Source organism: Strongylocentrotus purpuratus, unplaced genomic scaffold (genome assembly GCF_000002235.5).
Source record: "Strongylocentrotus purpuratus isolate Spur 01 unplaced genomic scaffold, Spur_5.0 spur5_scaffold_15, whole genome shotgun sequence".
In the NCBI taxonomy this organism is placed as follows: domain Eukaryota; kingdom Metazoa; phylum Echinodermata; class Echinoidea; order Camarodonta; family Strongylocentrotidae; genus Strongylocentrotus; species Strongylocentrotus purpuratus.
The window spans coordinates 663,370-807,548 of record NW_022145600.1 but is presented as its reverse complement, the minus strand read 5'-3'; the positions used below and the strand labels follow the sequence as shown (position 1 = coordinate 807,548).

The window sequence follows — 144,179 nt, the reverse complement described above, 5'->3', positions numbered from 1 at the left end:
AGAGTGACGTACATAAAAAGAAAGAGAGACTGACAGACAGAGAGAAAAAGATAGAGAAATAGGATAGAGAAAGGGTGTGTGCGTATGTGTGTATGTGTGTGTGTGATAGGGAGAGAGAGAGAGAGAGAGAGAGAAAGTGAGAGAGAGTGAAGCAGTGGGAAGGAGGGAAGGTGACTGCTGTAAAATATTTACAATTACATGAAATAGGTGTCAGACAAATAATCATTCAGTAGTTTTCTACCTTTACAATATGACAAAATGACCAGGATAACGGAGATTCTTAAAATATATAGACATGGCATTTAAAGATATGTTTCACCCCACCAAACATTTGAGTCACAAAAGCACAGTTTACAAATATGAGTTCCTATAGCCCATCAGATGGAACAATGTTCATATCCCATGCATTAATGTATGAGACTGAAATGCGAATAGGTGCTCCTTGATATCTTATACTTTTATTCCATAACAGCATGATTCCGATTCAAGGACATTTGGAGTGATTTGAATGAATAACAATGCAGATGTGAAGTCATGCTTATTTTAAACGAGGAAAGTGCATTAAACCAGTTTTCAATCGTTCAAGTGCGTAGACAGGTATGACAGGATGGTAGATGTTGTTTACGGTCAGACAGTGTGGAGGCGACATTTTAATGAAGTATTAAACATGTTATAATAATGGTCACGTGTGTTCTTGTGCTGTTTATATCTTTATTGCTCTATAGGCATGAGTAATTGCCATGATTATTCAGGCATGATTCTGTGATAATCTTCATCAATGGTTTTGGAATATTTAAATAGTTTTATAATGTTGAAAATAAAATAGTTTCTCCGCGTTGGTGGTGGTGGGGTGTACGACGTTAATGAAGAAGAAAAAAAGATGGTGGAGTAAGATAGCGAGTATAGTGTACCAAAACATGTAAATATTTCGTTCTTTTGAAATATGTAAATTGTACATTGTACATTACATTGTAGAATGATGATATTAGTGTTATACGTTTAAATTTATTTACTCATTTATTTACATGTTTGTTTATAGATAAATCTATTTATTTCCTAATATTTTATTCATTTATTAGTTAGTTCACGTCGGTAACAAAGGGGATGGTTGTTTCTATAATTTCTATACATTATAAGGTGTTGGGGTACACCTACACAGTTAAAATTTTTGTGAACAAGTTGTTTAAAAGTTTAAACAACTCTTGATTAACGGGTGACCTGATCTGAGAGTTGTTTAAAATGTTAAGCATCTCGAGTTGTTTAAAGTTTAAACACTTAGTTGATCAACATTTTGAACAACTTGTTTAAAATCACAATTTAAACAACTGGTGTTGTTTAAAGACGGTTGTTTAAAAAGGAGCTGTTGTTCAGTGGGGGTTGTTTACACCAACTGGGTTGTTTAAAGAAAGTTGTTTAAAAAGGAGCTGTTGTTCAGTGGGGGTTGTTTACACCAACTGGGTTGTTTAAAGAAAGTTTTTTAAAAAGGAGCTGTTGTTCAGTGGGGGTTGTTTACAACAAAAGGGTTGTATAATGGGGTATATTTTGAGTTTGATACTCTGAATAAGTGCACCACTACTTCTGGGTCTCTATATAGGTATATGAAGACTAACAATATGGTAGGGTAATTCTGCAATTCATGAATTAGCGCCAAAACAGTGCCCATTTTGCATGAGCGCGCACGCACGCACGTATAAACTGCATATATAGGGATGCATGCAATCTCTATGGCAAGGAATTAAGCACACGTTATAACCGAGTGCGCGATCAGTGCCGCACTGCATGACGCGACGATTTTAAGTCTACCTATATTCTGACATTTGCGCACAGATACTGACAATTTTAACTGTGAACTTACGCTATAAGTTAAAAACTTCAAATTGGTTAATAGAAAAGTGATTTCAATTAAGCCATTGAATCCCCAGTCACTTAGAAGCGCGTCGGTAGCTTGGTCGGCCATGATGTGGGTTGTGTTGTGGGTTGGAAAGTAATAACTATTAAGCTAAATAAATGTAAGTATAGAGACAAACAAAATGGAGCCTGCAGAAACACGTTTGGTTGCTTTGGTAGTTTAATCAAGACTCAATTTCCATGTGCTTTTACATATGTATCAATCTGTAGTCAACAGAAGACCCTTGCATACACTTGCATTGTGTGTATGCATCTAATATGAATAACAATGAGCTGTGCCTGAACAGCTGCACTGCATTTCTAAGTGGCATGTTAATTTCAATTACATGTTAGTTTCAAGGAACCTGTTTCTAAACAAAACAATGTGAAATAAAGCTTTTAGCCAACGCGCACTTTACTGGCACGAGACACATGACGTCATATGTAAACAACACTGTCTAAAAGCTCTCGTATAGTAAATATAGCAGTCATTAAATTTTAAACAACGAATGTTTAACAAAATTACTTTCGTTTCGAGCAACATTGTTTACAATTTGTTCAACTGTTGTTTAAGATAGTGTACAACTGTAAGTGAACATCACTTTTTTAAGCAGCGTTTTTACTGTGTACAACAATCAATTTTATTGGGCATACAAATCCATGTTAGCTATATCTTTACAAAATAAAGGACGTTGATTTGAACTAGTAAACTCCTGAGTGAGCCCAACGAAAAGCAAATTGGTTAGTCGTATATGATATGAGAAGAAAAAATTAAATGAAAAGAAAGAGAAAGAAGAAGAAGATTAAACACAAAAGAACACGCACACCCACAAATTAGACATAAGTAAGTGTTATTAATATTTCGGCTCTTTTCTCAGATAAAACAACCAAGAAAAGTTGCGAAGAATTTCACGCGAATAACGAATCGCTGTCCTCAAAAATAAAAATAGAAAATCATACATAATCTTTAACGTCTCGTCGACCTTTTGAAATCGGCAGGTTGGTGTCTTAAGAAAATAACAGGCTTTTATAGTGAATCTAAAAAGGGATAAGAGAATTCATGAATTAGAGTCGATTTCTCTGAGCGAATCTCCCCGGGACAATTGATTTAATAAAAGGTGAGTCCGGGCACGAACCACGCTAGAGTTTATTAACAGCTCACATAGCGCAAAGTGCTCCTATCAGGTCGCCGTTATGATATCCTGAGCAGGCAATAAACAGACATTTTGTTAGAAAAAAAATATTTTAAAAAAATCACGCCACGTTTATCGGCTATTCATTAGGGCGTGAGGATATTTGTTGGAAGGGAAATGTAATTGCTTCATGATTTGCTTTATTGCGCCTCTTCCCACCTTCCCAACCATAATGAGATGAAACAAACTGAAATAAATTGGCGTATTATCATTGAACTCCAGTCTCTTTTTAACGGTGTACGGTGTATTCCTCAAAGCACTGGTCAATATTCGAATTGTTGTAATTGGTATGAAGATGATAAAATAAATAACGTATTCATTATTCCGAATGTTTGTATTTCTGAAAAGAGTAGGGTTTTTAACTTCGAATGTTCATTACTTTAAAAATGGAATAGAGCCCTTAAAATAATGTAAATAATGACAAAAAATTTCTAATATATATGCATTTGCAGAAAACATATACAAATGAAGGCTTATAAACAAAATAAAGTCTAAAATCCTCTTTTACCGAGATAAATAATGAAGGTTTTCTCTTAAATTACATGTATCTTAAAAATAAATAAATCTGAGGCAAAGTCCTACGTCTGTTAAATGACGGCTCGTGTGCAACGAGAATAAGAGACCAGGGGGTGTTTCACAAAGATCCTAAGTCGAACTTAACTCTAAGCTTGACTTACACATTATGGAGAGCCATTTGTAGCCCTTAACAAAAACATATTCAAAAGCAAAAAAAAATCAAGTATTTTAGACTTAATTACATTCCACATAAAGAACTTGAAATCTCCTTAATAACAGAAAATATAAATGATTTGAATCAACATTTTATGCCTTTCAAAATAACTTTTACAAAATGTTTTCAAAGATACTAACGGCTTTCCATAAATGTTAAGTCCAACTTAGAGATAAGTTCAACGTAGGATCTTTATGAAACACCCCTAGTTTAACCATTTACTACTAGTCCCATGTTACGCCAGTGAAGTTAAAAGAAAAGTCCAGTCTGTAATTAACTTGGTTTTTATAGAATCAGACAAATGAGAGAAACGGATAAGAGAAAGTTTGAGCAAAATTCGAAGAATTTTTTTAATTTTTTTTTTAAAAATGCGATCAACCAAAAACAAATTGGCATCTTTGAGTATCTTACGAGGTTTCCTCCTATTTGCTCTGTACTAAAATAAATTCAGAAATGTTTATGTTTCCTAATGAAAACATTCAATCATCCATGCACCCTAAATATAATTATTGAAAATATGAATCTCACCCCTGTATGGAGAAAAAAAAATCGTTTTGTAAGAACATGAAAGTATATATATTAAATTTCTGTACACAGCAAATTTGAGAGGACCTTGCAAATTTGAAGATACGTCATAGTGTTGGTAGTTCGTGTTTCACTGATGACATCTTTAACAGTTCATAACTTTCCCACTTTTAATCGAATAGTGCTCAAACTTTCACTTATTTTTTCTTTCGTTTTTTCTGCTTTGAGTAATACCGGCTAATTATTAGGGTATATTTCCTCTTTATAATTACGATGGGCATGACGGCTGTTTGGAAAACAACAACTTAATCAATTTCGCTAACCGACTTAAATGTTTACCCCCAAAATTCACCAAAGTCTCATATTGTCTCGATACATCTAACTACCTGGCAACATGCATCACTAATCAAACTTCAGGGCGTAAATTGTGGATATTCCCTGGTAATTGGCACCCACTCCCGAATTAATTATATTTATTTTCTTCAATGTAACCGCAAAGACCGTTGTTTGGTGTTGACAAGATTAAAGCTTTACAGGCGAGTCGGAATAGTCAATACTTCTTTTCCATTCCCGCCATTTCCAATCGCCTCTTATCTTAATTAAACTGCTTCTTACAAGAGGAACCTAATATCTCGTCATCGCTTCTTTCATTTCCATTCGCGCCTTGTGGGATGGAGATAAGATCAACAGGGTCGTGAGTCCCTGTCTTCTCGCTTTGATTTCTTCGTTTAACAAATGAATGGCTTGAAGCTGGAAAGTGGTCACGCATTTTACACTTTCATGACTTTCAGATGTCGGATAGCGAAAGAACAGCAACGACAAAAGTAATAAAGCACCCTAGGTGTTTAAATGCAACGAAAATAACTTTTCTAAAACCCCCTCCCCCACCCTCCGGAAACAACTCCATCGAAGGATGATTCTACGGTGCATGATCCGGCGGTCAATATCCCTCGCTGTACCGCATATCTAAGCCTAAGCCTAACCCATACCCTAAAACCCAATTGCAACCCTAACCAAAATGGAAAACTTAATTGAAATACTATCCTTAAACTTACATCTGTATGTTTGACGATAAGAATCTCGGACACCAGAAACATCTCAGAATATGTCTCGAATCTTATACCAAAAACTGAGCTACTTTGTTACAACCCTATTCCACCTCTCTGCTTACTGGTTTACCTAGGTTTTACCTGACTTATGTTTCAACAGTTTTTGTCTGATTATGTCGATTTTCTGATTATTTGTTATGGTAGTACTACCGCCATCGTGAAAAACAGAATGCATTCTGTTTATCAACAGGTGACTTTCTATAATAACGTTATTTGGGTTTTAAAGTATCTCCATTTTATTACTCGAATTCAGACGTCACTTTGGAAAAAACGATATGCTGACAATAACCTTAAACTGTTTATAAGATCGTTTACAAAACGATCATTGCCATGATTAATCTACATTTAGATTGATCTGGTAATAATGAAGACCAACTGGCCTGAGAAAAATCGGTTAACGAACTGGTAAATATCGGATGTTAAGTATGAGATAGAGCATTGAATGTGATTAAGATATCAATTGATATTTATGAGCAAGTGACTGGACGCCGAGGGGATGTAATTTAAAGAAGGATCCCAGTCCTTAATGGGATTAAAAGTATTTCTGGGGGGCACATAGTTAAGAGAAAAGAGAATAATGACTGACAGCTCACACATTACACCTGCTTCCCGTTCGTATTATTCACGTGGATATGTTTTCCGTCGTCAAGATGAAAAATAAGATGGCGCTAAAATTCTTCCGCGAGTCGTTTCTCGATACCGCGCCTTCTTCTTCCTCATTTTGCTATCGGTTGATTTTTTTTCTCCTTATCTCTCTTTCGCTTCAATTTGACTCGCCTAATACTCTCCTCACATCATTGCCAGTGCCCCATTACTATAACATTCATCTCTACCCCTCCCCCCCCCCATTCCCACTAAAAGTGAGTACTTCCATTTTCTTCCCCAACATTCTCTGTGATACCTCTTTCTCTGTTTCTGCCTCTCCCGTCATATCTAATTCATACATGTCACGCAAACTTAAGGCAGTTACTGTGATCAAGTTGTATTAGAAATAAACTGTCTTTCAGAAAAGAATGGCAGGCTCAGTAAAACGTGTTGAAAATAATGAACACGTACTTAAATATTTAAGTGTATTTCACCCATCATTTGCCTTACTACAAGTCAAGGGCATAACGTTAGATGAAGACAAAATATATAGACATTGCGTACTATTCTTTTACCATGCAAATGATGCAATATGAAATCCAGAAGCTGATAAGCGACTTCAACCGATCCCGAGAAGGGAAGGGAGGGATGCACCTGAGTTGCTTTACTCAATTAATTCGAAGAAGGTTGGCTCCGCCTGCTCTACCCAATGCTGAATACGCTACTGATGACAGCGGAAGAATTGTGTTGTCTGTAGGTGAAAATTGTGCAATAAGTGAGCAACGTGACTTATTGACTGTGAGCTCACAACAACCGACCAAGCGAAGCGAGAAGACAGCGGGAAGATGGCCGTGACCTAGCGCCGACTTCAGCGTCATTACCTAAGACAAAATTAATTAGAGCCATTCCGACAGCGATTCTAGAGCAATTCTGCTCGAATCTACTCGAGAATGGCAGGAGAGAAAATACTTAAGAGATATGATGTAGAAATATTCACTCAGACGACTGCTTCTTATTCATATTTTAAAACTGAAAATCATTAGATTTATTGTCACAAGTAAGTTTAATGAAGGTTGTTTCTACCCTAGCACAGACGGGATTGACATTGAAATAATGCATGCTTATGCACACAAAATTCAAATTCTGTACTTATTTAATTTTTATTTTGAAACATTTTGTTATTCGTTTTAAACGAGACCAAATTTCTTTGTGTTTTAAATTATACGGCTGCACCATATCGAAAGAATGAGTGGCGTGCTTTAAATAACCCCATCTTGGTAAAATAGGAAAGGCGAACGTGCATAGATTGAGAATGGAGATGAATTCTTGACTTTTATCTTGCTTTGTTTTATCTCTTGCCTTGACCTTCTTGGCAGAGATAATAGAAAACAAGAAATTCGTTTACCATTTTATTTCATCGCAGACGGATTGTCATATTACCTAGAACAGAGTTCAGAGGTGAACATATACTCTTAGAAAGGACCCCAAACTGGAGTCGGAGTATGAAAGACGACCCTTCGCTCGTTGATAGACCAATGATGAATGTGCCTCTAGGGGACTATTTGTACTATCCTTCGCACCATGGTTAGACCATGGACACTGTATAGCGTGGACTCATTCACTCATGGGACACTGGTCATCAAGGGGAGGGGGCGTACACGGGTTACACCAAGTGGATATCATGCAAGAGAGCAAAGCGACCGAGGCGGGGAGAGTCATAGGGAAGTGGGAGTATTATCACCCCCTCCCCTTTCTTTTTTCCAGTTCCTTTTCCTTCACCAGTCGATGGGGGCGGGACACATGACCCCCTAGGCTACGCCAATAGCTTTGGGTATTCGAGTGAAACTCATTAGAATAGTGACCCCGACACCATTGCAATGTTTGACTAACAATGTTTACATTCAACCATGTCACGACGTCTTCAACTTTAATGGTTTCAATATCAATGTCAAACAGACTTTACTATTATAATTACATTACAGCTTCGTCAACTTCTTTGACATTTCTTATTCATTTATTATTTCTTTGATTCGTGTCTGGTGATGATTACATAGCATTTAAATCTTCTTGTTTTTCTCTGCATGCCCTAATTCAATTAAAGAGAAGGTTGAGTTCTGGGGAGAAGTGAAAAATAATTTGTGAGCATTATCCTTGTTATTGTGCAAGTGTGGAAGAGTATCAGAGAGAAAATGTACAGCATATGGCTCTTCAAATGCCTTCATATTCTAAATGTGACAAGTATCAGCTTAAATATGAGGCCCACATTTTTGTTCCATATGTTTGCGTAGTCCTATATACATAGTTTTGTGTACAGTGCTTGTTACTTTACCAGGACTGGGCCAAAGTTATTATCATTTTGATGATTCCAGAACCTTGCAGTACACACCAATACTCGTATGCTACATGATCAACTTTTTCTGATCGATTCCTCATCGTTTCTTTCACAATGCAATAGCATGACCAGAACTTATCTTTATCTTTAAGGCTTGTAATAATTGCAGAGAAATGTTATATACATGATCTTTGTATTATTCTGTTTTAATGAAATGAAACCCATATTTGTATTGGTAGCTAAACTCATCATTCAAAACATTTTCTCTTAACAAACATACGTGTAATCGTTGCTATTTATCGTCCCAATCGTTACTTTATGGGACATCCCAACAAACGTGTATCAAAATGTATATACAAATAATGAGACTTTCTATGGAAAGGATAAATTAAAGGTACATTGCCATCTGAATGCTCTACATAAATTGTAGAGCCAGATCGGTTTGATCGAGGAGGAATAAAGAGATATGTCCTAATTCTGAATATAAATTGTAAGAGAGAATGACAAGTAGTTTATGGAGGTTAAACTATAAATTGAAACTAAAAGTGATAGTACCTTGATTAAACAATTAGAGATCACCAAAAGAATGGAAATATTGACGATAGTTGTAGAAAGAGTGCATCCTTAGATTCTGTCAAAATACTATTTAAATAAAATGGATGATTACTTTAAAAAAAATCACCTGAATCAAAACGTCAGAGTACGGTCTCAAAATAGATACAAGTCTATATTTCTTTGCTACTTCCATGCCCATCGAGTCAACATTATCCCTGATCTTCTTTGGCATTTCAAGAAAAAAGAAAGAGGAAAACACGTCTTCCCAAAAGAATCGAGCCAAAACGGAGTTTTCTCTTTCAACATGACTTCATGGTTGGCAATCTGAATTTTCATAGATTCTGATTGAATTGCGAATGACATTTTAAAAGGAGGCCGAAATGACTCTATATTCTGGAAAGTAAATAATTCCAACGCACTTGACCAGAACAGACAAAATAGTTTCCATTAAAAGTCCGAAAATGGGCTAAGGAGAAAATGGATTTTCTTCAAAGCGACTTGGGTATTGTATTTTTCTTGCTCATAAAGCAGGTTATACATGTATCTAGTTTAATGTATTCACGTTCTCTTGTATACTGCTTGTTACTTTTGTTATTCTATACGCATCCGTTATTCTTAAATGGATAGCATTCTGTCTACGTCCACGACCCCCTACAAGAGTACTACATGCGGATATTGAATATTAAATTGAATATGATACTGTGCAATATATATATCTGTGATTTCAAAAATGTTGTGCAGTTTTGCTTGCGTCCATTTGATTCCATTGTGATGCTTGTCTTGAAGAGCATTCCAAAATACAATCATACAAACTAGCAGTCGTTCTTACATTTCTTCTATAGATATCAAACGAAATGAAGAATGTCAAAATGTGTAGTATTTTGTAGCGTATTATATTACTACCGTACTTGGCAATGTTACTATTTAGCCGATCGCGGCTAGGTATCACGCCTTCACAAATGGGCACCATCATCATTCCTGGAAAGTATTTCCCCCACCATTTCGCACCATCCAAAAGTAACCATTGTAGAGGTGTTGTGGACGAGTGGATAAGTCGCCGGACTGTGGCTCACAAGGTACGTGGTTCAAGTCCCGCCTCAGCACTAATGTCCTTTGGCAAGACATTGATCTACATTTGCCACACTCCACCCAGGTGTTAAATGAGTACCCGGTAGGATAGGATGCGAAAGCTAATGTGGTTAGATTAGCAAGTGTGCGCATGTAAAAATGACGCCTGGCTGGAATGCTCCCCAGGGAGTGGAGAATGCGCATACATTGTGTGCGGGTAAGCCTGAATCCAATGACCGGGGTAATAATATACTTATCTGTAAAGCGCTTTGTGAGGGCCTCCGGTCCTGAAAAGCGCTATATAAGAACGAGCTATTATTAGTATTATTATTATCCACTTCCACGCACGTGGGGCAATGACAAAAGAAATCATTCGATTTTCTTTAAAATTACACTAAATCTCCATCTTCAACATGTTTAATGTCCGTTTGTCAACATGACTACAACTTGTTCATGTTTTGCTTAAAAGTACGCCTGGGAGTGTAGAAGGGGCGGGAGATTGGGTACAGTTATAGGACTTAATCACTCTGGAGTTACCCCCTCCCCCCGGACCACAACCTCATGGACAAGTACCCCCTCCCCCACCACAACCCCTCCGCTAGGATTTCGCCTATCGATCTTTTCATTGACATCTACGCGAACTTCTGCGCGCCCCTAATAAATTGGCTCTAGGTCACTTAGTCTTTAGACAACTGTCCGGTATAAGTAAGGAGTAATGTTCCACACTCTGTCGTTCCAAATCAATAAAACACCTCATTTATCATTCAAATCACAATTGATCTATGTTTACAATTTTTTCAAAAGATTCAAACAAATATCGAGCCTCATTTTGCATTTGGATAAAGTTGTCATGATTATTAACAAATTAAAACATGGAGGGCAGTCTGTAAATGAATCTTAATTTAAGAAATCTTTAAATCTGAATAAAAAATGGTATATCATATTATGTGCACACAAGATGCTTTGGGGTTTACATTTATATTTCATTTTGTTTTTAGTCGGTGTTACTGTTGAATTCTGATTGTGATATCTTATGCTTACATCATGTTCGGATTGCGCAGTACCTTAAAGGGATAGTTGAGTTCTGCTGCAGAGGGCGCTACACAATTTTTTTTTTTGTGGGATAATGAAAAACTGAGTGTCAAATTTGAAAGAACATACATTTTTAATAACAAAATCACCTTTGTTTAATCAAAATCGGTTCAGAGACGGCTGAAATATCCATAAATATAACGATTTCTAATGCTTGTGTACCACCACAAATATTAGATAATTTGATAAAGCCGTTGCAAAACGAAATAGCGCCTTTTACGTCGTATTTCAGCCAATGCCCATGTTGGCTTTTTTTGTTGGTTATATTACGCACAACCAGCCGGCCCATGTATTGTTATTTTTAATAAAATAATTAATTAACGGTCACCGTATTTTTTTGAAAGTGGAGCTGAATTGGTATGATCGTATTGGCTAAATTTCACACATTTTGGGGTCTAAAATCACCTTCATAGCAATTTTAGGTTCTAAAAGGGCACTAGAAATGTCATAGATACGAATAAGAGCAATAACCATGTACTTTGAAGGCATTTGCGGTCTGAAAACAGAACTCGACTATCCCTTTAATGACACATTTGGGAAGTTAAATAGATGACGCACAAGGCTATTCGGTTCTCGAAATTAGTTGCGATCGTGATCTCATTGAATGCAACACACAGAAACATCAATGAAATTAATAGATCTATTCATTATAACAATACTCGTTCAAGAAATACATTTTATCATCCTAAAGTTCTTACTTAGTCATTGCTTAATTCTGTTAGACACAATGGTCCACGATTGTTAAACAAGCTTTCATATGAAGTCTTGAGTTCTACGACTATCAATTCTTTTAAAGCAAAAATTTGAAGAAGAAAAAAATATATTGATGGATATACAAATTAAATCGTATTTTACTGATATACACTCACTATTACCAACCCTCATCTGTATATTTGCTGGTGTTTGCTGGCGTTTGTCTGCTTTTTCAGCATATGCCAATCTACTTTAATCACATCTAATTTTACACTGTATATATTATTGTCATTGTTTTTTCTTATGATTGAGAAAAATAATTAATTGAACCATTGAGCCACTGAACCATTGAAATAAAAGTAGACATTACGAAAAGAAGCTAACCTTCTTAATGACTCCCCTGACGATATAAAAAAAAAGAAATTAACTGTACTTCTTATGCATTCTAGAGTGTCGCGCGTTTACTAAAGCGTTTGGATTATGCACATATTTCTAATTGAAATTATATTTTGCTCGACACTTCCACTCTTTCCTCTTTGATACCATCACCACTTGGGTCATATTAAGGACGACTCTTTTCTTTCTAAACGTATTCATTTATCATCAAGCATATCGTGCTAAATCCCGCTTTATTCATTTATTCTTTCAATTTAAAATGCACCTTTCTTATTAATTCAATATTTTTCTTTCTTTGACCAATGCTTTGATCAAATACTCTTTCACCACTTCCCTTCACTGTAATCACGATTTCATCTTTCGGTAAAAAGGGTCATGGCATCTACAATGTGCTTGTCATGATTCCCGCTTTTTACATTGTTTGTATACGTGACTTGTGTTGCGATTTCCTCCACGTTACTCAACATGAAAAAGGGGAAAAAACGGTAGATAAATGATGAAAAGCGGTATTCGAAATAGGAGCCCCAACAAAAAAGTCTTACGAAAGAATTATTAATTTTGATAGGGTGTTACGAACCACAACGCATTTAAACTGAAACTGAATTGGATTTGATTTTCATATTTTGCCAAATAGATGTGAATTGAATTGAATTGAATTGAATACGACTTTCACGCACTTTTTAATATATTTTAACATGTAATGTCTTTGCATGCCCTTAATTAATCTTATGAATTTCAATTATTAGGAGTTTAAAATACACTATCTTTGCTAGACTCTTGGACAAAATGAATTTGTGAACTATGATTATTCATATTCGCCACGCTCTGAAATATATTCGTAGTTTGGGCATAGTTGCTAGCCTAATTTATTTGCCTCCGCTTGCAGATCGAAACGAATCGTTAAGAATGTGTGTCAAAGATATTGATCATTTCCTCACAGGCACGAATGATCTATAAGGAGACATTACAACACAATCACCTAATGCCGTGGATGCCAGAAAGGATATGCTGGCTTTTTATTCTATTCAATGTAAAACACAAATATATTTGTACATTTTATAGATATAGTTTATTTTAATGAAATTTTTGTTTATCATTAGCGTGATAAAAAAAGGAAAAACATTCGGATTGAATGTGTATGTTTAATGCTAGACACAGTCGGGATAGAGCCGCAATTGATCAGGTAAGTGTCATCCTCCTAAAACAAACGGGAGTGTTATCCCTCAGTCACATTTCCAAAGCCGACTCCACATCGAATCCAAATTGACTGATTCTTGGCCATTCGTGGGGGGGGGGGGGGTAATGTAATTTTCTTTCATTCTGCTGTCAGTATTGTGTTGGTCAACCTTGTGTGACTAGGATATCATGCATGAAGATCATGAATAGTTGTACAAAATAAATGCAATTAGTTAAAGACTGGTTTATTATGTACTCGGCTTAATTCATTCATAACCCTCATTCATCTACATCACGGTTAACTACACACAGAGAGGGCCAGAATGATGTCGGTGTTAACCAAACACCCGTCCCCTAACATGCCAACGTGTCTTTTATTATCGACATTCAACCGATAGAGAGACAGTCATGGGTAGGATCGTTATCATGATATCACCTGTTTAATTCACATGGAGCAACTCAAAACATATGTAGAGCGTACGAACAGAGTCGCCACGAACGTGATGATACTAATTCCATTCGTTTAACATCGACTCAACGCCCTCGCGCAAACTGTGCATGCCCGTTGGTTAAATATGATGCGTTATTTTGATTGCGTTACTGCCTGCGTTAATCACTCCTGTCAAAGACATTGGCGCACGCGTCAGTAGGCTACTTCAACACAATATTTGTGCTTTCTATTTCAAATCAAATCGTTGTTTAACTTGATCAGCCTCTCGCATGGCTTCTGAAGCCGACTGCTGTTTTGAGCATAGATCGCAATAATAAAAACAAAGAATGAGAAGGTGATAGAAGGAAGAAACAAGGAATAACATCAGGAAAGACAGAAAGAGAAAGTGATAGAATGATTAAAACAAAGAATAACAGAATGATTAAAACAAAGAATAACATAAGAGAAGTGATAGAATGATTTAAACCAAAAAAAACATAAGAGAAGGTGAATGAAGGAAGAAACAAAGAATAGCATAAGGAAAGACCGAAAGAGAAAGTGATAGAATGATTAAAACAAAAAATAACACAAGAGAAAGTGATAGAATGCTTAAAACAAAGAATTACATAAGAAAAGGTGATAGAAGGAAAAAACAAAGAATAACATAGGAATAGAAGGAAGAAACAAAGAATAACAAAAGAGAAAGTGATGGAATTATGAAAACAAAGAATAACATAAGAGAAGGTGTTAGAAGATAAAAAAAACAAAGAATAACATAAGAATAGAAGGAAAAAACAAAGAATAACATAAGGAAAGACAGAAAGAGAGAGTCGATAGAATGCTTAAAACAAAGAATTACATAAGAAAAGGTGATATAAGGAAAAAAACAAAGAATAACATAAGAATAGAAGGAAGAAACAAAGAATAACATAAGAGAAAGGGATAGAATGCTTAAAACAAAGAATTACATAAGAAAAGGTGATAAAAGTTTTAAAAAAACAAAGAAAAACAAAAGAATAGAAGGAAGAAACAAAGATTAACATAAGGAAAGACAGAAAGAGAAAATGATAGAAGGAAAACAAGGAATAACATAACGGAACAGGCCACATTAAAGACCTATAGGGGTGTTTCATAAAGCTGTTCGTAAAGTTACGCACGATTTTATGAACGACTTGTATATCAAAAGCCAAATGGGATGCTCGGTCATTATTAACTGCATCAACTAAAGTTGAACTGTGCAGATGTAGATTAACATTCTTATTATAACAAACACTTTTAATGCAAAGTTTATTTTTTGCCATAAGCCTAAACTAATTTAATTTATTGGAAATATTAGGAAAAACTTTGGGCATCCTATCTGGCACTTCATATACATGTCGTTCGTAAAGTCATGCATAACTTTACGAACAGCTTTATGAAGAAAAAACCCGATTGGTTTATGCCTGAAATGACCGATAACATATTCCAAAAATTGGAACATGAAATGGCCTTTCATAATAATCTTATACTGTGCAGTGATTATTATTTTAATCAAAGCAATTACTATTGAAAATGGTGAGGTTATGCCTACCTCAGGCATTATTCCCCATATCAATATCTTGAAAAAGTAGGCCTGTCAGATCGTATTTGAGTAATGTTGACTACGATGTTAGAAACAGCGTTTGTGTGACATTGAGATGTCGTAAATAGACATCAAGAAGACTTATCTCCTTGATCCGTCTAGGCATGATAAGATCTCAAATCTTATGGACAATGAAATATCATCCAGGGGCAATCTGATTTGAATATGAATAAAGCTCCGGTAAACAAATTATCAAGAGTCTCGCAATATGGCCGGAGGTACAAGGTAATTCTAAGTAATATCGTTTCGTTGAATGACAGATAATCCTTCTAATATATTCATGTTCTTTTTAACCTTATTAACCCTTTATGAGCCATTCAAACATCACCCCTTTGGCACCTCACCTGGGATATAACATTCCAGAAAAACATCTACATACAGATGAAGATGGTTATTGTGCACCCAGTAGGCACTGGGGGATTTATGAATTTCAATGATCGTATTGACGATATTGTTTTTTCTGTTATACACTAACTAAGAAATACTATTAATATGAGATACTACAGATAGTGAGAAAGAAAACTAAGCTGTAAGAATAAAGGGGACGAATAAGAAATTTATCATCATTAAAGGGATAGTTGAGTTCTGTTCCAGAGGGCGCTGCACAAAATAATTTTTTGTGAGATAAAGAAAAACCCGAGTGTCAAATTTAAAGGAACATACAATTAAATGACAAAATCATCTTTGTTTGATCAAAATCGGTTCAGAGACGGCTGAAGTATCCATAAATATAACGATTTCTAATACTTGTGTACCACCACAAATATTAGATAATTTGAAAAAGCCATTGAAAAAACGAAATAGCGTCTTTTACGTCGTATTTCAGCCAATGCCGATGTTGGCTTTTTTTGTTGGCATTTTCGTGTTGGTAATATTAAACACAACCAGCCGTTATTATTGTATTGTTATTTTAAATTTAAAAAATAATTACCGTCTCCGTATTTTTGGGAAAAATGAGCTGAATTAGTATGATCGTATTGGCTAAATTTTTACATATTTTGGGGTCTAAAATTACCTTTAGGTTCTAAAAGCGCACTAGAAATGTCATGGATAAGAATGAGAGCAATAACCAAGCACTTTGAAGGCATTTGCGGTCTGAAAACAGAACTCAAATATCCCTTTTATGTGATTCAATATGTATCATAAAGATGTGATAGTTTGTTAAATTAAGCTTTTCACTAGGAAATTCAATTGTTTAACATAATTATTATGATGGTTTAAACACGAAATATCGCATATTATGATTCACTTCAACGACATATGATAAAACACACATTTGACTCACCTGAAAATCGTCCAAATTTATGGATTCGAATCTTTGTGAGGCAGTATCTACCGCTGAGCCGTCTGTAATAGCCCTCTTTCCTGGAAAATATCTACTTCTGCCCTTAAATGAGAAGGTATTATGTGCATGACAAGAAACCACAGCCAGGAGAAGCACTGACAGAATTACTAAAGATCGTACTGTCATGTTGGAGTCCATGATGAAAGAAATGAAAAGCTGGCTTGGCCTCAAATTCGGCGATGGAGAAAAGAAAAAGCGAACGCAAAGCTCCTCACTGGTCCTCCTTCTACCAACTCGTTTCCGTGTTTGCTGGTTAGTTCTCGCCAAGGAAAGTTCTGATTCTATGTGGCATCGAGGTGTCGCGATCAGGAACGAACGAAAGATGGGTTGAAAGAAAGCTATCTGGTTTTGATTTCTTGGTCTTGCTTGGCTTGATTCAGTTCATCAACAAATTAAAAAGAAGAAAGTTATACTTGTGGACTTGGTTTGTCTCTATCGGCGTCTCAGGAATGACTGCGTCTTGGTCTGACTGAACTTTGAATTATGAACGAATGACGAGAGAAGGAGAGAAAGAGAGAAGGAGTGGTGTGGTATGGTATCGGTGGTTCGGTCGCCGCGCGTTCTGCGTAATGTACGTCAATCTGTACTTCACATTATTAAGTCGCACGCATTATCGTCGAATCGAGAACTCTTTTTGACATTCCAGCATATCCATTGAGTTAACGGGCGTAGATTTGCCAGAGTCTGGTGATTCTATCCGGCTTGTTAACTTCGTCAAGATAAAGACAAATGAATTTAATGTTAAATCATTAAAAAGCATACTTTTATATTTAAATTTATACAACACCATCATGATATACTGTATATATATATATATATATATATATATATTATACTAGGGAGAATTAAACTGAACATTTCCGTCATAGTAAATGTGAATTATCATCATTAATGTGGAAGGTGTGATCAACGTCGGAAGAAAAAAAAGGTTCAGTCTGAATATTGGGTGTTGGTTTTCTTTTAACCTTCGAATAGAATATGTCTTTAGTTTTCTACAATGTAACGAGATTAACGATAAATAAGCTTGACAGCTTTTACGACGCCATGCATCACATGACCCAGTTGAGCTGATGACGGCTGAGAGTTAATGAGGTGATCTAATATTGGGTCAGTGTAAATCAGTAAATGATAAATATATATATATATGATAGTTATGTCATGGACCTACTATTAGGTCCATGGTTATGTCATGGCGATGATACAATGTGGATTAGTAGGTCCATGGTTATATACAGATGACTCTTGCTACTGGAAACTTCAACAGGGGCGGTAACATAATTCATTAAGTTAAAAAGGTCATATTGTTGTTTAAAATAGAAAATCGGATAACCATTAGATAAGATGTGAGATTTACATGATATATCTACGTGATAACAACTCTACCGAGGAATGCTGCTAATGCAGCTGCTACTACAGTATTACCACTACAACACTACTAATAGAACTACTACCACCACCACTACTACTACTACTACTACTACTACTACTACTACCACTTCTATATACTACTACTACTACTACTGTTGTTGCTGTTGCTACTATTAAAATAATATACGAATTGAAAACTATAATGGTTTCCAAAAAATCACAATCTAATTTAATTGTTTCACACCACCGCTGTCTACTTTTGGTATTCATAATGCAACTGAAGAGCATCTCTCAACAAATTTCACAGAAAACCGGATGAACACCTCAATATTCGAGTTCAAGTTTCAAAATAAGTTGAACTTAAAGGAAATGGCAATAACTCCTTTTTCATGTGTTATGGATTTTCACCGAAGCTATCCTCATATTGAGTCATTATGTTGGAAATGATTATCGATGCCGAAGCAATTCATTTTTGGACAATATTCTCTGTAAGCGAAAGAATATTGATAAGGCGTGGCTAAGTTTTGAAGAGGCAAATTTACAGACGGAAAGGAAGAAATAGCTGACAAGTAAAGAAACAACGCGAGGAAATCTTCAGATTTACTTGTTTGACAACAAAATTAATGTAAGGCTTCAAGTTTAATGTACATATGGCAACAACAATTGCAAATTTGAATTTACGGAGAAAGATAAGAGGCTTGGTTATTGTTATTACTCCTCTTTATCAAGACTGGCATTACATTGCTCAAGCATTTCATGGAATTGATTTCTATTATGTACCCGTGTATCTCACCTGGGTGGAGCATTGCAAACATATTTCTACAATCCGCAATTGCATAATAGTGACGCGACAGGGATTCGAACCTCGTACCCATTTGTTCACAGTCCGGAGATTCATCCACTCGACCACGACACATGAGAGATGATTGGATAGGTAATGAATAGAATGATGACGAAATTAAGAGAGAAAGAAATCATCTTTCTTACAAGAAATAAAGTAAGATTGAAGAATGGCGACCTCTTTTGTGAGAGAGGAGCCTCGACTCTGTTTTTAATTGAGTAGGGAAAGAGTTCTATGAATTAGATAGCCATCTGCTCCGGTCAAGAACTATAGCAGATCAGGTAAGTTCATCAGGTGATCTTTGCACTTTGTTAAGTACAGGCTGCTGAATACGACAGAGAAATACAAGGAGTGAGGGAGACACAGATCGAGAGAAAGAGAGGAAGAGGGGAGAGAGGAGGGTAGAGATAAGATACGGTGAATCTTTTGGTTTTTTTGACAGCACCACTTAGAGAACGAACCACGTACCTTAAAATAAAATCAGTCCAGTACTGTTGCTAAGAAAACCAGGCAAGAAGGCCACTATCTAAATGCATACGGGAATTCACTTGTCATGTATCAAGGGAATATGGTGACTATTTTCTCCACAAACCTACGAGTTTTTAGCTTTTGAGATGTAGTACAAGAACAGATAAAAGAAGCTGATAATGGCTGGGTGGAGGGAGGGGGGAGGAGGGTAAAAATGCAGGGCACATACCAGATACTGTTTCTTCAAGTAAATAATCATGTGATATTTATTTTCGAGGACATGTCTTAGAGAAGATTTCGATATTATGATATGAACAAAAATTACGCAGAAATCAATAATATTTCAATTCTTAGAAGTAGCCAGGTGGCTTCTGGAGAACTAGGTTTCGTTAACAAATTCAGAATGCTCCTTATAATGCTCCATGTACAATGATGTAGGTTTTAGCACCGATTGAATATTCTAAACCTTCTCTCATTGTGAATGCAGGGGTCTTAAAGGGAGGCTTTACTACTTCAACCAGAAGGGATTAGACCACCCAGTGAGCCATCGAGGTCACTGTGACAGGTGGCGATCTCATTAACTCAGCTCTCATTTAACATAAGAAAAAGAGGATCATGGGGGACCAACAGGCTCCGATTTGGGGAGTTTTCTATATAGAGGGAGCAAGTAGCTACAAGTAGGACAGTGTGCCTTTAAGTAGACCTTGAGGTTTTACTCCAATGAAATTTACCATCCAATGTGGTATTACAGGGCATTCTTGATCGAAAACAAAATATAATTATAAAATAAAAATATAAAAAATGTTCAAGTGACCACTGTTTTTGAATCAGATTGCAAGAATCTACGTGGGTGAATGTCTGCCTATGCATGCATGTAATTTTCTAAACTATCGCAATGTTGCAGGATCTGGTTTCTTAGGGATTTCGGATGATTATAAATGAGAAGAAACTGCACATTTTAAACTTGGCTTGTTCGGTAATATTCTATGTAAATATGATGTTTTCAAATGTATCAACATTTCCCCTTATAACCTGCGGTTGGGAAAGGTACATGTAGGTATGACACCAATATTATCTCTTGGGATGGATCCATTTGGTATACATGTACATTAGTCGTGAGTAGATTAGGCAAGCCTCGACCAAGCTTAAAGATCATCAGGAGAAAAAAATCCGAAGTACGCATGAAGTTTGGACATATATTTTAGTCACATGGACCCCGTCTGATAAAGAGTAGATATTAATAGCAACTTATTTGCGATTTATATCGATCGCAACTATTTACATACGAGATTGTGGGCTGTAAATTTGCGATTGATTAGAGGACTTGCGATTGATTTGGATCAATCGTAACTCTTCATAAGGCGGGGCCCTGGTTGGTTTCCAGCTTCAATCGTGTGAACAAGGAAGCGTCCTCATTCATCAATACCAATTTCACTTTTTGAACAATAGAAAGGGTACATCGAGAGGCGTCAATATAGAATAGCATTAAAAGAAACCAACATCTTGGATTACAATATTGATGAGTGCATATGAAAACCTAGACAGAACATGAAGTATAGTCGAGACGGATTTTGTCATTGTTTCCTTCAAGGATGACCAAGAATCCCTGATCATGTTCCAATCGAATTATTTTTCGGCACAAATAAAAAAGCAGAGTGTAATTTTAATTTCAAGGATATCTATTTCATGTTGCTATATTGAAAAGTAATTTTAGTATTAAGCCTTCATGGTGCTACCATAAATACTCTAATGAAAATATTAAGAACATCGACAGCAGGTTGATGTTTAGAGATAGAGACCCCCCCCCCCCCCCCCCCCCAGTTGCGTTTTGAACACACCATGCCTCGCATTGAAACGTTGAGGGATCAATTCTTTGTACGTTATTCGCTGTTTTCCAAGTATTGCCTCTAACTCCGTTTTACGAAGTTCCGTCTGAGTCTGACGGTCCATCTTGTTCCGTCAAATAGGCCTAACTATATATTCATAATGATTTTTAAATTGTCCATCTATCGATCGACTGGTCTATTCATTTATTGATTATTTTTTAATTGTAGAGTCTTAATAAACAAATTTATACAAATTGCTCTACAAGTCTCGATATTAATCTATTGGTTTTTTCCATTCTTTTTTTTTTCTTTATTCAACATCGATATTTTTAATCAGAGAGGCCTATGTTAATCGTCACCCCTTTCAAAAGTTTCAACGATTCATAAATCGAAATGCTAGGCAAATCTCGAAAATAAAACGAATAAACTTGTTTTTCACTGAAGACCTTAGATTATTACAAAGTAAACCATGACAAAGACAACCCCATTCACGTTCCGATTCCATCAATTATGTAGGTGATTACATTATTACTTACAATCGTTACTATTTCCTCATTGTTTATGGTTTGGGCACAACGCTAGATGACCCTCAAAGCAATGTCCTCGAGAAGGCGCATAGAATGAATTACTTATTGATTAATGCGACTGGCAACATACATTTCCGCAGATTAAGTTCTATTACACTGCTCTGCCTCTAATGAAAATTAAGGTTCTGAAAGAGGCTTTCATTCTCTTGGTTGTCTTTGCAGTAGTTCTTTGTTAGTGGGTTATTAAAATCGGGAACTGCATTAGTCCTGCAGTCACAAATGACAGTGCTTTCGCTTGTTACTGAGTTTCTCTGTAATGTTGTGTCTTTGATCAACGTCATACCTTTCCTCTCTCCGATACTCACTGATATAAAGTCACTCTCAATCCGCCTTAATATATTGTACAAATTAATGCTCATCATCAACTGGAGAGATCGAGTCGTAATTTTCGATGCGCAAAGCATTTGTTTAACCTTGTCATGCCTTGAAATAACTTTAAGCGTTGGCGATATTAATATGATGATCCGCCTTTTGTGAACAAAAACTAAAAACTAATAGCTAGGTGTACTAGTTAAGGATAAACCTGTAAGAACAACAACATTTGAATAAACAATTTGCTTTAAGTGGGACGCCTGTGTTTACGAGAAATCTCTTGATTAGAATAGAGGTTTTTCTCATCTAGGGAAGGAATACCTTGTGGAAGGATTATCATTACTAGATCACAAACAATCAAACCTTACGTCATGTACCTTTAATCCCACTCCACCATTATTGTTCAAATTTGCGTCAATTTGCGTCAATTTGAGTCGATTTGGGATTTCTATACCGACGAACATAATATGCCACCTTGTTTGTGCAAGTTGATGTTTTGTGGGGCAAAGACAAACACCTGGGTGGAAATGGCAGTTGAAGATTGAGATCTCGACAAAGGACATTAGAACCTCGGATGGGACTCGAACCGTGAACCATGGATCTTTGGACCGGTGACGTATCCCTAAAATCATCAACATTTAATACATCAACAATTTTAGCTACAGAAAGTAAAGAACTAACACATTCAACACCGGCAATAATGAAAAGTGATTACATGATGTGAATCATAGGGTACATACAATTACAAATAAGCACAGAGTTACTGATTTAGAATAAGCAGAAAGGATGAGGGGGTGCTTCAATCTTCGGTTCGAAATTAAATTACGTGGAATATTTTGAGGCGAGTCGGAAATGAAATAAAGAGGACAGACGTGTGAGAAATACAGGGCAAGAAATCGATCTTAGTCTTACAATAGAAGACAAAAACATGTGATGGGATAAAACCCAATGACACGAAACAAAACACATTCATCTTTCCAACAGATGTAGAAAGGGCAAAGGATTGAGAAAGCTGACATGTCGGTGCAAAGGCTGGCAAAAAATGTTACATTTTTTTAGAGGAGAATGTACGGATTCTTCTATATCTGAAAAGGTATGAAATAGCTATATATATGAAATTTTTGTTTAAATCTGGCATCAAATATGGCACTCTTTATTAAGAAGAAATTCTACGGATTCGAAGTTGCGGGGGATGTGGAGTAGTCCGCATTTATGATAACATTAAATGAATAACAAAACAAAAAAACTTGTGCCAAGTACGATGTTTTTTTAGAAGAAATTATATGGATTCCTAGTAATGGAAAACATGCATTAGCTTGCACTTATGCTAGATTATAGTTTTGAGACTTATGTTGAAAGGCTTCTCCATTTCAATTGTGCGTGAATCTATTTTAAGTGATGAAACCATTTTCTTACTTAAAAGGTAACGTCATTTTGCCGAGGGACCTATTTTTACACTATGTATTAGCATTGTAAGGATGAACAAATTGCATGTATCATTGTGACTCTCTTCTACTTTCCTTTCCTTTTCTTTTCTCATTTCCCCTCCTCCGATACCCCTTAGCGAATCGCTCAACAATGTTTCCAGTTTTACAAATCTGAGATGCAGCGCCCTGGGTTCTTTCAGTGTTTGTGATATGGTGTTATTTTGAAGCCCTACACAAATTCCGCTTCAAAATAATCATAAAGTGCCTCAAAAAAGTAAAACATTTCGAGTGACCGGTTTTACCGCATTCATTTCCCCCAATATACTGTAATGTTATAAAAAAAAACCGTTGGGAAAACGAAATTAGAAATTTAGAATTTTGAAACTTAAATAATATACTGAGACAATGTCTTCTCATAAAATAATGAAGGGACACGATATCTAGATACGATACCTGGACAGGTCTTCTTAAAAAATGGCGTATCCAGGTTCGAGCCCTGAGGGAGGGGGGGGGGCGGGGGTGGTAGAAAGAGGGGATGCTACCGGTCTTATTATTAAAGTAGATGGAATTCGATGGATCAAAGCGACTGAGCAGGCGTTAAGATACTCTCATCGACTTATCCTTCATTTCTCTTTTCCCTCTCTGTTTTCTTTAATGTCCATTTGCTCCTTTTGTCTTCTTAATATTTTTCGATTGGGTGGGGAGGGGTGGAGATATAATACCTACGTGGCATAACATCAAAATCATCTGATAACACATTGAAAGCTTCAGGTGACAACCTATTTTCCAAGTTATTGCTTACCCTTCGGTGTAAGCTATAGCCCCCAAACCCCTTCACCCGTCTGATGTATCTGATGTATCGTTGATAATCACCATACTCCTATAGAATATCACATATCAATGAAAACTTACACGTTGTTATTGAAGACGCGCAAACAGATGCGCACAGCGTCTCTTCCCCGCGTCAAAACATGCTAAATTGGTAGCGGGCGATCGGATTCCAAGGTCGTAGTCAATTGAATGTTAAGTTGAATAAATGGGGACATCGATGCCTTATTTCCCCCAATAAACTGTTACAGGGAAAAGGGTAATCGAATCGCTTGGATGAAAACAACACCTGGCTGAGTAACAACGTACCCCTGAAGCTCTGTCGTGAGGTATACACAAAGATGGGAGGTGGGAATTAGTTAGAGATAATGGGAGGGGGAAAAGAGGGAGGGAGAGAGAGGGAGAGAAAGAGAGAGAGAGAGAGAGAGAGAGAGAGAAAGAATGAGAAAGAAAGAGAGGGACAGAAAGAAAGATAACGAGACAAGAGAGGGAGACTGGGACCCCATTAGATGGAAGGCATATCCGTACCCCGAAGTCCCATACGCCAGACTACCAAAGTAGGGTTAGTTCGGCTTCACGGTAGACTTCCAAAAACGCTTCCAAGTTTGATAAAGAATAAAACAAAAACAAAGAAAAGCACTTCTGGTGGTAACAAATAGTCGTAGAATGTGTGAGTGAGTTTGCGTGGTTGAATGCGAGAGAGTGAGATAGATAATGTGAGTAGAAAGATAGACAGATAAATAGATAGAGAAATTGTTATATCAATAGATAACACATGGATGAATAAATAGATATATAAATCACTATATATATTTATAAGTGGCAGACAGAGAGAGAGAGAAAAAAAGAGAGAGCGAAAGAGAGAAAAGAGAGGGAGAGAGAGAGAGAGAGTGTGTGCGAAAAAGGTTCATTCAATACAATATCAATACGTGAAGGCGAGGAGAGTAGAAAATATATTAATAAAGAGTTGATTATGTTTACGGTGATCGAAGTTATTACTATCCATTAAATTGTATCCATTCTGTCCTAACGAATATTTACTGTATCTTTTTAAAAATATTTTAAAATTCGATTCATTTTTGGTAAGCTTTGTCTCGCAGTACTGGACTGAGCAAAAATGCTTAGTATTACGCGATGATGTGGCGCAAATTGTTTATCAGGCGAATATCGAATAACTCTGCAGGTCAAAAAGTGTTTCCCGTCCGTGCACCATGACTGCAATGCGATCTGGTAGGGTTAGGGCGCCAATCTTACCAGTTGATGCATTCATCGGGATGCGATGCTCCTCAGAGATTGCATACATCGGGCGCCATGGAAGATGATGGTGATTCGATAAAAGTACCAATAGGTCTAACGAATGTAGGATTTTTCGTGTTTTGCCAGCAAAAGAATGGCCTTTGCGTCTTCTCTTTATTGTTACTATATTTTGCGTATATATTTTGGGGTAGGAGGAGAGGGTTAGAAATGGCAACCGAAGCATCTCTCTCTCTCTCTCTCTCTTTCTCTCTCTGTCTCTCTGTCTCTCTCTCTGTCTCTCTCTCTCTCTCTCTTTCTCTCTCTCTCTCTTTCTCTTTCTCTTTCTCTTTCTCTTTCTACTTTTCTCTTACTTTCTCTTTCTCTCTCTCTCTTCTCTTTCTCTCATTAATGATGAATACCGATTTGGTCTTCTTACCCAGGGTAGTGGCTGTCAATACTGTTTTCCTACCATAATGCTCTCCCCTCAATCATCAATTGCCACCCTTGCAAGTCGAGAGTAAAATAAAAGGAATTAGAAGAATGATACAAGGAAGAAGAATTTTAAAAAGGAGAAGAAAAAGAAGAAGGTAAATGAGAAAAAGTAGGGAAAGAAGGGGAAGAAGAAGAAGAAGAATGAAAAGTAGAAGAAAAAGAAGAAGAAGGAGAAGAAGAAGAGGAAGAAGAAATAGAAGAAGAAGAAAAAGAAGAAGAAGAAAAAGAAGAAGAAGAAGAAGAAGAAGAAGAAGAAGAAGAAGAAATAGAAGAAGAAGAAGAAGAAGAAATAGAAGAAGAAGAAGAAGAAGAAGAAGAAGAAGAAGAAGAAGAAGAGAAAATAGAAGAGGAAAAGAAGGAGATGATGAAGAAGAAAATACAAAGAAGAAGAATGAGATAAGCGATTCACATTCACATACGTACGATCAGAATTATGACAGAGAGGGCGCAATATATAAATCGTGTCTGACTTGATTGAGAGGCATTCTGCTTCGGTTTCAGTTTAATGTGTCCCATTTCAGAAGGTTAAACATAGACGTTTGTCAAAGGCCCTTAAATGGTATTTCTTAAAGTTCAATAGCGTTTACCACTTTCGTACAAGCAGGACAAAGTGACGTAACAAAACCAATTAAATTAGAGACCCAAAATATAACAAGAAAAGAAAAGATACTGTTTCATCAGTTGAGACTAAAACAAATGTAGATTGCGGAATTATTGCCTCTATGTAAAAAAACATGAAGATGAATTATGTGAAGCTGGTCAAACTTTAGAGACTTTAAAAAAAGGTATAAATGTTAAGTCAAAGAAAAAAGAGTAATATAAAGGTATTTCAATAATAAATCCTAAAAATATATGTACGCTTTTGAATATGACGAAATATAGTATTTGTATAGATTTGCATAAAGTAAAAGACATAAATTATATGAGTGATACAAAAAAGGGAAGAAAGAGAGTATACAATTTTAAAAAAGAAATGAAAAAATTGAAAAGAAATAGAAAGTGAAAAAGACAATAAAACACTACTAATGATGAATAAACTATTAACCTCGTTTGCATGTTGCATTACAAATGTTTATCCACGATTGGAAACGGATCTTAGATGCCAAAAGAAAACAACGAACTGAAACAGAAATCAAGATATTATAAGAAATCAGTGACATTGACTTGTAATTGAGATGGAAAGTATGTGGCGCAGATAATCATACGATTGAAGAGCGCCACCTAAATATCAACAACAACACTAACTACAACAGCATTACTCAATCACATTACTGATATTATAATCATAATTTATATCATAATGATAACAATATTATTATTATTATTATTATTATTTATGTAATTATATTATTCAATTCGATTCGTTTTATTCATTTTCCATTTTCGACAAATACAATACAAAGATAGTATACAATAATAAGCATTTGCAATATATAACAAAATGAAAATAGGGAACTTTAAAAAAAAGGCCAAATAGTCTTGTGGAGGCATAGTTCCCCGAACAGTAGTTAAGAGATTTACATATAAAAACAAAACTAAAAAGAAACATACATGACAAAACATGACAGGGACATCGTTCATGGCAGATAATACAAATGGAAATAATCATTAGAAACGTTGTATGATATTATGTACAAGGGTATGATGGTACAAAAACCATTGAAATTTGAAATTTAGAAATTTATTTGATTTCCAAGTACATGTATAAACAAAATAGAAATGACAACACAGAGCATATAACATTAAGAGTTACAAGACAGTGAAAAAGCCACCAGCGGACGCCTGAGGATTACCTAAAAGAATTTCCATTCTGTCATGAGGTTCTCCACATCCACTGGTGTTACATATAAATAGATTTAAGAAGTAACGGTAAAATAACATAACATAATTCAAGTTCATCCATCAAGCATAATAACTAATATAATGATTGCATGTATGTTGATATTTAGATATAAGATGCTGCTTCAAGTTTCTTTTAAATAATGTGAAAGACAAAAAGAAAAGTTAAGTTATTATGGTGCAAAACTATGGAATGAATTGCCGGTAGAAACTAAATATAAACCAACTTACTATGCTTTCAAAAGGAGCTTATAAATATTTGTAATACCATATTTGACTTTTAATAGCAAACAAAAACACTGATTTATTTTTCTTCTATTTCTTTATCTCTGTTCGTTTTCTTTTTCTAAATTAGGGCTTATTCCGATTCTCGCCTTCCAACATATTTGTATATATATATATGTTTTTGTTTGTATGGATAAAACCATGTTAATCTATAATGTATGTTTCTTTGTATTATTTGTGATTGCTTTTATATACACGGCCATGCTGAAGAACAGCCATTCGCTGAAGTATGCCACCGTGCTAAAATAAAATAAACAAACAAACAAACAAACAAACTTGCATGATGATATTCCAAGAGGAATAGAGTTCCAAATAACAATATTTTTTTTTTTTTTTTACAGATTTCAAATATACATTTGTCTTTACTGGCTAAAAATGGAAAGAGTCTCGCCCACAAGTATGTTTATTATTATTATTAAACAAAAACATGTACAAGCAGAGCTATGACAGAGAGGGCGCAATATATCATTTTCGACCGACTTGATTGAATGGCCTTTAGTATTAAAATCACAATGCTCTGGTTTCACTTATTGGTACTCTGTCACATTTGCAGGCCAAACAAAAATGAAAAGGTTAAATTCAAACGGCATTTGAAAGATAATACTAATGCAGAACTTCCCTCAAGTTATTCACTCAAAAGTGTCTGACAGTGAAGTCTAGAAAGTAAACGGGTTTCCTTGCATAATTTGAATACTATAGGACACTGCTAACATTTAACTAGACATACGTGACATATTAATACCTGCAAAAAGGGGACATAGTACCTTCAATATGTCTTATGTCAGCTATTCCCTCACTTTTCGTTTTACCACACCACCGTCACTGCCTCCCCTGAAGCCCCTCCGATTTATGTCAGCTACGACCCAGCTATAACCTTGACCCCTAGGACACAGTTCATTTTTTGTTCCCTCCTGATGTCAGCTATAAAAATACTATAATAATCATTATTATCGCCTAACATGTACAACAAGAGTAATGACAGAGAGGGCGCAGCATTTTTTTTCTTTTTATTTGAGGTGGCTCCTTCCCACAAACTCCCCGGTAGGTAGTAGTTATATAATGAAACGCACTTTTGTACATGTATTTCAAATCGTGCCCCCCCCCCCCCCCCCCACTCTCAGGCTTTTCCCATCCGTCTCAATTATTGTATGTCTCCCTCTTGATTCCCAGTTTATGAAAAATTATACCGGTCTCTTTTGAACAGGGCTTCAGGTCTCCCATGATGTTCATATATGTGCACACCCCCCCCCCCCCTCTCCTCCTCCTCTCCAAAGAATCAAGAAATTATAATACTGAGTTTAAAAATTATGAATGGTAATACAAAATACCACCATAAAGAATATTAATACAAATTTAAGTATATGAAAAATATAAAACTGAAAAAAAGATATCAATATATATATAATTTAATATCAAAAGAAGGATATGAGCATAAAGACATGAGACGAGGTTATACACTTAAAACAATAATCACTATAAAATCAGTTAAAAGACATAAACACATTCATGTATATAAATATAAAACAAAGAAATAACACATGCAGATACAAAGACAGGTGAAAATGTGTGATGAAAGTAGAACGAGATTAGGGGAGGGGCGGGAGAGGGGGAGGGGGGCATCAATCATATTCAGTTGGTCAGGATATACATGAATGACTAAAGCGTTGTATAACATTGCCGATAAGTTGGATCGGCATGGGCCTACGAAGACTTTGGACGAAAGGAGAACTTTCTATGAAATTATCTTTAAGAGATTTAGAGAGATGATGCAGCAGACAGCAGTAAATTTCATTTTGTTATGATGTTAACATTAAGTTGGGATATTTCGTTTCATCTGGGTATTGACAGCTTGTATAATTACATTAATTTACATATCACATGTATTCACATGAAGAATTTTACAACGGCAAGCATGTACCTTCAGAAATAATAAGATTTAATTATGTATCATTTAAAACCTTGAATCTTTAGTCCCTGAGTGACAGAGACAGCAATGATAAAGTTGCGGGTTAATATTTAACACATATCCGTTAGTCATAGTAGCCTATGCGTCACCATTTCTGCAGGAGTCGTTGATAAGCCTTTCATAAGTTTTAATCTGTTCTGAGTAACTTCAAATACAATCAAACTTCTTAAGGAGGAATTACAGATCAAAGTCCACGACCTCAGAGCACAGTCGTGTCTGAGCAGACGACATTGAGCATACAACCTTCGCGCGCGCGCGTTACGAAACGTAGAACTGACAATGCAATGCCAATGTGCCTGCATTATTTTATGCATTCAAAAGATTGGTCGGCTAGGAAACGGCGCCTAGTTCGTGAATAGCTTGCATACTAGACTATCAGGTCAGCTTCAGTGAACTTCGACACTTGCCGAGCACGGTCAACTTCGATGCAGTCGAGTATCTCTCACGCCTCCTCCTAGCCTCCGCAACGTCTTCATGCAGGCTGAGTTGTTTCTGCGTGCAGTGTATTCCCAAGGGGGTAGGAATATACACGCATATACAGCGATGCATAGGTAGCATCTGTGTGAGAACACATATTGAGGTGTTCGTGTTGTATCCTAGTACCCTACTGTATAATTACACGGAGCGTGAATCTTGGTTTATAGTGTCATTATTGTTCTTGTTACGTTCAAGAAAGATGCGATCCACTGTCTTGAATTAACCACACATGGCAGAGCTAAGCTTTACGGGGCCCCGCAAAAAATCTGGTAAGTACAAGAAAGCTTGTTGATCATCGTCGAACTATTTGTGTATTGATTTAAGCAAGCACACACAAACATAGAGTGGATGGATGCCGTTATGTTCATCATATCATGCAGATGTATGAGTGTGGTATAATATCGATTGCTTCCCTTTACGATTCAATCTGATTGAGCACGCGTACATGGTAATGACATGAAATCCTACTGTCTCTATCTCTCTCCCTCCCTCTCTCTGTCGATTAATTAACAACCCGAGCAATAAATCCAATACAAACCTTGGAAGCTAATTGTGAGTCTGGTGTGGTGCGTTGTGTGAATCTCGCTTTCCTATCCATCGCGCTTGTAGGCTTACCACTTTCGTGCATGGTGATAGTGTGTGGATTGAACTGAGTAAGGTGACGGGAGATATCATTTGATGATAGCCAGCACCTGTTATTAAATGGTAGGCCCGTTTGATGTGTTCGATATGCTGGTAGAAACCTATAATGATACAGACCAACTTGATTAACTTTACTGTGGACCTACTACGATTGATTTATTACAAATACAAAGGGAACAGGTGCAGTAAGTGATTAATTAATATGCCCATTCTATACTTTATTATTCCGTTTAATATTTCTGATTTATTCAAATATCATAACGCACCGCTTGGTTTTCAATATTTTCAATATTTGCTTCCTAATAAAATATCAGCCATGTTCTCAATTAATAACCAAATCCATGCCCATGAAACTAGGCCTCGTAATTTGTTTCATTTATGGGACGTAAAAACTTCATTCGAAAAGAAAATCACTATACCACAGGTCATACGTTTAAACAAGAATAGTTTACATAAAATCAATGCTTCCTGTGAGAAATTTCAGTTTTCAATTTACTGGGTGTAAGCCACAAATATGTTTAAACAAAGAATAGTTTAACATTAAAAAAAGACTTAAACAAAAAGAATTATCTTAAATACAATTGGAAAATCCTCCCAATCTTTATTTTCTGAATCCCTCTTTTCCAAAATAAGATATTTTTTTGTTTTAATTTTGTTAGTAACCTTGTTATGTTAATCTATGCTCCATAACAATTAATCGAATATATTACTAGCAACTTTATCTCCTTTTCACTTTTTATAAATTATAAAGTGAAACATTTTTTATAAATTGTAAAGTGAAACATTTGTTATACATTGCCGATGATATTGATTACTCTATACTTTCATTGCTTTGTTGTATTAATGTTTATTTGCTTTGACTGTACTTTTATGAAAATGAAATAAATAAACGATTGCTTGATAGTTAATGCATAGTTTATTAATAAAGCACGTTGCTATATGACTATTTAATTGAACTTCTCGGTCATTGCACGGCCCTGAACTTGAACGAGAAACTTGACGTATTTCATACACTTACCCGAAATAGAACAGGTAAACATGGGAAAACATAATCGTGAAGACTTTCGAGAAATCGACTAAAGTGCAATTTCATTAACCTAGTGTACATCCGATAGAATTCATCCTCGGAAAACGTATTTAATACATCATTGTAATGTTTGCAAATTTCTATAGGTGATGGACAAAATTAGTGTAATTTCGATTGGTTGATTTTGGGGAAGCATCGATTGTATTGGTGGGACGTTCAGCTACCATGGTTACGGGTCCATTATGTTCAGGGGGCTCTACCTAGCGAAACCACACTTGGCATACCCTCTCCCCCTCTTCCTCCCCTCCCCCTCCCCGCCCTCAACAAGAAAGAAAGAAAGAAAGAAAGAAGAAAACACGAAATCAAGGCCGTATGTCCCGGGCAAATATAGGACCAAAAGGAAATGTTACCGATTCTTTAGTAGGGAGGGGGCTCACTAAACATGTTAAGAGTTCAAACGGCGATGTAGTCTGTACTAGTTTGGCTAGGAGGGATTAGACCACCCAGAGTCTCATCGACTCAGCTCTCAATTAACATAATAAAAAGAGGATCATGGGGAACCAATGGTCACCGATTAGGCATTGTTTTCTATATAGAGGGAGCAAGTAGGGTCTACTGTCAAATTAACCAACAGGGCTTTATAGAATAGTAACCGCAGTGTCAGTCTTATCAAAGCATACAAGATCTTGATTTTCACTTAGTTGATACTGTTTGAGCATGTTGATAGTAGTATGATAACATTATCCTCTTACGTGATTGAATGCTCAATAGAAAGAAAAACAGTACTGCTTATAAGGGCTATTGTATACCACGAGTTTCCGGTGTTTTATTCCATTTGTAATTGGCCGTGCGCCCAAAAATGATTATCGACGTGTATTATGTATTTACATAATCATTATTTTTATCATTTTTTTTTATTTTTTTTTTTATTGTTGAATCTAAGTTGAGGGCTGCGGGCACGTCAAGCTACTCTGCTTATTTCTGTAGCCCTCATGCATCTAATGTATGTCAATTATGCATTCAATATATTTGTTTAATCTCGTTTATTATCTGTATAAAATTATATACACTTAAAATATTGTATCAAACCATATTATGTTCATGAAAATGTATGATGAAAAAAAAGAAAAAAAGATGCAGAAACCAATAAATCAAATCAAATCAAATCAAATTATGAATATGTTAACTACAGCACGATTCGTAACTGCAGCAGTACCACTACTTGAATGATAAATGGTTTAAGAAAATTATGTTTTTTTATTTTTATATTATATTTTTTTATATATAATCAACCATAACTTTATACATCATACAAAATAGTATAAAATTGCTTTAAGTACTAAAGTTTTATGACTTATTTTGTAATTTTATTCGTAATATGGTACTTTGAACTTTAAATCATTTTTTTAACAAACCGAGGCCATAAAGTATGCGTGAATCTTTGATAATTATTCCTGTCACTATAATTCCTCAACCACAGAATCTTTATTATTACCGACATCCTAGACATCAATTGTTGAATGACGGATGCAATGACAATGATATTACTGTGTTCTTTTCCCTGAATCAAAGAATGATACACGCATATGGCCTCTTGATTTTTCAAAAAGAAAAACATAATTATAAAGTCAAAGCTTTTAAGACAAGAAAAAACAACACCAGACGATATTGAGCAATCAGGATAAAGACACGAGGAATGGTTATTTTTAATAATTCAGTTCTCTGTTCACAGCGAATTAAAAAACGTTCGTGTTTGCATCAATGTCTAGACTCTACTGTAATAATATGTTAATGTGTATGCTAAATTGTGAATTATTGATGCAGGTATGTACATGTAAGAACGAATAGATTAACACGATTATCAGGCTCTGTGGTGAATGATGTGGTATTGATTTGATTCAGAACGGTATGCACTAAGTAAAATTACCTTTCGCTGGCATTTATATTGTACCCTTTAGCATGATGATTGGGCGATTAATCGAGAGTAATTATTTAGAAAGATGCAGGTATTAAGACATTAATAGTGAAATGTATTTGACTAAAATAAATATTGTACGGGGCGTGGAAAGAGGAGTGTGATCATCTTTTCACGCCCCTCTCCTCTCCTTGCCCCTCTCACCCTCCCCCTCTTCCTCTTCCTCTTTCTCTCTCTCTCTCTCTCTCTCCCTCCCTCTCTTCCTCCCTCCCTCTCTCTCTTCCTCCTACCTCTCACCCTCTCTCTCCCTCCCCTCCCTCTCTCCCCCTCCCTTTCTCCCCTGTCCCACCTCTGTCCATTTTCTCTATATATCTCCCTCCTCCTTTGTCAATTTTGTGGGAAGGGGGCACATGTCATTGTCTGTCATGTTTTAGAAGACCAACAAACAAGCAACGCCTCCAGAAAGATTTCCAACCATGTCGAGATGTAATTGGTATCCCCCTGGTTTTGCGCTGGGTTAGCTAACACGGCATTGGTGGTTATAATTACGCTTTTACTCAGTAATCGCTGCTAGCGGTATATTTAATTAAATATTGTGCCAAGGCCTATAAATTCTATTCCGATTAATTTCTTTGATTTGAGCAACACTATTTAGTGCTGAATTCAATTATCATAATAAATTTAATACAACATATGGCATTATTATACTTCTATGATGCCAATTTGTTTTGCATTTGTATAATTCGCACAGGGAAATTTTTATTTTAGGGGGAAGCTTAGAGGGAGGGGTGCTTAGAGGGAGGGGAAGCTTAGAGGGAGGATGGATGGTTAGAGGGAGGGGTGCTTAGAGGGAGGGTGGATGGTTAGAGGGAGGGGGAGCTAATGTAGGGAGGGGTGGTTGTGAGGATTTGACATTTCTAATGTCACGGTCTCTGCGTGCAATCTATCTTGACGCGTCTGTTGTACTTTCCTTATGAATGCATGAATGAATGTTAGCACGTACAAGGCCATTGCTATAGACAGTCATGCAAGGCATAACGATAAAAATCAGTCAATTCTATACTTGTCGTGACATTTGAACATTCAACGCTTAATCAAAAACCAAATTCATTTTATTTAGCCTACGTACGGTGGGGATGAAAAGGATGTAAGTAGAGATTTGTAATTTGTAATGAATTCGCTATACGGCTTTCCAGTCAAAAGCGATTGGATAATCAAATGATTATTGTAGTTCGAAAGTATTTATTTAGATTTTGAAGCCTTTATTCAGTTTTGGAAGCCAACATTTTTGCCTTGTAATAATGTTTAATGAATGGCAAACTGGTTTTTATAAGCCGTTGCAAGTTTGTTGCCCCCTCCCAACAAAAAAAATATTAAAAACCCTCTTTCTCTCTCTCTCTCTCTCTCTCTCTCTCTTTCTTTCTTTCTCTCTCTCTCTCTCTCTTTCTCTCTCTCTCTATCTCTCTCTCCCCCTCCCCCTCTCTCTCTCTCTCTCTCTCTCTCAGTATCAGTCTTTCACCTTCTTTCTAAAGCAGAGTAATGATAACCTTCAGATTCATTTTGTTACTTTTATTTTTATTCCTGTCAATATTGTAAATTAATGAAAGCCTTAAATATAAAGTTATTTTATTCCATAATTGAAAGAATTATTGTATAGCCATATGTATATGTATATACGTTAACATGATTAGGTTCAAACAGAACAGAAGGACAGTGTGGGAGGGGGTGAGGTCTCAAGTTGCCACCATCCCTTGCCAATGTCGCAAGTGACCTTTCACATCAAATTATGTCCTAAAAATATACGATAATTTTAATTTACTTCTGTTTATTTTTGCCTCAGACATGCTTAGACCACGTTTAGACAATACTGTAATTGCCACCGGCCACTCGTAATGAAGTTTTCTATTTTTAAAACAAAATTCTTTTTACTTATTGCCTACACGATAAATAGATTTAAGGAGACGGGAAAATTATAGATGGAGATCTGCAGATAATCAAAATGTAAATAAGCTGATACTAATAAATCAGGTACTTAAAATTCAACCCATCTATAACATGTAATCTATCTTTTACGATACTTCATAAAGATAAAAAAAGAATAGAATGTCGAAAAGGTTAGTAAGTAGCATGAATACAATTTAATGGTGATGATGGAAGAATATGAAGTTATGAACAGACTATAGTTCACATTGGTTGCTCAACGTTGAAGAAGTAAGCGCATTATCATTTATTGAAAATTCAAACCATCTTGATTTATTTGATAGAAAATAGATATTCCTCTTCAATTCGATACAGATTGTTTGCTGGTTTGTTTTACCCCACTGCTGAGAAAGCATGTGTATGCGTATAGGTATAAGCAACCAGATTACCGACTACTTTAAGTCCCCTTCGAGGGGATTATGATGAGGCATTATCGCATCGACTTTGTTTCGAACTGAGGACCTCCTGGTTACGAGAACACTGCTCTACCTACCACTGAGCCATCGCGCCTCTCATGATCTCGATTAAATTTCTAATTGTATCAGGTTTTTGCATTTTTCCAAAAAGATCTTTACAGGAAGTTGAGCCGATTGGAGGCGGGGGCAGAGACCCATGTTTAAGTATTTTGTTATTGATTAAGGCCAGAGCAAATATGTAACAAATTCCTTGAATTAGATTCGACATTGGAATAGACCTTATACCAAGATAAGTTCATGATTAAATTTAAAACAAAACAGAACTTTAGACTTCATATATACTTTATTTATCAGTCATCTTGACCACATGTATACGTCATTATAAGTTGAAGGTCATTCCTCTATTTGCTCGGATCATTCTACGGTAATTCCGTTTCCTTATGAAAAGGCATAACAGTGTTCATATGTTTTTGAATAATATCTCGTTTAAGTACTTGTCTCTTTCAACCTCCTTCTATTATTTCGTCATATTCATATAAACTCGAAAACATATAACTATATACATTTTTTTTAAACGCAAAATGCGTTGCGTAGCACTACCCAGGATGCAAGTTGAACCTGAGTGTTCGACTCTGAAGCCTTGTTCATATATGCCCCGGTAAACCGCGGGTTTTGGGCGGTTGACCTCGTATTATCTGAACAAGACTTTACTCTGCATCCATGGATGTGCACAAGATTTGCACCTCTTGAAGGTTGATGTCGCTAGCTTAGGATGCAAAGTTTTACTATTTGAGATGTTAAAATCTATCCCCTATTTTAGGTCGTCTACTATTGTACCGTTTTTGTGCCCCTTTTAAAAATGTCTTTCTTTTGTGGAATCCTATAGCCGAAACTCTACGGTAATTTTATGTAAGCAATTCCTTAACAGTGATTTGCAGACTGAAACAATCAACGCTAATAAGTCCAGACGTTTGTATGGATCTCCTCAATTCTGTTCTAATGTTCCCGCCTACCATGCCTACGATTTGTCATGTTTATACCGAATTTGCGATTGTTTATTAAGGAGGTGGTTGGAAAATGGAGCACGCGTCAGGTTTAGAGATGTCTTGTACATCACCCTAAACTATTAGATCCTGTTTTCAGTTTGGAATAATTTGTAAATGGCGGGTTTGAGGATGAGAGTGTTGCATTCAGATATGCCTCTTATTGTAGCGGACAGGGGCATAGTATGGTTAAAGAGATCGAGAGGGTATACTAGCAGCATAGGGAGGGGGGTGATAACGGTAACAAGTTGTAATAATGAAATGCGAATTAACAAGGCCGTCGACTTGATGAAGGGCTTGAAAGGGGGTCTTACCATCTTTTCACCCCCCCCCCTTTCTCTCTCTCTCTCTCTCTCTCTGTCTCTGTTTGGGGGACGTGCCCCTCGAGACCCTGTATATACGCTACTGGTGGTAGAAGGACATCAATAAGCATCTCGTTTTATTGTGTTCTCTATCACTATAAACAGTAGGTTTTAACATTTTAAAATGTTACTTGATGACGTAACTCGATCCACCACCCCTCGGCAGGAATTTAAAAATAATGATTATATAGAGCAAACTGAACATTTTATGACTTCACCTAATCAGTAGCATCTTTATGTTACCTGATAAACGTTGAGTTAATCAACAATTACATGTGTTTTATGTTCCTTTGTGTCAATTCGCTTCTTTCTTCGGACAAAGTAATCAATGCAAATATACACTGTACGATGGTAGCTGTTGCATAGCCCTATCTCAAACACGCCCTTATCCCATTTGGTTTGTACTCATGTTCAGGAGATGCATGTATTACATGTAATTTTCAAAGAGATTCTTCCAAAGCGTGAAAATGAATTGACAGAACATTTCGCTTTCCCTTCTGTTGTATCTTGTGTGATACTTCTTTTACACAGGGAATAGCATAAAAAACCATTACATGAAACTGCCCATACATTTCATTTTGTTCAGAAATAATTTAAGGTTTTGCTTTCGTGGTCTCCTTGCTGACCAGTCGAACATTGGGCTGACCGGCTTACTTACATAATCCAAATGTATGGATGTTTCTTTCATGGGGACCTAGCGACAAGGTATTTCATTAACCTATTATTAATTATGAACTACAATACTTGGAATCCAGGCTACATACATTATTTGTTGCTGTGTCTCGCAAAACTTTGACTAGCCTTCGGGTTGTCAAGAACAACCTTTGTTTCAAAAGTATGTATGCCACAATTCGAATAAGTTAGTAAACCGGTCTATTTTCGTTTGGTCATTTGGAATGCAAGATCTTAATATCATTTATCAATCCGTTTATGAATGATTCTATACCTATAATGCGCACTTTGATCGGGAAAATTCAGCATACATGTTTCCAATGCAAACTATAGCATTCCATCATATGAATGTTTACATAGCAAAACCATCTACATTATCCAGAGACCAATGTTCAATTATTAACCTTCTCATGTTGGTAGTTCATTGTCCGCAATTTGGCTGTTATAGTTCACAATCAGATCAAGGTTCTATTTCATTCGTTCACCATTGAAAATAGACCAGCTACTACGTTTGGAAATAGTTCATGGTAGTTATAACACGAACTTATTGCCTGTTGCACACAAGGCGTTATGACCTGACGCATGGCGGCATCAGCAACTGTTACGTTGTTTAATGCGCTGTGTGAGAGTGATACCATATACAAAGTGAATGCAAAATGAATCATTGCGTTGAGCATGAATTGCTTCCAAACGCAAAGGTTTCAATAGCGCAGTTAAGAACGCAATAAAACTGATGTATTGTATGTAATGGGTAAAATAATGTTTGCCCGAGGCGTGGCTGGAAAGATGTAGCACCAACCATCGCATGCATTTTGCAGTCTGACTTGACATTAATTATACGATCACACGTAGCAGGTGAAATACAATGGGAATTTATTCACGTCTAGGGCCCGAAGGTGTAAACGTCTAATTGTGCAAACATGAATTCTGTTAATGGCCCAATAAAATATTCGACTGTACCGCTTCCCCGGCTTGACTGCACAACAATTGAAACATCTTCATATTATACTGAGCTTATTTAATCAAAGAATTATGAATTTGTAGTACAGCAAGTTCCTGTTTTGTGTTTACATCTTGAATCAATTGAATCATTTTAATTTAATCAATGAACGTTCAATAAGTCCTGCATATAATGTATTTCATTGAACGGTTAAACCTGTATAGTAAAGGCCATCTACGGGAAACAACAAAAAAGTGGCCACTGTTGACAGGTGACCCTTTCAGGCAGGTCCTTCAACACTCATTGCCTTCCCCAAGGAGGCAGTATGAGTGACCGCTATAGACAGGTGGCCTTTACATAGAGGATGCCCTCTAAAAACGGGCTTGACTGTGATTAGAAGTAAAAGCTATAGTTGGAGACATACAACGAGTGATGACTGACCAAAGGTACTAATAAGATAAGATAATATGTATTCGTCTTTCTCTTAAATCTCACATACATGTAGAGCATAACATTAGATCATTACACATTTACAATGCAAACAAAATTATGGCAATGATAAAACCAAAGTGAACTAACAGAAAGACGAAAAGGCCCTGGTAAGAACAGAGCTCGTAAGTTTTAGGGTCCCCTCTGGACCAAATAATTGATTGGTACATAGATGAGCAACAAGGTAAACATGATGGGATTATATATTTGTGACTACCTAAGAATACATATAATGTTTCAGTCGTATTGATCTATGTCTCTAATCCTTATTCTTTTCAACAGATGATACCGCTCGTTTCAACATACCAACATACCTTGACGTCACAAGACATGCCCCCTGTCCCTCCTCAATGACGTCGCATTCAACCCAATTTGATTATAACCTCATGTAGCATTGATGGCTGCTATCCAAGGCCTACATCAGGAGTAGATTGGTGTTTCAAACGTTCCTTATCGATTTCAAGAAGTTTATCTCCTTTCAAAGAGAAGCATAACTCTCACATTCCTTATCTTGAGACGTCTCCCAATAAGAAGATTTCAAAAAGAAACTGACAATAAATAGTGAAACTTGCATGCACAAGACACATGAACACTATACTTACATGGACAAAAGGTGGGTGAATACATCAAACTGACTGAAGACTTCTCCTATTTCTCCTACTTCTCGTGTAATGTTTCGGTGATACCGAAGACAGTGAACTTATCAACCTTCACCACTCTGATCTCCAAGTCAGGCCGTGTTCAGTCCGCTAAGGTGTTAGAGGTATACTGCTTCAGGTGTTGGTGTCTTCAGATCAGCAATGTCGTGTAACCCTTCAAGCATGCGACTGAACTCTCTGGAGTCTATATGGTACTGCAACCTTGCCGTGGTGATCACCATGTTCCTGGTCTTCGATGGGAACCGTCGCTACCAACACTATGCTTCACTCACATGGCCGGAAGGAGAACGACCCACTCCAGAGCTGAGGTAACAGCCAACATTTGATATACAATGCTTAAAGTCCCACTGTACTACGTGTAGCTACTTGCTCCCTCTATATAGAAAACAATACCTAATCGGTGCCTGTTGGTCCCCCTTGATCCTCTTTTTCTTATGTTAATTGAGAGCTGAGTTGATGAGATAGCCACCTGTCAGTGACCTTGCATGGAGGTCTAATCCCCCTGGCCAAACTAGTGCAGAAGGGCTTTACATACAGAAAACGACAGTGGAATACATGTTGCAAGGATTGCCATTTTAACGATCCCTTCTCATTTCTTAATTACTCAAACCACCAACCTTGCCAGTATTCTGGGATTTTACTATTACTCTGGAACAATGATCCAGTGGTTTCCGGTACCATAGTCGTTTATTTTTAATCATGAGTACGCACTGTCGTCATAGGCTTCATTTACGAAGTTATACTGTTACAGTATAACTTCGTTAAACAATACAGTATTGTAAACCGTTTTCACGAACCGGCACAGCCCAACGCGCAACGAAATAAGTACATTCTGAGAAAAACGCGTTTTACGTTTAGCCCGTTTTGAATTCGCCAGAAACATGCCTTATGTCAAATTTTATATCACATTATACATATCAATGAAAGGAAAATATTCTGTATTTTCTATACATTCCATTTGTTAAGCATAATGACAATTACTATTAATATTACGAAGCTTTGGACTCTCGTGCCGGTTCGTGAAAATATTATTTTGCTGTTTACGTAGCAAAAATATTTTCACGAACCGGCACAAGCCACTGTGTCGTTTTTCCTATGTAACTTTACGCGCAAGACAAAAGCGCTCGCGCTGTCTTAGCGCGTATTTTATTTTCACGAACCGGCACAACCGCCTGTGTCGCGTCGTCTAGGTCTTGTAAGCGCAAAGATATTTTCACGAACCGGCACAGCCCATTGACTTATAACGGCGCGTGCCGGTTCGTGAAAATATGAATCGTGCTTTTTGGCTCGTGTGTCGTTTTTGTCATTTGTGTAACCATGGATATCTCAAAAACTAAAGCGTTTTGGATGCTGAAATTTGGTGAGATGAAAGATTGTTGATAACTTATGCTAAAAATGCAAAAAAAATAAAAACTACATTTTGAAGGGATTTCGGTGGCTTGTGCCGGTTCGTGAAAACGGCGACGTATGTGCAATGGCGAGTTATTTCATGCAAACATTTTACTTTTGCTAGGCTCGACAATACGAGTGTAATAGAAATTTACATTGATCTTGTTTCCCTCTTAAAATTTTTCCATCTGTGCAGGCTGTACCTGTGCCTGATCATCATGGCGGCTCTCCTCATCACAGCCTTCATACCTACCCAATACTTCAAGGTGGGAAACCATGCTAATGACCAGTCCAAACTCGGAGCTACCAAACGAAAGCGAAAGAAAAAGAAATCTGACGAGACTAAGACTCCAAAGGACGATCAACGAAACGATGGCGACAATGATGAGGAGACCATCGCTCACGTCATCCGCCTGGTGGTCCAGACCGTGAAGTCATGTAGGAAGCATCTTGGACCGATTGGAGCGACTATTCATATCACATCAGCGTTCTGTCTGCTTCTACCTGTCATCTTCCTCCAAGCTAGAGCCATTCAATCCGGCATTCTACCTCCAGGTTTGAGCCCTTACCATTTACACACATTTTAGTACCTCAGTAGGCCTACAGTGATGTGTATTGATATAAGAACAACATTTACTAAGATCAACATTACTAGTTACGAGATATCTGTGAAATATTGTTGTCGTTCTACCCCCACTCTCTGTCCCTGTCTTTGATCTCTCTTTCCCTCTCTGTCTATCTCTCTCTCTCTCTGCCAATATCTTTCTCTGATTTTTCACTCTCATTTCCTTCCATTTACTATAAAATAAGTATTATGACAGGTAATTAGATCTTGATATCCAATTGTAAACAAAACTTCACTTTCTCATGCATTGAAAGTTAACTTGTGAATTTCGAGGTTACGTTTTTCTGTAAATTTCTTGTTTTTTCAGAAATGATCTGGAAATCGGAAGTTGGGGAGATATTTCTCGTCGAGGATTCCATAAATATTACCCATCTCCGGATCCATGCATTCGTCGCTCCATCTATCGAGTATCAATCGATCTTACCCACCGAGACAACACCGTCAGCACAAAACCAGTCTAATCCTGTCTCATCCCTTGATGAATCCTTCAGCGCAGTTGTAGTCACTATTAACTACCTCAATTACGTGATACCACTCTTCATCTACGCCATCCGCTACGCAGACGTATTTTGGGCGTGTCACAAAGGTTTCGCGCTCTTAATTTCAATACAACTCATGATGAATGCAGTGCAATATGCATTAGGTTTCATTGGCATGTCATTGCTCTATAAACTACACTGGTTTGGCTGGGAAAAGTACAACATTGGCACGCAACCCGTCTTTTCATCCGGTCCATCTTTAATCCCGGCATATTTAATCAACAATATCGCCGTGTTCGTAGCAGCGGCCATTTTGTATTTGTACGGGTACGGTCGTTTGAAGCATGTTCAGATGAGGAGAACTAGATCTGATGACGATGTGCCGATTGAGACATTATTCGTTCTCAAGTATAATGGATTTTTGCCACAAATTGCAGCCATATGTGCTCTTGTCGTCTTCATCTCATGCAAGACCCCGTTCATACTTGAATACATGACCGTTTATCGATTCTCTGGTGATGAGAGGATGCTGGGTTGTGTTGTTTTTGATAGTTTATACATCGTCATGTGGTTCGTACTGTGGATATTCCTCACGGTCAAAAGGCATTGGGCTTTCAGCCACATTCACCAAACTGATGATTATGAACAGTACGACAGGGGAATACCACTGCGTTTGACAGAGGGATTTGAACCATCGTCTCGTAACGACAAAACCATGATGGAAACACAGCTCACAGGTGTTGCCAACCAGACTGATCCGGAACAATGTCAATGCAAAAAGAAAAAATCAACCTTTCCAAATGGATACCTGACAATGAAATACGCCCAAAATGGAGAAATGGTCGACAAGTATACTAAGGTCAATGACGTTCAAACACCAGACGACGAGCGCCCTCTACCGCTGGCTGATGTTCCAACAGTTGTCGATCCAAATGTACCCCCTGACACAGACGTTAATATATTTTCGAATCCGTTATCTACGGCATAACAAGCGCTACTTTGTGTATCCAGATAGTTACAAAATGGCATTTATTTATTTCATTGTGATGTTCATGTACAAACAACATCATACTCATAGGATAACTATCATTTACCAAGCATTCATTTTTGATATATCCTCTCAATTTTCTTTTACAAAATGAATGTGACACATTTAAAGAGAGTGTATCATGACGAGTTTCTTTCCCGTGGCCCTACTCGGGGTCAATCGGGTTAAACGACTACGCACGACGCGACCGCAGCATTCAACTGCGTGCAACATACGCGAAACCGAAGCGTAAGGAGAACTTCGGTCTGTTTCGCGAACGCTAGCGCGCGCTGACCCAGTTAATCAAGTCCATTCGTTTCCGTGCAGTTGTCCAAAAGAAGACGTAGATGGCCAGTATTTGCCATGATACACTCCCTTTCAGACAAGGTAATCATGGAAGATATTACAAGTCTGATATCATGAAAACTATTGTGTCCTCAACTTTGTTATCATAAAATATATATATTTTTTTAGTTAATTTCCGACTGGGTGATTGGGTTGTTGCTTCTCATTGAAATAGAAAAAACACCTCATCAAATCTAAATCACGTTTTACTTGATTTTCTTCCCAAGTTTGATTTCATTCGATGTAGCTGTAATTCATTCTAATGCACTTAATTATTCATATGAAACTGGCCACTTTAAACATTAGAGTTATTTATTTTATGAGTGGACATCTGAGGCACAATGTTAACTTTCAAGCTGTGACGCCTCAAGCTCAACAAAGCCAAATTATTTTCTATTATATTTGAAGAACGTCAGATGTTTTTGTTCTTGCATTTTATGGGCATATGTATGTAATGGCGTCCTCTGATGGTGCAACAAAACAGATTATCATTGTTTGATGTTTATATATATTTAGTGTAACATATATAAATATATATTTTGAGTGGTTATTTAGCAAAAGAGTTTGTATATTTGCCAATCTCATAGTATTTATCGCAATTAATTGTTTTGATTTACGAAGGATGAATGATGTTATGAAATACAGTTTAAGATTTCAAAAACTATAACAGATGAGATATTTACTTTGTGTGTCTATAGCAGTGAAATTGTCTGTAGTAAGCGATATGAGAAATAGTTTGGCAGAATTGGGGCACGGGGACACTTTCGTTCTCCACTCGAAAGGTAAAAAAAGAAAATTCGAGAAAATGAGAAGGAGAAGGATAGAGCGAGAGAGAGAGAGAGAGAGAGAGAGAAAGAGAGAGAGAGAGGGGGAGGGGAGAAAGAGGGAGGGGCCTATTCAGAAATGATGGTGCATTGATTCATCCTGATGTAACCAAAACAAAAAACAAGAACCAATGAAACAAAAATAGAAAACATTTTTTTTTTCATCAGACACAATTTTATTGGATCGCAAAGCGACAGAATATACACCGTATATAGGTACTCTTCTACATCGACTAGCGATAAGAACCACAATAGTACATACTATAATACATAATATGAAAAATTACTAATTCCAATCTAGCTCAGCTAGAGATTATAATGATATACAAATGTAGGCAAAGTATAACATTGGCAAAGGATATCAAAATATGTGGAACAACATTTTCTAATCATTCTCTACATACACTCGGATCTGGCAATCGAGGGGTATGAGCTCTTGGTACAGAGAAGAACAGGGTCAATAGACATAGAGATAATCATTTGTGGTTGTTATTAAAGACCGTCAATACTACTGGGCCAGAAGGGATTAGACCACACATCGAGGTCACTGACATGTGGCTCATTAACTCAGCTCTTAACTAACATAAGAACAAGATGATCATGGGGGACCAACAGGCACCGATTGGGAAGTTTTCTATATAAGTAGGACAGTGGGGCTTTAAGAGACATCACTTCTATGAAACCTTAACAACAATATTAAAAAGATAAACGAGGACAAACGATAAATATATAAGAGTACTAAGACAACTATATTATGGTAAGTGACTTGTATCACTAACGTATCTTACAAACTATTTGCATATCAAATTCAAATGGATAAACAAATATTATATCATACATAATTAGTAAAAGAATAAAGAAACACATTAACAAAAAATAGTAGCGAAGCACATGAAACAACTGGAAGGAAATATTCTCAAAATACCTGTAGTTACACAAACAATACTAACTTAAATAACATTCTTAACCTACCCTAGCACATGTAAACATTTATTAAGACAGAGAAAACGACCGGCGCCGAAATTTGTATTAAGTATGAGGCGATTTTATATTCATTTAAATTTAGGTCACGTTACTATTTACTTTTTTTTTACTATTATTTTATATTAAAAAATGAATGAACAAAATATCTATTTGTTAGCACATTTTTAAGTGCTAATGTTGTTAGGATTTCTTCTTTGTTCATTTCATGTTCTTGACATCAAAATTATTTTTATTTAAAAAAAAATATATATATAGTTACAGCTACATTTGATTTAGCAAACTCAGGGGGCATTGAGCATACCCCCTCCCCCACTCTGATGACCTCTGCAAAATCAAACATGTCATACATCAGGGGAAGAACTGCCCCCCTCCCCCCACCCCCTCAGAAAATCCTCTCCTGGATCCACTACTGAAATACGAGACACTCAAGATGTTGAAAAGCACTGAAGCACATTTGCAGGACTAGATGTAGAAAGAGCACAAATAAAGCATATAATTGCCTATAAATACATCAATTTACAATGATTAAATATAAAACCACATGAATAATAATGCCACCATGCCACTATAATGCCACAACCAGTTAGCATGTTTGTCGACCACGAATTATAATTTACATGTCATTTTTTATAGGACGGTATTTTTTCACACAATTGTATATAATGCCATTCTAAAAACTGTATAAAAAGGTAGAATCCGTGATTAAAGACACACGACGATTAAACAATAACTATGTAGAGATTTTCCACCAATCAAACACCAAATACCGCGGCCTATGGCTGTGGGTTATACAGACAAGCACCAAAATACCGTAGACAAAAAAAAAATAACTTCCAACAAGCCTTCTTTAAATCTTTTGTTTTCAAGAGTCAAACTAATAAACCGTACATTTGTCAGCATATTATAAGGTTTGCTCACTTTTTCCATTTATTTTGTCAGATGTTATATGTTTCACAGATCATATTATACGCAAACTACATGTAATAGATGAACACAGCATGCAGTTGTTGGATATATTCGATATACGCGATCCATCCATATAAACAAACTACATACTCAATGAGTAATGTAGTGATTCGTGCATGGATAACTGAAAGAAAACGTTTATTTCATTCCTTTTCGAAGAAATTTAATGAGAATGTCTGCCAACTTGGACCAAGATTTAACGACTTGCAAGTATGGAATGACGTTTGAATGGCAAACTCATTTTAGCGTCGATTGTAACATAGATGATCTCGACATCGCCTCATCAACATCAACATCGTCACTTGTCCATTGGACTCCGCCATGATCATGATCAGCACTATCATCATGTTCATCATCATATGCACCGTCATCAACATCGAAGTCGATGATTGTTATGTTGAGAATGTTCAGCCTACACGGTAAAATGAAGAGCGTTTGAGTTTGTTCAAAGCCTTGTTGAGATCGTGGATGAAGTCCTTTGGTTGAACTACGAGGGGGAGAGCGAGGTTCCTAGTCGCCAGATATTGCATCATCTGTAATCGGAGAAATAAATGAAAGGAGAAAAGGAATATGCTTATTAGATAACCGTAGACAATCATCGTGATACTACTGTGCCATTGCACAACGTAATGTCCGTTAAACACGAAGTGTCATATAATGACGAAGGATTACGTCACTATGCCAACTAGTCCGGCAGCCATCTCGATATACCTTGTTTTAGGGTCTATAGTTTTTTTTTCTTCGGATTATAGTTCCTTAGACCATCAATTTGAAGAATTCGATTGCTGACACTCTGTCAGCATTGAGCAATTTGAGATATGTGACGTCATACAAAATGGCCGCCAAAATCCCCTTTTTAACCAAAATTAATGATATAAAAAGTTTTAACAGCATTTTACTACATTAAATGGCAGTCAAATATCTTGATTTTTTTCTAGAATCATCACTAAATAAAAATTGCAATGCTGTATGATCACAAATGATAAGCAAATTTGCATAATTCGGAATGGCGCCCTCTATAGACACATTAACTTGCATAGGTCAAAATGATGGCCAAATACCAATTTCTAACATGAGATTATCATATGTCATGAGTCAGATGCACTGAATACAGTGAGTAAAGATTGTGCTGCACATTTATTTTTATTTTGTAATTTGATACTCGAACAAAACACGGTTGAATTTTATGCTCTCTGTCCCATAGATATGAGGTGGCATATGGTGATAAATGCCCTTTTTCAGTGACAGCGTTAAGAAACTAGATTTGTATTCTAAGGTACTAGATTCTTTTAAATTAACCTAAAAATTACGAACTACCACTACGATACAGGACTATATCCGTTTATAAGTTTGCTTCAAAATCTTGAAATTTGTTTAAAAGCTCTCTAAAGTGTTGGGAACCCTAAAATATTCCATGTGGAAGAGGGTGTCATTTAACACTTAATTCTGCAAAGTAAGGTCGTGACTGTAATGCGTGCTTCCACACGCATGTTTGCAAATGAGTTCTCTTAACATTTTCTACAAACGCTTCAGTAGTTTGAGGTAGTGAGGCAAGGTTTGGGGGTATTTGGAGCTCCTAGTCTTCGGACCCTTGATAGCAACACGTTGATACGAGCCTCTGACATTCAGTTGGTTGTTGACTGTCCATAACATGAAGCAAAGCATTGAGTAGGTTGACTGATGACATATGACCATGCTGCATCAACATTGCCAACCCAGTCCTAAGGGAGTCGAATCTTCTGCTTCATCACTTTCAGCATTGTACCCTATCCAATGCCAAAGTATGCCCCAAGAGTGTCGCATCCCGTCAACGCATGTCCTGCCAACATCGATGGAATGATATCTCCTAACTTGTCTACATTGGCAGGAACATCAATAACAGTTCGATTTGTGAAGGGGCGTCTCCATGGTAATTGGCGTTTTATAAGTCCGTCATGTAGATAATGATGCAAAAGTAGTACGTAGACGTCTGTGTCATCCACTAGGCCCTAACATACATCTTCTCATTAGCATCAATTCCAATCGCTTGCTGTTCTTTGATGTTGCCTGCTTCATTATAACTATGTTGTGGACAGACCTTTCCTTGGCATGACATCACTGCCTGGAATCACTTCAACAAGAATCTCATCTTGACGTTAAAGGCCTGCTTGTGCTTTTGCCTATTTCTGAGCACCCAATCATCCTGCAGACTCGCGCATATAATTATGATGTCGATCAACTGTAGTTTGTTGTCATGAAAAGATAGTGAAGTTAGCAACACTAGAGACACGTTTCAACAACTTCTCTCCCTAGCTTTATTGATCTTTCCAAAGCTTTTGACTGCGTACAACATAAACGCCTATGGAAGATTATGAGCTAGATGGGATTTCCAGCACATATAATTCAACTCATCCAGTCGCTCTACCAATACCAAGAAGCAACAGTAAGAGCAGAGAATGGCGACACCGAAAGGTTCACTATTGGTCAAGTTGTCCGTCAAGGCTGCAACCTATCACCATAAATTTTCAACATCTATGCTGAATTCATCATGAGAAAGGCATTTTATGGTCAAGTTTCTGTTGGTGGACGAACGATCACCAACCTAAGATACGCCGACAATACAACACTCTCTGGCGTATTAATGGGGAAGGGTATGGGGGGGGGGGGGGTTGGGGACAGTTGAACCCCCAAACAAAATTCAAACTGTTTTTTTTATATATTCGATACCAGTGATTTACAAATGTTGCTGAAATGACATGATTTTCCTGGATTTTTCTCACTTTTTAGTAAATCCACAGTCAAGCAAAAAATATGCTTATTTAAAAGCCTACATGTCAGGGTCCGCAGAACAGCGGGGCTCAGGGGACTCGAGCCCCCCTCACTTTTTGTATAAAGTATGTTAAAGAGAACTAGAAAGAAAGAAAGAAAGTGACCCGAGGTGAAATGAGGTATCAAAATATGTTCATCTTACAGTTAATAAATGCCTGAAACCCTTGAGCTTCCGGGGGCTGTGCCCCTTGAACACCACGCCAATTTGCGCTCCTCTCTTCCTGATCGTAAATACTTCAACCCCCCCCCCACCCCGCTTTAAAAAAAAAGTTCCGCGGGGCCTGCATGTAACATGTATGAGTGGTGGTGATGCAGATTGTTTTTCTGCCCCTCTAAGTGTTTTTGCTCAGTATGCCACTGACAACACTTATAACAAGAACATCAGAAGAACTACTAGAACTCCTTAAAAAAGAGTGAAGGATGCAAGTAAATAATTTGGACCCTACCTCAATGTGAAAAAGACCAAGATCATGATTGGTGGAAATTAACTACATGCAACAGAGCATGGTGGTTGATGGAGAAGAAGTTGATCAAGTGGACAAGTATATATAATGTTCTTGGGTCAATGATTGTCAAGGAGGGTGGAAGCTCGGCAATCTGCCTTTGAAATATGGTGTTGGAGGAAGCTACTTGGGATATCATGAAGAGATTACAACACCAATGTACACATTAATGTCCATCATCGGAGATCAACCGCCACTTGCTACCAGGATTGACAAGTACAAGCTACAATAGTTTGGTCACGTTAGCAGAAGATCAGGAGACAACCTTGACAAATTATCATTCAAGGTACCTTTGAAGGTACCAACGTAACAAAGGAAGACTCAAGCTCAGATGGACTGACGACCTTAGGGAAATCACTAGCCACCCTCTAAATACTAAAGACACTCTACCGGATTGCAGGAGACAGATGCCGATCAAAAGGTCTCATCAAACGGGTCACAAGGGTGAGCCATGATCTTTATGACAACGACGACGACGACGAACAGTAAGAGATAGTTTCTTGGAGGGCAGCAGTGACGCGGGACTCAGTTGGAAGACTCTCGACCCGTTATGACCTCTAAATACTCTCGGATCTGTCAAACACCAAGCAAACATCATCAGATTTTCATCCACAGCAGAGCACAACCATCAATGACTGTACAAGGTTGTTCCAGTGTCTCATGCCTGGCTGACATCTCAACTTTTGTCAAATTCTATAAGTCCGTCTTTGACATGGGAGTGCTCGTTTCCAGAATCATCAAAAAATGCTGTTGGGACTGGTGAAAGCTCTTATGACAAAATGTCCTTGACATTGCCCTATCTTGAACTTGTCTGCAGTCCTATTACTCTGGAGTAGATCAAATTTTCATAGACTTTCGTACCCCAACATTGACTTCTTCATGGCTGCCACGGTTTGAACATTCTTGAAAATTGTGACATAGAATCCACCAGGTAATTTCTTTTGAAAATCATGCATCTGTCTAGTATAGATGTCAACTGCTTTATCCACATTCACTGACGTTGGAGCAATGCTGGTCTAAATAAAGCCTATTAATTGAATAATAATGTGTGCCGTAAAACCACTTCTCACCGATTTGTTGAAAAATAAATTCTTTCATAGCCATTTTTTTCTTGACATATGTAGGGTAGGTGTAGGGAATTGGAGACCACCAAGCTTGAACCCATCACTGTCTGTCCGTGTTGGATCCAATATTGATATAGCGACATATGTGGCCTTCAACAACACTACTGCATATATCCAATTCATTTCGAAGACTACAGTGCGTTCTCTCTACGAGAAAATTGGCAAAATTGACCAAGATAAGCAATTTTGATCGTAAAATTTTGCTCTGATATAAAAACACAATTTTTACTGAATGTTGTGGTGTATGCAGATATTTAGGGGTGGCCCTTAAAAAAAATAGTTTTAAAAGGAAGTTTATGAAATGTGCCAACCATCACAGAAAGTTTATGGCCACTGTGTGTTGTGAATGGGTGTTGCAATTCACATTATAGGTGTCTGATCAGAAATGTGTGTAGGTAATGGGGGACACCAGGTCCAAGATGGGGGCCTACTTCTCCCCGGTTGTTCATTTCATGTTGAAAGGCACTATCATGAAACATATTTGGTTGTACGTGTCACCATTCTAATTTGAATGCATTTAATTTTAAGAAGTTGTTTCTATGCTGTGAGTTTGATAAATGTAAAAGTCATATTGCAAGAACATTATTCTGAAAGTATTTTAACATATTTGAGAGCACCTTTATTACGGTAAACAAAAAAACTACAGAAATATTTTGGACCCCATTGTTTTAAAATCGTTTCAAAATTACAGTAAGTTCATTGGCTGCATGTATATCATTCAAAAAGTGTTTGAACTAACTATAACAATCCCATTTTCATTCAAATTGTATTTAAAATGTCTTGATTTGTAACTGTCCCTTATTACCTACACATGTAGGTAATGAGAGACCTTTGGTGATGACGTCATTAATCATTGTTATCTTATTAATCAGTTACATCATCACCACAATTTCGTTACCAAATAAAGAGAAAAAATACTAAAGAGAATACAAAAATGTCTGTATGTGTAACATTGTTCATGTTTATGTAAATTATGCAAATGTGCTTAATAAGGGTCTTCCATTCCCCACACCTACCCTATCTAAATTTGTACCAAACACGATGAAAGATTAATGCAGCACAACTGCAATTGTTTCCCCCAAAAAGCATTTAATATGATTTCAACGTGACATAGATTTAAGAAATTGGCATTTGGCTGGCACACATATTTTATTCAAATTAATATGTTTATAGAGGGCGCTATTTCAAAATATGCAAATAAGCTGGTCATCTCTGGCCATGCAACACCACGAAACATATTTTAGTGATGGTCCTAGAGAGAAACAGACATCTGGCTGCCAAAAATTGAAGAAAAAATCGTTATTATATATTTATTATTCATTTTTAAAGGAAAATCATGTACTTTGGCGGCCATTTTGTATGACGTCATATATCTTAAATTGCTCAAGGCTGACAGAGTGTCAGCAATCGGATTCTTGAAATAGAAGGTCTAAGCAATCAAAATCCATTGAAAAAAAAACTATAGACCATAAAACAAGGTTAGGCCAATAATCTGGATTTGGCTGCCGGACTAAACAGAGAGTAATATCGTACGGACAAAATGAAAAATGAAAAAATACAAACATATTGCCCACAGTTACCAATGCATGCTTCGTGGTCAGCATGGGTTATTTATTTATTTATTTATTTATTTATTTATTTATTTATTTCTAATCTTTTGTCAGGGTAGCCCATTCACCAATAAGTAGTGGTCTTCCATGGGGCCCTGAATAAACATTAAACATGAACATATTTTGTTGTTGTTGGTTATAACGCAATCGGAATAACGCTTTATTTGCAATTGGCATGAAGTGCTAACCCACATTTTTTTTAACAGGGTCAAATATATATACGTAGAGCAATTGTAGGCTGCTGTATTTCGACCTTTTAATTGAAAAGATGTTGAAGGCATGATAAACGATTGCTTGCATTTGTTTCTTACTACCGCCATCTCGCGACGAAGTTATTCATTCCTAAACAACGATATATTATGTGTAATGGACCAGCGGACACGTACAGTTTAATCACCCAAAGCACCCATTATGTACCTCTTTGTGAGTCTAGATTTTGAGTTGACAATAGAAAAGGGGAAGTTGTGGACAGAAATTACGAAATCCCGCACCCCCGTACATGACACAATAACCTTGTTATTCAAACAACAAACATCAAGCGCGCATTGGAGGCAAACAAAGTTTTATTCAATTTTCCCTGATTTTCCCCTAGGTTGCATTGATAGCTCTATTATGACTGTTTCAACAATAGTCGGGGATCGGTATTTGACAATTACTGCCTTTCCAGTTCAGTACATTCACCCATTCGTCATTTATTTACGCGACTTCCCTTTTTGCACTCTCTCGAGGCAGGGATCTGGGGTTTTTTTTGTGGTCATAATACTACATTAAAGGGAAATCCAACCCTTGTTATAAGTTGGTTTGTATGAAAGCAGAAAAAAACAGAGACAGAATAGCAAAAGTTTGAAATGAATCGGACCACTGCATGATGAATGGTAATATAAATGGACCATATACACAAAATGATCAAATGCGAAAAAAAGGAAACTAACTAAAGAAAAATTACTCGGACGAAATAACAAAAAATATCACGGAAAAACAGGAATTATGACTAAAAGCCGTTGATAGAGTAAATTAGTAAAATATACTTAATATATTAATTCTGTGTTTATGTCAAGGGTAATACAAATGGCTTTGTAAATATTTTGTTATTTCCTTGTAAAACTGGTTATTTTTTTTTAGCCTGTTGTTGTTGTTGCTGTTGGTTTTTATGGCATTTTCCATCGTGTCGTTGGATGATTTTCGCCTGTGCTGCTGGTTAAGTTTGTTATATAGCAATAAATAAATGGATGAATAAAATAAAACGAGGAGACTGCGTAATGATTAATGGACAAACTATTTGAATGCTTTACAGAGTAGCATCACGGTCACACCGCCGCACCGTGACCAACACCAGACCCACAACATACCGAACATAAAATTATAATTCCCCCCCCCCCCCAATGAGCAGGAGTCGACTGGACAGTACGGATTCGGTATGGATTCGGTATGTATTCGGTATGGAGTCGGTATGGAGTCGGTTTAAAGACGGTCTTGTAAGTGAGAAGGTGTCAGAAAGCATGGTCACTCACCTCATCTTTGGGGCAGTTGAGTCTAATGGGTTTATTCGCAGCCTCTGTGATGATCCACTCACATGATTTCTTTGAGAAGGCACTGGACTCGGATTTCTCTGTAAGACCCGATTCCGTGGCTGGTCCTGACCGTACATGGGTGATCTAGTCAATAAAACAATAACAAAGAAATAAGAATGACATAGTTCGAATGTATAACAGTCATTTTTCATCTATCATTGCATTCTTAATATCGACATGGGTCGTTTTATATTTTATTAGCCGTCATTCCTCCCCTATCATGAATATTTATAGACGTTATCGACACCATAAACATTAGGTCTGCAAGATAGTAATCTCGTATTCCTGTTCTCTCATTACCAGCACATACAAACAGTAAGGTATGTGAGTTAAAGCCCCCGATATATGCATTATCATGATCTTGTCACATTTTTTGTTCCTTTCTGCTCTTTTCTACTTTTCAGTATTTTTTATTTCCTTTTCTCTCGCTATGTGCCTCCGTGCGTTATCTGGCTAAGCCACTAGGAGTCGTTCAGAGTATAAAATTGACGTGTCGATATTTTTGAAGATTCTCTTACCTCATTTGCTTTGCATTCAAAACCCCACAGAGTGTCTTCGTGTATTCTCGTACAGTTGATGATCTTGGCAAATGGAAGACGATTCACGTGTAAAACAATCTGTGGGACAAACAAAATAAAAAATAAAACAGAATAAGTAAAGAGTAAACTGTTTTACTAAGAAGGCTATGCCGATTATTCTAATTGGCTCTCCAGACAAAATGAAACACGTTTAGATTAAGCAAGTGACAAAATCTAATAATGGATTACATAAATATTCAAACACTTAAATAGTCACTTATTTGATTGACAAAACAATCAATCAATCATTTAATTGATTAACCAATCTATCGTTCAATGATCAATCAATCAATTACATCCACTCAGAAACATGATAATCAATCACGTGTTACTCATAGACCAATCAGTGACTTACCTGAGATCTAGATGATGTCTTGATGAATGTATTCGCCCATTCAGCTTGTGAGACGACTTGGTCATTGACTTGAACAAGATTATCACCAACATGCAGTTTACCAATCAGAGACCTCTTCCACCCTGCGATGCTGTAAGGAAATATTTGGATTGATAAAATAAACATTATAGCTTGACATTTATATTTGAACTGCATTTTAACCCATAGTAACGTAAAAGCAACAATACAGTAGGGGAGGCCAGAGTAGTGCACATACGAGGATCAGTGCTTGGGATGGTATATTTCTATCATAATGTTATGTAATAGTCGTATAGTAGCACAGTTGACAAGTGATATAGAATTACTTGTATATCAATATTGTAAAATAAAATAAATCAACACAAAGGCATGGTGACATAGTATAGTATATAGTATTATTAATGGTATAAGTAGAAGCAGTACTAGTAGTAGTACTACTACTACTACTAATACTTGTATTAGTAGCAGTACATGTATTATAAGTAGTAGTATTAGTAGGGGTAGTAGTAGTAGTAGTAGTAGTAGTAGTAGTAGTAGTACAAGTAAAAGTAGTAATAGTATTATTATTATTACTACTACTACTAGTAGTAGACGTAGTAGTAGTAGTAGTAGTAATAATAGTAGTAGTAGTACTAGTACTAGCAGTAGTATTAGTAGTAGGGGTAGTAGTAGTAGTAGTAGTAGTAGTAGTAGTAGTAGTAGTAGTAGTAGTAGTAGTAGTAGTAGTAGTAGTAGTAGCAGTGGTAGTAATAGTAGTAGTAATAGTAGTAGTAGTAGTAGTAGTAGTAGTAGTAGTAGTAGTAGTAGTAGTAGTAGTAGAAGTAGTAGTCGTAGTAGTAATTGATGTACTCACATGACTTTTCCTCGAATGTCAACCAGAGCAATTGAATTGACCAAATCTTCCTTATCGATATGAACTTCGATTGCATCTCCAGCCTGCTCAGCCATCAACGCTCTAAACAGAGAAATGGAGAGAGAGAGAGAGAGAGAGAGAGAGAGGGAGAGGGAGGGAGAGAGAGAGAGAGAGAGAGAGAGGGGAGAGAGAGAGAGAGAGATAGGGGAGAGAGAGAGGGGGAGGGAGGGGGAGAGAGAGGGGGGAGAGAGAGAGAGAGAGAGAGAAAGAAAGAGAGAGGGGGGGGGGGGGAGAGAAAGAAAAAAATGAGAAAGGGAGAGAGGGAAATGTTTATCAATTAAACGGAAATAAAACTGAAGTGAAAACTTTAATCTATCCTGACAAACTGTGATAAGTTTTTTAATTCATCTTAGATTTTGCTTTCTAGTTTTTTTATTTACCTTTTGTTTTCTTCCCTAATCTGCTTCTTTCCCTCTCTCATTTTCTTAATTAATATTTTTCTTTAACTTTAACTTCTTTTGATTCCTTAGCTTGTACTTTTTAAAATCCCTATTTCATTCAATTGAAAAAGAGTTTGACAATAAACTTAATTAACCATTTGACTTCATTAGCAAAATCACCGCCGTGCATTACTAACTTACTTGATATCTGAATATGGCTCTTTAACTTCAGGAACGGGTAGTTGACTGAAGCGTGGAGAGTACTTGAGACTATCTTCAAGGCTGATGGGCACGCTTTCCGCTCTCCTACGCCCCCCTGGAAGCACCGGTTGGTGGTAGTTCGTCTCGCTGGTGGGACCTGCTAGAGAGCTCTTCCTGCGTGGTTGGCTCCCTGGTCGAGCAGGAATGGGAGGACTCGCCCTGCTCACTAATGGGCTCGCGGGCTTGAACGGGAGCCTTTGATTCATGTATGCATGTGTACTACCATCGTCGTTTAAAATCCTTTGTAATTCAGCTGAGTTATCCACCCCCAGTCTCTTTGCAATCGTCTCAGTGACATCATGTACAAGATCCTTTTCATCCTCTTCTGGTATGGAACTGTCAGTGTTATCGAATGAGGATGAACTGTGCATTGTTTTCCTTAGATGTTTAGCTGGAATCACAAGGTGCTCGCTATTGACGGTGGTCGCACCGAACCGACGCGGTGGTGATGGTGACGATGAAGGAAGGGCATCGTACACGGAATTGGACCTGTCATCCTCGTTTCGATGTATTGCGGAATCGTAAAACCCACTCTCCGTTGACTCGCGTGAGGAGGGTGAAGTTCTCTCTTCATAAACACCTGCATCATCACAAAAAATAAAATAATCGAATTAATTGCCAACATTATTGTTATAACTATCACGATGACAGAAACAATATTTAACTGGCAACCACATTATGGTTAACCTTTATATTCTGTTTTCCATTTGTTTGCAAATCAACCTTTTCATTGTATCAGTTTATGAATACACTATTAACAAGCATTTTGAGACACAAAAATTCATAATTTTTGCAAAGGTACAGATGAATTTCAGATTCATGGCACATAATATAGAGACTGAATGACGATAGCTTTATTACAAACTTCATTTGTTTATCCAGCCAGAATAAAACAAGTTTAATTTGACTGAATAGCAATGGCTTATGAACGACAAAATGCTTCCAGTGAATGCATTACTGATCGAATAAATTCATGCAATCTTGTTTCATATTATTAATAGATATTTTGTGTATTACCTTCGCTATTTCTGTAGAAAGTCGATCTCCTCACAATGCTGTTCGTTTGTCTTCCTAATGGCTCACGTAACGTAGGCGATGGCACAGGCGATGTGTTATCATCCTCGAGATCAAAGGAGACAGTAGTCGGGAAGAAACGTTGAGGGGAGAGGTCGTTCAACTCCTCACTCGACATGCTTGATGATGACGAACGTTCCGATTCGCAGGTCGATCTGGTGAATGATGCCGAGATGCCGCTGTCTCGTTCCTGTTGAAACATAAAATCGTTTAAATAGGACAGATCGCAAACGGTACGGAAATGGCTCTTGAAAAAATAACGCTTTTGTTCCTGTTTCGACCCTACTGTGTCTATGTATGACTGCACTCCAGGATTTCCACCAATACAATATTACTTTGAATTACTGTGAAGTTTAATTTTGCACAGATAATGAAAACTGTCGAAATCTGTTTCATTTTACCTGCTAGAAATTTACAAAATATGAGCAAACATAAAAACTGCAGAGATGTTTGATTCCCGTTTGATTACATGTACGACATTGTGTTGCATTATACATTTCACCTTAGGACGTAATTCATTTCTATTGTGTGCGGCCAGATATCCGTTTTTAAAAGGAAGCTATGAGATGAAATATGTTTTAATAAAATGGCTCAAAAACCATGATAAATGACTGGAATTTTCCCTTTTAAGCTAATTAATATCTTTAAATTGAACTTGTTCCCTAAACATTCTTTGACGTTGGTGTCATTCTTGGGGGAGAGAAGCTATCCATTATGGGCTATGCACGATAACAGGAGATGTTTGACCATTTAGAAAGCAATAACATTAAATGGTAAATTCCTTGAAATTCACCTCGTAAAGACTTGACGAGGGAACAAACTTGAAAGGGAACACATAAGATATAAACAAAGGGGAAATAAATTTGTATCCGAGAACGAAATCTTTTTCAGTATTTAAGCAAAATTCCCATCCGTTTGAAGCTCCATTTTAGGGGCATAGCCTAAATAATGGAACTACGACTACTTTGCTGCTTATGCAAAATCGTAGCAATTTGAAAAAATAACAAATCTGTCTCTCTGTCTCTCTCTCTCTCTCTCTCTCTCTCTATCTTTTCTAGTCCATCATCCCCTCTTTACAACTTCAATTCACCCCTCTCTACATTTCTCCCGCCCACCAGTATAGTATAGTATTTTATTATTGATTTTGTTGAGCTTACTAGATTGTCCGATGAATCCTGTGCTTGATGTGTTGGAGAAAGGCGTGTCTTGTCAGGCCGGACTCGTCTCTTTATTAACCTGGTATCACTCGAGAACTTCATAAAGACACTGTGCCATGTATCCAGTTCAGCACTGACGAAACAAGAACACCAATATATAACATGAGAGCTTAAATATCACCACAACATGCTACATCCCTCTAAATACGCAAGCAAATAAATATTCTTTCATTAAGTATTTAATTAAAGTTTGGATTGTGGCCACGCAATGCTATATCAAACTTTAATTTCATCATCAGAAGGTTTTTTTTTTCTCATTTTAGTATTACCCCCCCCCCCCCCGGGTTCAAAATGATTCAAATTGTCCTTTTTCGTCCATGTATTTGTGTATCGATTATACCAGAATACTAGTTACGAATGAACGTTCCTCAAATGTTACACAATGCGTTCAGTTTGACCCTTTTCTGTGAATGGAACCCATTCATTTTAATTTATGGTCGAACGCACAGCTACGACAGGGTTTTGCCACTTTGTGTTAATCCGAATTAAGATCCCAGGGCACAAGAATTAGTCAACAAAACAGAGGACAACACGTTCATATTTCAGGGACCTCAAAATCACCCAACGACGATGGAAAAAGCCATAACAAATTATTGAATAAATTTACCTCTGAAGAGGTACATAAAGAAGAGATTGTGTCATATATATAAATTGAGGGAGAAGGAGGAAAGACAGATTGTAAGAGAGAGAGAAAGAGAGAAAGAGAGAGAGAGAAAGAGAGAGAGGGAGAGAGAGAAAGAGAGAGAGAGAGAGAGAGAGAGAGGGGGGCAGAGAGAGAGGGGCAGAGGGGCAGGGGGCAGGGGAGACATAGAAAATAGACACAGTAAATTTTGATTATCAACTCACTTGTTATCTGGACGGAAGAATTTAGGATGCGATCCATTGACGATGATGAGAGCATTTTCCACCTTCTTCTTAGTCTTCATCTCAAACTTGTGAACCTTGAGTGATGTCATCAAACGAATCGTCTCGACTGGTGCGCTCGAAGTTTTTCTTTGACGACCCAATGTCGAAGTCTTTGTCGTTGACGATGACGATCTCTTGAAGGATTTTTCATCTTTATAGCCACTGAGTGTGAGATTACCCTCTCCGAAATACTGGAGCGTCCAGTATCTACGATGCTTCTTCTGTATAAGGAAAAAGTAGAGTTAAACTATATAAAACCTAAATGTATGAACGTGCATAACGCGGCAATGTGCATACGAACATTATGTTAGTATGATAGGTTCCTGAAAGTATACCTCAAATATAGATGAATTCCATTTGTAACAATTAGCTCAAGAAAGAGAGTGGAAGAAAAAGTAAAATGTGGATAAGGCAAAGAGGGAGAAAAGGAAGAAGGAGAAGAAAAGAAGGATGAAGAAGAAGTAGTAGTCGTAAAAAAGAAGAAAAAAGGGTATAATAAGAAGCATTGGAGAAGGAGGAGAAAGAAAGAAGAGAAAGAAAAGAGAGAAAGAAAGATATGAGATGAGAAGAAGACAGAGAATTTAAAGAAAGAACAAGAAGCTTGATCGATAAGATAAAACACTTGCAGTGTGTTTGATATATTAAAACAGGTACCGGTAGGAAGTAATTAAGTTTTAAGTGTCAATATCATGAATGTCAAAAATGTCACATAAAAAAGGAATCTATCAATGACTTCCTGAAAAGAGGCAAACAAAACAACTTAAATCTTCTCCAATGTCAAATTTTATCCAATTTTTGTTTTATTATTTTGAAGAAGTTCCATGACGAAATAATACAGTTCGAGATAAGATAGGAAGTACGAGTGAAACAGAAAACGGGAAGTTGGTATTAGAAAGAAAATCTAAAATAATGCAAGATATGCTCCCTTTGTCACACTTCCTCTGTATTCCACAGAAGTTTGTGATTCCTTTTCAATCAAATAAGTGTTTGCATTCCCATTTTCGTTCGGGAAGTTTGCATTGTCTTTCCAAGCGATTTTGTTTTCAAATGCTTTATAAATACTTATCACAATCTCTAAATAAATATTATACTAAATAATAATAGTTATCTTTGTATTGTATACGATAAGATTATGTGGTTTGCTTTCAGTTTTCTGAAGGGTTTTCATACGTGATGTAAGGATTATTTTTGAACGATATGACTCTGCTGTTTATATTTGAGATTATCCACTCCGACCTACGTTTATCAATTATAAAAGTTTGAAAAATATGTCCTTTTCGTGAGAAAAGTACGCCTATCAATCGAGAAAGAAAACCGAGTGATATTTATCGCTGTCCAGCAGTTAGAATTAAGTTATCAAAGGGAAATTATTTTTAAATACCAGTCATAGTAATCAGTATGCAACTATGAAATAAGAATATCGAATGGAATCAGACACTTTTTAAATCTCGATAATGGCCCAGTTTGCATGTGTTCTATGAGACGAAATCATTAAATCAAAACCTCATATGTATTGCCTCGGAAACAGCCATCGTTCACAATTCGCGAAAATGTTAGTACAATATTTTATTTTTATGATCTAATAATCATCTTTTCTGAATCAGACTTTACATAATCTTGCAATCAGAGTGGCGCTTTTTTACAATTTGAATCATTATAAGATTGTCCCTTTGACATCTGGACTTGTATCCGGTCGGAAGTATCAAGCAAAAATAGATAACCGAAAGTTCTACTTAATGCGTTGAAACTGATAGGTAATTTACTCCTTATAATGAGGACATTAGAGAAGATAATTGAAAAGAAACACCTAATGTCAGTTTCTCTTCTCTTTCATTTAGACACATGTCTCTTGCTCATAAATCACATAATGACCTTCGTACTTTACATATAGTATTTCAAATGAGGTCGTTCATCATGAGTTCAATTCTGTTTAGTTAAGCTGAGGTTTTAATGATACCATTTCAAATTAACCGGTAATAAACTGCACACAAGTGCTAAATAATCGTGATTCTTAAAAAAAGCGTGTTAAAACTTGTTGGTTCGGCTGAGTACATAATAATACCATTCAAAAAGCTGCAAGTTTTATGATCATTATTCCTGTACTATCGATTTCTTGCTTAAAACTTAAATCTTCTTTGGTACATACAATTTATTATGATTAGAGAATATTTCACCAATATGACTTTAAGCACGTATAGTCCAAGTAACATGGACTTTCCCCCGTATGCGTCACAAACCTCATCTAACATTTGTAGTATATATTTGACCACAACAGATATGTGATGATTAGGGTAAGCATGACGTGTTTTTGAGTGGGGAACCTTCCGGTGCAAACACCCCCGCGCGCTCCCCCCGATGAGCTATCTCGTCTTCAGTGTTGTGAAACATAGTCTCGTATAATCTTACACGGTTTTCTTCCATTCATAACAGTTTAATTTATCTGTTTGCCACAGACAGAACAGAAATATAGACTTATCATCATCTTTCATAATATGCCCAGCTCTTAACCCGTTCACTACTGCATTTTCTCGATCTCATAGGTAATACAGGCGCCATCAGGTTCCAGAAGACGGGTTAAGTGGGGTGGTGTTGACAAGGTACAACCAACATGACCAAAGCTATGACAACTTCGATGCGAAGGTGCATAGCAGCTTCCCCGGATCAGATTTATATTTTACTTTAAAGAATTCATGTTTAAAATCGGCCCAAAGGAGTATCGGAAATGGTATTAGGTAACAATACTTTCGAATAAAAATTATGTCTGCAGTTATCTTTGCATTTTCAATTACAAGCAAACCCAAGTTACTTTACCGTACGTCACAAACCACATTTAACATTTTTAGAATAGATATCTGACCACACTTAAAATTTGAGTTGAGTATATATGTGATTGTATTAATGTAATAGCCATACTAGAGCACCATCCATGTATCCACATAGTGAGTTAATATCTATCACGGTCAAAGTTAATTGTATTGATATTGAGAATAACAGAATATCACAACTACACGTAGTTTTATCTTTTTTAATTACTTTAACATGAAGTTAAAAGCAATTAGAACATATATCATAAACGATGAAGGTGTAGACAGATACAACAGTATCTCTTATCAATTGATCTGAATAAAACATTCTATATGCTACACCTTGTACGAGATGGAATTTGAATGCCCAGCGCGTCTTCCAGTAATTCGCTTTTGTCCTGGGTTGGTATGTCTTCTTTGCTGTGCCAATGCGATCCATGAGTTACGTGTTTTTCAATTTTGCATCATATCAATAATGATCATAAGAAAATATATGTTTACCTGAAAATGAACTGTAAATCCTCCTTGTACATTGATTTCATCTCCTGGTGTGAGATAGCCGCTGTGTTGAATACTACCAGGCTCCATGGTTGTCTCTACTGGCATGGTCGCGCCAATCCGGGCTGATGTTCAGTCAAGGAATCGAAGTGCTTGGAGCTAGGCTGACCTGTGTGTGATAGAACAGAACGCTAGTGAGAATAATAACAATCACAAGGTTAGTCCCTATCAACTCCTTGGTCTGATCGCCTGAGTGCTGGCGGGCTGATGTTGAGTTAAGGTATATATCGGATGGTGTTCTAGAGCTGGTCTGATCTGCGTGTGATGAAACCGAACGCTAGTGAGCAGAATGACAATCACAGGGGGCAGGCAGGCAGCGCCGCCGAGTATGGTTGAAAGAGGAAGCTGAACCATGAAAAATAGTCAGATAGTCATATTGATGTGGTTTTATTGACCCGACCCCGAGGCTTAAGGTCCCTAAAACCTACGTTTACAATACAAATAGTATTTAAACTATAATGTAAACAGGCAACTATTGTTCCGCATTCTGATATCACTCATAATGATGCCAAGGTGGACCGATTAGACTGTTTGTTTTTATGTGAAATATTTTCACGTTTATCATACCATTACAGATAAGCAGAAACATGGTGGGGATAAATACATACGAGACGCCAATAAGATAACTAGTAACTGAGTAGGTGAATACTGCTTTTAAAATGGAGAATTGGGATCTTTAACAAAAAGGATATGTCGAGGATACAAAGATGCAGTAATAAATACGCTCGAATAGTTTTGAATGCAGACTGCCATAATTAGGACTATTTCACTCACTTAAATGGCAGTCAATTGAACAAAGAATAAACTTTCATTAGTTTGTTATGGTGCACAAGCTACATGTATACTGAACAACGTTGCCCCATAATACCTCTATAAACGTAATATTGCCTGTTATACTCGATATACCATTGCTTGCTAAGTATATACCTACCGAAACCAAGAACTGATTGTAAAAAATAATCCTTCTATACTGCAAGCAAACTTTTTAATTCACTTACATTGTATGTTTAAATATCACCCACATTACATATATTTAAAAACCGCCTAGACGGCAACACCAGTCTATAATGTGATATCGCAATAACTAAAGCCAACTGATTCTATTTGAAATTATATTACAAAGTTTTATCTAAATTTGTCATACCTCTGATGTACCTTTATGCTTTAATTGCCATGGATTTTTATGTATGTATCTATGTTTTTGTATGTCATGTTTAACTTTATACATTGTAATATCCACCTGAGGCTTCCCCCCCCCCCCCTCCCTGTAAAGCAGACCTTGTGGCACTGAAATAGGGCTACCCTGTGTTTTTTTAAGAAGACTGAATAAATTAGAAATAAATAAATAAACAAGTTCGTGAAATGTAATGGTTGTGGTTGTACTTGACATCAATTTAACTAAGGACTCTCTCTTACTCTCTGTTTCTATCTCACAAACTCATTTTCTCTCTCTCTCTCTCTCTCTCTCTCTCTATCCCTCTTTCTCTTACACACACACACACTCACACACTCTCTCTATATTATATACATTACTCTCACTCTCTCTCTCTCATTCCCATCTCTCTCTCTCTCTCTCTCTCATTCCCATCTCTCTCTCTCTCTCTCTCTCTCTCTCTCTCTTCCCCACTCCCTCTTTCATCCTCCTATTCGCCCATATACTTTATTCGCTGACACACTCTCTGTACGATGAATATACTCTACTACGATACGTATTAAGTTAGTACCCGGACTGTAGCCGAGTCGCCATGGTTAGGCGCGGAAGCATTCAAGGAATATGTTCCTACATGTCCTATCGGGTACCCATTTAACACCTGGGTGGAGAGTGGCAAATGTAGATTAATGTCTTGCCAATTGGACATTGGCTGCCATCATCCCTGTTTTTCTCTCATATTCCTGGTCCTTACCTCTCCTTCTTTTTCTCACCTTCTCTCGCCTCCTATCTCTGTTCCATTTTGGCATCAACGTTTTTTTCTTCTTGGTAAATGCATGTAAAAAGGAAGAGGTATTGGAGCTAAAGATAGAGGCGATAATTCTAAACAAATCTTTGATTTATATTAAAATCACAAAGTAACTATACGTCATTGAAACCAAAGCGATCAATCCTATTTGATAGCTTTATGATTATCTTAATTATTTTCACTATCGCATGGTTTGGATTTATTCATAGAAACAGACTCGACTTAATTATAACGTAAGTTTCGATCCCGGTCGATTCAGAAGCTGGTTGTTGTCACACAAATGCTATAACCTTACTTCCGGTTCATTACATGATTCTAATTAATATCACCATATCTTGTACTCTGGCAACCTTGAACAATTTCAATAAATTAATTGCTTTAAATGTTTCTATACATCAGAAGACACAACTAACTGTGCAGTGGCTTAGCTACGGGGGCGGCAAGGGGACACGTGTCCCCATCGAACGGCAAGAAAGGGGAGAGCGATCGGAGAGATGAATGCAAGGAGAAAACACCGTTAGATAATATAATGAGATATTATATTGTTCGTAAATCCTCTTCAAAGATTATACTATCATGTGAATATACCTCTTACAACAAATTCAAATCAAATGGCAAACACTAAATATCTAGCAGCGTATTACATATTTATTCTAGATCAGCATGTAAGAAATTGTGTCGAACTTTATACATGTTCAATGGCTTGAAGGGGTACAATTGAATTCATATTCGAACATTGCATATAAATTATATTTATATATGCTGCAAACTCCTGAATAAGTATTATTGTTATTAGTTATTAGTTTAAAAAAACATACTGGGTATATTTGTGGTCGACATAAAGTTTAAATTCAGTTTATTCAATTTGGACATGTTGTCATCGCTCTTTGTGCATAGCTTCTGCTGTACTTTGTAACAAATTACATTTAAATGTCAAGAATTGTCAAACTGTCAAGAAATACAAAACTTGTCTTAAAGGCCCACTGCACTACTTGTAGCTACTTGCGCCCTCTATATAACAAACAATGCCTAATCGGTGACCATTGGTCCCCCATAATCCTCTTTTTCTTATGTTAACTGAGAGCTGAGTTGATGAGATAACCACCTGTCCAGTGACCTTGCAGGGCTGTCTAATCCCTCCTGTAAACTACGTCAGATAAGCTTTAAGACACATTTATTAAAAATTGCTTTAAATGATTAACTTACTCTGTTCACATTGATGTAAAATTTCATATGCATTGCAATTTGTAGGTTTGTTTGTAATTTTTTGTTTTGTTCAATATGTAATTGTTTATCATTGTATTTTGATTGTTATAGCGCTTAGAGACTTCGGTGGAAATCGCTTTATAAGTACCGTTTTATTATTATTATTTTCACATTAGTTGGTGAAGTTTAATCAAGGCACTATAGGGTCTACCCAATCACTACTAACACAAATAGTGGACAAGGTATTCATCGGTACAGTAATAACAGGTAGATTTACATGTATGCGCGTACTTCGCTGCCAAAAACTCACGAATTCCGGTTTTTAAATGATTATGGTATTACCCCCTCCCCCATCTGAACATAAATCGTGTTTTGAAATATAACCTTAAATGACTTATTATTGATAGATAGATGCGCACGAGTGAATATGCATGTCGAAATCATAGTGGGGTGAAAACCCAATTTCCTGATATTAGTTGTGGCTACAGGTGATGTAATACCAAAGAAAGCAAACTTCAACCATGAAAAACTGGTTAAATGTCATGTGCGGCCATGCAAGTTATTTGTATTTGTCCATGTTCAATATTCCTAAATGCATGCTTCGGAAACCAATACAAGTCGAAACTATTCAAGGTCTTTTCAAGTGATGCGTATTGCAGTTTTCCATCTAGGACATGTATTTGATCGACTTCGTATTGATTTTCTAGCTTCATGATAACAAAGCTATTATCATACGAAAATGAAGAAAAAAATTGTGTATAGATAAAACAAAGGGTAGTAAACAAACAAAGAACTAAACGAATCATATATGACGAAACATACGAAAAACGAATTCAAAACAAGGAAAAGCAATCATAGAGAACGAAAATAACGACTTCGATAAAGCAAAAAGAAGTTTGAGAAGAATTGGCATAGAATGAATATGGAATGGACTTACTCGAGAAAACTTCGTACAAGTAATATATATTTAAAATAAAACCAGATAATCTATCTATATCAAATATATATCTTGTTCTTCTCGAAAGCGTCACCATCAGTGTATACTAATACAACAATATGAAAACAAATACTTTAAATTGTTTCAATGGATGGCAGGGTCTGTTTGGCCTTGTAGGAGCCTTGCTCTTATTGACTGACGTTAATCTCGACAATGGCACGGTCATTGAAAACTTTGTTATCAAAAACACTGACATTGACGTCGAGTGGACATGAACATGATGGCAGTGGCGGATCCAGGGGGGGAGGGGCCGGGGGCCCGGGCCCCCCCCCCCCCTTGAGAAAAAAATCATGTAAATTCACGTGATTTTTACCTTTTTAGGGGGTGCAAATTGAAAAATTTTCGAGGACCAAAAAAAAAAAGTTGGGCCCCCTCCCCTAAGAAATCCTGGATCCGCGCCTGCATGATGGTCACACGGACTGACCGAGTGTGGTCTTGACCTTACATGTGGTCCTCGAAGTAAGGAAACAAATGACTGATACGAATGTTTGTTCGTACACAAGACCTTAATCGGTCTTAAAATGTCATTAAATGACTGACTCGATGTAATGCTTATTATTGCAAAGGCAGACAAAGTAGCAAACATAAACGATTTTCTCTCTCTCTCTCTCTTTTCTTAATCTCGCATATTATCACTGTCTATATCAATTGATCATAAACCATTTTTGTAATGGAGAAAACAATAAATTAGGAAAATGATAAAACTTTAGCACAATTTAGACTTATTATTCAAGATGCCATTATTTACATCAGATTGGCATCATTTCAATGAATTAATCTTCTCTTAAAGTGTATTTAGCACTCTGCCTTTTCATCTGTCTATCATTATTGAACCAATAACTCTCAACGAAATCTCGATTAACCAGAAGCTTTAAAATCGAAACATTCTTTTACAAGGATGGAGGATGATAATGCAAGAATAACAATACTGAACTAAAGTGCAATGTCCATATCAATTTAGATGGCAAGAAACTAATGAAACTAAATTGTCTTAGTACATTGCACTGGTAAACGTAACAACAGACGTAAAAAACAACGACGTTTGTATGAGATCGACTTCCATTATATTTTAGAATGCATTACTAACACATAACATAGGATAAGCAAATGAGAAACATGGCAAGATGTCTATAATGTCTTACCTTTTTTTGGATGCTAGTGCGATAAACAGAAGGCTTGAGGACTTAGTTGAGGTAAATAGAAGAGATTTTAAATGCGTTTCAAACAGAGCTGCGTTACGAAAAATTAGATGTATGATGCTCGTTACAGTAATAGGCCTATGTAGTATTCAAACCAAACTCACAAGATAACAGCATGCAAAAATTACCAGAGCGAACCGACAACTGGAGCTTGGAACAGGTGATTGAGTATATTGTGAGACTGAGTATATTAGTTTGATTCATTCATTGTCGAAACCTATTCAGCTATACTTTATACAAACATCGCCAAGTCGCATTCAAATTACGTCAAGGGGGAGGAGCTTATTGATCGACCTCTGGCCCCCCACGGAGTAGTATTATATCAAGTCGTTTCAATGATTACTTCGGCTTCTAATGTTGTATGTCTTCTTCATAACTGATTCACCAAGTGCAGTGATATCAGAAAATCGATTGCTTTTCAATTTTGTCAACGCCTCCCCCTTACTGCATATTAAAATCTATATCTACGATTGAGATGAATGCGATGATAAAACACAATCAATGAGATGTATAGAATTACGTTTTGACCTATATCCGAAGCGACTTGAAGTAGTCTATGCGCACTTTACGCTGCTTAACGTGACGTAATGGGGAATTTCCCCCAAATACCCAAATATTTGCAGCCTTACAAAGTTTTAGTCTTCCCCCTTGAAATAATAATAAATCTATTAGTTGTGAAATCCAGGGTTCACAAGGTTGAGTAAGGGGATTTTCCGTTTCCTTCATTTCTGTTTGCTCTAAAGTTAAAGTCTTTTTAGGTTACATGATGCTGTACTGACGGTAGCCAAAATTCCCATTTAGTCCAAAGCATGTCATCCGTTTGTGCAATGATCATAGACGTAAACAAAAATATATTTGCTTGCTAAATCACCATTCAAAAGGGCTGAGGAGGGATAGTGGTATTTTTAATGCTCTACATTACACTTTACATTGGTGAATCCATTACTATAAATGATGCATCCAGCATGAGAAAAGTGTCAAAAATTCCATTTAAAAAATGCTTTAACTGGTCAGTGTTTGGAAGGGTGATCATTTAACAATTAAGTTTTAAAACTATATCAAACTATTCACAGGGATAAGAAAGGGCTAATTGTACCGGTAAATTCAAACTTATCTTCAAACTAAAACTAGAAATGAATGAATCTCTCATGAACAATTCAGAGTGGTTTAAGCTCCTGACTTGAAATGCGAAGGTCTTGGTTCGATCCTAGGCACAGCACTAATGTCTTTTGGCAAGGCATTAATCTACATTTGCCACACTCGACCCAGGTGAGGTATATGGGTACCTGGCAGGAATTAATTCCTTGGAATGCTAGAACGTTGCAATGGTAGCTAGGCTATGCAATAACCGGGGTATTTGTATATCTGTAAAGCGCTTAAAGACATTGTATTAAGCGCTAAATAAAAGCGGAATAATATTATTATTCAAGCCAGGGTAATAATTAATTTGTGCGCCTCGAAATAGGAGTGTCTAGATACACGGCGCTATATAAATGCCTGTTGTTATCATTATCATTATTATGTTATAGATGATGAGGTAGGGCTATATGCCTATAGTGATTATGTAGTAAGCAGTAAGATGATATCAATTTGCTATATGGGGGAGCGAGAGAGCATGAAAAGGTAATCTCTGCATAGGTCTCTGAATGCGGATCCAGGGATTGAATTGTGCCAGATTTGATTTCATATCTCGTTGAAGTCCTTGTATCCTTGCTTTGGTTGATTTTAACTCTTTCTTTGCTTTGCCAGGTGTCTCCACGTGTAATGCCACCCCAACAGTTTACATAAGGTTTAACAATACACGCACTGGTCAAATGCTGACCTGGGAGAGAACCACATACTATTGTTACGTCAATGTCTAATAACAATTTCATCTTTTCAGGAGTGATTCTAGAAAATACTTTTTTTAGGGGGGTGTTGACGAGGGCTTTGGGGGATATTGCGATAATTGCTTGCATGTGCTTCGCGATTTTTTTGGGGGGATGTGGATGGGGACTGGAGCTACAGCTGCTGCTTGCATGACGAAGGATTTAGCACTGATATGTAGTTTAAATTTAAATACCTTGATCCCGTTATTATTCTTACTTAATTCATGTAACAGAGAGCCGAATGTATGGACGGACATCACCCACCCCCCCCCCTCCCCCACGCCGCCAAGAAAAAAGAAACGGAAAACAAAACCAACTTGAAACAGCTTAACCATAACCCTAAATCTTTCTTAAATAAAAGCCCGGATCAATTGTTTCGGAATATGTGGAATCATTAATGTTTGAAAGTGAAAAATATATCAACATACTCTTCACCTCTATTCCTATAGATCATGATACTATTGCTTAGCCTTCCGATGATTATGCGTGTCAATTTTTGCGATTAGAGGAAGGTGTGTAGTTTTGATGAAAACAGTTTCAAAAAGAAATAGATTTGCACTAATTATTAAACCGTTACAGAACCATCTATTGTTCGGGGGCGCTTGAGAGCTTATAATAATGTAATCCCACAAAAATGTATGCAAGAAAACCGCTGAATCGGGCAACAAATGACGATAGGAAAATACAGGGGAAATCCCCAATTAGACAATGACGTCACGGTAAACATACTTCAAAATTTTCTGCCGTGCCAGTTTATGCTCTCTTTGGGGTCTGTTGACTCTTAACACTATACCATTGTCATGCACATGAACGTGGCTGAGAGGAGGGAGAGACTCTACTGTACAAACATGAACTTCAAAAGAAATGCCAATAATTCACAAGGTAAACATAGACTAGAATTCGAGGAGATCTCATTGTATTTCACAGAGCACATTAGCATGCGTAGCGATTAAAGCGATATATTTAAGTTAGCATACTGCACGAATAAAAAGAATATAATATTAGACTCTGCAAACTACCATTATTTCATGAACATGAACGTGGTTGACAGAGAGAGAGAGAGAGAGAGGGGGAAAGGAAAGAGAGAGAGAGAAAGAGGAGGAGGGAGAGAAAGAGAGAGAGAAAGAGAGAGAAAGAGAGAGAGGGGGAGCAAGGAAAGAGAGGAGAGAGAGAGAGGGGGAGAGAAAGAGAAAGAGAGGGAGAGAAAGAGAGAGAAAGAGAGAGAAAGAGAGGGAGGGGGAGCAAGGAAAGAGAGGAGAGAGAGAGAGGGGGGAGAGAGAGAGAAAGAGAGGGAGAGAAAGAGAGAGAGAGAAAGAGAGAGAGAAAGAGAGAAACATGGAGAGAGACATAGACAGAGAGAGAGAGAGACAGAGAGACAGACAGACATAGAGAGAGAGACAGAAATAAAATGAAAATGAGATGGGGAGAGAAGAAGACAAGAAACGGCGAACCTTACACGAAAACATGATACTCGCGCAAGAGTCGTTAGAGAGGCACTCCACGCCCCCTGTAGGTTAACGGTTGCTTTATGATGATATTAAATAAATGAATAAATATGTTTTCACTGTTTACCTACCATGCGATGACGAATCAATTTATTATTTAATCATAGCCTTAGTGGTTTCAACATGTTTAAAAAAACGTACCAATGGCGGATTAAGAGATTTTCTTGTCAGAATATTGTAAAACTTGCAATAGAATACACAAAAATACCTTCTCTTTTGAATTCAGCGGTTCTGTGATCTGTATTTACCTAGTCATGATTAATCTGCAATACTTCCTCACATAACCATTGTGATGAAAGTCTGTCGGGAAATTATTTGCTACCCCCCCCCCCCCCCTTCTTCTGACTGTACAGTTCAAATATGAACTTCGAGAAGAAGAAAAGAATGCCCATAATTCACAAGGTAAACACAAACTAGGACTTTTTGGAGATCTCACTATATTGGATCGCGGCTGCATGCGTAGAAAATTAAAATGATAGAAGTTAGCACACTGCACGAGTAAATAGGATATGTTTAATAAGGTCTTGGATTCATCGCAAACTTATAGTTCATAGTTCACGTTTAGCGAATATACACCTTGCAATATTATCTGTTTAGAGAAAAACGAATAATTTTTTAGGCTATATTAGTCAGATGATCTTTTTTTATACTAATGTTTATTCACCAAACTAGTAAACCAGTTATAATATCCCATAGGCAAAATTATAAAATATTTAAAGTGTATGTAACATCGATATCTCTACGGAGAACAACAATCATCTTGGTGGAGTGACAGTTTTTCATGTTATGCTTTCTTTGCCCTCAACCATTCAATGACTGTAATTACGATGTCAGAATACAAGCATACTTTATTTTAAAGATATTACATCATTTAATATACATCATCATCAATTCATACAGATATATTTAGCCATAATCATTATTTAGGGGACATAATATTCAGGAAATTAAAAGTACAAACAAATATTAAATTAAGGTACAAACAAATATCTAACCGCCGTGTAAACATTATAGCTCCATGAACTAGATCCTGCTTTTTATATAATTATAGTTGGCAAAGTACACACAGATAATGTTGAAGTAAACCAAAATATCAAACCAAAAGTTTCATTCACATCCATTCTATATTAGGCGGTCAAAAATATTGAATATTTCACCCAAAAACTATCGTTTTCATATTACTTTCCGTATGACTCAATATTTGCTATGTATCATGTATAGACTTGCATTTGCCTTTATTGTTATGCGTCTGATATACATGTACACTGCGAAACGAGGCGAAAGGTATGTTGAAGCAAATATCATGAAAGCAAAACAAAAGAAACATTTAAATGTATGTTTGCCTTTCGCTTTATTTAAGATTCTCTTAGTTGTGGCTGGGAAAGCACTGAACATTGTATTTATAAATTTAAACCTGATGTTCACATTGTATTCGCTAAATACAGCTATAGCTTATACAGGATTGTGCAGTCGGCACCAGGTGTAGGCAGCAAAAAAGAAAAAGAAAGAGCTTGATACTAAGATAAAATAGAGATGTAGATGGTAACTTTAAACATGACATGTTCCTCTCTAAGAGAATGTTTTAGGCAGCTATCTCTATTTATCTGGTTGAAGTTTTCCAGAGGTAATTGTTGCCAAGTGTCGTTAAGGTGATCCGCAGGATACATGTCGACTCAGGATGTCAGTAGATACTATACAATTCTTTAATGAGCAGGCCTCGTTAAGCTTATTTAGATCATAATGCGATTAAAGACTTATTCTTTTCCTTTTCCTTTCTTAAACAGTATACACTGTTGCACATAAAGTTGGAATATTTGTCTAGCTTAATATTTGTCTAGCTTAAAGGCCCGCACCAAGGCAAAGACGCGCTCATCCCGTGCATGGCTCCAGTTTCCAGTGGGACGTGTTCATCAGTTTTTTTTCTTTCTTACCGGTACTCTATCGGGGTACTTCTTCCTAATCTTCTCTCCTTCTTGTCTCCTCTTTTCGAAGGGATGTTCTTCTTTGTATAACCACTTTATTTTAAAGATTGCTGCCGAGATGGTTGCTACAGCAATCACCGAGTTGAAGGATCGCAATGGCTCCTCGCTGCAAGCAATAAAGAAATTTGGTAAATCAATAATGATAAATCAAAATCGATTTTAGCAACTGTCCACCAAAAAAAGTATACTCGCAGCGATTGATCAGTAATGTTCCGAGAAGATATAAACTAAAGTATCAAGTATACACATAGGCGCCGGAGTGGGGTGGCAGGGGGGGGGCAGTTGCCCCCCCCCCCCCCCAGTCAAAAAAGTGGGGGGGGGGGGCAAAACGCATTTTTGCCCCCTCCAAAAAAAAAAAAAGCAGTAAAGGAGTAAAGATGGTTGTATTTTTAACCCAAAAGTACAGAACAATAATAAAAACCAGAATTAAATCACATATAAAATTCCATTAAAAAAAGGAAGGTTAACATATAAAATTCCATTAAAAAAAAGGAAGGTTAACAGGAATTAAATTTCCTATAAATTGCGCATGCCACCTATATTTATCAATGGAGGTTTTTATAATAGCGATACGCGCATATCGTGGATATCTAGTGAGAGAATGGGAAACTGAGCGTGTCTGTTTTTTGTTATAGGGGTGAGAAGACATGAGCCCCTGAACGCTGGCGTACTGATGGGGGGGGGGGGGTATTTCTTATTCGATTCCAGTGATTTATAAATGTTGCTGAAATGACATGAATTTCCAGTATTTTTTCTCAATTTTTGTGTAAGTCATACCTTTTTATGCATTTGTTCGAAAATTAGAAATTCCAAAAAATTCCCAAATTTACAGTCGGGCGAAAAATATGCAAAACCGCTGGGCTCGGGGGCTCGAGCCCTCTCACTTTTTGAAAAAGTATGTTACAGAGAAAAAGAAAGAAAGAGAGGGAGAAAAATTAAGTGACCTGTCAATGTCACAAATGAAGCATCAAAATATGCTCATCTGACCGTAATTAAAACTTGAAACCCCAGAGCTTACAGGGGCTCCGCCCCCGGACTCCACCAAGGGCCCTAAGGCGGTCCCCTGGATGCTCATCTGACCATAATACCTAAAAAACCCGAGCTTCCGGGGCACTGCTCCCTGGACCCCACCAAGGGCCCTAACGCGGTCCCCTGGATGCTCCTCTGACCGTAATTAAATACCTAAAACCCCCAGGCTTCCGGGGGCTCTGCCCCCTGGACCCCACCAAGGGCCTAAGGTGGGCCCCTGGATGCTCATCTGACCGTAATTGAATACCTAAAATCCCTGAGCTTCCGGGGCTCTGCCCCCTGGACCCCACCAAGGGCCCTAAGGCGGGCCCCTGGATGCTCATTTGACCGTAATTAAATACCTAATACCCCTGAGCTTACCGGGGCTCTGCTCCTTGGACTCTCCGCCAATTAGTGACCTGCCAGCGTCACAAATAAGGTATCTTAATATGCTTATCTGACCGTAATTTAATGCCTAAAAACCGTGAGCTTCCGGGGGCTCAGCCCCTTGACCCCCTGCCGAGGCTCAGGCCCTGGACCCCAAGCCAATTTACGCTCTACCTGATCGTTAATATTCCACTTTGAAAAACGTTCCGCAGGGCCTGCATGTAACCTGTAAGAGAGGTGGTGATGCAGATTTTTCTTCTGCCCCCCCCCCCTCCAAACTTTTTGGCTCATTACATCACTGCCCCTGGAAGGTGAGCCCCCTGGAATGTTTGCCACCCCAATCCCAAACTGCTTCCGGCGCGCCTGAGTATACATTATTTTTATCGCAATCATTTCATAAAAAGAGGTTAAACAAAACTCATACCAACTTTACGGACAATATTACTGATTAGGAAACTGTAGAGCTAGGTAAATGCCCTTTAATATTTCCATCACAACCGCCCACCTACGCTGTGTGAGCAAACATGAGTTATTGAACGAGAGCAGTGAACAAGAACGAGTAAACACAAAATATATTAATTTCGCAAAATAATTCAGCTGGATGCTTCGTCAAACTTCCTCATTCGAGGGAGAATTGCTTTCATTTCGTTCACAATCAGGTTCGGAGTAACAACCGAAAGACAAGCATCGCTCCCACTACAAACTATCCACTACAATCAATATAGGGGAGCTCTTGTTTCAACAGCACTTTACTATCACGAGGGTCAATGTTGAGTTCAGATTTCTACATTTGACGTTCTTCCATATTCTTGGTTTGTGTGGACATTCATTTCAGCTTTTTACTTGACGAAGAAGAGGATTTAAGGGCCTTTTAGGTCATCTCTGTCGCGCAAATAGAGGTAAGCTAACAAAGGAATTTGACTGAATAATTTTACTTGATTTGTTAGAGATGAATCTCATTTACGGGCGCTGTGATAAGAATCAATTATATTAAAAAGGAATACACGTCATACACATATGTCGTAAGTCTTGCACATATACAGGGTGGATGTAGGGAGAGAGGGCGAGATAGAGACAAAGAGAGAGAGAGCGAGAGAGAGAGGGAGAGAGAGAGAGAGAGAAGAGCAGGAATGGCATAGCACGTTATTGTATTTGTATTTGTATTTATTAACATTTATTTCCTTCTCAACAGCACAATATAAAACACAATGTATATATACATGATATATGTAACAATTATTTCAACATAGAGTATACAGTAATTAATTCAGATACGGAAGGATGTAGCATGTTTTCCCCATTTGTTTTGGGGCTGGCTTATATAAATACTTTTATGTAAAATAGTAAGAGAGAGACAGGGGGGGGGGAGAGAAAGCAGGAGTGGCATAGCAATTTATATATTTTGGTGTAGCATGTTTTCCAGTTGTTTTGGGGGCTGGCTTATACAAATACATTTATGTAAAATAGTAAGCACTCCCGATGATCGGAGCTGGATGATAAAACTGATCCAGATAATCTATTCTTTCTTCATCTTCCCAGCAGCAAGATGATAAGTCAATTCCACGATACTGTAACCATCATGACGATAATCATGCTCACGTTGATGCTGATGATAATATTGATGATGATGGTGATGATGAAGATGATGATAAAGACGAAAATAGTAATGAGAATGAAAATGATGATAGAAAAGAAAATATAGAAAATACAAACAAACGATAATCTCCATACTCTTTACGATAATATATATTTTTTTTAAAAATGATTTGCAAGATAAATACACAGTTTTAATCCTCATTAAAACTTATGAAGCATAAATAGTTTCCTGAATATGGCGCACTGAAGCATTTAGTTCTACTAGGGTCACTCGATCTATTCTTTCTAATCACAACCATGATGAAAACAAATTGTATTGGTGATATTTGATATTTTCCTAGACAGTTGCGTAGACAGGCGCATGCTCGCAGTGGAAATTATCCGGGTTACATGTATCTGGGGATAGTCGTCTGATGAGCCACCTCTGAGCTGTTTGTTTGGGATAGTTGTCCGGTAGTAGTGGTCCGAGGGCAGTCTTGAAGGGTTAGTTGTCCGGGCTGTTTTGTGGAATAGTGGTCTGGGGTTAAATACCTGTGGAAGAAAGCAGCAGGGGGTTTCAGGTTGTGGTTTGGGGATAGTGGCCCAGGTTATTTGGTCACAGGTCAACTTTATTTACCCCCCCCCCCCTAAATGCACAAAATGCTATTATATAGCTGTTCCTGAATCAAGATCAAAGAAAATGATTGTAAAATAAATGTTAACATATATATATATATTGAGTGGGGCTTAATAGTGGGACATAACCAATACCAGATAGAAACATTGGTTAATGAATCATCCATTGATCTAGTTGTTAATCGATATCTATTTATATATTTCGACATCTTTAGCACACGCTTTTTTTGGTTTCTATTGTAATATTTCGATTTTGTCTGCATTGTTGCACACATTATACTGTGTTTTTGATGAATTTTGTGGAAATAATTAATTTATTTAATTTAATTAATTAATTTAATAAAAAAATGAATGAATTGAATTGATTTGAATGTGGTTCTAGGCAACCTACCCCCTGGACATCCACCCCGGATAACCACCCCAGTCGACTATCCCCTAGGACAACCACCCCCTACGATAACTATCCCCTAAAGCAACCACCCTCTAGGACGACTACCCCCGGACAACCACCTCCAGAAAAATATCCCCTAGGAAAGCTACCCCCGGACACCTGTCCTAGGGGGTAGTTTTCCTAGGGGTAGTTGTCTGGGGTAGTTGTCCGGGGGAGTTGTCCTGGGGGTAGTCGTCCTAGAGGGTGGTTGCCCTAGGGGTGGTTGTCCTAGGGGGTGGTTATCCTAGAGGGTAGTTGACTAGGGGTGGTTATCTAGGAGTGGATGTCCAGAGGGTAGGTGTCCGGATACAATATATATATATATATATATATATATATATATATATATATATATATATATATATATATATACATATATATATGGTCTTTATATTTAAACAAGTACGAGAAACATATTATCATCACGTGGATAAACATACGACTCATTCAGTCATTTAAGATGACCACCTTTGCAAAGCCTTTAAAAGACATTAAAGTCAGGAGATTTCAAAAGCCTTGCGCCTCACCTTTTGTATTGTGCGAGCATTCACTATGAATATGACGGACAAAGAAAGAGGACAAAATATACAGTTCCTCATTGTACCCTCAACAATGGCTGTGGTAGACAAAGGAACATCCCTTCACTGCTATTATGTAAAAATGTGTAGAACAGGTGTCACATGCATATTCACCTTTTCAACACATTTTACATAGTAGCAGTGAAGGGATGTTCCTTTGTCTACCACAGCAATTGTTGAGGGTAGAATGGGGAACTGTATATTTTGTCCTCTTTCTTTGTTCGTCATATTCATAGTGATTACCAAGACGTAATTATGTTACAAACATGAATCCTTCACGCAGTGCAATGGGGTTTTGAAATTGCCCTTGAGTTGATTTCTTGAAAGCCTTTAAGATCGATCGTGATTGTGAAAGTATCTTCAACTTTTGTATTTGTAAAAATAAGATAGTTCAGTACTGAATCGCCACTAAAAGGTTATGTAATTTTCATTTTTTGTTTAATCTGCGAGACACAAATCTTGATTTTTGTTTCTTTGTTAGTTGAAATCATTATATATCTCTTTTTCTGCGTTTGATAATTGTTGTTTCTGGTAAAACCTAGTGCAAATTACTCGATTTCATGTCATATGATCAATTTTATAATAAATTGGGTATGAAAAGAAAGCTGTGATTATATTTCATCCTATTATTTTGATGAATGAATATGAAATGGACTGAAAGTTCAAATAATGCAAACAAAATAATAAGGATCTAAGCATGGATATCAATCATTATAGCATAACTTAATGATACGGTAATCTATGATCACTATGAAGTTGTTAATGGAACTCGCTCTTAGTCGGGTAATATATATAGACATATATGTAGCTAACGAGCTAACGGTGACCATGCCCCCCCCCCTCAATTCACGGAACTTAGAGATCAAGACATTAACCCTACTCCTACTCCTAATCCTACCCCTCCGCAGGTGTTTGCTAGACGGGGAGGGTGGCAAATAACGACATATTGTAGGTATGTTGTCATTCTTTATGTCTCTAAGCTGCATTATAATACGAAGCAAACCAGGCGACGGGTGCGTCTATCAATACTCTCAAACTATATGAAAATAATGATATGCTATTTTGTCCTTAAATCCATAACGTATCAACAATCAACAGTGTGATATAGTAATATTACACGATTTCTTGTAACTTATTTACCAGTTTATATTTCCAAAACGGAAGTTGCAGGATTTTATTCAACACAATATTTTTTTCTTCAATGAAATGACAAATAATTTCACCAAAGAATGTGTACTATGTATGAGAATGAAACGAGTTAATTAAATTTGAATGAAATATCATAAGGAGGGAACGCAGGGGAAATACCCTTTCAACCGCTCTTTGTTATGAAATTTTCTCTCTCTCCTTCTCTCTTTCTCTTTCTCCATTTCTCTCTCTCTCTCTCACACGCACCCACCCACCCACACATCCACATCCACACACACACACACACACACACACACCCTCAAATGTGCTTCAACTTTGTAATAACGAATAAGTTACTTCAAACATGCGATTTATGAGGGATTTTAGGTGAATTTTATTCAACCTCCAGCGGGAAGGAAAAAAAGAATCGCATACCGCAGGATGTTTCACAGTAAACTTATTCATTGACTTTGCCTAAGGGTTCGAATCCAAAACGTCCTTTGGCAAACCATTTATCCTGTTGCAAATAGGCACCTGGCAATCGTTGAGGTAATTCATAATTGCACGGCCCCTAGTAAAACAGCGAATAAGCTGCTGAGGCTTCCTCGGGAAAACACATTGTTTTTATTATTTTGTATTATTGTTATTATTATCATTATTATAATTAGTATAATTATTATTATTATTATATAATCATTATCATTATCACTCTCGTATTCAATGCGCTATAAAATAAAAATATATTATCTTTATTACGTGAAAAAAATACAGTGACTCTTTTACAACTTATCTCAAGTAAATGTTTACTAGATATTTTTATGAACCAAATAAATAAACTCATGGCTAATTTATGTGTATTCCTTTCCTGCAGGAGTGTAACGTGAGACAATGGAGGACGATGCTCAAGAAAAAATCCATGAGGGATATCTCATCACAGGAGAGCAGAAGAATGTCGATGGAGGATCCACCGTTGATTTCAAGGTAGGAAAAAGGGTACTAGCCCCCCCCCCCCCTTGTCTTCGGGGCCACTATTTCTGACTATTATTGTGAGGCTTGGTGTTTATCGCTTCACTTGGTTATTACTTCATCAAGAATTATGTTTATATTGTTTAGCTTTCTTTTTTATGTTCACTATAAAGTGTTCAAATTGCATTTTTTTTAATACTGGGTCGCTTTATCACTAATAATGAAAATACTACCAAATGTCCAATACACTGTTCTATGTGCTAATTACTTCAATGTATTTCTGTTGCAAGCACAATGAATTTAGAGCTCCCAAGAATGCTCCTCCTAGTCGGGAGAGAATACCTACTGGTCATAGTAATCTTGAATTACTTTTCTCTTCTAGGCAGCCGTTATAATTATGTTTTTACTTTTTGTATATTGCATGTATGACTCGTACAAAATTGCCAAATAAATTATAATAAATATGTACATCAATTAAAAGCAGTGATTGTACACTGTTCACTTTGCATATACCCTTTGGACGATAACACTGTCATGAGGCGCGTCACAGACTGACGTAGTACTCCGTCTGACGTCTCTTGCGCTAAGAACCTTATTCTCGTTTCAAATGAGGCGTTATTTTCAGGCCTAGAACTGCATTATAGACTGACGCGGTTGTGAGCGTGACATTAGGGACTTTTCGATTCGCACGAAGACAATAGGTCTATGCTACGATCGACGTCCTTTTAAAGCACTGCCTTGAATGGACGTCACACGTATCAGTCCACGCAAATATACAAGTCCCTAATGTGCGATATTGGCCTTTACCCTATGCGTGACAAGATAAAGGGTGACAAAGAATCAAAGTTCAGCTCAATTCAATAAAATGTCTTTCTTTGCTTGAATATATTATGTCTATACCAGCATGAGGTGCATTCAATCTGGAAGGCCAAGCAAATACGCCTTTCCTCTTAAGGAAAATATTACATGGATCTGTATAGGAAAAAAAATTAGCTAAAGCTCGCGGGCAAATTTTCCAGACAACTTCCATCCGGTTGATTATTCCAATATGAATCATGATGCTTCTTCCAAAATAATCACCACTATTCTAGCTGAATTGATTGTCCTAGGACCAATTGGACCGTTTATTATGTATTATGGGAAGGTGCGTGTGTGGGTGTGTGCGTGCGTGCGTGAGTGTATGTGTGTGTGTGTTTGTGCGTTGGGCTTGTATGTGTGTGTGAGTGTGCGTGTGTGTGTGTGAGTTTGTGTGCGTGCGTGTTGTATGTTGTGTGTGTGTGCGCGAGATGAATTATTCCTATTACGAACGTAACCGTCCTTCTTGGAAATCATTCATCCCATCCGAGTAATAAACTTTCTTTAACGGATGCCCATTTGCACTGATGCTGATGAATTATGATTATCAAGTTCATATCAAGATGTTTATTCTTTTGTTTATAAAGCAAAATAATCAGACCGGAAAGTTTTTTTTTAATATGACAAAGTTAATAAACGCACAAATTGGAAGCGGATACACAAAGATCTCGGTTTCTATTTAATGACAAAAATGTATTTAAGATCAAGTACATACGAAACCAAAAAAGGATAATAGTGCAGGACAATGATGCAATATTATTACTACACACTGCTATAAGTATTTAAAGTATACAACAGTTGGCATGTGACAGGTGTATATTTTTAAAAGCAATGAGCTTTATTAGGGTAACATGAACCTTGAAATATCGCGTTGAATGGTTTCTGTATTCCAGCAAGATAAATTTAACTCCGTTATAACCCATCTCCTGCGACAAAACAAATAACTATTTGGTGCAGCTGTGATATAGTATAGTCCATATTAATAATGAAGGCCACGTATCAGTTTATTTGTAAATTAATTTGTTGATGTGATTCGATGTCATTTCATTGTATCTTTACATTTAGTCCGAACTTCTCGAATTAATACAATTGATAGCTACAATATTTACAAAATATTAACTTATTCTATTGCAATGTATTTTATTCTCGACATAAACAACATTTGGGTGCCATGCTGCCGTGAGTGTTATTGTCTAAATAAAAGAACAAAATTGGCTGCTATTACTAATTTTGAATAAAAATGATACTCATAAAAGTGCATTCCCTTTTTCATTTGACATTACATCAAAACAAATACTGAAATTTAGGGAAAAAGTCAAGTACGACTGAGTTACAGATGGATGTAGGTCTATGACGAACTAGCCGAATTATTGACCACATAGACAATAGTTAAACCACAAGATTTGTGTGATTCATGGATCCAAAATGTTTGAATTTATGACACGAGATGGTTTATGCAAAGAAAACCAGATATAGAACATTTGTCATTTTACCTTTTTTAAGTATTGTGACTTGGCCTGTATATTACAGTTTTCGACTGAATATTTGTACTCTCCATGTAATTACATCATTTTGCAATGACTTATCACTTCATGTATGTCTGATGACACCAGGCACATGTCAGTGGTTCAAAATTGCTCACTAAACCGCTACAATAGAAGCATTAAGGTACCTGCATAATTGAACCTTTGTTCAGGTGCAGCTCTTACAACCTATTCATGGCAGTAGAGGTTAACATTGCCACCTCAATCTCGCGGTTCAATGCTGTACCTATTTAACACACGCTTAATTCGTTCTAGGGACAAAATGTGAACTATTTTATGATGAAATTTGATCCTTTTCAGGAATTCTGTTATTTTGATGTAGATTGAAACCGCTATTCATTTTAAAGGTGTGTACATTTACGATTTTCCCACAGTAAAACAAATTTTCCATTCTTTAAATAAATCAGGTTTATCCTTTTTTCACCAAAATGTATAACATCGCGCATTTAAGTTCCCATGAATTAAAACATTCATTGATGATCTATGTACGACGACGGCGCCGATGATAATGATGAAGAGATGATGATGATGATGATGACGATGATGATAATGATGATGATGATAATGATGATGATGATGAAGAGATAATGATGATGATTTTGATGTTGATGATTATGATGATAATGATGATGTACTATCCTTGAAAGCCATTTTAGTACCCAGTGACTAGTTGGCTTAGTAGACTGTTGCTAATAAAGTTTTCATGAAATGATTCTGATAAAATGATTTATTTTTACTGGGTAAATTCTAAATTCTAAAAACATTACAAATCAATTGCTATGACTCTTTAGATAAAAAAACAACAAAGTTATTGGAAGATATGGACTTTATTCATCAAGAATAAATAAATGTTATCACAATCATTAATTAAAATGTATTGAAACTTCATGGGCAACAGTATATCTATTTCTTAAATCGATGATTAAAAGTCATGTCGTAGAAATCAACTTTAGATGTTAAAAAGGTAAACATTCGTTACAATTAAAAACAAATTGATTTTTGTGGATTTAGGGATTTAGTTATCACATAGATTTTCTATAAATTATTACTGACTTCAATAATACATTAGTGATGAATGTAGAAAGATTACTGCCTCAGCTTTAGGATAATGATTTGAATATTATGATTCCAAAGGTTGATTTTTGAGGGATTTGTCATACATTCCTTTGACTGATTGGATTTATTAGTAATGTCAGCCTAATTGTCTCTTTATTTCGTTTATAACTTAAAAATAGAAACGGAACAAGGTCTATTTCGTTCTCTGGAAGCGTGGAAAACATCTTTACAATCTGGAAGGTTTTACAAACGAAGCGGCGTTCAAAGGGAGGAGGAAGAGCTCCGTCAATGTGTTTGGAGGTAGAAAGAAATCTCTCGGTTCTAGTAGGATCCCATCTCACATTCTGACGTCAAGGGTCAACGTTCATTGTATGGACATGAAGATAGGTCGAAAAACAAATCACGTGATCATTCTCATACACTCCAAGATTCCCTATTACTTCAAAACAATGAAAGAGTAAGTGCGACATTTAGCAATTACATTAAGCTTAAGTAAAATATTTGGAATGGCAATGTAGCTTTCCGCCTTATGCGTCTTCTAATGATTTCATTAAACACTGCACAACGTTATGAAATAAATCATTATTCAATCAGAAATCTATACAGAACAATCCTGACGAGCAAGCAATTGTGATTTTGTTGTTGTTGGAGGATATTAGTTGACGATTATTTTATGCGGTCTCCTTTACAAACAAATATCCCTTCACCAAAATATTACTCTCAGGTTTCTCTCGCTTTTCATAACATTTGTTAAATCCTTTTTTGTTTAATATCAGGTATGTTATCCGTTCCTTTCGAAAAACCTTATTACAATATATTTCTGACGGGCAGGATAATGGTACTTACTGGATGATCCTTCAAAACACCCCTTGTGAATTGAAGCTAGAGGTGGTAGTAGTGATGGTGGTGGTGGTGGAGGAGAGGGGGCCAATGAGAAGGGCTTCCTAAAATTGAGTTGCATCCCTGTTTTTCTTTCACATACGAGTCACAACTCTTTTCCTGATATCATACTGCTTCAGTTTTCTACAAGGTATTGGAGTCGCATGATTGAATGTTATTCTCGAATTTCTTATTTTGATTCCTCGATAGGCAAGACATCAAACCTTGGTATAAAGCTTTTTCTCGTGTATCTAAAGACATGGAGACGAGGAATGAAGACAGAAAACCTTCAGAAGATGTGGTCCTTCGTGTTAAAAATCCTGTAAGTCAACTGCAGTGTTTTTTTTTTTTATGATGATTTTATCAATAATAATAATAATAATAATAATAATAATAATAATAATAAGGATCAAAATAATAATAGTCATAATAAAAAAAAGAATTCAAAAATAGCTATAATGATAATAATGATTATGATACTAATGATTTAAATGGCAATTACAATAATAATGGTAGTTTATTTATAAAATAAGGTATAATTTTATATTACTGATAAAAAAAAACGAAATCCTTTTCTTGTGGGCACATTCCGAAAACTTAGGGCGATTTTTCTTTGATTGTTTGAATTCTGTCAGGATAAATAAAGTGGTTAACACCAGCTGAGAAAATATTCCAAACCTGTCAAACTGATAACCCTTTTTTATTAACTATTCCATTTCAGAACACCAATAGCACGGCGAGTAGGGACAGCGGTCGAAGTTCGGATGCATCCTCCGCGCGATCGTCAGTAGATTCGTCTGGTAGTCGTAATAGTGACATCATCAGTAGCTGCCCTCCATCACCATCGTTCATCCCGAATAACATCGTGTTCGAGATGGATGAAACGGAGGACCACGGGGAGGACGATGATGAGGATCACATCACACCGTTATCATCTGGGCAGAAGGCACGGCGAAAACTCGCAAGGTCGATTATCTACAAGAAGGTAGAACGAAGTGGTAGGTTCAACTCAAAAAGTGTTACATGTAAATTTAAATAAACTCTCTACTTTTACACATGAATGATATTTTCTTTGATTAAATTTCAAAAAGTGACAAGACGATAATAAAATATTGTCAATGTGCAAACACATGAATAGAATGTCAGAAAGTATAGCATCTAATGTACAATTATTGCATATTAGTGCAAATCATGCTGATTATATTAATCGTATTCTGATTGATAATTGCCACGAAAATGCCTGAAAATAATGTGAAAACTGCGAATATTCTGGATGTTCAGTAAATTCAACTATTGATATCTCCTGACTCAAGGAAACATTTTCATGTCAGATATTGTCGAGCGTGACAATAGCCGACAAACGAATTCTAATTATGTTGGTGTCGTGTCCAATTTTCTCAATGAATAATTAAAAAGAAATTGCACTTGATATTGAGTTCAAACTATGTGAATGACACTTAATAATAAATAAAAAACAAACAATATAATGACAATAAGAACGGGAATAACATTAAAGTATAATTTTGTCTCTGTTCTCCTAGACTCGTCTGGTGAATGTAAGAAGAAGTATGACTATACCGAGGCGAGTCATATGGTATATGATTCTGTGATTCGAACAAGCATCGCTGGCGATGACGAGTGCGATGCTCCTCCAAACTTACCACAAAAGAGAAGAGGTCGTCGAGGTTCAGAACCAAGTAAGAATCAAACTTACCATAAATTCTATCTCTTTCTTTCTCTCTCTCCCTCTCTTTACAAAAATATAAAGTGTATACTACCCATGACACAAATGCTAATCAATAACATTACAGTAATAAGCAGTATCAATGTGGCAATTCTAATGTCTACCTCCACGTTCTAGATCTACAGGTACCGGACGTATTTCGTCATCGTCGGGATCAGAGCCATTCTCCCAAACTAGACAGGCAAAGAATCCCTGAAGAGGGGTCACCCCCTCCCCTCCCAGCCAGACCCCCTTCACATTATTATGAGAACACTCGCAGGATGTCTGTTCCAACTCTTCCAAGCTCACACAAGCCTGATAGTCAGCAAGAAAAGGGCCCTAAAGTAGTAGATATCAGGTCAGTATATACACTCTATAAACATAGATTTTACTTCATTTATTTTTCTTTATATTTATTCCCCTCTCCACAAATATCTGTTCCTCTCTTCCATTCCTTTTGTCTTTGTCTTATTTTTGTTTTAACATATCACTTTTTATTGTATACTCGGGCCAACCCGACACCAACTCAGGAGGGGTTCTAGAAAAATAAGGAAGGGGGCGCTTTGGGGTGATTGGGGGTTCTTGCATTAACATTTATATTTAAACAATTTATAGAAGCCCTTCTTCACTACCTCCTTGCTTAATAGGATTATACTGATTCCTTCCGGCCGTATTATCATAATGCTTTTGATATGAAAAGCAAGTTACATTATGCATGAACATAATGTTTTCGTCTTAGTTATGTCATATTTTACTTAAAGATAAACTTGAGTTCTGGTTTTTAAAAAAAGAATTCTCAAACAATCAAACAAAACTTACACTGAATGTTCAAGATTACAAATAAATGTCATGTGCCAAACAATTTTGGTAGAAAATGTATACTGGCTGAGTAATGAGCATAAAAAGATAAGGAAATCAAGATAAGTAGGCCCGACACCATTTGTGTAGTCCCATATTCATCTTTCTGTGTACAGTGTTTGTAAATTTACCAAGACTGGGCCAAATTTATTATGATTTTGATGACTCCAGAACCTTGCAGTACACACCGATACTTACATGCTACATGATCAACCTTTTCTGATTCATTCGACACCTTTTCTTTCACAATGCAATCGCATGACCAGAACCCAACTTTATCTTTAATTCCCCGAATTGCTAGCTAAGTATTTGTGATGATTATCTCATTATCATTAGCAGTATCTAGTATTATAACTTCATGTTAATGTTCTTCTCTTATTGCTTGTGTACATATGATGCTTACGATTATACACTTAGTATATCTTTACCCTGTAAAACATTTCGCAAAACAGCCACAATTAATTACTTTATTAATAGACCATTAAAGTATCAATTGCATTATCAACTAATGTTCTTTTATTAATATTATACAATTTGAATATTTCGTAAGATGTGATACAAAATTGAATATCAAACCTTTACTAAATGATTTGAAGCTATATAAAATCCGATCAGTTGACGTTTGTTTGAGATATCTCATAACATATGTTGGCGTTATTGGACAATCACAGCAAATTATCTTTTTGAAATATATCTTTGCGAATATGGCCCTTAATGAGAAAGTTGAGTTCTGGGAAGAGGTGAAAAATAATTTGTGAGCGTTATCATTCTTATTATGCAAGTATGGAAGAACATCAGATAAGACATGTTCCCTGAAAAGCATGGCTCTTCAAATGCCTTCATATTCGTGTTCGTGTAGTCCCATATACATCATTCTGTGTACAGTGTTTGTAACTTTACCAAGACTTGGCCCAATTTCTTATCATTTTGATGATTCCAGAACCTTGCAATACACACACATTTTATATGCTAGATGATCAACCTTTTCTTTCACAATGCAATCGCATGACCAGAACTCAACTTCATCTTTAATCGCGTCCAATTTATCTAGATTTCGTCTGTCTGAGTTATATTCGATTTGCTTTATGATTATGTTAATTGTTTGGCGGAGAGTTTTAAATAAAACAGTTTTAAGATTTCAACTCGATGTGATAGTGACTAAACAAACCTAACTTGACCTCTCTCTTTCTAAAAAAATAGTTTCTTGATGTGGGAGCAGTCCAAGGGAGCGGATGGCATCGTGGTTGAATTCTCTAAAGCTGAGTTACTGGATTCAGTAGTCTTAATCACCATCAATAACGAAGTTTGGTATGTTTTCATATTGAATCCTTTTGTTTGAATTTGCTATTTTGTATTTGCTATCTCAAATATCTGACGCAAAAAATATCCTAAGGTTAGGATAGTTATAAATTGTTGTTATCCTATATTACGATTTTAGTTTGTTCCTTACTTTTGTAACTCTCGCAATTTTATTGTTTATCGATGTCATTTATTATTTGTAACTTGATATTTTCTGGTATTTTAAGTTAAACGTTTTCTGTTTCTGTTCTTTTGTTAATTTTGTTGTTTTTCATGTATTTTGTATGTTGCAGCAGGGCGTCATTGTAAAGTAGTTTTTTTTTTATCTGAATGACCTTTCCTGCTTTGTAAAGAAGACATGAATAAAAAAAAAATAAGCAACCGAGGTTAACAAATTCGAGTGTCTGATTAACCATTTTGGCTGCTTATAAAATGGCGTCCACATTTTGTCAGTATCCTGTTGCCCTTATTCTTTCATTATTATTGGATAGGGACTGTTTTCATACATCAGACGCTTATTTCTTCTTTTTCTCACACGGTGTACTTGCCGTCAACATGTCATATTGTTAGGAAGATAATTATTACTTTGTTAGCTTTCCGTAGCGTGAAATTAAACTGTTACATTTAGGATCAAATAACAGAAAAATAGTTTTAAGAACATTCCGTCACGATTTCCTAATAGCAGTTGGATAATTGTATTTCAAGGTTTTTGAAATGAACATGAATGCAGATTGCGGACAGGGAAGTAGGTGATTTTATTCGTAGCATGACAAAGTGTTTGAATTGACATGATTGATGTATTGGTACAATGAAAATAATTTCATCCACTATTTGATCTTTCTGTCTATTGGAATTCAAGGATCATTGCCTCCGAAGCCGTGAAAAGAAATTACAGTAACCATGATAATAGACAATGCAACAAATTATCAGAAAACTGTCATATTGAACCTGAATAACAAATAAATTGAAAACAATTAAGGCATACCGATGTTAAATACTTTTGACAGAAGTACAAAAGTACTTTCAGATTCAGATTCAGATTCAAATTTTATTGTCTACTTTAAAAAACACAGAAATTTGCCCTCCACTAGCAGGATATAACAATGACACATTCCTTCAAATGCGTGATTTTTTTGGTCAAAAGACCATGTGATATAATGATATTCATGTTGGCCATGTTGGTGAATAACAAAAGAAGAGATACTGAACCGCTATCATTGTAGCATATAGCTATATCATTTGAGGTTATCATAACATACTTATTCCATGCACCCTTTCAACTACAGCATGCTTAAGGAATATCAAATCTTGACTATGTAGGGACAGTAAGGATTAAAATGTATCCTCGACCCGGTAAGGTATCCACGCCCCCTAAACATGTCCAGTAAATTTTGTCCTATGATAATGTTGTTCACACCAAACGCAGAGGGTGATAAGAGTTGTATTCTTTCCCCCAAGTTATCACTAAGCAATAACGAAAAACCATTATCCTATTTAAAAGTTAAACTATTCATAATTATTCTGCTTTTCAGGGTTGCTGGCTGGAAGAAAGACCTGAACAGTCAGTTGTATGGTAGGCTACATGTGGGTGATAAACTGCGTCAAATTAATACCCAAGTAGTGACATCAGCAGAACTTGCCATGGAATTCATCCGAACAACAGCTATCGATAAGGTAATAATTATAGTTTGATAATGATATATCCTTTCTATACATTACTTATAGCTGAAGACCATCCATTAACTCTGAAAAATAATCATTTTCTTTAATTTTTTTTAATTTAATTTTCAATTTCTTTAATGCCGACATATTATACCCAGGTGCAATTATAGAAGAATAATTGGGTGGGGGCGGGGGTTGGGGCGGCTGAGAGAGATTTGGGTTTTTGAATTAATTTTTTCCATGTAACCTCATTTAATTCCTTTAAAATGGTGCAAATTTATTTCGAGAGGGGGTTGACCATATTAGAGTCTTCCACTTTTCTTTTAGGACTGTTCCTGATTATGTTTTTGGAGTGATAAGAGGACACTGTGAGAATCAACATTTAAATTGTCACTATAGAATGATTTATCACACTCAACTTACAGCCAGGATCAATCTCAGCGTTTAATGTACTTCTATAGGTAGAATAATATTGAAATTTAAAGAAAGTGTGTTATTTGTTTTCTCTATCCTACAGATAGAAATCACACTGTATCGGTTACCAAATGCAAACATACTGAACCTTAACAGATCTGATCGCAGTAAACAGTGGGGTATTCATCTCAAGTCTAACATCGAGGTAGGTACAACATAACTTTTTCTACCCAGGCTGACCAAATCGTCATAAATAAATAAATGTGAATGAAGCCTTTGTGAAAACCAATCTATCAAACAAAACATTATGAGCGTTTGAAGAGTATGCTATAAAATGTATCGTGTTATTTTTTCGTAAAAAAGCACTTTGAATTTGTAAAAAAAAACAATGTCAATTAGAAATTTAACGAGTCATAGTGGCTAATTTTGGTAAAATAAAAGTGTTAAGTTGTAGAAACACGATATTTAAAGATATGTAGGTTCACGAGGAGAAACACAATTTCAAGTTTTTCATACCAGCTGCTGAATTCGAGGGGCTATAATTTTAGGATACTAAACGTCAAACTGTGATTCAATGTATGATTTTTGCTCTTTCCATGGTTAAACCATAAAAGCTGTACAATGAATACAAATTTGTCTTTTTCAATCGTGGTCTCTGGCAGATTAAATCGCTAGCGGAGGGTCCTGCTGTGAAGGAGGGGCTTACACCAAAGGCTAAGGCTTTCTTCTCGGGAAAACCTTGTGACTGGGTCATCACCGAGATCAGTCACCAACGCGTTCCTCTCGTCAAGAGTAGCAAAAATCAGGTAAATAAAACAAATTTTATTTGAGGAACTAAACTTGCATGAGTATCAAAGGGAAAAAATAAAGCATTAGAGTAGGACCTTCATTCTTTAGATTTGGGTTTCCCCTACCTTTTTCCTTTATTTTTTTAATTGTTTGGCTTCCTAATCGAACCGTTCTAACGATTTTCAAAATGTTTAGTTTAATCAACTGTGATTTATTTGAAGTTAAATTACTTTGCCTTTTATGATTACTAAACCTATCGTTCCGCCTTGATCGAAGGTTTTAATAACTTTCAATTCCACTCAATTCAATTCTTATTCATTTGGCAAAAGATCAAAATAAAAATTACATCATTACAAATACCGGGATTGCTAACATAAGTTAAAAAAAACTTGTTAACACGCAACCCCAAACATAAAAAGATACAGATACAATACAATACAAAACGATACGATACAATACAATTCAATACTAATGATGTTACATACTAACAAAAATATTAATCAATTACGTATTTCAATAAATCAATTAGTGGCAAGTATTTGTTATTTTCAGTTTCACTTTCAATTCGTTGTGGTTCGTTATACCCTTTAAATGATTACACATGGAGTTCCATTTATGAGGACCTTGATATCTAATTTATTTATTTTTCCAAAGTGAGTTAATGAATTTTGGTAGATGGAAGTCATTTTTTTTCTTGTATGAAATTAGTGGACATCCGAGTTCAAACAAAAACTGTCATCAAATGCTACTGGTAACATAGTATTTTTGAGTTAATACATAAATAATGAAGTACCTTGAGAAAGAATATCTGGAAGTTTGAGTAATTTTAATGACTTAAACCATGGAGAGGTGTGCGCCCTGAAGGGAGCGTTGCAGCATAACCGAACTTGATTTGTTCACATGATAATCATGAGGACTATTATTTATGAAATGTATTTTGTTTTCTCGTCGATGTTGACAATTTGTAGGATTTGGTGAAAGCTGAACTCGAAGAGGACCATTTAGTAATCCCAATGGTAGTACAACCTCATGACTTCATCAAGAAACTTACTGAAGCTATTGAGAAGAAACGGGGCTCTCAGTTCTACTGAAAGTCGTCACCTTCGACTGCCCTACGACGCAATCAAGCGATCACTGGCTCGATATCCTTATCGGCATTCCTTGCCATCTTGATGCAGAACTACGTCTTACTTGCAGGTATATCTGCCATTTTGAAGAGAACACAGAATGTAATAGAGTGGGTTTTAACGTGTGATGACCAAGGACATCAGCACAAAGTAAATACCATTCAGGGTTGGCTGGTGATGTGAAAGTGCACTCTGTTATTACCAGTCCATGAGTTGATGTTTGTGGTCTCGGAATGCTTACATATTATTCTAAACTTGTGCAACAGGTTGGTAACTGTGATTTTGGTTTCGCACGTTCATGAAATGTGCCTTCTGACACGACGATGTTGACAGTGAAAAGAAAATAAGCAATGAAAGAACAGCTAAAATACAGAGCACATTCGGGAGGTTTGACAGTCACAAATTGCGGTCCAAATCTATACCAGTAAAGTTTCGCGATGAAATCATCATTATTATCACAAACAACATCCTTCCTATACCATCAATACATATTTCTGAAAAATGTAACTACATTTTGGAAGTTTTTTCACTGGGATGTTAGAAAAACAATGCATTATTGTTCACAACACCCATGTGGCGTTATATTTCTGTTTTAAAAAGCATTTAAAGGCTCAGTACATTATATCTTTGACAGTAGAAAAGTTTGAATACACTGTACACTGTCGCCCATAAAGTTGGCCTTTTTCTTGGCTCATTTCTTGGCTTATTTCTTGAAATGATTGTTATTGTGTATGTGGCATTCGATGAGTTGTGACTGTTGTGTCATATGTGATCGTGATTGTGCTTTAATCTTTGGCATTTCGACTTAATTCGTTTGATATTGTAGTATTTTTTGTATATATATATACTGAATTTGTATAATGTATTCTGTTTCAATGTTTGTTTGTATCTCTTCCGTTGAGATGTCAGCATGATCGTATCTTTAATTTCAGATTTTGACATTTTGACAGTTTTTAAAAGGGAAGTCTACCCTGATATCGAGTTGGTTTTTAATAGAAGCAGAAAAATAAGAGGGACAGGTCAGCGAAAGTTTGGGCAAATTCCGATTAAAAATAAGAAAGCCATTAATTATTTGAGTTGAGATCAATCAAATACAAACTAGCAAATCTGTATAGGCTACGTATCTTTCAAGGTCCCCTCCAATTTGCTCTATGTACTTAACAAAATATTAACAAAAAACTTTCTTTGACCATAAATTGATATCGGGGTGGACTTCGCATTTCATTTCAATTCCAAACATACCAGAGTAGAAAATAACAAAGATCTTCATATTATTTCATGTCCCGGTAATTTAAATGTTCTCATTTGATAATATATATGAATGTGTACACATAACTCTAATATCGAAGCAGGGTATCGCAATCCTGTAAAGAAAAATATAATCTTAATGATTCATATATGTATGTTATATCTCATATATTCAAGTCGCATAAGACGTAATTATACACACTGGTACATCGTGTACTCAGATTAGTGATGGCATGTTACAGAAAAAATGAAAACTCTAATTATGTTGGTGCTCATATACTTGGAAAGCCGCAGAGTGTAAAAATTAGAAAAAGTAGCATAATACAGATAATATCTAGACATACTAGTTTGATATACTGATTCATGTCAGCCACAATACAATTTATTGAGTCAGGTTATTTCATTTTATAATTTAGCAAGTCTTTACAATGCATTCTAATCTAAGTAAATATGGTGAAAAGATGTTTGTTATTTCCACATACAACATTTATCGCATATAACACCAAAAAACACCTTGTAAAACAAATATCATTCAAGAGCCTTGCTACTCCCCGATCACCAAGAAGAGTCAAGGCAGTACAAGCTGGAAAATAATTCACAGATTGTTATGAGTTATTAACCTTAATTGATGACTTAGTCTGAAAAATGAATGTCAATCTGAAGAAAAAAATTGTTCCTACATTGATTACATTATGAACATCGGTTTCAAAGCTTTCTTACTGCTTTAATAATATAATTGGACATGGTCTACCTGTGCAATGATAACAATCCAGATGTTTAAGCTTTATTATATAATGACCTTGCTTGGCACAAAATGACAACTTAATAATAAGGGTATAAACAGCATGGCCCTTACATGAAGGTGTTAACGCATTTAGTGAGCTTCTAATATCTTGTTCTTTGTGCCGAATTGTACAATGCATTGACAATACATTAGTGGATATACAATTATTTTCTAAATATTTATGTATTCTGTTTTCATGGTTACTTGTAGATTATAATAGATTGCTGTATTTATTTTTAAATGTATTTATAGATGTTTGCCAATTTACCCTTGTATGTTGTTAATACCGATATGAAATATGGATTGTAAACGCAACAATAACGTCCGAAAAAAATCCAGATACTTTTCGTAACAACTGGGATCCCTCAGTGAAATATATTTACTTATGAAGTTATCAAGCTTGTGAATAAATAACAGTGTACATGAAATATATAGGTCTAGTTTTTTAATAGTCTGCTAAACATGAAGGGGCAAATTGGTAAGTTCCCTAAAGAGGAGAGTATGTGAACTGTCTTATGTAAAGCGTACATGTAAATCTATATACCGCTTAGTCAAACTGTTTAGATATTCCACTGCATTAAATGATGCCGGTGATGGATGTGTATTATAAGCATGAGATCAATGCCTCTACAGACCATTGTACAAACCTTCACTTCATATTATTCGTTTGCAAGTCATAAAACGGACAATTCTAGTCAAGGTTTAATTTTCTTAGTAGTAAAAAGATTCAGAATGAAGGCTGATAAACTATAATCTGTCATTGTGACATATTTAGAAGTTATGAGAGCTGATGAATGTGTTTTATAGATAAAGTATAAACTTGAGGTCCATGCGTACTTACAAAAATGTAAATCTATTCGGCGGGCATCCATTTCAACTTTTATGGCGGGTACCAGATTACATACAGGAATTTATTAATTCCAACGTTGCATTTATTTGTAATTTTTTTGTTAGTTGATTGTTAAAAGGCAATGTAATCATTTTTATTCAAAGTGCTGGTTCACATTAAATAATATGTTGATATGTTTATATAAACTTGTATGTCTCATTTCTTTTGAACATATCCGTCTTTAAAGATCAGGAACACAACCTGGTTTCGAGAGAAAGTGTGTGTTTTCAGAGGTAGACGAGAATTATATTAATATACGGTGACAAAAAGAATTCCATATTATATCCATGAGTCCGGCCATGCCCACATTATGCTAGATTTAATTTGATCATTTAAACTGAAAACCTGAAGAACTTATAAAGAACATATCTATAATTAATTGAAACTTTCATTAATCCACGATATGGTTTCGGTTTTCTTAGAAAATGGTGGCAGTGTCTTCATAAATCAGGAGTTCTAGCCGGTGAGGTCGAATAATAATAATTAATTGTCAACCTCAATGCCTCCATACTTAGAATTTCAAAATTTTCTTTCGTTCTTTTTATTCTCCCTTCTCTCTTTTTTCTCTGTCTCTGTCTCTGTCTCTGTCTCTGTCTCTCCCTCTCCTCTCTCTCTCTCTCTCTCTCTCTCTCTCTCTTATCCCCCCTCTCTCTCTCTCTCTATTTAACATGTATTTGTGAACCAACATTTTATGTACAGCCACAGAATGTTCTAATTTCTTGAGGAATTCCATTTTTACCCATAAAGATATTTTTTTTTTATTCCGTTTTGATAATTTTCTTGACTTTACCACAACAAAAAACAGTTTCGAAAATTGTAAAAAAAAAAAAGAAGACAAGATGAAACAGTGTACTTCACTTTTTTCATGTCCACCGGATCTACCTCTTATTTCGTTTACTTATCGTATCCCCTCTGTCGCTACATGTACCATCCACCTTCCAATCATTTTGCTCACATTTTATTTTCACTACTTCCTTCTTCTAAGAAATATGACATGAATAATGATTGTTGTACTTTGCTCTTAATGTACTTATTATATCAAGTAATTCAACATTAAATTCTATCGAAATACAGTCCTGTGTTTTAGAACAATAAATACCTTTTTAATTTCAATTTCAATATTGAATTTTAAAAAACATAAGTAAGTGTGGTTTGGACACTAAATTATACATACAAAAAGAGTTAAATTGAAAAAAGGGTGACTTAAATAAGCATAACACTTTTCTTAACAGTTACCACCATGTCCATCATCCCCCAAAATAACTTTAATAGCTGTGCTACTTATAGGCTCACCTTCTTTACCCCCCTCCCCCCCCCCCCCCTCCCCAGCATCGTTGCCTGCAGATCAGTTGAAACCTTCAAAACCAGACTATGGGAGGCAATCCAAAGGTGTAATACAAGCATAGTCCCTCCCCACAACTGCAATGTGATGGGAGTCAATTAATATGTTCTAAATGCAATAAACACTCTCTCTTTAAATGAACGATAACGTTCTTATTGGTCATCTATGTATCCCTCTTTAGGATAAGGACTGGGATCATAACAGTACAGATACAAATACAGATTGTGAGAATGTGGTTTATTCATGATAGATGAATGTCTTCTCAGAGCTGTAACGAGTCGGAGCGATTGATCATTAACGTTAAGAGAAGATATTTTATTCTCGCAATCATTTCATAAACAGAGGTAAGAAAACCTTATCTCAACTTTATGGGCAATATTACAGATTCGAAAACTATAGAGCTAGGTAAATGCCCTTGAAAACGTCACAACCGCCTCTTACTCTGTATGAACAAAATGAGTTATTGAACAAGTGCAGTGAACGAGAACGTGTAAATACAAAACGAAAATATGTTATTGTCGCAAAATAATGTAAAAGTCCCTAAGATTGCTTCGTAAAACTTCCTCATTCGAGGAGAAAATGTTCTCATTTCGCTCACAATCAGGTTCGGAGTAACAACCGAAAGACACGCATCGCTCCAACTACAAACTGATCAATATAGGGGAGCTCTTGTTTCAACAGCACTTTACTATCACGAGGGTCAATGTTGACTTCAGATTTCTACATTTGACGTTCTTCCATATTCTTGGTTTGTGTGGATATTTATTTCAGCTTTTTACTTGACGAAGAAGAGGATTTGAAGGTCTTTCGAGTCATCTCTGTCGCTAGAATAGAGGTAAGTTCACAAATGAATTTAACCGACAATTTTTACAATCTTCAAGACATGAACCTTACTTTATGATAAGAATTAATTATCTTGGAAGGGAATGTAAGTTATAAACACAACAATAAATGTCTACGATACTTTAATCAACATGACTAAAATAATGATGAAGGTGATCGTCATCATCATTATGCAGGTGTTGGTGATAAATTTGATGATGATGATGATGCTCACAATGATGATGATGATGATGATGATGATGATGATGATAATGGTATGGGGATGATGGTGATGATCAGGATGATGATATTGATGATTATGATAACTATTATGAAAACGATCATGGTTATGATTATGATTATGATGATTACAATCATGATCATATTTATGGTAATGATGATGATGATGCTGACAATGATGATGAGGGTGCGATGATGATGATTTTATAATACTGAAGATGATGATAATGATGAGAATGATGATAAAGAGGAAAATATAGGAATACAAATAAAAGGTAATCTTCACACTCTACCATTACATAAATAATTAAGGAAGTTATAGCTAGTATTAGAACATGTGCAAATCTATTAAGTCCACATGATTTGTGAGATTGCCATACAACCTGTATGAAAGGAGAACAGGAAATGAATAAAATGATGATAATATATATTTAAAACAAATGATTTGCAAGATATATATGTATACACAGTTTTGTCTTCATTATGACTTATGAAGCATAACTATTTTCCGGAATATAGGGCATTGAAACATGTAATTCTACTAGGGTCACTCGATGTATTGTTGCTAATCACAATCATGATGACAGCAAATTATTATTGTTTACCCGATATATCAGGGGTGTACATTTAATAACCTGATTAATAATCATCATCCAAGGGTCATTAAGTTGTCCGAATCGTATTGTCCTAGATAAACTAACCAGTGGGACCCGCCCGCTACCCACTTGCTCAGACAGGCACATGCTCGCAGTAGACATTGTCAAAGTTATCTGGGGATAGTCGTCTGAGCCGCCTCCGAGCTGTAAGCTAAGGGATAGTTACCCGGATTGATTTGTTGAATGGTGGTCTGAAGAGTTAAATACATGTGGGTACAAAACTGGAGGGGATTTTTGTCGGTGGTGCTTTGCGGATAGTGGCCCAGGTAATTTGGTTCAAATAAACACTTCATTTGCTCCCCCTCCTCCCCCCCCCCCAAACACACACTCAAACACACAAAATGCTAGTTACTAGATTTGTATGAATCAAGATCAAAGAAAATAATTGTAAATTCAATTTTAATGTATATATATATATTTTTGTATATTTTTGGGAAGGGGGCGGTTGTGGGAAATAATCAATAGTGGCCAAGGTAATTTGGTTAAAATAAACATCTCATTTAATTCCCCCTCCCCCTCCCCCCCACCCCTCCACCCCACACACATACACACACTCAAACACACAAAATGCTATTATATAGCATTTTATGAATCAAGATCAAAGAAAACAATTGTGGAATAAATGTTAAAGTATATATATATTTTTTTTTTTTTTTTTTTTTTGGAGGGGGCGGTTGTATTGTGGGAGATAATGACCACTAGCAAGTCATTGGTCTGTTTAAGTGCATGCAGATTTACCCATTTCAGACGCTAAATCCGACCAGGGTCATTACAGCACCTAGCTATATATTGTTTTGTCTTCAAGTAGATTTAGTAAGTAGAGAAGCAATACTAGGGTCCTTACTGCACTTATATGTAGCTATATATATATATATGTTGGTTTCAAGTCGATTTAAACAACAGAGAAGCTATACTAGATCCCAGGCTGCACCTAACTTTACCAACTTAAAGTGGAAATTCAAAGAAAATCACAAATATGTCAACTAATATATAACTAGAAACTGGTAAGCTAACAGATGGCCATCGTACTAGTTTTAGGTCAAGTACATATCGGGTGATTTATAAAAATACAAATACATTCACCACCGTAGCATCTGGGATATACGAGAGATTCGCCAGAAAAAATAATGATGTTTTTAATGACGTCGCATAAGGGACCAATACCGCCCAAGCAGACGACATCCCATAAAGAATGAACATAATTGCAAAGCTATTGTTTCTCAAATTATAATGAGTTTAGTGTATATAAATGTGATGGCATTTCAAACCATTCAAAAGGGGATGTGCAACCGATTATAATAACTAAAATCTTTTGTTTGTAAATACACAGGATAGGGGATATTTAAAAATAAAGAAACCAGACTTTCAAATTGAAAACCCCCGGAATGATATTAAGGACGGCATTTGTTCCCTCTTGAAACGCCGAACATATCGCGGTGTGTGCAGCTGAGAAAGAACTCAAGAGAAGATGAAAAAATAGGCACAGAAAATGTGTGAGATGTCATAGGACATCGTCTGCTTGTGCAAATCATGTCCATCCTGTGATCTCACATCTCAGCAGCGTTCGGAGAGCTCTTCAGGTGCTATGCCGGGGTTGTGTTTGAGCGTTCTGTAATTTATAATAACCATTACTTCGAATGTTTCCAAGCATTGCATTTTGAAAGCCTTGTCGAATCAAAGTTTCAACTTTGCAATAATGAAAATTAAGTTAGTTTTTAAAATAATCTTACTGATTGAAAGTGTTCAAGAATTAAAAGTCGAAGTATAATCTGTTTCCGTTAAAAAGGAAATTAATACATAAGTAATGACAATTATAATATAATGACAATCAAATGGGACGTGGGGATTTATATTTCAATTAATGTGGTAGAGGCTTTTAACATGTGTGATATGTGAACAAATAAAAAACTTAAAGCAAGTAAGAATAAAGCAATTTTTATAAAGCGCTGTATGTGTCCAAAATCTCTGACTAGCAGCCGGTGTCGTAGCTAAACGGGGCACAGGGGCCCTCCATCCTGCTCCTTCGAACGGTGGCACACAGATTAACAAGAGAGCTTTCTTGGTAACAAAGATAATGAAACAGTGCGGAACTATTTGTTCTTGACTAGTCTTCCCAAAAAATTGGAATTGTAACCATCTTGTTATGAACTAAATTCAAACTACTCCAACGAAAAGCTTTTACCAGCTTTATAATCTATCAGCAGGCATGAAACAGCTGGAGTGATTTCGTAGGTAGCAGTAGTCTGTTTTAATAGTTCCTTTTAATTTTCAACATATCTTTCTATGTCATTATCTTTGTTTGAATGTTAAGATTGACCCGGTATATAATCCTATTCCGAAGCATGTATACTTAACGCACATATGGTTTTTGAAAGTAAAAAAGGAAGTTAATCAAAGGAATAAATCTTTGTTTCCCGACGGAAAATAGGGGGACATTTTCCTTTGTGGTTTTGATTCTGTTTCAGGTTCGTCCATCAAACTACACGAATATGACCGACATTTAATTTGATATGTCTTTATGCAGCATTATAATACGAAGCAAACCAGACGACGGATGTGTCTATCAATAATGATATGCTATTTGTCCAAAAATCACAATATGCAAGTTCATATTTCTGAAACGGAACTAGCAGGGTTTTATTCAACACAATGGTCCTTATTTGTTTAATGACATGAAAAATAATTTCACAATAGATTGTGTAATGTGTAAAATGATCCCCCTTTCAACCGCACGTTATTATGACACACTCTTTCTCTCTCTCTTTCTTTTTTTTCTCTCTCTCTCCCTCCCCCCCCCCCCCCTTTCAAAGACACACACACGCAAACCCACATCCTCCAATGTTTGTTCCCTTTCTGATAACGAATAAGTTCCTTCATACATGCGATTAATGAGCAATTTCATGTAATTGTATTCGACCTCAAGTGGAAAAGAAAATCGCAAACCGAATGATGTGTCACAGTATAGTCATTCATTCACTTGGTTTAATGGTTCGAATCCCAGCCGATTCCTTTGGCAATCCAATTAATTCAGGTGCAAGTGGGTATTCTGCAATTGTTGAGATAATACAAGAATAGCATTGATATTGATGAGTGTTCCCTGGGTCATATGTTTGAATGATTGTATTTTATTGTTACTATTATCATTATCATCATTATTATTCATCTCGTATTCTTAACTACTTAAACAAATTTACAGTGACTCTTATACAACTTATCTCAAGTGAATTTCTTCTAGATGTTGTTATGAACCACATAATTAAACCTATTTGCTAATTGATTTGTATTCTGTTTAAGTGAAACCCATCATTTTCTTGCAGGAGTGTTACGTGAGACAATGGATGAAGAGACTCAAGATAAAATCCATGAGGGATATCTCATCACAGGAGAGCAGAAGAATTTCGATGGAGGATCAACTGTAGATTTCAAGGTAAGAAAATGGTCCTAGCCCCACGCCACCCCCTCGCTAATAAATTTATTACCACTTGTTCCAATAGGGCCTATATAAGAAATATATTGCACGTACATCAATTAAAAGCAATGATTTACACTGTTCACTTTGCATCTACCCTTGGAACGACAGCACTGTCATGAGGCGCGTCACAGACTGACGTAGTACTCCGTCAGCAAAATGACGCCTCTTGCGCTAAAGACCTTATTCTCGTTTCAAATGAGGCGTCAATTGGGACTTTTAGATTTGCACGTCGACATAGTGGACCGCTACGTGTGACTTCCTTTTAAGGCCTTAAAATGACGTCACAGGTAGCAGTCCACTATGTTGACGTCTTACGTAGCAGTCCACTATGTCGACGTGCAAATCGAAAAGTCCCTATTTTCAGACCTAGAACTGCATCATAGACTGTCGCGGTAGTTGACGCACTTTGTGCGCGTGACATTGTGCAATACTGGCCTTTAATTACTAACGTATGCACTAACTGTTTGCACAGAATTCAATTAGCGCAGGTCATAGCGCAGGTCATTGCGCAATCGAAATGACGCCTCGTGTGCAAGGAACAAGACATTTACATTGCTTGAATATATTATATCTAGACCAGCAGGAGATGCATGAAACACATAAACCTGGGTCTGCATGAATTTTTTATTTTTTTTATTTTTTAAATCTGATAATTACAAGTGGACAAATTTCCGAAGTATTCGCATTACGAACGTAACCGTCCTTCTTAGACTCCCATCCAAGTAATAAACATTCTTTTCAAGGATGTACAATTGCGCTGATGCTAATGAATTTTGACTATCAAAACATGAATTTCTCGTTTTCTATTTCATGACAAAAAAACATATTGATTGAATACGAAACTGAAATGAGAACAATGTTGTATGACAATGCTGCAATATTATCACTACACACTGCTAAAGGTATCTTAAGTATACAACAATATGTAGATATAAAAAGATGCATTGAGCTTTATTAGGGTAACTTGAACATCGATTTAAAGCGTTGAATGGTCCGTGTATTCCAACATGATATATTTGACTCCGATTAAATCCATTTCCTGTTACAAAACAATGAACTGTTTGGCTCATTTATTACACAGTATGGTCCATATAAATTATAAACGCCAAGTATGATTATATTTGTAAATGTATTTGTTGATGTAATTTGATGTCATTTCATTGTATCTTTATAATTAGTAAGAGTTACTCAAAGTAATACAATTGATAACTTTTAGAAAAATAATCACCTATTCTACTGCAATGTATTTTATTTTCAACATATTAAAACAATTATTCGGTACCATGCCACTATAGTGAGTGTTTCTATGGTCTAAACAATAGAATTGGCTGCCATTATTAATTTCAAATCAAAATGATACTCACAAAAGTGCATTCCCTTTATTTTACATCAAAACAAATACTAACATTTCGTCCTCCCCATTGGTTTATGTAAAGTACACCTGAGCTACAGAGGGAAGTAGGTCTATAACGAACTAGCTGATTTATTGACCACATGAACAACAGGAGATGTGGAAATATTGTTTCAAATAAAACCAGATATGGAACATTTGTCATTTCACTGGTTTCAAGTATTGTGACTTGACCTGTACATTACAGTTTATGCGTGCATATTTGTACTCCCTGTGTGATTACATCATTTGGCAATTATGTCGTATGGTGAATAATATCTAAGGTATAAAGTAACCTTTAGTAATCACGTCATGTATGCCTAACGAGACCAAAAACATTTCAGGTCCCTGCAATACGCAATAGGGGTCAAAAATTGCTCACTAAACCGCTACAATAGAAGCATCAAGGTAGCTGCATCATTGAACCTTTGTTCAGGTGCAGCTCTGACAACCTATTCATGGCTGTACAGGTTCACATTGCCCTTTTTCTCGCGATTCAAAGGGCAAATGTGAACAATTTGAAGTTGAAATTTGATCCCTTTCAGGGACCCTGTTATTTTGATGTAGATCAGGACCAATATTAATTTTAAAGGGGTGTATATATACGATTATCCAACAGTTTTTAAAAAAATCATCCTTTCTTTGAAAAAACTAGGTTTATTCTTTTTCCTCTGAAATTCATAACATTTTTTAATAAATTAAAATCATTCATTCATGATCTATGAACGACGACGACGACGAGAAAGGCGACGATGATGATAATAATAATGATGATATACAATCATTTAAAGCCATTAAAGTATCACTAGCTTAGTATACTGTTGCTAATAAAATGGGAATATATCTGTCTTAACTCTTTACATGAAATGCTTGTGATTATATGATTTATTCTTGATAGAAAACATCCATATTCTCATAACCTTACATATCCATGTTTATGACTCTTAATAGCTTAAATAACAAAGTTCTGTTAAGATATAAACTTTATTTATCAATAATAAATCATTTTATCACAATCATTAATGAAAAGAGGTATGAAAATGCATTCCGGCTTCATGGGCAACAGTATATCTATCTTTTAATCGATAACCGATAACCATATCGTAGAAATCAACGGTTGATGTTGAAAGTTAAACATTGGATACAATTAGTTATCACATATATTTTCTATAAATTATTGCTGACTTCAATCATATATTAGTTATGTATGTGGAATGGCTACTGCTATAGGACAATGATTGGAATATTAAAGGCCCACTGCACTACTTGTGGCTACTTGCGCCCTCTATATAACAAACAATGCCTAATCGGTGACCATTGGTCCCCCATGATCCTCTTTTTCTTATGTTAACTGAGAGCTGAGTTGATGAGATAACCACCTGTCCAGTGACCTTGCAGGGTGCTCTAATCCTTCCTGTAAACTATGGCAGATAAGCTTTAAGATTCCAAAGGTTGCTATCTGAGAGGATTTGTCACTGAGTGGTGTTATGTCAGACATAGAGGCCCAAATTCACAAAGGAGATTTGTCGACAAACCGAGGTTTATGTACGTCATATGACGCGTTTTGACGCGTTTTTTTACAAACCTGGTTTGTAAATAACAAAAGGAGGTTTGTCGACAAGCCTCCTTTGTGAATTCGGGCCAGAAATAGTACATACGCTTTGACAAACTCTGTTCCGGGTAGTTACGATATTGAAACCAAATGGATGTTATCTATATATCTTCCTTTTTGCCTGATGGGCATGGTTATAATAATGATGATAATAATTATAATAATGATAATAATAATAATACATGATAATAATAGAAATAACAACAACAACAATAATATTATAATAATAATTATAACAATAATAGTAATATTCATAACAATGATACTAGTAATGGTAATCATAAAAATAACAACAATAATATTATAATAATAACTTCAATAAGTATCTTTTAATTATAACACGAGCATAACCGATATCAGAAGAATATTATTTATCAAAAGCTACTTTGATTCCTACATCAGAACAATCATAATACATGAAATATAATGTAAAGGAATATTAAACTTATATTTCGTGGGATTTTACCCTAACCTGCCTTCACATTTGCCTCGCACCCGATCTTTACAATGCATCCATTTAAACCGACTTCGCCTTGACAAAGCTACCACAATATGACGATTTTTGTATTTCTTTGATTTATTACTATTAAAATAGAAACGGAATAAGGTCTACTTCATCCTCTGGAAGCGTGGAAAACAGTTTTACAATCTAGAAGGTTTTACAAACGAAACGGCGTCCAAAGGGAAGAGGAAGGACTCTCTTAATAATTTTGGAGGTAGAAAGAAATCAGTCTGTTCTGGTAGCATCCCATCGTACATTCTGATGTCAAAGGTCGACGTTCAAAGTGTGGACATGAAGATAGGTCGAAAGACAAATCACGTGATCATTCTCATACACGCCAAGATCCCCTATTACTTCAAAACACTGAAAGAGTAAGTGTGACATTTGGCAATTTATTCAGCTTAACCTATTGCTTACTGGAACCCGGTGGTCCCTCTGTTAAGTCTACGGGAATTAGATAATTCAGTAGTCAACGGGTTAAGTAAAATATTTTGAATGCCAATGTAATTTTCCGCCTATATAGACGCCTTCTAATGATTTAATTAAACACTGTACCAACTAATACAATTGATGATGATTCAACCAGGAAAAAGCTATACAGAAAAATCCTGCAATCAACAAATTTTGAATTTTGTTGTAGGATATATATTGAGGATTGTACGATGTGGTCTTCTGTAGACACAAATATGCCTTCACCCTTAGGTTCCTCTCGCATTTCTTAAATAATTTTGTTGTATTATAACAGGTATGTTATATCTGCTCCCTTTGAAAAACCTTTCAAATATTAAAGATATGAGTTCTGAAGGGAAGAATTTTGGTACATGATTGATGATCCTCCTAAAGTACCCCTCGTTGAATTTTAGCTGGCGATGGTGGTGTTGGACTTTAGAGGGAGAGGGGCCAATGAGAAGGGCTTCCTTAAATTTAGTAACATCCCTTTTTTCCAAATACGGGTTTTAACTGTTTTTTTTCTGATATCACAATGCTCCAGTTTTCTACAAGGCATTGAATTCGCATGATTGAATGTTATTCTTGAATTTCATATTTTGATTCTTCGATAGGCAAGACATCAAACCTTGGTTTGAAGCTTTTTCTCGTGTATCTACTGATATGGAGACGATGGATACAGACCGAAAACCTGCAGAAGATGTGGTTCGTCGCATTAAGCACCCTGTGAGTCAGCTACAGTGTTTTCTTTCATGAAGATGATGATAATGATGATTTTTTTCCCCCCTCATTTTATCACTATGACTCTATTTTGTACTTAAATTTCTGTATATTATGTTCACTTATTATAACTTGCATATTTGTTTGTAAATTGTATTTTCATTGTTTTATATTTTGTTCTAATTATGTAATCACGGCCTCGCTGAAAAACAGCTTTTGCTGAATGCGGACACAATTGAATTTTTTGTTTTTAACCGTGAATAAATAAAATTTACCATACCATACCATACCATGATATTAATAATAACAATGGTAATAATGACAAAGATAGCAATGATTTCAATAATGATAATGATAGCAATTATAATAATAAACACAATTCCTATTCCAATTCAGAACCACAGTAGCATGGTGAGTAGAGACAGCGGTCGAGGTTCGTGTGCATCCTCCGTGCGATGGTCGCAAGATTCGTCTGGTAGTTGGAATAGTGACATCATCAGTAGCTGTCCTCCATCACCATCGTTCATCCCGAATAACATCCGGTTCGAGATGGATGAAACGGAGGACCACGGGGAGGAAGATGATGAGGATCGCATCACATCATTATCACCAGGGCAGAACACACGACAAAGACTCACAAAGTCGGTTATCTACAGCAGGGTAGAAAAAATAGGTAGGTTCTACTCAATAAAGTATTACATGTGAATTTAGATCAACTCTCTACTTTTACACATGAAAAATATTTCGTTTAACCAAATTTTAAAATAATGACATAACGATAGCAAAATATTGTTAACGTGCGAACGCATGAAAAGAATGTCAGAAACTATATCATGGAATATATAATTATTACACATCAATGGAAATCATCCTAATTATATCAATCGTATTCCACGAAAGAATATGTGAGCACTGAAAATGCTTTGAATGTCCACAAAAAAAGAATGTCAGAAACTAAAGCAACCCATGCAGTTATCCACACAAATGAAAAATCATGCTAGTTATATCAATCGTATACCGATAAACGATTGCCACACAAATCACTGAAAAATAACTGAAAACTGCAAATTTTGGGGATGTTCAGTAAATACGACTTTTGATATCCCGGACTCAGGGAAACATTTGCAAAACAAACTGTAATCATGTTGGTGTCGTGCCCAATTATTTCAATGAATACAAAAAAAGAAATTGCACTGGATTTTTACTCACGGTACCCTGCCGGTGCTTTTCCGGTTACGGGTGAGCTTCGGCTGGCCGGCACAGTGCCAGGTGGGGGGGGGGGGGGGAATCGGCAAAAAAAAAGGCGCCGATTTCAGTTGTGCTTGTGAACTTCTCACAAATAATAGTAACAATATTGTTTTTAAAACTAAAGATGACATAAATACAATCTTATGACAATAAGAACGGGAATGGAATTACAGAATAGTGTTTGTCTCTGCTCTCCTAGGCTCGTCTGGTGAATGTAAAAAGAAGTATGAATTTACCGAGGAGAGTCCTTTCGTCTGTGATCCTGTGAATGAACCAAGCATCAATATCGATGACGATGACGATGCTCCTCCCAGATTACAACCAAAAAGCAGGGGTCGTCGAGTTTCTGAACCAAGTAAGAATTCAACATAGCTTAATTTCTATCTCTTTGCCCCTCTCTCTCCCCCTTTCTATATCCCTCTATATCTCCCCCCCCCCCTCTCTCTCTCTCTCTCTCTCCCTCTCTCACACACGCACACTTTGTCTCTCTCTCTCTCTGATGATGATTTTGATATTTAAACAACCAAAGACTGTACACTTGCCCCAATCACGCTTTTTTATTAGTGTTTTACTCAGACAAAAATACAATTTTTGTTATTTTAATTTTGTATATACTACCCATGAAACAAATGCTTTTCATGTTCATTAATCAGTATTAATGTGGCAATTCTTATTTCTAAGTTCACTTTCTATTTCTATATTTAAGCACGGGATGCATCTTATCAACGTCGTGAGCAGAGCCATTCTCCCAAGCTAGACCGGGGAAGAACCTTGGATGGGACACCCCCTCCCTTACCAGCCAGACCCCCTTCAAGCTATTCCATGGGTCCCAGGAGGTCTGTTCCAAGCTCACTTAATCATGAACATCTCTACGAAAAGTGCGGCCTAGTAAAAGAAAACATCAGGTCAGTATATATACTGTGCAAAAATAGATTTTACATTTATTTATATATATTTATTTCACTCTCTTCGAATATTTCTTCCTCTCTTCCATTCCTTTATTTATATGTTAGTTGTTTGCCCGCGAACTTTCTTAAGTAAATCTAAAAGTTCTCAGATTTCAGCTTGCTGTGATATTAACTATTGACCAACCTAACCTCTCCACTCTCTTTCTATAAATAGGTACTTGATGTGGGAGCAGTCAAAAGTAGCGGATGGCATCGTGGTTGAATTCTCTAAAGCTGAGTTACTGGATTCAATAGTCTTAATCACCATCAATAACGAAGTTTGGTATGTTTTTCATATTGAAACCTTTTGCTTGAATTTGGTATTTTATCTTTTTGCCATTTGCTATCTCAAATATTTGATTAAAAAATATATACCAAGGTTTAAATAAGTTAAATATTTGATAAACCATTTAGGCTGCTTCAAGTGACGTCCACATTTTGTCAGTTTCCTGTTATCCTTATCCTTGTTTTCTTACATCAGACGCTTATTTGTTATTTTTCTCACACGGTGTACTTGCCGTCAACATATTATATCGTTAGGAAGATGATTGTTACTTTCATTGTTAGCTTTCCGTAGCGTTAAATTAAAATGTTAAATTTGGGATCAAATAACAGAAAAATAGTTTTGAGAAACTTTCGTCATGATTTTCTAATAGCAGCTGGATAATTGTATTGCAAGGTTTTTTTTAAACGAACATGAATGCAGATTGCGGATAGGGAAGTAGTTTGATTTTATTCGTAGCATGACAAAGTGTTTGAATTGACATGATTGATGTATTGGGACAATGAAAACATTTCTTTCAGACTTCGGTTCTTTGGATCATTGGCTCCGAAGCCGTGAAAAATACAGTAATCACGGTAATGGACAATGCAACGAATTATTAGAAAACTGCCAGATTGAAACTGAACAAAGAATAAACTGAAACAAATTCAGGCATATCAATGTTAAATATTTTAGACAGAAGTACAAACTTTTTCAGGACACGTTCCTTTGAATATGTGATGTTTTGTCAAAAGACCAAGTGAAATAATAATATTCATGTGGGACATGTTGGTGAACAACAAAAGAGCATTCCAGGTACCCTTTCAACTACATTATGCTTAAAGAATAGCAAATTTCGACTATGTAGGGACAGTAAAGAAAGTAAGGATTTAAAGGTATCCTCAATCCGGTGAGGAAGCCATCCCCATCAACATGTTTAGCTTCAAGCTGTAAATCTTGTACTATAAGATTTGTATTCTTTCCCCTGATCATTAACCTAAGCTTAACTATTCATTATTCTTTTGTTTTTTAGGGTTGCAGGTTGGAAGAAAGACCTGAACCGTCAGTTGTACGGTAAGCTACATGTGGGTGATAAACTGCGTCAAATTAATACCCAAGTAGTGACATCTGCAGAACTAGCCTTGAAATTCATCCGAACAACGGCTGTCGATAAGGTAATAATTTAAGTTTGAAAATGATTTTCCTTTCTATACACAGATACATATAGCTAAACATCGTCCATTTATTTTTTAAATAAGCAGTTTCTTTACCCCCCCCCCCACACGTTATAACCAGATGCAAATATAGCAGAATAATTGGGTAGGTGGGGGGGGGGGCTTGGGACGGGTGTGAAAGTTTTGGGGGAACTTATTTGTTCTTGCATTCATTTATTCCATGTAACCTCGCTTAAATTTATTATAAATGAATCAACTTTAAAATTTGAGGATGGGGGAGGCTTGAAGAATTTGGGTCTCCCACTTCCCCCTTAGAATTATTATGCTTTCCGGATTGATAACTGTTCACGTTAGATTTAACATCACACGTCAAATTTCAGCCAGGATCCATCTCAGCGTTGAATGTACTTCTATAGGTAGAATAATATTGGAATTACAAGAAAGTGTGATATTTTTTCTCTATCCTACAGATAAATGTCACACTGGATCGGTTACCACATGCCAATCTACTGAACCTTAACAGATCGAATCCCAGTATACAGTGGGGTATACATCTCAAGTCTCACATCGAGGTAGGCACAACATTTTGTTTTCTAGTTTTTTGCTGGTTTTTTGTTGGGGGATCTTATAAGGGGCCCTGCAATCATTATTACCACAGCATTGGCAAGTACCTTAAGTATTCCTAGTCGAGAGAGACAAATGTGGGCAAAACATCTTGTCCAAAGATGTAAGCACTGGCGAGGGTTCGAACTGTAGACCTCTCATGTGACAATGTTTGAGAGTCTAGCGCCTTCAACAATATACCACAGTGCTCCTACTGCGATTTGTATTAATGTCATTGTACTGTATTCGTTTGCTGGTTATTTATTCATTTATATATCTTTGTGGATAAAGCCCTTGTGATATTCTACCGAACAATTTACCAAACAAAACATCATGAGTGTTTAAAGAGTTTACTATAAAATGAACATTGTTGATTTTTCCTTAAAAAAGAAGGACTTTTAATTTGTAAAGTAAACCAATGTCGATATGAAATACACCGAGTCACATCTTTGCTAATTTTGGTGAAACAAAAGTGTTCAAAAGGTGTACAAACATGATATTGGAAGGTATGTAGGTTCATAAGAAGAAACACAAATTCAAGTTGTTTATACCAGCTAAATGTTAAAAATGCTAACGTCACGTTGTGATTCAATGTATGATTTTGGCTTGTTCCTTGTTTAAACCATAACAGCTTTACCGTGAATATGAAATTTGTTTTATTCAATCGTGGTCTCTGACAGATAAAATCGCTGACGGATGGTCCTGCTGTAACAGAGGGACTTACACCAAAGGCTAAAGCTTTCTCCTCGGGAAAACCTTGTGACTGGGTCATCACCGAGATCAATCACCAACGCGTTCCTCTCGTTAAGAGTGGAAAGAATCAGGTAAACACGCCCTCATCCTTACGTTCCTTCTAGATAACTTTTAATAAATTTATTATCAAATAACTTACATTAAACAACATAATATTCATCAATATAACTCCCCTAAAAGTTTATACAAACACCATAGTGATAAACAAATGATATGAATTATGACCACATCGTTTTCGTTTACACCCTACTTTAATAATAAGCATACATTGCAGCATACACATTTAGTAGGCATCATCTCTTTTAAACTCACACATTTGTTTTTATTTACTAGTAAATGATATATAAATGACCGGGTCCTAATCATACTCAGTCTAAAATGTCGACATCGAGTCAAAATATATCATCCCTTTACTAATTAGACTGACTCTACAACAAATCATAAAATAATAACAAAGCATTTATAATAAACCATCGATCTAGTCCACTTTTTTGAGGCTTACAAAGTTTAATTTCAATCAGTTCGTATCTTGCATTAAAAGCATTTCCCTCACAATCTACACCTTTACAGTTGCCATTTTCAATAATGTTTTCACAGAACTGTATACTATCATAAAGGAATCAAATTTAATCGTTCCCATCAATCAAAATAATTTATTTTTTGATTGCCATGAGAAGCATTCATTTCCATCATCAATTTTTTTTATAGTACCGTTTATTAAAATTGTCAGGAACTAAACTTGCATGAGCACCAAACGGAATATATATAGCATTACAGTGGGACCTTCATTCTTTAGATACGGGTTTCCCCCACCTTTTTTTGTATTGTTTAATTTGTATAGATTGGCTTCCCAGTCCAACCGTTCTAACGATCTTTATAAAAGGAACAAGTTATATATATATTGGAAAGATAGCATATACAGAACAAAAGAAACATCTCTTTATCAAAATGTTCAGTTCAATCAACTGTGATTTATCTGAATTTGAATTACTGTATCCTTTCATGCTTACTACACCTATTGTTCCGCCTTGATCGAATGTGTTCGTACTACTGTATTAAATTTACTGTATTATTTTTTTTTGTTTACGTGATAATACTTAGGGACTATTATTTATTAAAGGTATTTGTTTTCTCGTTGTTGTTGACAAATGTGTAGGAGTTGGTGAAAGCTGAACTTGAAGCGGACCATTCAGAAGTCCCACTGGTAGTACAACCTCATGACTTCATCAAGAAACTTGCTGATGCCATGGAGAAGAAAAAAGGCTCTAAATTCTACTGAAAGTCGTGAACAGTCGATCGCTGGCTCGACATCCTAAGCAGAGTTCCACGCTTTCTTGAGGCAGAGCTATGTCTTACTTATCGTTACATCTGCCATTTTGAAGAGATCGCAGAATGTGATAATGTGGATATAAACGTTTGATGACCAGAGACATCAGCAGGGTTGGTGGTGATACGAAAGTTAACTTCGTTATTACCTTTAGCAGACAGACAATACTGCTTTTGATCTCAGAACGTTTATATTTTAGTCGCAACTTGTGCCACATGTTGGTGACTGTGATGTTGGTTTCCCACGTTAATGAAATGTGCTTTCTTACTTGACAATGTTTACAGTAAGAGCACATTCGGGTGGTTTGCCAGTTGCAGATTGCGACTAGTACTATACCAATAAAACTATCATCTCGCGATGAATCACTGTTATCACAAACAACATCTTCCCTATACCATCAATACATATTTGTGATAAAGGTAACTACATTTTGGAAGTTTTGTCACTGTAATGTTAGAAAAACAATGCATGATGGTTCAAAACATCCATGTTGCGTCATATTTCTGTTTTAAAAACATTGAAAGGCTCAGTACATTATATAGTTGACAGTAAAAAAGTCTACATACAGTGTACACTGTCGTCCATAAAGTGGGCATGTTTTTTAATCTTACATCATTTCATGATATGATTGGTATAGTATGGTTTAGTATTGATAGATAAATGGTATACCTTCTGTCTGAGAACTTTAGAGATCAATCTCTATGATTCTTGAGATTGATCAATAAAGATCTGAAAAGATATTAAGAATAAACCATTTGTTCACAATCGCATGAAAAAAGTAAACAAACTTCATTCCACCGTCATGGGGAACAGTGTATTTGGTATGTTATGAGTTTAGTCATACGCGATTGTGATAGTGTTTATGTAATATTGGGCATTTCGAAATTATTTGGATGAACTAATTGTCTTGTAAATATAATGCTATATAATGTATTCTGTTTCAAAGTTTTCTGATATCTCTTCCGTTGAAGTTTTAACAGGATCATATCTTTAATTATAGAGTTTGAACCTTTTACAGTTCTTAAAATGGAAGTCCACCCTGATATTAGTTTAGTTTTAAATAGAACAGACAAATAAGAGGGACAGGGACATTTCAAGCAAATTCTTTGATCGTGAAAGTGTTTATGTAATATTGGGCATTTAGAAATGATTTAGATGAACTTATTGTCTTTTTGTATATACAATACTATATAATGTATTGTTTTATTGTATCTCCTCCGTTTTAAGCAAATTCTGTGATTGTGATAGTGTTCAATATAGGGCATTTCGAAATTATTTGGATGAACTTTTGTCTTTTTGTATATATAATGCTATATAATGTATTCTATTTCAAAGTTTTGTGTATCTCTTCCGTTTTAGCAATTTTTTTGATTGTGATAGTGTTTATGTAATATTGGGCATTTCGAAATTATTTGGATGAACTTTTTGTCTTTTTGTATAATGTATTCTGTTTCAAAGTTTTGTGTATCTCTTCTGTTTTAGGCAAATTCTTTTATTGTGATAGTGTTTATGTAATATTGGGCATTTAGAAATTATTTGGATGAACTTATTGTCTTTTTGTATATATAATGCTATATAATGTATTCTGTTTCAAAGTTTTGTGTATCTCTTCCGTTGAAATTTTAACATGATCATATCTTTAATTATAGAGTTTTGAACTTTTACAGTTCTTAAAGATATTACAAAGTTTTGGTAAATTTTGAAAATTGGCTGGATAGTGATTCTTTACAAATTTGATATATTTGGATGTCCCTATGGATGTATGTTAAGCACTACAAAATTTAGCTCCTAAAATACTTCTACTTTCGATAAAAATTGAATATAACAATTTACCGGTGCTCCCGGTAATTTTTTTAAATTTCAAATAGCGCCTACAATTGGTAGCTGCGACCATGAAAATCTCAGAATATGCAGATGTGATATATATATATTCCAAACGGTAATAGCAAATCGGTCGATTTTAGTCGAATAGCATTGATTTATTGCTAAATTAGTATCTTGACCTTGAGAGGGATCTATACAACATAAAGAGTTTATCATTTAAAATTTCATCAATTTAGACTCCGATTTCAACCGATTTTAACCGCGACAACGATCACTGAATATTGTAGGAAAAAAGCGGTTTATTAATGAATGCAAGAGATGTGTCAATGTTATGCTTTGTTTAGGATAAGCAAGAAGTAAACCGCAGTTCATTTCGATGGTATCTGACTTATTTGAAACATTGGGTAATATGACAAAAATATTGCCAAGGGTTATTTTACTCTGATGGAGGGGGGGGGGGAGGCGAGAATAGGAGGTTCGAATACAAGCATGATCTTTTATATTTATCATTTTGATGAAAAGGTTAAGCCATACAAGGTTTCTAATGGATGTTTTGGTTAATACCATTATGCACACTGTCATCCATTTATAGAATTGGTTACGTCATCCAAGATGTCTAATGATTGTTTTGGTTTAAGGAAGGTCTTCTGTATTAAGAGAGAGTTTTATGTTTATACGATTAAAGAATGCCTGGGATTGATTAGTATTGGTTGGTATTTTGACCCATAGGAATCTTGAGATCTTTTATATTAAGAGCATGTATAGACAATTAAAGAATGCCCGGGAATCTTGAGTAGTCAGGTTTGAAGATTTATTGCCAAGGGTTTTTCCATTTAAATGAAGGAAAATAAAAGAAAGAAAAGAAAGGTTTCATTGTGATGGTCGAAGTACTAGCATGAATAGTGACATACATGTAAATTCATAGATTTGGTTACTTCATACAAAGGTCCAATAATTGTTTTGGTCTGTAAAGATCTTTTATATTTAGGGTGTGTCTTAGACGATGAAAGAATACCCGGGATTCAATAGAATAGTTAGGTCTCTTGACCCATAGAAATCTTGATGTCTTTTATATTAAGAGCATGTATTATGTTTAGACAATTAAAGAATGCCCGGGATTGAATTGAATAGTAAAAAAAAAAAAAAAAAAAAAAAAAAAAAAAAATATGTTCATTTGAACCAAATTCATGACCCCATACCAAAACTTTGAATTACCTTTAAAATGGAAGTCCACCCTGATATTAGTTTGGTTTTAAATAGAACAGACAAATAAGAGGGACAGGGACCTTTTAAGCAAATTCTGATTAAAAATGAGAAATTATTGTCTTTAGTTGTGATCAATCAAACACAAATTGGCAACTCTGTGACGTATCTTGCGAGGTACCCTCCCATTTGCTCTACATACATTTTAAAAAAATCAGAAAAGCAAACTTTCACTGACCAAAAATTGATAGCGGGGTAGACTTCTCCTTTCACATCGATTCCAAACATACCAGAGTAGCAAATACCATAAATCTTCATATCGTTTCATGTCCCTGTAATTGAAATGTTCTCATTGTTATGAATGTGTACACATAATCTATATATTGAAGCATTGTATTGTTGTAATGTAGAGACAAATATTAACTTAATGATTGGTGTATGTATGTTTTATTACATATCTTCAAGCTGCATAAGTCTAAATTATACACACTAGTACATCCTGTATAATCAGATTAACTGATTGCATGTCTTTACAGAAAAAATACGAACTCTAATTCTTCTGGTGCTAACATCCCTGAAAATCCACAGAATGGAAAACTTAGAAAAAGTAGCATAGTATAAATAGTATCTAGACATATCATTTCACAAATACAATTCATTGAGTCATGTTATTTGATCTGATATTGAGTAATTCTTTGCGAAGCATTCTAATCTTATTTATAGTGGTAATTATGATTTTTATTTATTTTGCATACAGTATATGCTCATATATGCTCAATAATATAAATAATACATAATGATATAAATAATATGAATTATAATATTCGGGGAACTTTTTATACAAAGCCACCATGGGCTTTTCCTTTGTTCTCCAATTTCATTTTAAACTATTGTAATAACTGACCATTCCTTGTATGTATATATACTTGTATATTTATTTGCATTTGCTGTGTTTTTTATGGAAATGAAATTTTTGAAAAAAAGTATTCATTGCATATAGCATCAAAAAGCATCATGTAAAACCAAAATTATTTAAAACCCTGGCTACTTCCTGATCACCGAGAAGAGGCATAGAAGGAACGAATTTTAGTCAAATTTTCATTTTCTTTAGTAATTATAGGATTAAGAATAATAAATGCTGATTAACTATAATCTGTCATTGTGACATATTTAGAAGTTATGAGGACTGAATGTGTTTTGTAGATGTAGTCTGTAAAGACAGGTCAAAAGTCAGATCTTACACTTGAGGTCAATGTGCAGTTATAGAAATGCAAATCTATCTGGCGGGCATTTGTTTCAGCCGTTACGGCGGGTACATGACTTTTGTTGAATTCGTTGATTTCAATGTTGGATTTATTTGTAGAAATATCTTAAGTGATTGCAAAAATTGCCAATGTAATCGTTTGTATTCAAAGTGCTGGTTCACATTAAATAATAGTTTGATATATGGATATAATCTTGTATGTCTCATTTCTTTTGAATATATCTCCTTTGAGACTTAGGAAGACAACCTGATCTCGAGAGAAATTGTGACATCTCAGAGGTAGACGATAATATTATTAATATACGGTGACAAAAAGACCGCTCCTGTAAACAATGAATTACGCTCCATTAGTTTTAATAAATCCTGCTTTTATCTAATTATAGTTGTATCAAGTTGTAGTAAATGGATGTTTTAAATCTAACCAAAACATTCCCTGTTTCATTGACATTCATTCTATCTGAGGCTGTATACAATTTGACTGTTCTAAACCAAAACCATCATTTTCGTATTACTTATCCTACGGCTCAATCTTCAATTGCAAATACTATGTATCATTTATTGACTTTTATTTGTACATATTGTTATGCCTCTTATATACTCTGCGAAACGAGGCGAAAGGAGTGTTGAACCAAACATAATATGTGCCTAGTATGATCAAAGGAAATAACGAAAACAGGTCAATGTCTGTTTGCCTTTCGTCTTATTTTACAATTCTCTTAGTTTTGACTGGCAAAGCACTGATCATTGTCTTCATTTCAAACCTGATGTTCACATCTTATTCAATAAAAGAACACCCGCATCTAACACTAGATTGCAAAAAAAGATCAGGCAGTCGGTATCAGCTATATGCAGCAAATTTGATTTTGAAAAGGGAAAAGGGACCTCCCTTAAAAAAATAGAGATGTAGATGTCAATTTAACATTTTGAACTTGACATAGACCATCCTAAGTGCATGTTTTTGTCAGCTATCTCTTTTTGTCTGACTTTAGTTTTCCGAAGGTAGTTGTTGCCAAGTGTCGAATAGGTGATCCGCAGGATACATGTCGACCTAAAATGTTAGTAGGTAATATACCATTCTTTAAAAAAAAAGCAGGCCTCATTTCTGGGCCCTGTTTCATAAACTTGTTATCAATGTCAAATGCTAGATTTCTATGACAAATTTGCTCTCAGCCAATCAGATTTCATGATTTCAGTAGCTTATAACAGTAGCTTGTAAGTTTTATGAAACATTATACTGTTGCCCATAAACTTGGAATAATTTTTCTTATCTATTTTAATGAAGTGATTGTGAGAACGTTGTTTATTCATGATAGATGAAGTGTATAGTATGTATATATCACATCAATGTAAAGAGTCACAGTGAGTGATCAGTAACATTCAGAGAAGAAATAAACTATAGTTTCACTTTCAAGTATAAATTATATTCTCGCAATCATTTCTTAGATAGAGGTAATAAAAACGTATACCAAATGTATGGGCAACATTACAGATCAGGAAACTGTAGAGCTAGGTTTCTACCCTTGAACACATCACAACCGCCCACCTACGCTGTGTGAACAAACATGAGTTATTGAACGAGGGCAGTGAACAAGAACGAGTACAAATAAAAATATGTTATTTTCGCATAATAATTTTAACGGTCCCCTGGGAGGCTTCCTTAAACCTCATTCGAGGGGAAAATTCTCTCATTTCGTTCACAATCAGATATGGAGTAACAACCTCAAGACACGCATCGCTCGAACTACCAACTAATCAATTTATTGGAGGTATTTTGTCAACAGCACTTAACTCTCACGAGGGTCAATGCTGAGTTCAGATTTCTACAGCTTTAGGTGTTGCCGATTTGAAGGTTTTTCAGGGCATCTCTGTCGCTAAAATAGGGGTAAGCTTACAAATTAATTCAACGGAATAATTTTACTTAATCTTCTAGAGATTAATCTCACTTGCAGGCGCTGTGATAAGAATTAATTATATTAAAAGGAAATGAAAGTTATAAACACATCGTAAGTCGCATACAGAGAGAGAGAGAGAGAGAGAGAGAGTGAGAGAAAGAGAACATGAATGGCATAGCAAGTTATATTTTTGGTTCAGCATGCTTAAGGGGTTGACTTATACAAATACAATAATGTAAAATAGTAAGCACTCCTGGTGATCAGAGCTGGTTGATAAAACTGATAATTATGGATGCACAGAAGAAAAAAAGTAGAACAAAAATTTAAGTGTAATTAGTGAAAGATAATCTATTCACCATCTTCCCCGCAGCAAAAAAAATGATTAGTGTCCACCACAGTGTGTAATCATCATGACACAAATGATGATGTAGGTGGTCCTCATGATGATGATCATCATTATGCAGGTGTTGGTGATAATTATGATGATGTTGATGATGCTCACAATGATGATGATGATGATGATGATGTGGTGAACATGATAGTGGTGGTCCTAATGATGATGATCATGATGTTAGACAATTACGTCTTCCAAAATTGAGAACGACACAAGGTCAATTTTCATTGTCTTTTGTGGGCAGTACATTTTGGAATCAATATTTGGACATCCCTTACATAGAAAGATGTATATGGGACAACACACATGGTGTCGGGGCTAGTACTACCCTGATTTCCTTATCTTTCTATGCTCATTACTCAGCCAGTATACATTTTCTTCCAAAATTGTTTGGCACATGACATTTATTTGTGTAAGTGTAAGTTTCGTTAGATTCTGTGAGAATTCATTTTCTTTTTTTTACCAGAACTCAAGTTTATCTTTAAGTCCACTCCAGTTCTCGACAGTCTCTTCCCAGTTGATTCTAGGTCTCCCTCTGGGTCTACTTCCTTCCACTCTTCCTTCCAATCCACCCTTTAAGAGGCTTTGGTGCCTTTTAACGTGACCAAAGTATTTGATTTTTCTCTCCTTAACTAATCCTACTAGTGCAATTTGTTTACGCCCTGTCATGTGCAATATCTCTTTGTTGGTTTTCATTCGAATCCAGGATATTTTCATCATTATTCTTTAAATCCACATTTCAAAAGATGTTATTCTGTTTTCCACGGTCTTGCTTATTGTCCATGTTTCTGCTCCATACAATAGGACAGACCATACATAACAGTTTACTAGTCTCAACCTAAGCGCAAATTTTACCTTTCTATTTGTGAATAATCCTTTCATTGCCAGAAATGTATTCCGAGCAAGTTCTATTCTTCTTTTTATTTCTGCTTCGCATCTGGCATCATATGTGATATTTTGTCCTAAGTATATGTAATTACTGACTTGCTCAATGATATATTTACATTATTAGTTTGTATATTGCAAGACATTGTTGAGTATTCTTGCTTTTTAAAGTATCGATTGTAATAGAGTAAATTCATTATTTTTTTTTTGTTACGTTTTCTCAACTGATTTGTACCAATATACTTCGTTTAGCTGTTTTAGGGGTTAGGCTCGACTAGCACATGTGCTATTATCTGGCCCTTTTACCAACCAATAGTTTCTCTTCTTGTATATGTAAAATCATTGTATGGAATGTATTTATTGCTGTTGGTAAATAAATCAAATCATATTGATGATGATAGTGATGATGATGGTAGGGTGAAGATGATTATGATGATTTTGTTGTTGATGAAGATAATGATGATGATGATGATTAATGTTGGTTATGATGATGATAATATTTTTGACATTGATGATGGTGAAGCTGATAAGGATGATGATGGTGCGATATTGATGATGATGATGATGATGATTATGATGATGGAGATGATGGAGATGATAATGGAGACGAAAATTATGATGAGAATGATCATAAAGAAGAAAATAAAGGTAATAAATATAAACGATAATCTGCACACTCTATTATTACATAAATAATAAAGGAAGTAATAGCTGGTAAACAGAACATTTGCGTCCAGTGACAACAAAAATAACATCCACATGATTCGTGAGATTACTACATGAAATTAGAGCAGAAGATAAATAAAATTACGATTAGATAAATGTTTCAAAAAAATGATTTACCAAAATATACACACAGTTTTGTCCTTGTGAAGCTCAAATATTTGTCTGAATAAAGCGCATTGAGGGATTTAATTATACTAGGGTCACTAGATGTATTGTTGCTAATCACAACCATGATGACAGCAATTATTATTGTTTACCATCTACCGGATATATTAGGGGAGCGTATTATACCCTGATCAATCATCATCCAAGCGATATTAGGTTGTCCGGATTATATTGTCCCAGATAAGATAATCGGTTGGACCTGCTACCCCCCCCCTTTTTTTTTTTTTATTGCTCAGACATGCGCATGCTCGCATCGGAAATTATCTGGGGATAGTCGTCTGAGCCGCCTCTGAGCTGTAAGATTAGGGATAGTTATCCCGGCTTTTGAAAACTTTTCAATTGCATGCAGATTTACCCATTTTAGACGCTAAATCCGACTAGGGTAGTTACTGCACCTAGCTATATTTGTTTTGTTCAAGTAGATTTAACCAGAAGAGAAGGTATACTAGAGTCCAAACTGACTGCACCTAACTTTACCAACCTAACTTAATCTTACTGATTAAAAGTGTCAATAATTGAAAGACATAGTAGAATCTGTTTCCGTTGAAAGGGAAATTGACATATTTATGTTGATTTTATATTAAGTAACGACAATATTAATAATGACAATCAGAGGGGACGTCAGGAAGCTTTCTTAATTAATTTGGTAGAGCCTTGAAAATGTGTGACTGGTAAAAAAAATTAAAATAAAATCAAGTAAGAGTATAACAATTTTCATAAAGCGCTGGAGGGCACACTCATCCTCCTCCTTCGAGAGGTGACAAAATAATAAACAGCGAGAAAGGAGAAAAGTAAAAGGGAGAAGGGAAAAAAGAAGAGAAAAAATAACAATTGGACTACCTCCCGCACCCCCTCCTGGTTTTGGGGGAATGGGAGGGGCGCTAGTAATGACATATATTAAGGTATGTTGAAATTCGTTATGACCAGCAAACCAGACTCTCAAATTATATGAAAAAATTATGTTCTTTTGTCTCAAAATATCATTTATTTATTTTCGTCATATCAAAGAAGTATTAGGATACCATGCCATCATGAGTGTTTTTATTGTCTAAATAACGAAACAAATTGGCTGCCATTACTAATTGAAAATGGTACTCAAAAAGTGCATTCCCTTTATTTGATATCAAAACAAATACACAAATTTCGACCTCCCCATTAGGTTATGTCAAGTACACCTGAACTACAGAGGAAAGTAGGTATATGACGAACTAGCTGATTTATTGACCACATGAACAATAATTAAACAACAGAAATTGTGTGATTCCTGGATGAAAAAAATATTTGAATATGACTCAAGATTATTTCAACGAAAACCAGATGAGCATAATGGTACATATCGACGATAAACAGTGTGATATAGTAATATTTTACGAGTTATTGTAGCTTATTTACAAGTTTATAATTCCGAAACGGAAGTTGCTGGATTTTATTCGACACAACAGAAATAATTTCACAATACAGTGCGTAATGTGATTTATGTGTATAGAAATGACACGGGTTACATGAAATACCATACGGAGGGAATGGAGGGGAAATACCCTTTCAACCGTCCTTTGTTATGAAATTCTCTCTCTCTCTCTCTTTCTCTTTCTCTCTCTTTCTCATAGTATAGTTAGTCATTTACTTGGCTTAATGGTTCGAGTCCCAGCCGGCACTAAAGTCTTTTGACAATCCATAAAGCCAGGTGCAAATGAGAACCTGGCAATTGTTGATGTCATATCAATTGCAGGGCCGTTAGGATGAATAGCATTGATGCTGATGAGGCTTTCCTGGGTAACATTATTATTTTTATTTTTATTTTAATCAGGATTTTTATTATTAATTTTATTATTTAATAATTGTTATAATTAATATATTTTTTTTGTTATCATTATCATCATAATCATTATTATTATTACTATCGTATTATATGCGCTATATAAGCATAATATATTATCTTCATCACGTGAACAAATTACAGTGACACTCTAACAACTAATCTCAAGTAAATATTTGCTATGGCTATTAAAGTGAAACCCATAATTTTCTTGCAGGAGTGTAACGTGAGACAATGGAGGACGATACTCAAGATAAAATCCATGAGGGATATCTCATCACAGGAGAGCAGAAGAATGTCGATGGGGGATCCACTGTTGATTTCAAGGTAAGAAAGGGGGTCCCAGCATGTATGAAATCGGAGAATTACAAGCGGACAAATTTCAGGAAAACTTCTATCCGGACGATTATTCCAATATGATACTTTCTCCAAAACAATCACTACTATTCTGATTAGTTTGTCCAAGGACCACTTGAACCGTATATAAGGTCTTATGGAAAGTTGCGTGCGCATGACAATGACATTGACAATTTATTCCCATGTCACCCACATTGGGGTATTGTAGAAGTTTACAATCAGTTTGAATTTGTCAATTCAACACTGTAAAATATACAATACAAATCGAATTAATGTTAATCAATACAAAATAAGACTATCGAAAATAATGAGAAAAATAATGATGATAACGATAATAATAATAATAACAATATTGATAATAATAATTATAATAATTAAAAACAAAACGATAGTAATAATTACAACGATTATTCATGACGAAATTAATGGAAGCAAATGAAAAAAAGAGTGACTGGCACCAGTAAATTGATATTTGAATTAATGAATTACTGACAAAAATTCTTGATATCAATTGAATAATTTGATATAAGACAAAAAAGAGAAACATGAAGTTAATATTGAACTCATGTTAATATTAAACACATGTTAATATTGAACTCATGTGTATGTGCGTGTGTGTCTGTGCGTGCGCGCGCGCGTGTGTGTGTGTGTGTGTGTGTGTGCGTGTGCGTGTGTGTATGTATGTATGATTCCAAGTTATTCAGTTTCAAAGTACCTAAGTTCTATTTAGAAATGATCAAAGCATGGGAAGAGTTAGAAGGTTGTAGGAATTTTGAAGAAAAGAATAATCAAATTATTTTTAACAATTAAGATTTCTTATTGAAAAAGAAAATGATTTTTGATGAGGAGTTTTTTACACGCAATATAATTTTTATTCAAGATATTTTTGCTCAAATTGGCATGCGGGCAATATCTCATTTTCAAAATTTGGGGTTAAAAGGAAACAAAATTGTTGATGTATGGAATATTGGGGAAGCTATTTTGAGAAGCGGTAACTCCCCACGAATAAAAATGTTTAATACAATTATTTTTGCATTGAAATATTGGATATATAGATGCAGGGGAAAGTCCGTAATATTGTCTTTGGGGGAGTTTCAAAAAGAACTGTTAGAATTTAGGGAAGAAGAAAAGAATATTGCAGGGAGGGCGGGTAAATTGGCCTTACATTTACAGAAGTGGGAACAAGTAAAGTTTTCATGAATTTTTTACACTGGATTATTGTAGCCTCGTTTAAATGATTTTGTTTTAAATGTTTTAAATAGATTGTTTCGGTTTTGTCTGTCGCTCCAATTTGGGGTATTCTGAGGGGGCTAGGAATAATGTGGAGTGTGGTCGCATGATGGGGAGGGGGAGGGGGTAGTAGTAGTAGTAGTGTGTTTGGTTGGATGGGGTTATTTGTTTTATGATACAACTGATTTTATTTTTGTTTTCATCAATTGTACAATGTATGTAATGTAAATATTTTGAATTATGTCAAGGGAAAAAAAAATGTACTTTATTTCTAAAAATTAGTTTGTATTGTTTGGAATCAATAAAAAAAAAACTATTAGTGTACGTATGTGCGATTTGTGTGTGTGTGTGTGTGTGTGTGTCTGTGTATGTGTGTCGGAGGGGAGGGCTGCAGCCCCCTCCCGAGAAATTCGAAATCACCCAAATTTAGGCACCTCTGATTATCTTTTCAACTTTACTTGATGAAAAAATGAAATTTTGAATATAATAACATGTCAATTGAAAGGTCATATTCTGGAAGGCAGCCAAGATCAGAATGTTCCGGTACATCACGTATGTGAAGTGTAAAGTCTACTGCAAGCAGTGCAAAGGCTGAGAAGGTGTTTTTGGTACAATTGTTTACATTTCCATTGTTAATTTCAATGTGCAACATCTCATAATTTTGATCACAACTGGAGCAAAACGTAAATCATTGTATGTGAAGTGTAAATTTTACTGCTATCAGTGCAAAATGCTTAGAAGATGTTTTAACACAATAAATACCTTTTCAATTTCAAAAAAAAAAATGTGTGAAAGGTGATATAGGGAATAGCTCTGTAATCTAGTTTATAAGTTGCCATATATTGAATACTCTTGATGATGAAGTAAAGTGGGAAAATAACGACTATTAGTTGTCAAATCGACTTTAGGGCTATAGAGCCCAAAAGTAATAGTCTTGATTTTCAGACAATTGTACTGAATGGTCATACGTTTTATGCTGCGCAAAGATTCAATCAGTTTAATCTTGGCCATCACAAGAAGTGGGTTATTGATGTAGACAAATGCTCATGTACCCTTTACAACTCTTTTCATGTATGTTATTACCAAAGAACAAAAAAGCCAGTCAGTCAATCAATAGTGTCTGACAGTGAAGTCTAGCAAGTAAACGGGTTTCCTTGCATAATTTGAATATGAGGACACTGCTAACGTTTAAATTTCACAGATAGGACATACATGACATATTCATAATTCCTGCAAAGTTCTACAGCATTTGAGGTTGGCTGCAAAAGGGACATAGTACCTTTAACGGATGCCCACTTGCACTAATGCTGATGAAATTTTACTTTAAAAACAATATCAAGATGTTTATTATTTTGTTTGTAAATCAAAGTAATCAGACAGAAAGGGTTTAAATAAAAAATGACAAAGTTGATAATTTTTTCGTGTTTCTTTTCCAAATCCAAACGCGCAAACTGAAAGCGGATACATGAAGTTTTCTGTTTCTATTCTATGAAAACAGAAATATTGAAGATGAAGTAAATACAAAACCGAAAGAGAACAATGATTAATGGCAATGCTGCAATATTATCACTACACACTTCTTTAAGTATTTATAGTATACATGTATAATAGAATTTTACTCCGCCTTTTAATCCATTTCATGTTACAAAAAATTGAAGTATTTGGCTCATCTATTATTACAGTATAGTTTATATAAATAATGAAGGCCATGTATGATTCATGGATGATAAATTCATTTTTGATGTAATTTGATAAATTTGATGACGTTTCATTGTATCTATATAATTAGTCCAAGCATCACAAAGTAATACAATTGATAACATCTATCAAAAAAAAGTTCACTTATTCTACTTCAATGTATTTCTTTCTCGACATATTAAAACAGTATTAGTGTACCATTCCACCATGGGTGTTTTTATTGTCTAAATAATGAAAAATAAATAATCTGCCATTACTAATTCGAATTATATTCATTAAATTGATACTCATAAAATTACATACCTTTTATTTGACATCTAAACAAATACTTACATTTCGACCTCCCCATTGGGTTATGTAAAGAACAACTGAGCTACAGAGGGAAGTAGGTCTATAACGAACTAGCTGATTTATTGACCACATGAACAATAGATAAACCACAGGGTTTGTGTGATTCATGGATCAAAAATATTTGAATATGACTCAAGATTGCTTCAAAGAAAACCATATATAGAACATTTGTCATTTCACCGTTTTTAAGTATTGTGACTCGGCCTGTATATTACAGTTTATAATTGAATATTTGTACTACCTATGTAATAACATCATTTGGCAATTATACGTATGATGAATAATATCTAAGATATAAAGTAACCCTTCAAAACAACATCCCAGACAATCGCTTCAAGTATGCCTGATGACACCAGGGACATTTTAGGTCCTATTCATTTCATGGCTCTACGCCATACTGGTTCAAAATTGCTCACTAAACCGCTACAATAGAAGCATCAAGGTAGCTGCATCATTGAACCTTTGTTCAGGTGCAGCTCTGACAAGTTATTCATGACAGTAGAGGTTAATATTGCCACCTGAATCTCGCGGTTCAATGCTGCACCTATTTAACTAAGGTTTCGTCCTGGGGACAAATGTGAACCTTTTGATGTTGAAATTTGATCCCTTTCAGGGATTCTGTTATTTTGATGTAGATTAGGACCATTATTAATTGTAAAGGTGTGTATTTGTACGACTATCCCACAGAAAAAAAATCATCCTTTCATAAATAAATTAGGTTTATCCTTTTTTCCACCCACATTTATAACATCGCGCATTTTTCCATAACTTTAAAGATTCATTGATGATCTATGAACGACGACGAAGACGACGGCGATGATGATGATGATGGTGATGTTAACGTTGATGAACTAGGATGATGTACAATACGTACAAATCGTATTTAAATTTACACAATATTTGTTAAATGTTATCAATGCAATGTTATGCCATGTACTTTTTACTCTGTAAATTGAACAATTTCAGCTTTTAGCTGTATGTCCGATGATTTTTATCTCAATAAACCAATACAATACAATACAATACTTTATAGCCATTTTAGTATCATCCTGTGACTATTTGACTTAGTACTCTGTTGCTAATACAATTGGAAAATTAATGGCAATCTCCTATGGCATTGTAATATGGATCAGTCCGAGAAATGTATTGGTATTATCAATCATTTGTTTGTTTGGATTGTTGTCAGTTCACAGTGTTCAATTGCTTATGAGGCAACTATCAATATTTCTCATGGCCCGATTTTTTTGGAATAACCCCTCCATTAAAATAAGCAACAATACTCAGTACAAGCACACATTTGGTATAACAATGGTATTCAATATCATAAGGATTTACTTCATGAGATTGGTAACTTACCCACTTTTAATGAGTTTTGTCTAAATTACCCTGGGATAACATGTGATGTTATGAATTATTTTTCTTTGATTCATAAAATTCCCTCTATTTGGAAACAACAAATTCGCAAAGCACTTTTGTGTCAATCAAATTTGTAAGACTCCAAATTCAGAAACGAAATGGGCCATGCACATGAATGAGGCAAACCTGAATTGGATTATTACTTACCGTCTTACTTTCAAGGCAACCTTGTCCACTTAATTAAGATATTTCCAAGTTCAATTCATTCATCGATACCTCCCTTTGAATGAATTTTTAAAAAAAATCTATTGATTCAAAACTTTGTTCGTGGTGTAAAACATGATGAAGAGACATTTTAACATCTTTTGGGAGAATTGCAGAATTGTTGATTCCTTTCGGTCAGAAGTGCAGAAAAACATACTACACAAGGAAATGCACAATAGTTTCATTATTACCAATAGAGATGAATATCTTGGCATCATAGATCTCGCTAATTTTGCAGTTTCTCATGCCAAATATTATCTCTTTTGCTGCCGATGTAATAAGACATTGCCCGATATCTATCACTTTATTAGTAAATTAAAATTAAGTTGTGCATGCTATTGAAAAATCAAATTACTACCGGTCGCGATAGACTTGACTCTTTAAAAAAGAAATGTGTCCTTTTGGATTTTAAATTGTTTGTGTGATATATTCTGGATAAACAAATTTTCTCATGTGTGTTTCTATATATACATGTAATATGAATTGTTCAGTATATGCTGAATTCCTTTGGGGTTTTTTTTTGGTCTAATTTTAACAGACAAAGTCACAAGCACACCTTTTCTGGATGGTGATGTTTTTCCTGACGCGCACCTTTTGTGTACGGAGATAACATGTCTTGCTTTTTCTGCCACCATCCAGGAGGCGTCTTTCAGTGGATTTTTATGAGCTTCTGAGGCATCCTTTCCCATCACAGCTTTGTATTAGATTTTTATATTTGGATGGTCGCTGCCTATTTAACCTCCTTTATGGCATAAATGACTTTGTCTCTAATTTTTTATTTGAATTGTACTTTAATATTTTGTCTGTTTTTTTATTTTAATTTTTTTGTTATTTAAAAATGCCTGCATTGTAATATTGCATAAGGTCAACTGATGAGTGTGAAGGAGCTGGTGGTTATATTTTGAATGTTTTGAGGTTTCGGGGTCTAACCGATATCACAAGAATATTTAATATCAAAAGCTCCTTTAAATAAACATTATCCTTCTAACTGGATTTAAAAACCAGTCAGTTAGGTCTCTTTATCTTCTTTTTGGGGGAGTACATCAGCATGCTGGACGATGGTAAATGGGTAATCAAAGGATTTTTGTAATCATGCCAGGTTATTGCTCATTCTCTCTCTCTCTCTCTCTCTCTCTCTTTCTGTTAATACAGCGACAGAGGTAAATTCTGTAGCCATCACCATAATACATGAAATATTATGTAAAGAAATATTGTGCTTATATTTTATAGCCTATAACCTGCCTTCAAATTTGCCCCACTCCCGATCTCTACAACACATCCATGTCGGATTCGCCTGGACAAAGCTCATGCAATATGACATATTGTCTCTTTCTTTTACTTATAACTATCAAAATAGAAACGGAATAAGGTCTACTTCATTCTCTGGAAGCGTGGAAAACATATTTACAATCTAGAAGGTTTCGAGAATGAATCGAAGGTCAAAGGAAGGAGGAAGAGCTCCATCAATGTCTTTGGAGGAAGAAGGAAATCAATCACTTCTAGTAAGATCCCATCTCACATGCTGACATCAAAGGTCAACGTTCATTGTATGGACATGAAGATAGGTCGAAAGACAAATCACGTGATCATTCTCATACACGCCAAGATCCCCTATTACTTCAAAACACTGAAAGAGTAAGTGTGACATTTAGCAATTTTTTTCAGCTTTAAGGTACTATGTCCCTTTTGCAGCCAACCTCAAATTCTGTAGAACTTTGCAGGAATTATGAATATGTCATGTACGTCCTATCTGTGAAATTTAAACGTTAGCAGTGTCATCATATTCAAATTATGCAAGGAAACCCGTTTACTTGCTAGACTTCACTGTCAGACACTATTGAGTGACTGACTGGCTTTTTTCCTTCTTTGGTAATAACATACATGAAAAGAGTTGTAAAGGATACATGAGCATTTGTCTACATCAATAACCCACTTCTTGTGATGGCCAAGATTAAACTGATTGAATCTTTGCGCAGCATTAAAACGTATGACTATTCGGTACAATTGTCTGAAAATCAAGACTATTACTTTTGGGCTCTATAGCCCTAAAGTCGATTTGACAACTAATAGTCATTATTTTCCCACTTGAAGACATTTTCAAGCCCCACCTTTTTTAGGGAAGTTCTAAATTAGCATTATCTTTCAAATGCAGTTGGAATTTAACTTTTTCATTTTTGGGGCCTGCAAATGGGACATAGTACCTTTAAGTAAAATATTTGGAATGGCAATGTAGATTTCCACCTAGACGCCTTCTAATGATTTTATGAAACACTGCTCAACGTTATGAAATTGATCATTATTCAATCAGAAATGTATACAGAAAAATCCTGACTATCAAACAATTTTGATTTCTTTTTTTTTTGTCGGGGGATTCATTTTGAGGATTGTATGACGGGGTCTTCTGTAGAAACAAATATCCCTTCACCTAAATATTACTCTCAGGTTCCTCTCGCTTTTCTTGTGATTTTTATAATATTCTTTTTGTATAATATTAGGTATGTTATCCGTTCTCTTTGAAAAACCTTTAAAACAAGATAACCCCCCCCCCCTTGTTGAATTTTAGCTGGATGTAGTGGTGGTAGTGGCAGTAGTGGTGGTAGTGGCGGTGGTGGTGGTGGTGGAGGATTGGTGGATGTGGTGAAGGGTCGGTATGGTGGAGGAGAGGTGGTGGTGGTGGTGGTGGAGGGTTGGTGGTGGTGGAGGGATATAGGAATGAACTCGCATGACGGTTATTCTTGATTTTTTGTTTGATTTTTTTATTTCTCGATAGGGAAGACATCAAGCCTTGGTATGAAGCTTTTTCTCGTGTTTCTAAAGATATGGAGACGAGGAATACAGACAGAAATCCTTCGGAAGACGTGGTCCTTCGTGCTAAAAATCCTGTGAGTCAACTGCATTGTTTCCTTTATGATAATGATAATGATGGTAATAATAATAATAAGCAATGATATTAATAATAATGATAACTTTGTCTGTAATGATAATAATTATAATAATGAAAATGATAATTATAATAATAATGACATTTCCAGAAAAATTGTCCTTTTATAATTGACATTCTCTTAAAGGTACTATGTCCCATTTGCAGGCCAAAAAATGAAAAGGTTAAATTGCAACGGCATTTGAAAGATAATACTCATTTAGAACTTCCCTAAAAAGATGGGGCTTGAAAATGTCTTCAAGTGGGAAAATAACGACTATCAGTTGTCAAATCGACTTAGGAGCTACAGAGCCAATAAGTAATAGTCTTGATTTTCAGATCATTGTACCGAATGGTCATACGTTTTATGCTGCGCAAAGATTCAATCAGTTTAATTTCGGCCATCACAAGAAGTGGGATATTGATGTAGACAAATGCTCATGTACTCTTTACAGCTCATGTTATGTATGTTATTACCAAAGAAGAAGAAAAGCCAGTCAGTCACTGAATAGTGTCTGGCAGTGAAGTCTAGCAAGTAAACAGGTTTCCTTGCATAATTTGAATTTTACGACACTGCTAACGTTTAAGTTTCACAGATAGGACATACATGACATATTCATAATTCCTGCAAAGTTCTACAGCATTTGAGGTTGGCTGCAAAAGGGACATAGTACCTTTAATGTTTGTTTACTCATATTTACATTGTTATATTTTTTGTGAATTACCGAATAAATAATAAATAGATAATTAATCAGGTAGCATTATATATTACCTTAGCTAAAACCTCACTGTCGATAGGGCAGTTCGATAATTTCACCCTACAAGTACACATACAATACATCTGTGTAGATGGTGGAATATATTTTAAGGGCTTCCTGATAACAATTACCTTTTCCTGTGGGTACATTTCGAAATTGAGGGCGATTTGTCTTTGATTGATTGAATTCCGCCGGGCTAACGTTGATAAATTGTGACCGGGTTTCCCAAATAATATTGTTCAACAAATATCGTAGCTAATACCAGGGGAGCAAACGTTCCAAACCTCATTAACTGAAAAAACCTTTGTAATAACTATTCAATTTCAGAACCACGATAGCACGGCGAGTAGGGACAGTGGTCGAAGTTCGGATGCATCCTCCGTGCGATGGTCGCAAGGTTCGTCTGGTAGTTGGAATAGTGACATCATGAGCAGCTGTCCTCCATCACCATCGTTCATGCCGAATAACATCCGGTTCGAGATGGATGAAACGGAGGACCACGGGGAGGACGATGATGAGGATCACATCACGCCGTTATCATCGGCGCAGAAAGCTCGACGAACACTCACAAATTCGGTTATCTACAAGAGTGTTGAAAGAAGCAGTAGGTTCTACTCATTAAGTATAACATGTAGATTCTCTTTTACAAATCTCGAATTTTACACTGAATAAACAAAATTTAACTAAATTTCCGAATAATGACATGACAATAGTAAAATACTGCTAATGCACGAACAAATAAAATATGAACGTCAGAAACTATAGCATCCAATGAACAGTTATTACACACAAATGAAAAATCATACTATTTATATCAATCGTATTCCGATTAATAATTGCCACAAAAATGACTGAAGATTATCTGAAAAATGTGAATATTGTGGATGTTCAGTAAATTCGACTTTTAAAGGAATAGTTGAGTTCTTGTTTAAGACCGCAAATGCCTTCAAAGTGCATGGTTATTGCTCTTATTCTTTATTTGAGACATTTCTAGTGCCCTTCTAGAACCTACAAAAGCTATGAAGGTAATTTTAGACCCCAAAATGTGTGATTAATAAATTAATTAATAATTACAATACACGGACCGGCTGGTTTTGCGTGTTATAACCAACACGTAAAAGCCATCAAAAAGCCAATATTGTCATTGGCTGGAATAAAACGTATATGGTGGTATATAACGTATTTCGTTTTTCAACGGCTGATTCAAAATTACCAAATATTTAAAAAAGTTGGTTATATTTATGGATATGTCAGCCGTCTCTGAACCGATTTCGATCAAACAAAGATGATTTTGTCATTTTAATTGTATATTCTTTCAAATTTGACACCCAGTTTTATATCATCTCACAAATAAATAATTTTGTGTAGGGTGCCCTCTGCAACAAAACTCAACTATCCCTTTAATATCTTCTGACTCAAAGAAACATTTGCAAAACAAATTGTAATTTTGTTGGTGTCGTGTCCAACTTTGTAAATGATTGACAAAAAAAATTGCAGTTGATATTGAATTCAACCTTTACAAATTACACTTGCTGATAAAAGAAGCATTAATACAATTTAATGACAAAAAGGACGGGTATAACATTACAAAATGTTTTTGTCTTCGCTCTCCTAGACTCGTCTGATGGATCTAAGAAGAAGTATGACTATACCGAGGCGAGTTCTAAGGTCTATGATGCTGTAATTCGAACAAGCTTCATTGTCGATGACGATGACAATTTTCCTCCAAGCTTCCCACAAAAAAGAAGAGGTCGTCGCGGTTCAGAACCAAGTAGGAAATTTAACATGGCTTAGTTTTCTAACTCTTTGCCTCTCTCTCTCTTTTCCCTATCTCTCTCTCTCTCTCTCTCTTTCTCTCTCTCTATCTCTTTCTTTCTCTCTCCCTCTCTCTCTCACACACACATACACACACACACCTTGTCTCTCTTTCTCTTCTTAGAGGATGTTGATAATACATATATATATATATATATTTTAAATACTGTGGACTTGCCCCAATCACGCTTTTTGATTAATGTTTTACTCAGACAAAAGTGCAACTACTTGATTTGGTTTCTCGATTGTGTACCGAGATATGAATTTACATATTTATTTATTTATTTTATGTATTTATGTATTAGTCTTCTTTTAGTAGGGTGGCATATTATGATTTTACTACCCATGAAACAAATGTTAACAATAAATTTACAGCACGCAGTATTAATGTGGTAAAATCTAATTTCTAACTCCACGTTTTAGATCTACAGGTACCGGACGTTTTTCGTGATCGTCATAAGCAGGGCCATTCTCCCAACCTAGACAGGGGAATAACCTCCGAGTGGCCAGCCCCTCCTCCCCCACTAGTACCAGACAAACACCCTTCATTCAATTACTCAAACGTCAATTCTGAACCTGTCTACGAAAAGTGTAAAGTAAAAGAAGACATCGGGTCAGTATAAATACACTGTGTAAACATAGATTTACATCTATATCTATGTATTTATTTCCCTCTCTTCGAATATCTGCCCCTCTCTTCCATTCCTTTTGTCTTTGTCTTAATTTGTAGTATATCATTTTTAATGTATACTCAGGTCTACCCAACACCAGCTCAGAAATGGTTCTCGAAAAAAAAGGAAGGGGATGCTTTGGGGGCTTAGGCGTTCTTGCATTCAAATTTATATTTAAACAATCTCTAAAAGCGCTACTCCACTACCTCCCCGCTTAATAGGATTCTTCACATTATTTCAAGCCCGTATTACCATAATTCTTTTGATATAAAAATCCGGTTACATTATGCCTGAACATAGTGTTTTCACCTTTATTTTACTCAACTTCCCAAATTGCTAGTTAAGTATATTTGGGATTATTATTTCATTATCATTAGTAGTATTTAGTATTATTATTTCATGATTATGTTCTTCTCGTATTGCCTGTGTACTTATGATGCACATGGTTGTACACGTTGTATATTTTTTCCCCTGGAAAACATATTTTAAAACAGCCGAAATAAATTGCTTTATCAATATACCATTCCAGTAACAATTTCATTATCAATTAATGTTCCTTCTTTATAAAGTTTAATATTTCGTAAGCTGTCAAGAAAATAATTAATATCAAAACAAATGTCGATCAGATGACGTATGTTTGAGATATATCTCATAATAATTGTAGGCGTTGTTGTACAGCTACAGCAGATTTTCTTTATATAATTGTTGACATATATCTATATGAATATGGCCACGCTACATTATGTAGATTTATATTCGAATTGCCTAATTTATATGATAATTGTTTTCCGAGGAATTTTCATAAGTTAATTTAACAGGTCTAATATTTCAGCGTGCTGTGATAGTGATTAAACAAATCTAACTTCACCACTCGCCTTTTACAGCCGTTTGATGTGGGAGCAGACAAAGGTAGCGGATGGCATCGTGGTTGAATTCTCTAAAGCTGAGTTACTGGATTCACTAATCCTAATCACCATCAATAATGAAGTATGGTATGTTTTTCATATTGAAACCTTTTGTTTGAATCAGAAAAAAAAATCCTAAGGTTGAAATAAGCTAACTGTTTGATTAAGCTTTTAATGGTGTCCTCATTTTGTAAGTCTCCTGTTATCCTTAACATTTCATTATTATTGGATAGGAACTCTTCCATCGGACCCTCAGTTCTTCTTCTGTTTCTCACACACGGCGTACTTGCCGTTAAAATTTAATTTTGTTAGGATTTTGGTTCTTACTCTGTCACCTTCCCGTAGCGTTATATAAAAACGTTCCTAAATTGTATAACTGTATTGCGAGGTTTTTGAAACGAACATGAATGCAGATTGCGGACAAGGAAGTAGGTGATTTTTATTCGTAGCATGACAAAGTGTTTGAATTGACATGATTGATGCATTGGTACAATAGCAGAATTTCTTCCAGACTTCGGTTCTTTATGGAATTCAAGGATCATTGGCTCCGAAGCCATGAAAAAAAAGTACATTAATCGTGGCAATAGAAAACGAAACGAATTATTAGAAAATTGTCAGATTGAAATTGGACAAAGAATAAACTGAATAAAGCAATTATTTTATCACGCATTTCGGTGTTAAATATTTTAGACAGAAGTATAGACGTTTTATGACACATTCCTTTAATTGTGTGATGTTTTGTCAGACCATGTGATATAATAAAAATCATGTAAGCCATGTTAGAGAATAACAAAAGAAGATATACTAAACTTCTATAATCATAGAATATAGCTATAACATTTGAGGCTATGAGAACATACTCATTCCATTTACCGTTTCAACTACAGTAGCCTTAAAGAAAAGGAAATCTGGATTATGTAAGGGCAATAAGGACAAGAATTCAAAGTTGTCCTCAATTCGGTTAGGTATCCGTTTAGCTTTAAGTTTAAGCTGTAAATCTTATACTATAATAATTATTTTCACACCAAACGATAAGGATAATTAGATCTGTATTCTTTTCCCTCATTATTACAGAGCAATAAAGCAAAACTATTAGCCTAAGCTAACCTAATCATGATTCTTTGTTTTTCAGGGTTGCTGGCTGGAAGAAAGACCTGAACAGCCAGTTGTATGGTAAGCTACATGTGGGTGATAAACTGCATCTAATTAATTCCCAAGTAGTGACATCGGCAGAACTAGCCCTGGAAATCATCCGAACAACAGCTATCGATGAGGTAATAATTCGAGTTTGAAAATGATGTTTTATTTACCCAGACGCAATTACAGAAGAATATTGAGTGAGGGGGGGGGGGCTTGAATTGGGACGGCTGTGACCATGTAACCTCGCTTAAACTGATTTAAAATGAAGCAATTCTTTATTTCGAGGGGGTTGACGACATTAGGGTCTCCCACTTTTCCTTTAGGACTAATACTGATTATCCTTTCCGGAATGATAACTGGACACTATGGAATTCAACATTTAACCCCCCTGTGTAATAGTTTGGCATGGAGGGATCAGACCACCCTGCAAGGTCACCGGCAGGTAGTTATCTCATCAAATCAGCTCTCAATTAACATAAGAAAAAGAGCCACGGGTACCGCTTAGACATTGTTGGCTGTATTGAGGGCGCAAGTAGCTATAAGTAGTGCAGTGAGGCTTTAAATTGTCATTGTAGAATGATTTTTTTTTTCTTCACTCGTCACAAGCCAGGATAAATCTCAGCATTAAATGTACTTCTATAGGTAGAATAATATTGAAATGTGTTGTTTCTATCCTTTAGATAAAAGTTACACTGTATCGGCTACCACATGCTCATCTACTGAACCTTAACAGATCTGATCACAATATCCAGTGGGGCATTCATCTCAAGTCTCATATCGAGGTAGGCACAATTTTTTTTACTTTATTTTTTTGGTTGGGGGGGGGGTCTTATTTACCAAGGGTAACCACAGACTTTTTGATAATACTGCTCTCTGAGGGAGTCATGCAATCATTATTACCACAGCATTGACAGGTACCCCTAGTACTCATGGGTCACGAGCAGCAAATATGAGCAAAAAATCTTGTCAAAGATGTCCATACAAAGATGTGAGCACATTGCAAGGTTCGAATAGTAGACCTTTGATATGGCAATGTTTGAGAGTCAAATGCCTTCAAGAATATACCACAATACCTCTTTTGTGATTTCTATTATAAATCGTATTGTACTATATATTTTGTTTCTTGTTATACAACCGTTTATATATCCTTTTATATATGTGGATGAGGCCTTTTGTGAAATGTTACCCATCAATTTACCCAAAGAAAAACATCATGAGCGTTTGAAGAGTTTGCTATTTAAAAGAAAACTTTTGAAAAAGAAGGACTTTTAATTTGTAAAATAAATCAATGTCAATTAGAAATACAACGAGTCATATTTGTGCTAGTTTTGGTAAAATAAAAGTGTATAAGTAATGTTTATAAGAGCTCAGCCATTAATACAAAATTTATTTTATTCAATCGTTGTCTCTGGCAGATAAAATCGCTGACGGATGGTCCTGCTGTAACAGAGGGACTTAAAGCTAAGGCTTCCTTCTCGGGGAAAACTTGTGACTGGGTCATCACCGAGATAAATCTCCAACGCGTTCCTCTCGTCAGGAATGGAAAAAATCAGGTAAACACGCCTTCATTGTTACGTGATATTTAGATATATTTAATACATTACTTATCGATAAGTCACATGGAATAACATAATATTCATTAACATGACTGCCATGAAACTTAATACAAACATACCATAGTTATTGATAAATGATGTAAATTATGATCACATCGTGTTCGTTTACACCCTACCTGTATCTAACCAATATGCCTACAATGCAGCACAAACATTTATACTAGGCATCTTCTCTGCTACACTTTATCAGCTACAAATTATCTCAATCCAAAGTGTCAGCATCGAGTTAAAATGTATCATCCTTTTTCTAGGTTAATCTTAAACAAATCATACAATAAAAACAGAGCATTTATAGCAATCCATCAATCTAGTCAACTAGTTCCGAGGCTCATAGAATGAATTGAACAGTTGAATTTCAATTAGTTCGTATCTTGCGTTAAAACATTTCCCTCACAACATACACCTTTCCGTCTTTGCTGCAGTTGCCACCTTCAATAATTTATTCACAAAACTGTATACTACTGTATCATAAAGGGATCAAATTTACTAATTCCTATCAATCATTAAAATTTCATTTTCGATTGACATGAGAAGCATTCATTTCCATCATAATATTGTGTAAATATACTGATCTTAGTACTGTTTATTAGTTTTTTAAGAAATAAACTCGCATGATTACCAAGGGAATAAACATAGCATTATAGTAGGACCTACATTCTTTAAATATAGGTTCCCCTTCCTTTTTCTTGGATCGTTTATTGTTGTTTGGCTTCCCAGTCGAATCGTTTTAACAATCTTTGAAAAAGGGAATCAATACTTTCTATCAGAAAGCTAGAATATAGACAACAAAATAGAGCAACCAAAATTTTCAGTTCAATCAACTGTGGATCATCTGAAGTGAGTTATTGTTCCCTTCCATGCGTACTAAACATATTTTTCCGCCTTGGTCGAAAATTTTCTAATTATTTAATCTCTTAATTTTGTTTGTATGGTGATCATTGGGACTATTATTTATGAAACGTATTTTTTTTTTCTCGTCGTTGTTGACAAATGTGTAGGATTTGGTGAAAGCTGAACTCGAAGCGGACCATTCAGAAGTCCCACTGGTACTACAACCTCATGACTTCATCAAGAAACTTGCTGAAGCTATTGAGAAGAAACGGGGCTCTCAATTCTACTGAAAGTCGTCACCTTCGACTGCCCTACGACTCAATCAAGCGATCATGGGTTCGACATCCTCAGCGGCATTCCTTGCCATCTTGAAGCAGAGCTACTTCTTACATTGCCGTTATATCTGCCATCTTGAATAGATCACAGAATGTGATAGTGTGGATATAAACATGTTCATATCTTTAATTACAGAGTTTGACATTTTTACAGGTCTTAAAATGGAAGTCCACTCTGATATTAAGTTGGTTTTTAATAGAAGCAGAAAATGAGAGGGACAGGTCAGTGAAAGTTTGAGCAAATTCCGATTAAAAATAAGATTTTTGTTATTGTTTATAGTTGAGATCAATCAAACACAAATTGTCAACTCTGTGACGTATCTTGCGAGGTCCCCCCCCCCCCATATGTACTAAAAATATCAGATAAATATTTATATTAAAGGGGAAAACGGAATAGAGGCTGTCATTTTGACTCATACGGTTTAATTTCATCTCATCTAATAGGTTTTTTTTAATGCTTAATTTCAATTTTTGTAATAGAAATGTTTGTTTAGCAATTGTTAAATACTTTCTCAACTCTTTCGCTCAAACGACTTCCTTTTTTCTTCTCCATTCTCCCCTTTCCACCGTCTCGGTCTTTCATCATGAAAGTATATTATTACATTAAACGTATAACTTTGTTTTGCAATTTCGATTTCATCTAACAATGACTTACAATATGTATTTCAGTTTTTTATATGTTTATATCTCTCTATATTTTTAACTTGTTTGTAAATTGAACATTTTCAGCCTGCGAGCTGCCTGTTTGATGTGATTTCGCAATAAACCAAACCAATTCAATCCAATTCAATTCGATTAAAAACTTTCACTTACCAGAAAACTGATGGCGGGGTGGACTTCTCCTTCCATGTCAATTCCAAACATACCAGAGTAGCAAATACCATAAATCTTCATATCGTTTCATGTCCCTGTAATTTAAATGTTCTCATTGTTATCAATGTGTCACATAATCCAAACATTGAAGCTGTGTATCGTAATCATGTAAAGAAAAATATGGACTTAATGGTTGATATATGTTTTAATACATATCTCCAAGCCGCATGAGACTAAATTCTACATACTGTTACACCGTGTGCTCAGATTAAGTGTTAACTGAGGGCATTTGTTTACAGAAAAATGCCAACTCTAATTCTTCTGGTGCTCATATCCTTGAAAAACAGAGTGGCAAACTTAGAAGAAAATAGACGTATTATTTCGAAATACTCTGTCTTGTCAGCCACAGTGCAATTAATTGAGTCATATTAATTGATCTTATATTTTGTTCAATTCAATACATTATCATCTAATTAAGATTGTTGTTTATTTTCACAACAATATTTATTGTGTATGTCATCGAAAAACATCATGTAAAACAACAATTATTTAACAGCCTTGCTACTTCCCGATCACACGAAGAGTCATGGCTATTCAATGTGAAAAATAATGCACAAATAGTAATGAGATATTACCCTTAATTGATGATTAAGTCTGAAATATGAATATGAATGCCAATCTGAAGAGTTTTTTTTTCTACATTGATTACAATATGAGCATCGGTTTCATAGTTGTTGTTTTTTACTGCTTCAAGAGTAGAATCGGACAGAGGCATACTTACGATTTTCTTGTTGCAATGATCAAAATCCATATGTTTAAGCTTCATTATATAATGACCTTGCTTGGCACAAAATGACGATTTACTGAGTGTCTCAGAATGGCCCTCACATGAAAGTGTAAATGCATAAGTGACCTTCAAATATCTTGTTCTCTGTTTTGAAATTTACCAATATATTGATACTATATATCAGTGGTTAAATTGTTTCGTCTAAATATATATGTATTCTCTTATCTTGGTTATTTGTAGATCTCAATAAGTTGCTGTAAATATTTGTATCATGTGTTTATAGATTTTTTATTTGCCAATTCGCCCTTGTAAATGCCGAGACGTAATATTGATTGTAAATGCAACAATAACTCTCGACAAATTTCAGATACTATTCATAACAACTAGAATCTCTAAGTATCTTTACTTATGAAGTTATCAAGCTTGTTAATAATAATATATGACAGTGTACACGATAGGTATAGGTCTAACTTGTTAATAGTCTGAAGGGGCAAATTACTAAGTTCTCTAAAGAAGAGAGTGTGAACTGTCTTATGTAAAGCGTGCATGTAAATGAGTATACTGCCTAGTCAAATTGTTTATATATTCCACTGTATTAAATGATGTAAGTGATGCGTGTGTATTCTAATGTTGAGTTCAATGCCTGTACAGACCATTGTACAAACCTTCACTTTATCATAGTCGTTTGCAAGTCATAAAGGGGGTGGATTTTAATCAAAATGTACTGTTTTTAGTAATGAAAGGATTAAGAATATAGAGGCTGATAAACTATAATCTGTTATCGTGACACAATTTGACGATATGAGGACTGAATGTGTTTCTAGTTGTAGTCTATATATATATACTTTAGGTCAATGTGCACTTTTAGAAATGTAAATCTGTTTGGCGGGCATCCGTTTCCACCCTTATGCCGGGTTGCGTAGTTTTCTTGTTATAACAAATCTGAACTGATTGAAAAAAGGCCAATGTAATCATTTGTATTCAAAGTGCTGGTTCACAATAAATGATATGTCAATATGTGGATATAATCTTGTTTGTCTCATTTCTTTTGAATATAGTCTCATTTAAAGCGAAAAAACACAACCTGATTTCGAGAGTAAGTGTGACATTTTTAGAGAGGATAATTTTATTAATATACGGTTACAAAAATAATGTCATATTTTATCCATGATCCATGTCATGCCTTTTTTTGTAAGATTAAGTTTGATCGTATAAACTGGAAGCTTGGAGAACTAATAAAGAAAATATCTATAAGTAAATAAAACTTTCATTAATCCACGATATGGTTTCGGATTTCTTTGGAAATGGTGGCAGTTTCTTCGTGAATCAGGAATTCTAGCCGCTGAGGTCACATAATAATTACTGATAGTCAACCTCACTTCAAAATTCTTTTTTGTCTTCTTTTTTTTCTATTAATGTTCTATCGGTTGTAGGTTTGCAGTTTACTCATTTGAAATAAGTTATTCTATAATAAATATTAAAGACAAGTATAAAGATGAAAATAAGAGAGAGATAGAGAGAGAGAGAGAGAGAAGAGAGGATAGAAAGGACATAGAGAGAAAGAAAGAAAGAGAGAGAGAGATGAAAGAGGGTGCGTATGCGTATGTGTGTGTGTGTGTGGGGGGGGGGGGTAATCAGGATTCGAATCCAAGCCAAATGCTAACGCATGGGATTTTGCACACAATCGTCTATCTCTATAAGGGAGTAGTAAATTAATTCTTACTTTGCCATGATATCTCAATCTCATGCAGTACATACTGGGTTCTATGGTTCAGGTGCCTTTTAGTAAAATTAACAGATGTAATTGTTTACACTGCCTGCTAGCATGACTGGTTATATTGCGTCGTAGTTAGAAAAAATAAAAATAGGGATTTCCCTAAAATTTTGCGCAATATCGGTCTTAGCTTGTCAAATGCAGCCAACCATACAATGTATAAGCTGC

The 144,179-nt window shown here is 35.8% G+C and overlaps 5 protein-coding genes across 8 annotated transcripts; 4 read left to right on the top strand and 1 right to left on the bottom strand.

Annotated features, from left to right (window-relative positions):
- Window positions 1-30,348: 30,348 nt before the first annotated feature.
- LOC582381 (protein tincar) lies at window positions 30,349-45,363 on the top strand. 4 transcript variants are annotated; one of them, XM_030985302.1, is made up of 4 exons: window positions 30,349-30,958; window positions 40,910-41,142; window positions 42,420-42,778; window positions 43,156-45,363. In XM_030985302.1, the coding sequence occupies exons 2-4, from the start codon at window positions 40,976-40,978 to the stop codon at window positions 44,313-44,315; spliced, it is 1,686 nt and encodes a 561-aa protein (XP_030841162.1). In that variant the 5' UTR covers window positions 30,349-30,958; window positions 40,910-40,975; the 3' UTR covers window positions 44,316-45,363. The 4 variants fall into 4 exon arrangements, with proteins under 4 accessions (XP_030841162.1, XP_011665686.1, XP_011665684.1 ...); XM_011667384.2 differs by having other exon boundaries at window positions 40,906-41,142; XM_011667382.2 differs by having other exon boundaries at window positions 30,350-30,958; window positions 40,867-41,142.
- A 312-nt stretch (window positions 45,364-45,675) lies between these two features.
- LOC763680 lies at window positions 45,676-69,769 on the bottom strand. Its single transcript, XM_030985301.1, has 11 exons — window positions 69,457-69,769; window positions 64,097-64,262; window positions 60,732-61,012; window positions 59,826-59,958; window positions 58,612-58,858; window positions 57,535-58,174; window positions 56,894-56,995; window positions 56,023-56,152; window positions 55,608-55,706; window positions 55,030-55,173; window positions 45,676-48,006 (listed from the first exon to the last, which is right to left on the bottom strand). Exons 2-11 carry the CDS (start codon window positions 64,199-64,201, stop codon window positions 47,881-47,883), a joined length of 2,007 nt encoding a protein of 668 aa, XP_030841161.1. The 5' UTR covers window positions 64,202-64,262; window positions 69,457-69,769; the 3' UTR covers window positions 45,676-47,880.
- Window positions 69,770-76,943: 7,174 nt separating this feature from the next.
- On the top strand, window positions 76,944-96,831 carry LOC105436403. The gene is made up of 12 exons (XM_030985300.1): window positions 76,944-77,162; window positions 81,482-81,591; window positions 85,211-85,488; window positions 86,121-86,232; window positions 86,632-86,908; window positions 87,452-87,607; window positions 87,772-87,991; window positions 89,692-89,799; window positions 91,323-91,464; window positions 91,970-92,071; window positions 92,529-92,672; window positions 93,624-96,831. Exons 2-12 carry the CDS (start codon window positions 81,499-81,501, stop codon window positions 93,744-93,746), a joined length of 1,755 nt encoding a protein of 584 aa, XP_030841160.1. The 5' UTR covers window positions 76,944-77,162; window positions 81,482-81,498; the 3' UTR covers window positions 93,747-96,831.
- A 1,775-nt stretch (window positions 96,832-98,606) lies between these two features.
- Window positions 98,607-116,027, top strand: LOC100888135. Its single transcript, XM_030985299.1, has 12 exons — window positions 98,607-98,880; window positions 103,081-103,190; window positions 106,833-107,110; window positions 107,801-107,912; window positions 108,303-108,579; window positions 109,354-109,509; window positions 109,861-110,059; window positions 110,277-110,384; window positions 111,397-111,538; window positions 112,009-112,110; window positions 112,822-112,965; window positions 114,051-116,027. Exons 2-12 carry the CDS (start codon window positions 103,098-103,100, stop codon window positions 114,171-114,173), a joined length of 1,734 nt encoding a protein of 577 aa, XP_030841159.1. The 5' UTR covers window positions 98,607-98,880; window positions 103,081-103,097; the 3' UTR covers window positions 114,174-116,027.
- A 4,147-nt stretch (window positions 116,028-120,174) lies between these two features.
- LOC105441741 lies at window positions 120,175-140,870 on the top strand. Its single transcript, XM_030985298.1, has 12 exons — window positions 120,175-120,394; window positions 124,608-124,717; window positions 131,004-131,281; window positions 132,417-132,528; window positions 133,652-133,928; window positions 134,940-135,095; window positions 135,563-135,752; window positions 136,695-136,802; window positions 137,848-137,989; window positions 138,536-138,637; window positions 139,271-139,408; window positions 140,470-140,870. Exons 2-12 carry the CDS (start codon window positions 124,625-124,627, stop codon window positions 140,590-140,592), a joined length of 1,719 nt encoding a protein of 572 aa, XP_030841158.1. The 5' UTR covers window positions 120,175-120,394; window positions 124,608-124,624; the 3' UTR covers window positions 140,593-140,870.
- The last annotated feature ends 3,309 nt before the right edge of the window (window positions 140,871-144,179 follow it).

Coding starts and splice junctions, on each gene's coding strand:
- LOC582381 (XM_030985302.1), top strand. CDS start 40,976: ATGTCGTGTAACCCTTCAAGCATGCGACTGAACTCTCTGGAGTCTATA. Junction 41,143..42,419: donor CGACCCACTCCAGAGCTGAG/GTAACAGCCAAC, acceptor CCATCTGTGCAG/GCTGTACCTGTGCCTGATCA. Junction 42,779..43,155: donor ATCCGGCATTCTACCTCCAG/GTTTGAGCCCTT, acceptor TTGTTTTTTCAG/AAATGATCTGGAAATCGGAA.
- LOC100888135 (XM_030985299.1), top strand. CDS start 103,098: ATGGATGAAGAGACTCAAGATAAAATCCATGAGGGATATCTCATCACA. Junction 107,111..107,800: donor TACTTCAAAACACTGAAAGA/GTAAGTGTGACA, acceptor ATTCTTCGATAG/GCAAGACATCAAACCTTGGT. Junction 112,111..112,821: donor ATCTCAAGTCTCACATCGAG/GTAGGCACAACA, acceptor GGTCTCTGACAG/ATAAAATCGCTGACGGATGG.
- LOC763680 (XM_030985301.1), bottom strand. CDS start 64,201: ATGCCAGTAGAGACAACCATGGAGCCTGGTAGTATTCAACACAGCGGC. Junction 61,013..64,096: donor GATTTACAGTTCATTTTCAG/GTAAACATATAT, acceptor TTCCTTATACAG/AAGAAGCATCGTAGATACTG. Junction 56,996..57,534: donor GAGCCATATTCAGATATCAA/GTAAGTTAGTAA, acceptor TTCTCTGTTTAG/AGCGTTGATGGCTGAGCAGG.
- LOC105441741 (XM_030985298.1), top strand. CDS start 124,625: ATGGAGGACGATACTCAAGATAAAATCCATGAGGGATATCTCATCACA. Junction 132,529..133,651: donor TCCTTCGTGCTAAAAATCCT/GTGAGTCAACTG, acceptor ATTCAATTTCAG/AACCACGATAGCACGGCGAG. Junction 136,803..137,847: donor ACCATCAATAATGAAGTATG/GTATGTTTTTCA, acceptor TTTGTTTTTCAG/GGTTGCTGGCTGGAAGAAAG.
- LOC105436403 (XM_030985300.1), top strand. CDS start 81,499: ATGGAGGACGATGCTCAAGAAAAAATCCATGAGGGATATCTCATCACA. Junction 86,233..86,631: donor TCCTTCGTGTTAAAAATCCT/GTAAGTCAACTG, acceptor ATTCCATTTCAG/AACACCAATAGCACGGCGAG. Junction 92,072..92,528: donor ATCTCAAGTCTAACATCGAG/GTAGGTACAACA, acceptor GGTCTCTGGCAG/ATTAAATCGCTAGCGGAGGG.